This window comes from Furipterus horrens, unplaced genomic scaffold (assembly GCF_987537825.1).
Source record: "Furipterus horrens unplaced genomic scaffold, mFurHor1.1.pri manual_scaffold_3, whole genome shotgun sequence".
NCBI classification, from domain to species: Eukaryota; Metazoa; Chordata; class Mammalia; order Chiroptera; family Furipteridae; genus Furipterus; species Furipterus horrens.
In genome coordinates, this window is record NW_028327173.1 from 125,623,424 (window position 1) to 125,767,602 (window position 144,179).

At 36.8% G+C, this 144,179-nt stretch overlaps 1 protein-coding gene and 1 non-coding gene across 5 annotated transcripts; both read left to right on the forward strand.

Annotated features, from left to right (window-relative positions):
* Positions 1 to 7,308: 7,308 nt before the first annotated feature.
* Positions 7,309 to 111,078, forward strand: LOC150015889 (cofilin-2). 4 transcript variants are annotated; one of them, XM_090270146.1, is made up of 27 exons: positions 7,311 to 7,480; positions 16,473 to 16,751; positions 35,494 to 35,637; positions 39,183 to 39,284; positions 41,178 to 41,265; positions 46,548 to 46,682; positions 49,987 to 50,086; positions 51,112 to 51,278; positions 55,675 to 55,770; positions 56,500 to 56,638; positions 57,915 to 58,061; positions 62,173 to 62,268; positions 62,391 to 62,615; positions 63,542 to 63,707; positions 63,963 to 64,076; positions 70,038 to 70,162; positions 72,548 to 73,144; positions 74,999 to 75,162; positions 75,877 to 76,031; positions 76,655 to 76,803; positions 84,992 to 85,239; positions 85,332 to 85,558; positions 87,456 to 87,922; positions 89,462 to 89,604; positions 109,534 to 109,841; positions 109,960 to 110,036; positions 110,118 to 111,078. In XM_090270146.1, the coding sequence occupies exons 1-27, from the start codon at positions 7,368 to 7,370 to the stop codon at positions 110,228 to 110,230; spliced, it is 4,884 nt and encodes a 1,627-aa protein (XP_090126272.1). In that variant the 5' UTR covers positions 7,311 to 7,367; the 3' UTR covers positions 110,231 to 111,078. The 4 variants fall into 4 exon arrangements, with proteins under 4 accessions (XP_090126273.1, XP_090126271.1, XP_090126272.1 ...); XM_090270147.1 differs by lacking the exons at positions 109,534 to 109,841; positions 109,960 to 110,036; positions 110,118 to 111,078 and adding exons at positions 92,057 to 92,144; positions 92,596 to 93,585 and having other exon boundaries at positions 7,309 to 7,480; XM_090270145.1 differs by lacking the exons at positions 62,173 to 62,268; positions 109,534 to 109,841; positions 109,960 to 110,036; positions 110,118 to 111,078 and adding exons at positions 92,057 to 92,144; positions 92,596 to 93,585 and having other exon boundaries at positions 7,309 to 7,480.
* On the forward strand, positions 65,767 to 65,873 carry LOC150015890 (U6 spliceosomal RNA). Its single transcript, XR_016510115.1, has one exon. It is a non-coding gene; the product is annotated as a U6 spliceosomal RNA (small nuclear RNA).
* Positions 111,079 to 144,179: the final 33,101 nt, after the last annotated feature.

The window sequence follows — 144,179 nt, forward strand, 5'->3', positions numbered from 1 at the left end:
CTTAATCACATCTGCAAGCTTCTTTTGCCATATAAGGCAACATATTCCCAGGTTCTGGGAATTAGACTGTAGACATCTGTGGAGTCTATTATTCTGCCTGTCACACAGGAACTGAGAGTGAGGTCTTTATTTTAAGAGGGAAGTTTGAAATGGGAAAAAGAAAGATGTTTACTATTGGGGAACTAGGTTTTCGCACTCGAAAGAGGCAAGATGCTTGTTCTGGTAGGTAAACTGGTTCCTAGCTGTCAGGTATGTGGTGTCTAGATGCTAATAAGTTATTGAGAAACAGTTTACTGGTAGCTTAGAGAGAAATTATTCTCTTTTTTGATTGACAAAGATAACATTTTTGTTGTGCTAAGAAAATGAGATGGGTGTTTTGACCTAAACATTTACACTGGAGAAGATAGGGTAGTAGGTATGATGATAGCAACAGAAATAAAAGAGCCCTGGCTGGTGTGGCTGAGTGGATTGAGTGCTGGCCTGCAAACCAAAGGGGTGCCAATTTGATTGCCTGGGTTGCAGGCCTCGTCCCCAGTCTCTAAAAATAAGTAAAACATTTTTTTTAAGAAATAAAAGAGAGAAAACCCTACCTGTTTTATTTTATAGGCACCTGTGGCATTCAAATGTGTTATACTAAAAATACTTAGATTAGAATTTAGCAACCAAATGTTCAGAACTGGGTTCTGAATTTCAATTGCATTAATTCTATCTTTTCATCCATAATTGCCTAGCAGTCTATGGATACATGAATTGCAATATTGTGCTAGTTATTAGTGTCAAACTTGGTAATACCATGATTCAACCACAAGAGCTAACTGGTAAAATAAAATTTTAAAAATGGCCTTCAATTGGATATGATAAATATTTATTAGTTAAATATTATAAGAAAAATGAAATTACATAATATTTCCTAATTAATAGGGTTTGAGTGCTTACTATGTTCCAGTCATTGTAGTAAATATTTTTCTAAAGATTTTTAAACTTGTGTAGTAATATTTAAAATTATATCTGATAATAGGTTATAGCCTGAACCATAAAGGGAAAGTAAAAGAAGAACAAAATATATTCCACTTTTCACTCCAGTGTTAATAGAGTTTAGTCAGTAAATGAGATAGTCAATATTAGTGCAACTTTTATCTGATAGCTATTTTATGACACAAAAACTAAAACTTAAAAATTAGTTTTGTGGTTGATAAAAATAAGAAAAAGAACCTTGTAATTCCCAGTTTAAAACCTTCTACTTGTTATTAATATGACTTTTAAAACAGTAACAAATTATTTGGCTGAACATTAGTAGGATTTGTTGTGTAAATTGACATACAGTAGTCCCTCTCTATATCGCGGTTCACTTATCACGGCCTCACTGTTTCGTGGGATTTTTAAAAATATTATATTTAATTATTTGTCGCGGAATTTTCGCTATATCGTGGGATTTTGCGGTACTGTATACACATGTTGTTGAAGTTACGTAGGTTTAAGAGTGTAGAATATGTTTAAGAACATAAGTAGTGTTTAATTAAGTGTAGAAAAGGTTAATAAGGGAGTGGGAAAGGTTAATAAGGGGCTGGGAACAGTTTATAAGTGTGTGGGAAGGGTTTATAAAGCCTTAAAATATATATGAATACTGAAATAAATGTAAGGTTCCTACTTTATGGATTTTCACCTATTGTGGGGGCGTCTAGAATGTAATACCCATGGTAAGTGAGGGAGCATGTATAACTAATCATTAACATAAGTAGTCTAGAGAGTTTTTCAGAAATATGTAATCTAAAATCATACTTCCGTGTTAAAATGACAGTAACCATCCCACTCTATTTATTTCACTGTAATCAAATTAAAATTTTATTTTATATATCTAACCATTCATCTATCCAACAAACATGTATTGAACTCCTGTCATTGGAAAAGCACTATTCTAGGTCCCTTAAAATATTTAACACAGACATATTTTACTTTTTTTTTTTTACAGTTCTAAACTTATTCCCAGTTGTGAAAGACTTTTACATCAGCTATCTGTCCTGACCTGCCTCTTTACTGTCTAATCTCTGTATCTTAAAAATTTTTATTCATCATTCCACAATGAAAAGTCTCCCTTTCATCCCTGTTCCCTAACAACTCTTTTCCCAGAGACAACCAATGTGTTATTTTCCTGTATAGCCTTTCAGGTGCATTTTATGTATCAAGCAAATGCGTATATATTAAACCCCATACATATTTTTCTGCATTTTGCTTCTTTTTAACTTTATTTTTTCTTATGTCTTCATACTATTCCATTGTATAGACACATCATAATTTATTTAATTAGGGACATTTCTATTAATTTTAATATTATGCTATTACAAAGTAAAGAGTCTTATATTCAAATATATTTGTAGAATATTTTCCTAGAGATTGAACTTCTGTGTGCACTTTTGGGATAAATATTGTTAATTGCTCTTTAGAGACCTTGTGCCCATTTCCCCAGACTTAGGCCACATATGATGGTGGTTTTTGCAAATCTGAAGCATGAAAAATGTCATCTCAATGTAGTTTTAATTTTTATTTCTCTTATTATGAGTGACGTTAAGAATCGTCTTTACATATTTTAAAAGCCATTTGTATTTCCTTTTCTTTTTCTCTTGGGTTACTATGACATATGATTACTTATGTAATAGGGAAATAGGAAATTATTTATACATTAGGGAAATTAGCCCTTGGTTAGTGAGTCGCAAATAATTTTTTCCCAGTTTGATATTTGTCTTCCAAGTTTGTGGCTGTTTTTGTCCTTCAGAAATTTCTTTTAATAGAATTATCTTGATGAATTCTGGACTTTGTTATACTTAGGCTTTCCTTACTCTGAGATAATTCTTCATAGTTTCCTGTAGTACTTTTATGATTAACAAACATTCTTAATCATTACAAGTTCTAAATTGTTTAGTGCACAGGATCAAATTCCCTGTTTCAATTTATATCTGACCTATATTAGCAAATCATTCCACAGAAATATAGAATAGCAGCAATAAGGAGCTTGGACTCTGGAGTTGATAATTTGAGCTTTTCTGTTTCTGGGCTGTATGACCTTGGGTATGCTACTTAATTAACCTCTCTGAGCCTCAGTGGCTTCATCTGTAAAGTGGAAACGATACATAGTACTTAGTTTACTGTGAGAATTGCATGAGGTGATTCATCTAAAGCCCTTAGCATAATGTTTGATAAGCTGGAAGCATTCATTAAGTGTAAACTATTACTGTGATAATGATGATGGCCATAGACTATTCTTTCAACCCCTACCACTATCCCATAATTTATTATTTTAGTCACAAGGGGTTGAATTAAAAAATGCATTCCAAATTTGCTAACTTTACCACTTCAGCATTAACAATCCAGTCTCCTCTAAGCATAGTAGTTCTCAACCATGGCAGTACATTAGAATCATCTGAGTAGAATTTTAAACTCCAAATGCTTAGGTCCCTACCCCAAGAGACTTTTTTAATTGGTCTAGTGTGTAGCCCAAACATTAGCATTGTTCAAAACCCCCTTTGGTGATTTCAGTGGACAGCTGAGACATAGAATCACTATCCGAACACTTGGCCAGTGACTTCAGCTATGAAGGGAAACATATTCATTGCTTCTAAAAAACAATATATAGAAATCTTTTATAGTAATATGCCATGAATTATTTTGGAAAACATTAAAAGAGAATATAGAAGAGTTGAAACGGGTATCAGAGGTATTGAGGAAGAGAGTTACAAAGTTGAAGATATTCCTTGTATATATTTATAAGATATCTTTCTCTGGAGAGCTTAGGGTAGCTTTACTCTAAACACTTTTGTAACTGCTACTTAGAGGTAAGGGACATCAGGTGTTTATATTTGTTAGATGTGTTAACTGACTAATTTAAGATTCTTACTACCTCCAATGTTTTCCTGGAAATTCTCAGAAATAAATTATTTCTGAGCATGACTAATATATATTATTCCCTTACACAATTTAGCAGTTTAGGAAGGATTTGGAATGGTATTTTAGTTCATTTATAAAGTGTGAATTGGATATACAAGAAAATTAGATATCACTGAATCCAAAGAAAGAGCAGCATGATCTTAGCAGACTGGACAAGGTAGTCAGGAGGCTAAGACTCAAATTCCTGAGTTTCAGTTTCCTCAGCTGAATAATGAGAGAAATAAGAGTTCCTAAAGGTTTCTTTCAGTTGTCTCACCAAGTAACCTAAGTAAAGTCTTTCTTAGTAGAATACAGGAAAAGATTCTAGTTTGAACTTTTAAAATATATATAGTTCATAGTCTTGTTTGATCTTTAGCTATGTAAAGCAGTGTACCTTCTCAAATATTAAACTGTCTTGATGATACTAGATTAATACATGTCCTGCCTAACTAGCATATTTACATTTTACATTTAACCACAGGTCATTGGTGTCTTCATTCAGAGGGGTGACTAATGGAGGGTGGGAGGTTGCATCTTGAGACTGGATGGGAAATGTTGGGACATAAGCTTTCTGTTGCCCTTCAAATAACTTCACTTCTGTTCCCCTTTGGATGACTTCTTTTAGGATCAATCCCAGGTTTCCCTTCTACATTTTCTTCTAATCCTTTCTAGTTCTCTTTTTGCATTGTATTACTCATGGTTATTAGGACCCATACAGTTCTTGTATTGGGTGTCTTTACATTCTTTCTTCCCTATGAGAACGTACATTTTTTGAGGCCAGGGTATATTTATATTATAGTCCTAATTGAGTTAAGGTGCTAAAAATTATTTCAATTTTATTTTTCCTCTATCTTTTTTCTGTGGTACTGTAACCTTTTGCATTATAATATTTCAAAAAATTTTACATCATCCTATTACACAGTCTTATTTCACAAGTGTCCTTTACTTTATGAAAACAGCAATGAGTTTTTCATTCTCCAAAACTTAGAAGTGGCAATTAATAAATCAAGAAAGTAATCATGATACCAAAATAAAAAATAATGTATTTGGTAAGATTTTAGTAGTAAATGTGTAGGATAACTTAAAGAGAAGTGCTATTTTGAGGTAGCTTAGGTACGCTATCAATTTGGTCAATTATTAAAAACACATCAAAACTAAACTTTGTAATGTGTTAATTATAATTTACTAAACTTACATTATTCTGAGTTAACAATGAACAACTATGTATATAATGTTAAATATTATAACTCATTAATATGAATGTAAGTCAGAATTAAGATATGATAGTATTCAAATTTGAGTATAGTAGAAGGGAAGTTGAGTATGATAGTAGTTCGATGAAGTAGAATAAACTTTCAATTTTTAAGTTAGTATAAAAATCCAATTGTTTAAAAATTTGTATTTAATAAAATAAAATCATCATTTTTGATCATGAATTTAACAAAATTACTTTAACAGTTTAACAAATAATGAGATCTAAGAAATATAAATACTATATATACAGAGAAAATTTCATGTTTTTAGCTTAATAGGTAAGGTGGGATTTTGAATTGTGAGAATGTTTCAATAATAGTTGAAACTTATTCATCCTCCTCATCCCCTTTTTGAGTGTACCTTCCTGGGCTCTTGAAAGAAGTTAAAAAATGGTAAGTTGGATAGATTCCTTACATTTTCAGCTTCAATATTCATGTATACTTAATTAGAAGATGCAAAAATGATCCCATCTTTTCCTATAACTATGATAATTTTACAGTGTTGGTAATTAGTTAACATTCTGTGTTGAATGTTCTTCAAACTTAACATCTTTTAGATTCATTCTTTCATGTTAGTCTCCAAATAAGCAACTGTCAAGGGCAGTAGTGAAAAAACCATTTAAAGCAACACTGGCAAACATTAGGAGTTATTTGTAGTTTCAAATTTTCTTTTTAATTCAAGTTATGTGTTATATGCATTAAAATTCATTTCACAAGTGAAAATTACAGATATGGAAAAGTTGCTTTCAGGGAAATTTCACTAGTAAACCCATAATCTTTAAAATTCTGAGTGAATTAAATATTGATCATTTGCAAAATATTTTCACGGTGTATTCTGGACATTGCTTTTTAAAAGTGTTTTTTTTTTTAGTTTGAAATATTTAGGGGGGGTTCAATAAGCATGATGACAGTTTCTAACGTATACTTTCTTGGTCTTTTCCTCTGCTAAATCTTTGAATTGCGCTATTAAAGAGAACTATTGTCAACAAAGTTATTTTCTTTTCAAGATGGACGTTTACACAAGCAAAATATTGTTTTAGACACGAGAATTCTAATTTTGAAGATAAAAATACTTATTTCTTATTCCTCGTCCCATGTTTAAAATAAGTTAAATCTTAATTGTAATGGCTTTCCCATCATGTAACCAAGCGACGGAGCCAGACTTGAAGATAAAGGCTTTACTTTGTTAGCCTTCTGTTTATGAAACCCCTGCGCTTTCCCTAGATCTTTTGGCTGATAATCTCAAACATGGAGGATGCTTCTGATTCTTCACAAGGGGTTGCTCCATTAATTAATAATGTAAGGCTTTCCGCCGTCTCTTCCTGTATCTGTGACAAGCTGTAAAAGTCATCGAGTAGCCAATAAAAAGGTAGAAGCGAGAAGTGAAAAGCTCCTCCCAACAGCTCTTCCTCCTTCTGAGCCGAAAGTAGATCAGAAACTTCCCAGGAGCTCGGAGAGGCGGGGAAGTGGCGGTGGGACGCGATCCCCCGCGCGGAGCCAGGCCGTGGCAGCTGGGGAAACGGCGGCCGGTGGCGCGGCGGGGCGGGCCAGAGGCGACCCCCTGGGAGGACAGAGCCTCCCCTCGCTGCCTTTGTAGTTGGGAAGGTGGAGAAGTGGCAGTCGGCGTGCTCGCAGGTGAGGGACTCCGTGTGGCCGCTCGGGAGCCGGCCCGCGCCGGCAGGGAAGTGTGGGCGAGCGGGGGAACAAAGCGGAGGGGCGCCGGGGTCCTCCCGCAGCGAGCTACCGCGCGGCGTGGGGCCGGCTGGCTGCGCGCAGAGCACGTTGTGAGCCGGCGGCGGCTGGCTGGGAGCCGGCGCTGGGGGGAGGGGGGGTGCCCGCGGGGGGAGGGGGTGGCCGCTCCCGCACCGCCCGCGGGCCGGCTCCCTGCGGGGCGTCTGGCCCCATTGTGAACTCACAAACCGGCTTGCGGACGTGGGGCGCGCGGGGAGGGCAGCGCCGGCGGCGGTTCAGCGTGCTCAACACCCGGGCAGCGACAGGAGCGACCTCGGCTCCGGTGGCAGCCGTGGCGAGTCAGCCACACAAAAGGCAGTCGGGTGTCCCCGGCGCGTGGACCGGCCCCTGCCGCCGCCGAGTGCTCTCCACCTTACCGGCTTTCCTTTCCCTCCAATTCTGATAGGGAAGCGGGGCTGACTGCGGGCGGCCGAACGTCACGGTGAGCCCGTGGTCGGACAGGAGATGCCGCTGCTACACCGAAAGCCGTTTGTGAGACAGAAGCCGCCCGCGGACCTGCGGCCCGACGAGGAAGTTTTCTACTGTAAAGTCACCAACGAGATCTTCCGCCACTACGAGTGAGGACCGAGCCGGCGCGGGGCGGGGGGCGGCGGGCGGTGCGAGGAAGTGTGGGGAGGACTCCCTCCCCAGCGTCCTTTTGTCTCTCTCCCTTTCCTCGTCCCGGGCTTCTGGCGGGGAGACTTGAAAGTGCCCGGTGGCCGCGGCTCCGCGTTTCTCTGTCCCTGAGCCCGGCCCGGCGACTTCACGGGGCCCCCGGGCGGCCCGACGCGCCGCAGTGCGAGTTGAGTAGAGCGAGCGGGGGCCACAGAGGCCGGGGTCCTCGGGCAGCCTTGCGGACTGCTTCCAGCCGTGGCTGCCAGCCGGCTGCTGGGCGGGGGGAACTCCCCGCCTCGCCCCTCCCCGCCGCGGCCACACGCGTACTCCGGGGCCAGTTCCGGGATCCCCGCCCGGCAGCCGAGGGGATCCCCGCTCGGGTCAGTGGCGGAGGACCGCAGTCCCCCGACCCGGAGAGGGAATCCCCGCCCCCGGGGCAGGAAACGGCCGGGCTGGGCGTCGTTTTCTCGGACTGCTGGGGAGCCTGACACTGGAGCTGCCTAGGGCAGAGGCGGGAGGGATCGGAGTTGAGAGTCGGGGAAGGAGGGGGCTATCCGGGGGCCCTGGCGCCCTGGACTAGACTGTCCCCCGGCGGCCTCTCGCCCGGTGCGGCTAGGCCTCGGAGTGCGCGACGCGAGCAGTGCGCTCTGTCACCGCCTCTTCTGGGTGACTAACTCCCGGCCTCGGGGAACTCAGCGTCTCCGCCCCCGGGAGACAGGGTGAGGAAGAAGTCGGGGCTGGGCGGAGGGAAGAGGAGGAGTAGAGAGCGGGTCCCTGGGGGCCCCAGATTTTCACTTTCGTGCTGCCGGGAGGGGCGAGATGGGAGTTGGGGGGAGGGGGTTAAGACAAGTTCAACTCCAGCCTTAGTCAGTCTTGTCTTTATTCCCCCTGCGCATGTGGGCCGCCTGACGTCTGCCACTCGCTATTGTTTTGATACGAATCCGGAGTTGTTGCGTGTGTAGTTTCCACGCCTAAATTTACAGTCCTTCGCCCGGTTTATCCCAATAGACCCCCTTGTCCTGTTATTTGGAGCACCAAACAACGGGGTGCTTCAGAGATCCTGGGTTTTAAACACAGTATCTCCGAGACAGAACCTGAATTGAGCAATCACTAGAACAGCCTGATTCTTTTTTTAACGCTTTATCCTCTCCACTCAGAAGGAATCCTTTGTGATGGAGAAACCGAGTGTTACAGCAACCAAATAAATTGTGTGTAGGACGCATCTTTTCTGAGTGGGGGGCTTGATCCAGGGAGGGCTTTGAGCCAGACTGCACCTGTGTGAGAAATGAATACATAAGAAAGTTAGAATAAGTTCCTTTGAGCTTTTAAGGAAGCCTTTTTCTTCAGCTCCTCAGAAAGAGTTACACATTAATATGTTAGATCTAGAGAAGTTTTTCAGCAGACAGTACTTTAAAATAGGAGTGCACATCTTACTCTGCTCCTGTGCAGACTTGTTTTGTTATTTGTAACTACTTAAGTGAATTTGGATTAGGTAATTTGACAAGGATGATGCCTTGTTTCTTTTTAAAGTTTAAGTTAAAATCCTTGGTAATAATTCCAAAAAATTTGAAAAGTGTACTTAAGAGTGCCAACAAAATATGAAACAGGCTTAGATTTCAAACTGTTCCATCTTTTGATATAAGCAGTCTTTTAAAGAGTAACTGACATTATCAGGGAGACTGAACATGGAGATTATCTTTTTAAATTAAGTTCTTTTCATATATTTTAGTTCTTGATGACTTACTATAATCGTGGAGAAATCAGAAATGCTGAAATAAAGAAAGAGATTTTTGGTATTCTCAATCTGCTACCTTGCATTAATATTAGGGAACTGTGTGCTTTTTAGCCTTATGGCATAAAGTTTTTTTAAAAAACTAGATTTTTGTTTCATCTGTGCTGATGTGCTTGGGTTTTGGGAAATTACAAGCAGTTCAAGAGATTCAGTTTGCTTGGGAGCAAAGATATTTAATCATTTACCCTGAACAAAGCAGAGCTCCTGGTGTGTTCTTAGGTGTTAATCTTTAGAACTCTGAATTGGCAAAACTGGAAAAATTTGTGTTAAATTTTGGATTATTTTCTCTTAAATGATTACAAAGAGATCTTTACAAAAAAAAATGTATTTATGGTGGATGGTATTATATATGGTGGTCTGCAAGTGTTGTGGTAATCTGACCATTGGCACAAGTCTGGAGATACTATGAAGGAAACCTGTTTTCACTCATTCATTAAATCACCAGTTGGTTTATGTGAATTTGTTTGAAGATTATCCTTCAGTGCATTATCTTGAATTTCTTTTATATTAGTCTGCAGATCACTCTGCTCACTTATTTGCTCAGATTCTTTATTTCCTGACTGAAACTTTCTCTACAGTCAGTCTCAAAGAGATTTTCTACACCACCCAGCTTTATTCACTTCCCAACACAATGCAAAGTATCTTTTACCCCTGACTCTGGTTAGTAGAGGTTGCTAGTGAGCTTTTAATTGCCAACTGCTTTCTGTCTTTATCTTACTTAATATTATAGTCTAACACTTCCTCCTTTGTCCTTCTAGGCAGCAGTGATCACCCCCTCCATTTTATCTATTGTAACATCTGCTGTTTTTGCACTGTCATGCCAATGTATTTGCTGCCTCACATTTTCTTTTCCAAGACACTGAATTCTTCGAGGGGCTATGACCAGAATAGATCCTTAGTGGTTATATAGTACACACTCCTTTATTTTGTTTATTTGAACAACATGCTCTTTAACTAATTGTTAACTCTTGTGCGGCCTGCTTTTCATAAGTAAAGAAAACTTGTTAAGAGTAGCACATTAACTGTAGGCAAATGCATAAGCTGAAGTGCAAAAGAATGGAATTGGTCAACTATTTTAAAATATACAGAAAAATTAATTCAAAATGAATTAAAGACTTGAATGTAAGAACTGAAACCATAAAACTCCTAGAAGAAGACATAGGTGATAATCACCTTGACATCAGTCTTGGTGATGATTTTTTAAATCTGACATCAAAAGCAAAACTATAAACAGTGAGACTGTGTCAAACTAAAAAGCTTCTGCATAGCAAAGGAAACCATCAACAAAAATGAAAAGGCAACCTACTGAATAGGTGGAAGTATTTGGAAATCATGTATCTGATAAGTGGTTAATATCCAAAATATATAAAGAACTCATACAACGCAATAGCAACAAACCATACAAGCAGTTTAAAAAATGGGCAGAAGAAAGATCTGAATAGATATTTTTCTAAAGAAGACATACTGAGGTACAGGAAGAGATGCTTTACATCATTAATCATTACAGAAATGCAAATCAGAACTGTAATGATTATCACCTAATACCTGTTAAATAGCTATTCTCAAAAAGAGAAGAGATAACAAGTATTGGTGAGGATGTAGAGAAAAGGGAACCCTCTTGGCGGGACTGTCAACTGGTGTGACTACAATTAGAAAACACTATGGAGGTTCCTCAGAAAAAAATTAAAAATAGAATTACCATATGATCTACCAGTTCCACTTCTGGGTATCTGTGTGAAGAAAACAAAAACATTAATTTGAAAAAACCTATACAATCCCTTGCCCTGACCAGTGCGGCTCAATTGGCTGGGCGTCATCCCATGAAGCGAAAGGTTACAGGTTCAATTCCTGGTCAGGGCACATGCCTGGGTTGCAGGTTTGTTCCCCAGTCTAGGCACATAGTAGAGACAATCTATCGGTATATCTCTCATTGATGTTTCTTTCCTTCTCTTTCTCCCTCCCTCCCCTTCTAAAAATAAATAAAATCTTAAAAAAAAAAAAAAGATATACTGTTCATTACAGTATCCTTTACAATAACCAAGATACGGAAACAACCTAAATTCTCCATCGATGATGATAATATACTGGGATAGCTTTTCTCACCATGTGGTCTTTCATCCTCAGAAGGCTAGCCAGGGCTTCTTCACCTGCTGGTCTCAGAGTTCCAAGAGGGTGAAAGCAAAAGTCTCTCAATGTCATTTCTGTATTTTGTTGGTCAAAGCCAATATCAAGGCCAGCCCAGATTCAAGGGGTGGTAAAATAAACTCCACCTCTCGTATGAAGAGTATCCAAGTTATATTTCTAGGGAGACTACACATCTTGAACCCTCTTTGCAAACCGTCTACCACTAAGCAATTAATAAGATTTTATACTTAGGTGATCCTGATTGGATTTTTGGACGTTCCCTGATAGTTCTTCAGTTAATCCCTCTTCCTGTCCCGTTCCCAGTGACAAACTTCTGTGATTCTCAAGTCTTTCATGTGTTCCTCTGATGATACTTCTCTACCATACTGGTTATTCTCCTGTGTATTCTCTTATTTGATTTTCATAGTGACTGTTCATGAAAGATACTACCTTTATTTTACAGAAAGGGAACTGGCTTTAATAAGCTTGTGTAACTTAACCCAGATTCACATTTTGTAGGTAGTAAAGCTGAGATTCAGACACTTTCCTCTCTCCTTTCCATTACTATGTGTACTTTTTCTTTCTAAATACAAAAAAATTAATGACTGCCAATGAGAGTACATTTGTTTATTCTTGACACTATACTTTGAAGAGTTTTTGGAGATGCTGAGATAATTTGTCCCAGGAATGAGAAATGAACGTATGTCTACAACACAATGGCATAAATCAAATATATGCTGTAGGAGTCTGTGTAATGGGAGTATAAAAAATTGAGCTGATAACTGCTGGGGAGTTAGGACACCCCCAATTAGGAGAGATGGAGCTGTCATGACATAGAATGAGGAAGGGCATTCTAGGAAGAGAATGCGCTAAAGAATACTTTTTAAGCAGAGAAAACAATATAAAAAGGCACAGAAATGTGCAGTTCTCTTGAAATTCACCTTTTTCACATTATTGTTAAGCTAGAACATTTGTTAATTTAATATCTAATTTCACTTGTTGATTTCTAGTTAAGATTTTATTCTCCAGATTTAGAAAATCTTTATTGCTGTTCTTCACTTTGGTATCATCTGCAGATTTAAGGAGCCTGCCTTGTATGTCATCATTATCTAAGTCTGTCTGATAGCACCAAGTAAAATACAAAAGTAATATTTCATTAGAGTTTTTTAAAAACGAAACTTTATATTTTTACTTAGTCAAAATTTTCCCCTATTTATTGGGTTCGCCAAAAAATCCGTTTAGTCTTTTTTCCATAAAAGACACATTTTTCATTTTCACCAATAACTTTATTGATTTGGATATTTTGAGTATGTCGGCTATCTCCCAATGTGCTATAACATTGATTGTTCCCAATTAATGTCTCAGTGTGATCGTTATCAACTGCAACTGGTCTACAGCACGAAACTTCACAAACCACTTTTGACACATTCGATCAGTCACAGCATCTTCCCTGCACAAATCTTTTTTTGCATTTCTGTTTTGTTTTTACCTTTCTTGAAATAATAAAGCATAATATTTGAAAAGTGTTGCTTATTTTCTTCCATCTTCAGTATTAAAATGGCTACACAGAAATTCACCAATTTTGATAATTTTTAAAAAATATTTTATTTCTCTTTAGAGAGAGGGGGAGGGAAGGAAAAAGAGGGAGAGCAACATCAATGTGTGAGAGATACATCAATCAGTTGCCTCTCACACCCCCAACTGGGGACCTGGCCTGCAACCCAGGCATGTACCCTAACTGGGAATTGAACTGGTGACCTTTCAGTTCACAGGTTGGCACTCAGTCCACTGAGCCACACCAGCCAGGGCTGATAATTTTGTTTTTTTTTTTAATGCGTGCTGAGATGACAACTGTCACAATACAATCTAACAAAATTTTTTCAAATAAAGTTAAAGACAACTAAGTGCTACTAAAGCAATCTTATGGAAAAAAGTCGAACAAACTTTTTGGCCAACTCCATTAATAATCTATACTAGTCTAAACATATATTCATATAAAACAGTACTTTGTATTTTATCAGTTTTTACTTAACAATATTAAAATGTGCTTCTTGTAAAAGTTTCATTTTATAACATAAAAATTGAATAAGTACTGAATTTAGTATTATTAACCAAATCCTACATATTTGAATGTGTATGATGAATGGGTGAAGAGCAGGATTACAAAAGTGGGAGAAAGTGAAGGTATGTAATGTTAGAGATGGGGCCATGCTGGTAGAGGGTGATGAAAAGGAAAAATAGCCCTCTTTCCCCTTGCATTAAAATTGCCATTGTGGTAGTGTGCCCTGCCTCCCAGCTCCTGAGGGTAGATTTTTGTGTATAGCAGGGATATAATGTGACAACAGCTTGGTAGAGTAGGTAGACACTAAGGAATCAAACAGTACAAACACTTTGCAGAAGGTGGTAGAAACCTGGTGTAGAAGGGCAGCTGTAAGTCACTGGTTACTGACTCCAATTTTTCTGCCTGGCAACATAGTTGAGGAGAGCTTTCTGGCACTTGTGCCATTGCTCTCCTTGTTAATTTTGAACAGTGTTAACAAGCATAAATAGTGTTGCAGCTCAGTGTAAAGTCAGTTCCCCTGCATTGGCACCAAATACCTATATACCAAAACGCTCAGGCTGCCCAATACTGACCTGCTGTGGCTTGAGCTCTGCTGTCCAATGCAGGAGCCATTACTTGCCACGCAGATTAGTAAAAACTTGAAATGTGTCAAAATAAAGATGTGCAATAACTCTAAGATACATACTAGACTTTGAAAACCTAGTATCCCAAAAATGTAAAATAATTCACTATTGATTACATATTGAAATGAAATTATTTTGGGATATATTGGATTAAATAAAATATAAAATTATTTTTTTTAATTTGGCCACTAGAAAATTTTAAATTATATGTGTGGCTAGCATTCTATTTCTATTAGCACTGTTTTAGAGACTTTAATGTGTAAGGTATCTAGTTTTGAAGTTTGTTTTTCTTAATTAGTGCTATAGTTTAAATTATTAGACATACACATACTATATTATGTGCTAACTATGTACATATTGGCTTGGGAAACTAAGTCTTAAAGGTATGTTTGTTTCTATAGAAAGAAGTTTAAAACTTATAAAGCTGTCTAAGTGAACTGCGGTTTTAGGCAGTAAAACAATTAAATAAAACCTCTTTCAAGGTCCATTCATTCATTTTATTCTGCACCATTGATAACCACCTCTTGGGTATGTCTGTTGCCTCCCTCTCAGCTAATAAGCTTTTTATCTGACATAGATTTTCTTGCTGATAAAAACCAGATTATATTCCTTTTTTCTCTCTGGCATTTCTTGCTTTGACTCTATGTTTTCTTTAGTGCCACTTCCTTCAAAACATTTTCTAGTATTTCTTGATCTTTTTTGCTCGCTTCTCCTCCTTACCTTCCTCAGAATTTCTGAAGAATATCTGCCTCTGTCTTGTAAAGATAATCACTTTTTACTTTGTATTTTAATAATATCCATTTTCTGCTCTACTAAAGGGTACATACTTCAAAAGCATCTTTGTACCGAATTAAGAGTCATGTAACTTGGCTTATGTATGCTATCTCTTTAGATCTCATTTATGTTAAAGTATGATTAGTTTCTCATACTTTATTTCCATAGATTTCTTTTTCTTTTTTTCTTTTTTTGGTGGTAGTGGTGGTGGTTTTCCAGCAAATACACAAATGAAACTATTGTAATAGAATTACCCTAAACCTTTGGAGATCAGTCTACTACAGGGATAACCTAAACAGATAATATCAACCAGGAAGTAAACATATAGCAGTTTTAATACTTTTTAGAATGATGGGAGAAGGAAAGAGGGATTTCAGGAGGAAGAAACAGTTAGTGAATAGTAAAATATATTGGTTATATATAATTATTGCAAAGTAGACCAGAGTATAGATGGGGGAGTATATCTTACCATTTAGAGGCAAACCATTGTTAATCATTTTACATATGTCTAGCCTTTTGTATTCAAAAAATATGTTTATACAAATAATACAAGTACATGCTCATTATAAAAATTCAAACATAGAAATATTTAGACTAACAATTTTTTGTTTTCCTTCCTTTCTTCATAGGGAACATCTCTTTATATAGTATTTGTATAAATACACACTTTTTTTTATTGTAATTAATTTATATGAAATTGTGTCACTCAGTGATTTGAGTGTTTTCTACTTAGTATATCTGAGAAATGTTTGCAAATTATAGATCTCTTGCATTTTACAAGTGACAGGATAGAATTTTTTTTAAAGAAATGCCATTATTTAAAAATTCCAACAGTGCAGAAAAGGATTGAGTAGAATGGTCACCCAGTCCCATCCCCACTCTGTAGCTGTTACCTTGATTTTTGTATAATATTCCAGAAATCTTTTATGCTTCTTTAGGTTTTCTTTTTCTTCCCTCCTTTCTTTCTCTTTTCTGTTTATTCTAACACAAATAGGACCATATTGTTATATATATATAAACTTGAAAGTTTTTTGCTATTAACGTTATTTAAGAACGCTCCTTATACTGTTTAATGACTATGGTTTTTCATTATATGAAGCATTATACTTTACTTAACCTTTCTCTTATTAGATGTTTAGATTTTCCAGTTTTTCACTATTACGTTAAAGTCTTTTAAAATGCATAGTTAAAAAAATTAATAAATGAAATAAAATTCACAGATAAGTGCTTGAATTAATTCCATTGTTTTGACTACTTTGGAACAAAAAGCTTAAAAATTAGAATGAAAAGAAAAGGTTGAGTTTATTTTCAGTTGCACTTCCAGTTTCAAAACTGATGGAAATTGAAGTTTAATTTTGGCTGAATATGCTTTTAAATTTCAAAATATAAATGTCTAGTTTAAATATACTTTTTCTTAGGTTTGTATTAATGTGTAGGTTGACCAGTTACTACACCCTTGTTTGAGTTCTGTGATTCTATATAAATTTTTGCAATAGAGGCACAGTTATTTATTAGCTTTTAATGTAAAGTTTGTGGAATGATATATCAGTAATAGATTTTTATTTTTGTTTTTTAATCAGTGACTTTTTTGAGCGAACCATTCTGTGCAACAGTCTTGTGTGGAGTTGTGCTGTGACTGGTAGACCTGGACTGACCTATCAGGAAGCACTTGAATCAGAAAAAAAAGCAAGACAGAATCTTCAGAGTTTTCCAGAACCACTAATTCTTCCAGTTTTGTACTTGACCAGCCTTACCCATCGTTCACGCTTACATGAAATTTGTGATGATATTTTTGCATATATCAAGGATCGATATTTTGTCGAAGAAACTGTGGAAGTCATTAGGAATAATGGTGCAAGGTAAAGTACTTTTAATTTTTCTTTTGATAATGCATACATCCACATTGCTTAAAATTCAAAATACACAAAAGACTGAAATGAAGAAAGCTTCCCTTTTACTACCCTCCAGCCTACCCTGTTAACCCTCCCCACAGAGCCCTGATGTTAGCAGTTTTTTAGGTATTTTTCTAAAGCTAATTTTTATATAAACCACCAAAAACAGGTACATGTATACAGTCTACTGTTCCCTTTAAATGCAAAAGGTCACATACTGTATGCTATACCTTTTTTCACTTAAAATATCTTGAAAGTCAGTCCATTGCTTTATAAATAACCTTCCTTCTCTTTTTTATTTACTGTATAATAAGTTCTATTATATGGAAATTTCATCTTTCTTTTAAAGTAAAAAGAACTTAGGTAAAGATACCTACTGTGTCCTCATTACATTACCTGATAGTTTAAATATACCTGTTTTACGTGCTGGTTTTAGTGGTTCCTTTGATGAGGACTGAGTTTTATGTACACCACTAAATTCTCTTTTTCACTCAGGTCTTCAAGAAAAAAAGTAGATTTTTTTTTAATGTATGAAAATTTAAAATGACATTATAGCCCTCTTTACTTTTAGGGCACTGACCGTAAAATGTTTTTGACTTCTTTTTCCATCTTTTTACTGACCTGAATGCAGAGGGGATTTTTCCTAAATTTTAAACTTTAGCACTCAAATTATTTAATTATGTTCTTTATTTTATTTTGGAGAATCATCATGAGTTTGTATGTAATTTCAGAATGATATCTTAAAATATTATGATCCATCTTAGTCATTAAATGCTACTATACATGAATCTTAAAAAGCGAAGAGATGTTGTCCTGGCTGGGTTGCTCAGTTTGTTAGGACATCATCCCAATATGCCAAGGTTGGGGGTTCAATCCCTGGTCAGGGCATATACAAGAAATCAACCAATAAATGCATAAATAAGTGGAACAACAAATCTATGTTTCTCTCTCTAAAAATCAGTAAGTAAACATTTTTTTTAAAAACCAAAAGATGTTTACATTAAGATCTAAATTTGTTTGGATTTGATAAATAGCTGGATAAGTTTTATTAATCGTAGAAGCAACAAATGGTAAAAATTGAAGAGTTTTTCATGCCTGGTGACTTTTGGAAAAAATTATATCTTTATTTTTGGGGGAGAGATTAACATGTCACCAGTAATCCCACCAAGAACATATCCTTTTAAAAAGAGATCAAATTATAAATATTTTTGGAGTATGTTTTATGGTTTTGGGTAATATCTTTAGAAAACAAATTTTTATGTTTCAATCTATATTACTAAAAGGAGTAATAGGCCATGTTAGGGGACCAAGACAGGTTTTTATCCCTATAGTCATTGTTTGTATATGACTTATTCTAAAACTGTTTTCTAATTTACAAATCATTGAGGTGCATTAAACTTTAACATCAGGAATATAGCTTACATCTAGAAATGTAGTGGTTCATTGTGTTTTGCATAGTTTTTGTTGTTGTACTTTAAAAATGGACTTTAGGTAGTTGTAGCTGTTAACGGTAGTAAACTAGGGTACATTGTAGAAATGGGGAATCTGGGCGTCACAAATTTATTGATTATTATCCACCAGGAAACATACTTCTTGCTTAAGGCTTTAAATTATAAAGTAGAAGTTGGTATTTTTCTGCGAACTTTTAGGCTTAATTTTTATAATTCACATTGGCCATTTTAATCTTTGTGCTGGAAAGGAGAAATTGTGAGAGACTCCTGACTTTCTGCCTTTAGCACCTGGGTGAATGGTAAGATACAGAAGCCCCAGGAAGTAATACTATGAGTGCAGCCAGCTCTGCTTTTGTCTCAGGACCAGGTATCTCTGATGGCTCTAATACTGTGTTTCACATGTTGCTTGGTGATGCCTAAGTGTCTAATGATAGACACTGGGCTGGGTACCGGGGATATGAAAGGGATTAAGATGCCCCTCAAGATTCAGTTAAGAAAGAGACAAACATTTTGACTTGCCAAGTAGTAAAACAAATGTATAAATGAAGTAATTCAGCAGCGTCCAAGACCGGAGTGCCACAGAGGCTAGACCTGGGTTCCCTACACTCATGTTAACACTAGATATTTTAGTTTTTTAATCTTTGCCAAATCTGATGACATTTCAGTGTTTATTTGCTTCTTCAGGTTCTTTGCCCATTTTTCTTTCAGCTTGTGTTCAGTAGATTTATAAGAACTATTTATTAAATAATAGGCATATTATACTCTGTCTTAAGGCTGCAAATATTTTTCCATTTCATTTTTTTCCCCTAAATCTGCAGTTAATGTAAAAAGACTTTTTAAAACATGTATAAATAATAATTATATAATTAAGGAATAAAGAATAAAAGTACAATCAATATTCAATGCATTTATCACTTGGTTTTAATAGAATACTTTTATCTTTGATTTTTGTTTATAGTTTGAGAGAAGTTACACGTTTCTAATTTTATGGGGGCCAGAATAGTGTGATAGTGAAGCATCTAGGCTTTGGAGTCAGACTGACCTTTTTGGACAATGACATTCTTTCAGACTATTATGAGCTGAAATGAGAATGTGTGGGAGGTACACATTTTGAATTGCTACATAAATGAAATATAGCAGTTGCATTTTACGGGGGAAATAAGGCTTCTATTAGCCTAAGAGGTTTATATGGAAGTTAATATTTTCTTTCTATTATTGACTAGCTTTTCTAATAAAATTAAATTTTGTAATTAAGCTTCAAGCCTGACGCAGATTTCTGCTACTTTAGATGCTAAGTTCCTTTGACCGTTTTCACTTAAATTTCAGTTAAAATAACTTTTAATACATAAACTTGCCTAATGACTAAATTTCCTTTGGTTGAAATTGTGCTTCCACCACCTATTTACCACTTGCATAACTTTTGGGAAAATATTTAACATCATTAACTCTCCTTTGCATACTTAGTAGAATTATTGCAAAGATTAGCTGAGATGCTGTATGTGAAGTGCTGGGACCACAGCAGGTGTTCAAAAAACAACAAATAAAAAGTCAGTCGTTTTCCATTTTGATTTTTGAGTTCTCTGTCATGCTTACAAATTTGTATTCTAACTGTAGTTTCTAGGGTTTCTATCTGGGTTTTCGTTTTTATAATTTGGATTACAGGGTGGTGGTATACACTGTTTAGGTGGCCAATAGGGCTTTGTTCTTATCAAGTCAATGACCATTCCTGTGTTTCTGGCACCTTCAAATACTGTAAATAGTGCTGTTCTGTCCTGTGAGGACATCTTTTAAGATGTAGTGGTAAGGGTATCTGTCCCCTTTAATAAACCATAGTCAATAGTCTTCATTTCATTACTATAGGAGTAGCTTCCCCTGCTGTTTTCCATAGAGATGTTTTAAGGGATAATATATTAAATACAGGACATCTTAATCTCCAGGCTGCCCCAACCCAGTCAAATAAAGATCTTTTAAAATGAATATTAGAAAGGAAAAAACAAAACAAAACAAAAAACTTAGGCTATTATATTGGTATGGGGAAATGACTTGGCATGATGTTTTTCATTTGGAATGTGCTCTAGACCCCCAAGGATATATGTCACTTCTGACTTCACATCTACTTGTATAACTTTTGGGATTGAGTTCAATATTGAGATGATGGTAGTGGTTAAGACCTTGGCATCCTCAAGGGGTGGGTGGGCTAGGGCAAGCCCAGCGTTGATGATGAGAAAAACTTCAGGTTGAATTTCCTAAATATTCTTGTTGATTTTTATCTGCAGGCTCTTCTTGCCTTTCTGCCTAGCAGTAGCATAAGGTTTATCATCAGGGGGCTTATCTAGAGAAATAAGTGGATTTCTCCCAGTGACTGAGAAATAGCAGGCACTTACATGGGGGTCCACTAGTATGAGATATCTGTGCTTCCACTCCCGCCTTTCATCCTTTCACTCTTCATCCTTTCTCCACAGAGTATGACGTTACAAGGACTTGCTTACACAGTGCATACATTTGCATCTCCCCCCTGCCTGTTGTTGTTGTTAAAGGAGCTTTATTGAGATATAGTTCACACACTGTAAAATTTGTGTATTTAAAAGGTTCAATTCAGTGGGTTTTAGTATATTCACAAGGTTATGGAGCTATCACCACTATCTAATTGCAGAATATTTTCATCACCGCAAGAAATCCTGTACTCATTAGCAGGCACTCCCCCTCAGTCTCTGGCAACCACTAATCTATTATGTCTCTATGGATTTGCCTATTCTGGACATCTCATCTAAATGGAATCATAATATGTATACTGTGTATAGCTTCTTTCACTTACTATAATGTTTTCAAGGTTCATCCACATTGTACAGTAGCAACTATCAGTACTTTATTTCTTTTTATTGACAAATTCTGCTGTATGGATCTATAACATTTTATTTATCTGTTCACCAGTTGATGGATATTTGGGTTGTTTTCACTTTGGGGCTATTATAAGTATGCTGTTAAGAACATTCATGTATAGGTTTTTGTGTGAACACATGTTTTCGGTTGTCTTGGGTATACATCTATTATTCTCATAATTGCTAAGTCATATGGTAACTACGTTTAGCATTTGAGGAACCTCCAAACTATTTTCCAAAGCAGCTGCGTCCCTTTACATTCCCACTTGCAAGGCACGAGAGTTCCAGTTTCTCCTGGCCTCACCACGTCATAGGTATGGACAATTTGGTGTTGTCCATCTTTTTTATTTTGCCATCCTACTGGGTGTGAAGTGGTATCTCACTGTAGTTTTGATTTGCACTTCCCTAATGACTGATTATGTTGAGCATCATTTCATGTGTTTATAGATCATTTGTATATCTTTGAAGAAATGTCTATTTTGGTCATTTGCCCATTTTAAAATGGGGTCACTTTTCTTTATTACATAGTTATAAGCATTCTTGTTTTTAGAATCAAGTCCCTTAGCAGATACATGATTTACAAATATTTGCTCCCATTCTTTGAATTGCCTTTTTACTTTCTTGATAGTACCGTTTGCAGCACCATCTCCCTTTACTCCTAACTTTTGTTTCTACTTGTCAGTAGCACTTATCTTTTGTTTCTGTCTCTGGTGGTAGTACTTATCAGTGCTCCTTTGTCCAGTAGACTTAAATTTGCTGGAAAGAATATGCTAAATTACACAAAAATGGGATAAATAGGGGTTGAATTACTTAATACAGGCACTCGATCTTCTTACCTCAATATTCTTTTCTTATTGTTTCATTACCTTTAGATGTCCCTCCTCACTTTCCTTTTGCATCTTACAAGTATAGATTAGGTGCTTCCCTCCCCACCAAAACTTTCTGTTTTGAAATAAGCAAAAAGGTTCTTCTATAAGATTCTTTGTCATTGCTATGACAGAGGAAGTAAAGAGAACAAATAACTACTTGACTGAGCCAACAGTTTAGTTCTTTACCCTCTCCACCCTGGTTACCACCCAGCATGCCTGCCAGTCATGCCGACATCAGTTCTGTGGTCCTTCCTTAGAGCCTAAAGGAGAAGTGAGAACATGTATGGTCTTGTGAAAAGAACATTAAACTGGGAGTCAGTTCTATTAATTCTTAAATACCTACCAGATGCTTTGTGTACACATTATATCAGCAGATATAAGGCAAAAATGTATCATTTAATTTACAGATGAGGAAACAAGAAATCCGAAGAAATTAAATAAGTTTTTTTTGGTAATTGTTCAGCCTATATGTACTGATCTTCTGCTGTTCACTTGTACTGTTCTAGACACTAGAGATATAGCAGTGAACAAAACAAAGCCATGGAGCTTCTATTCCAGCTTTACAAATAGGCAGTGGTAGGATTTAAATTCAGCTATGGCTGACTTACAAAGCCATTTCTTTCAATGTATTCTGTCACCTTGATTTTGGATTCTGCCCTTTATGATTAGCTGTATAACTCTTAGCAAGTAATTTGAACTCTTTTAAGTTTTAGTCTTTTTCATCTGTTAAATTGCCTCACAGGATGAAATGACATAATGGATGTGAATTTTTAAAGCTATATTATAGTATATTGTCATTTGATGTAAGTATCCTGTGTGGGGGCAGGGAGTGTATGAGAAATCTCAATATCTTCATTTCATTTTTGCTGTGAATCTAAAACTGCTCTATAAAACTAAAGTCTTTAAATTTAAAAAAAGTTATATGCTCTGCTTATTAAGATTAAACTTTATAATTTTTTTAAATCATATATATCAGTACAAAAGGTGAAAGCCTAGAACGCATTTTCCAAATCCTCCCTTTAGAGATAACTCACTGTCAAAAAATTAGTGCATAGTATTCTTTTTTTCCTATACTATAGTAAATTTTTTTTAAATAGCAAGCAGCTTTTTCACTTAGTAATGGTTTGGATGTCTTCCTAGGTCAGAACACGTAGATGTGCACCACTTCTAATGGGTTTTGCATAAACTGGATTAACTATTGGATACTAAAAAGCTTACCAGTGACATTGCCTTTTTCTGAGAATGAAGAAAGTTATTCCTTTTGCTAGTGTGAATTCTCTTTGAAGATAATAAACTGCTTTTCTTCCAAATAATCTTTAACTTTTGATTGACAGACCTTTTCCCAAAGTAGTTCAAATCAGTAAAATAGCAGAATTGGATTTATACAAGAATTTCATTTGTAGCTAGATTTCTCCAAATATTATCCCAATACTATTTAGATTTAAAATTTACAATATAAGATGTTATCTAGTCAAGAACGTTAAAGAAAACACTGTTCAATATTGTTTTTAGAACTGCTTTATGAAATAAAGATTATAGATACTTTTTAACCTTATAAACTGTATCAATTTTGGAATCAGATGGTGACCAGTCAACTAGAGCTCTTAACTATTGAACAATTAAAGTATATTCTCTGTGGCTATATGCATTGGTGGAATGCTTTAAGCACTTTAATGAAGTAGGAGAAAATTAAGCATAAAAACCTATCATACAGAGAGTAGGCACTTAATATATATTAGAATTGGAAATGAGACAATGGACTTTAACTTTGGGTTCTTTTTTTATATGACTAGCCTAAATGGTATTATTAATTCATAATTAATTAAAATGCATTAATATTTAGGACAAAGAAATACTAAACATCTTAAGAACATAGTAGGAACAAAAGATATGTGAAAAAATAGTTATTTTGATTTAAACATACATGCTAGGTGTCAATAACAGGTCCTGGTGGGATTAAGGAGAAATTTTTGGAAAAGTATTACTTAAGTAGAAAGGTGAAGGCAGGATGATAGTAATGGGACTTCTGATCAAGATGGAGGCATAGGTCACCTCCTTGCACAACCACAAGAAGAATTACAACTAACCTCAAAACAAAAAACACCCAGAACTGCCAGAAAATCGAACTGTATGGAAGTCTGACAACCAAGGATTTAAAGAAGCCACATTCATCCAGGAGAGGCAGAGAGGACACAGTGTTGTGCAGCAAGGCAGTGGTGGCAGAACATTCATGTGTGGTAGATAAAAACTGGAAGAGATACCTTGGGAGCGAGCAATCCCAGCGCCAGGCCAGACTGCACAGCCCAGGTTTCCAGTGCCAAGAAGATAAAGCTCCATAACTTCTGGCTGTAAAAATCAGTGGAGTTGGAGTAGTGGAAGAAACTGCTGGTTTCTCAGGAGAGTCCATTTAAAAGGCCTACATGGACTTAGAACATACGCAAACCCACCCACTCTGGGAATCACCACCAGTGCAACGGCTGGAAGGGTCCTAATTGCATTCAGGAAGTGGGTAAAGTGACTAGAAATGGGGAGAGTGCTGTGCAAACCTCCAGAAGCCAGGCAGCAAGCTTGTCCCCTCTCTGACTTATGCTCCACACAGAGCTACAAAGTGGTAAAGCAGCAGGCCCTGCCCTAGTGAATACCTAAGGCTCCTCCCCATACAACTTAACAGGTGCCCTAAGACAGGGAGTCAGGACAGCTCTACCTAATACACAGAAACAAACACACTGAGGCTGCCAAATTGAGGAGACCAGGAAACATGGCCCAAATGAAAGAACAGTACAAAACTCCAGACAAAGAACTAAATGAAACAGAGATAGCCAGCCTATCAGATGCAGAGTTCAAAACACTGGTGATAAGGTTGCTCAGAGAACTTGAGTACGGCAACAACATAAAGGAAGAAATGAAGGTTACACATAAGTGAAATAAAGAAAAATCCAGAGGGAACCAACAGTGAAGGGAAGGAAACTGAGATTCAAACTGATGATTTGGAACATAAGGAAGAAATAAGCTTTCAACTAGAACAGAAGAAGAAACAAGAATTTGAAAAAGTGAGGAGAGTATAAGAAGACTCTGGGACATCTCCAAAAGTGCCAACATCTGAATCATAGGGATGCCAGAAGGAGAAGAGGAAGAGCAAGAAATTGAAAACTTATTTGAAAAAATAATGAAAGAAAAATGCTCTAATTTGGTGGGGAAAAAAAGATGTAGAAGGCCAGGAAGCAAGGAGAGTCCCAAACAAATTGGACCCCAAAGAAGACCATGCCAAGACACATCATAATTAAAATGCCAAAGGTTAAGGATAAAGAGAGAATCTTGAAAGCAGCAAGAGAAAAGCAGAGTGTTACCTACAAAGGAGTTGTCATAAGACTGTCACCTGATATCTCCAAATAAACTTTGCAGGCAAGAAGGGACTGGTAAGAAGTATTGAAAGTGGTAAAAAGCAAGGACCTACAACCAAGATGACTCTATCCAGCAAAGCTATCATTTAGAATGGAAGGCCAGATAATGTGCTTCCCAGATAAGGTAAAGCTAAAGGAGTTCATCACCAGCAAGCCATTATACATGAAATGTTAAAGGGACTTATTTGAGAAAAAGAAGATCAAAACCATGAACATTAAAGTAACAACAAACTTATAACTATCAACAACTGAATATAAAAAACTAAAACTAAGCAAACAACCAAAATAGGAACAGAAACATAGATGTGGAGATTATTTGGAGGGTTATGAGCTGAGAGGGGGAAGGGGGAGTATGGGGGAGAAGGTGCAGGGATTAAAAAGGATAATTGGAAGGTACAAAATAGATTGGGGGATGTTAAGAATAGTATAGGAAATGGAGAAGCTAAAGAACTTACATGCACAACCCATGGACATGAGCTAAAGGGAGTGATAGCTGGAGGGAAGGAGGGTACTGTGTGGATGGGGGTAAAAGAGGAAAATTGGGACAACTGTAATAGTATAATCAATAAAATATACTTAAAGAAATGTGAAGGCAAAGAATAATATAAATTAACAGAAGGGTTTAAAGGCTTCTGGAAGGCTTCTTATTTAGGTGCAAAGATAGTATAGAAGGCTTTCTGCTGGTCAGCTTACACTACTAACTTTTTTTTTGTTTGTTTGTTTTTTACTACTAACCTTTTAAGGCCAAAATTCCTGGTTCTCAGCCAAGGAGAGTACTAACAAACACCCTAAAATTGTTTTTAATCTTGTTTCCCAATGACCCTAATATGTCGATAACATAATTTTTATTAGAAACAAAAAGGAGGTTCTTTGGGACAGCTGGGAGGTTTTGTTTTGTTTTTGGAATTCTAAGTTAAAGTGGAACCGTCTTTAGGTAGATGATTGTGTTTGTTGTACGTATCAGAGACCCATACTTAACCTAATTGACCCCCAGGTTGTCGTTGCAAGTTTAATGGTTACAATTTAGAATGTTTATGTACTTTCATAATAACATAAATTGGGAGGCCAATTTATGGGAAATCATTTTTATACCCTAAACATTTTGATTTGTTCAGTTGTACATGTAATGATTTCATTGCAAATTCTTATTTTTATACACTGTATTTTGATGTGTAGAAATCATCTGACTTTATTTGATTTGACTGACTCTGGTTGTAATAGAGAACACTAGTATATTGAACTTCTTTAATGAAAAATAAAGATTTTAAGGTAAATTTTTATAATGTTTATAGTTGAGATGGAAACAGACTGGAAAATAGAGCTCCCTTTACGACTCTCTGGCTATTCTTTGATAAGTGTAGACTGTAGAGAACCAATCAATACTTCAGTGAGATCCAACAAGTAGACCTACTTCAATTTGCCATTCTCATATGTATTATTTCCAGAAAAGCAGTAAATGTTTTTCTTTTCAGTTAAAGAATAATTTAAATAACTTGCAGTCAGTAGGCTTTTATCCTAAGTGGTCTAAACTATTAAATTTTTATTAAAGAACATTACTGTCTTATGGTAAAATTCACTCTTTTTAGTGGATAGTTCTGAATTTTTATGGCTACAGTCATATATAACCCACCACAATAACATGTAGGAGAACATTTTTATTATCCCCCACAAGTTCCTCTGTGCCCCTTTGTAGTCAACCCTTGCCCCTACCTCCTAGCCTCGAGCAACCACTATTCTGTTTTCTGTCCTTATAATTTTGTCCTTTACAAAATATAAATACAAATGGAATCTTGAGTCTATTTTAGACTCTCTTATCTGTATGGCTATCCTATTGCCAGTACTACAGTGTCATTATTTACTGTCACTTTTTAGTAATACATATAGTATACATTGCTCTTTCATTGATTTTTTTTTCTTGATGTGAAATGAGTGTTAATTGGAGTTAATGCTTTCCTAATATTTATCATTAGCATTTTCAAAATAAAATCCGTATTTTGAGAGAACTGTATATTCACATGCAGTTGTAAAATAATACATAATTTCCCTCAGTAATACTATTATCTTGAAAATTGTAGTACAGAATCACAACCAGGATGTTGACATTGATATGTCATGATACACAACATATCTGTCACTACAAGAATCCTTCATGTGCTCTTTTATAGCCACACCCACAAACCAAAGGTTGTTAAACTTACTTTCCTTCTTTAGATTTTGCATTTCCTGAAACAAATGTGACTTGAAATCTGTATTGCCAATAACAACGTAACTTTCAAGTTTAAAAATCTTATTCAGCTTTTATTAGCTGAATTGAATAATACAGCACTCTGATTCAAAATAAATTTAACATAGACAAAATGTGTATAAACGATCAGTGTTTAATAAAAATAGCCAGTACAACTAATAGATTGCTTGCTTTTTCTTACCAGCCAGAATTTGACTTGGTGCAGATAACAGAAAAAATTTTAGTGGCATAAACGAAATGGTAATTCCTCTTTCATGTAAAATTAAGTACAGAAGTTTTAGTGTAGGGCTGGGTGTGCAGTTCCACAAAGTTGTCAGGAACCCGGGCTTTTTCCTGTTTTCTGCTCCATTATCCCAAGGTTATGACCATTGTTTTCTTTGTTCAGGATAACAGGAAGATAAAGGCAAGAAGCTTGCTTTCTCTTCCTTTACCATCCATCCTTCTCATTGAAGCCTATTTAAGTGTTCTAAAATAATACTGTTATCATGTTGAAAACAAAAGGTCACTTTGCTGCTAAATCTATGGTGGCTTTTCATTTTATTTAATGTTTTGTTGTCTCTGATCTCCATACATTGGTCTTGCCTCCTCACAAGGTTATCACCTCTTCTCACATGTTGCATAGTAATGCCAGGCCAGCATAAAGCTGAGCTCACAACACTTTGCATACATAGTAATCTGATAAACTAGTTGGAATTTTTAAGTATTTTGATAAAACTTTAATTACTTTGGTTGATACTTCAGCCAAACTTAACTCATGTGGCTTTAAGGTAATATTTTTGAATACTAAAGAGTTTAAATAGCGTCTTGATAATATCCAGGTGTTTGAAACTTATTAGAAATATGAAGGATTTAATCCATATATCATATCCAGAATTATCTTTCCCAAGATTTTTTTTTGTACTATATATCTTTTAATAAACATATTTAATCTTTGGTAAGAATCTGGTGATATTTGGTATCTTATGATATTCAGGCTTATAATAGGCCAAATGCCTGTTGTAGAAATTATAAGACCTGATTCTTTGGTCCATAAAGAGTCTTGGAACAGTTCAGAATGAAATATTTTTGAGCTACCCTAATCAGTTTGTCTAAAAAGTGAGGTGTTACGTACAAAGCACCCTTTTCTGACATCCACTTCTCCACTTACTAGTAATCAACATAATTCACAATCTTGCTTAAAGTATCAGACTTGTTGACTAGTTTCCTCCACTTAAAATGAGATATCACATAACCTCCTTTAATTTGAATTTTTTAAACTCTAAGCTTCAAAGTTGAAGTTATTATCCAAGCATAGCATTTTAAATAAATGTTTAAACAAATAAAATGTTAATGAGGCAGCACAGAGAGCACGTGTGAAGTAAACCGTAGATTTTGTATGTTCCTTTTTAGAGACCCAAACAGAGGGGCGGTCCTTTTCTCAGGGAGGTCTCCCAAGGTTTCTCGTCTTCTTCCCTTTTGCTACTAAATGTTTATCTTTTACCCTAAGTGCCTTGTAAAAAATCTGCATATATTTCAATTCTAAAATGTTTTATAATTTGCTGTTGCTTTAATGAACTTGTATTTTGAGATATAAATTGAACTATGACTATTAAAATAAATGACTACTAAAACAAACAACTTTTTAGGAGGAGTGGTATACATGTTTAGGAGGAGTGGTATACATGTATACTATTCCAGAATATTCTCATAAAAGGCTATTTCCTTATTTAGCTTGTCACTGTTACATATTTATGGCTAACTTCTGCTATGTCTTCCTTCTGTTTTTGCTGCTGTTCCACAGACTTGATTTCACTCTGAAAATGTGTTTAAGTAGTTAGCACTTTAGGAGCTTCTTGACTGCCTAGACTTAAACTTCTGAAATACTTTCAGTCAATATAGTGTTGCTGTTCCCCCTCAATCCATAATAGAATGGAAGATTAAAAAGTATATGGGCTTCAAAGTCAAACAATTTGAAAGTTTTGGCTGTACCATCACTGGTTATGTGACCGTGAGCAAATAATTTAACTCTTCTGACCCTGAATTTCAACTTTGAAAACTGTGTAACTTGCAGAGTTGATATGAAGAGAAAAATATGTATAATTTACATACTTATCTGGCACACAGGAACTCCAATAATAGTCAACCTCCCTTCTGTCCTTTAATTTAGAAAGTTTCTGTACTCTCAGAGATCCACTAACTAGGTCTTATTTCATGATTCTTTAACCTTTTTTACACTAATCTTTGGACTCCCTAGAACCAATAAATTGTAGCAAGTGGATTTGAAAAACAGATTAAGACTCTTTGGAAATCTATTAGAAGGTGTTGATTTGACACCTTGTGTAGTTAACTGAAGTTTAAGCACCAACAAGAGCCTTAGCCTTTATTAAATAAACAAGAACTGATTACCTATAGTTTGGGTGTGATGCAAAGTTAATAGTAGCATTGATAATAACTAGTATAACTTATAAATAAAACATTATATTCTAGGCAATGCCCCTGTGCTATACTGGTTTCCTTCTCTGTTATTCCTGTTAGGAAATTACATTTCTAACTGTTAATTTTTTGTTGGTTTTAAATAAGTTAGTTCTTAAGTTATTGTAGCTCTGTGGGCCTTACTGGGGTCATATATTATTCCCTTCAATGGACTATCAAGCCATTTTAGTCACCCCATCAACCATACCTGCACCCGGAGGAGTCCCATTTACTTTGTTTATTCCTCAGACCCCCATCACCACTTAGGGGACTCATCTGCACCCTAAGAGTGAAAACCATTATTTTTCTAACTTGAACAACTTTGTTAAAGGTTCACTGAAAAGCTTTCTTCATCACCTCCTGGAACTCTGAGCAATATGATCCTTGGATGTGATACCCAGACATTTCAACAGTGCGTCCATTTGATTCCTTGCATATTTTTGTGCAGTTCATGTCACTAAATTACAGAACCTTTTTATTATTAGTCTACATAATTACCTAACATGTTTTGATATGATTTCCTGTAGTTGTTCCTCTTTAGAAACACTGGTTTAGTTCTATCAACCAGTAATGAAAGTAAACCTTCAGTTTTTTTTGACACCATTTCCATTTGCTACCAATATAAGCTTGGTAATTGAACCTTCTTAAGCTTCACGTTTAGAACAAAATAAGTCTCTTTTTTAAAAAATTGTGGTAAAATAAACATAACATAAAATTGACCACTGTAACCATTTTTAAGTGTTCAATTCAGTGGCATTAAATACATTCATAGTATTGTGTAACCATCATTACTATTTCCAGAACTTTTTCATCATTCCAAACAGAAACTCTGTACCCATTAAGCAATAACTCTTCATTTGTCCCTTATTCCAGCACCTGGTAACCTTTATTCTGTATAATTTCTGTCCCAATGAATTTGCCTCTTCTAGATACTTCAAATAAGTGGATTCATACAATAATCGTTCTTTTGTGTTTGACTTATTTCACTGAGCATTTTTTTTTTTATTGTTCTGTTACATTTGTCCCATTTTTCTTCCATTGCTCTCCTCTGCCCCACCCACCCTAATCAATCTGCACCCTGGTATCCTTGTCCATGGGTCATTCATACTAGTTCCTTGCCTAAACCCTCCCCCTTCTTTCTCTCCTTCTCCACCTCTCCCCTCCCCTCTGGTCACTGTCAGTCTGTTCCCTGTTTCCATGCCTCTGGTCCTATTTGCTAGTTTGTTTTATTCATTAGGTTCTTATATTAGGTGAGATCATATGATATTTGTCTCACTGAGAATAATTTTTTCAAGGTTCATTCATGTTGTAGCATGGATCAGCCTTTTATGGCTGAATAATAAGTATTAAATGTTATGTGTATACTAGGTCTGTTCAGAAAGTACCCATCGATGAAATATGAAAAAGAGACACTTATTGAGGAAGATACAAGAATCATTGTACATAGGCACCTTGGGACCTCACACAGTTCTCCCAGTAGCTATCAGCTGCCCCATTGTATTTTCTTGAAGCTCATCGATGGTCTGAAATCTCTTCCCTTTCAAAGGTGATTTTAGTTTTGGGAAAAGTCAGAAGTCACAGGGCGCCAAATCTGTGCTGTAGTGGGGGCTGAGTCGCCTGGGTGATTTGATGTTTTGCCAAAACACTCTGCACAATACATGTAGCATAAATGGGTGCATTGTCATGATTAAGATGCCAGTCACTATTTGCCCATAGCTGCAGCCTTCTGAATCATCTGAATAGTTTCCACAGAGGAATACTCAAGCTTAATGCAAAATCTGATGCAGATTCGTTGCTCTGCCCAGTCATTTTGAATGTAACGGCCACACAGTACACATGCTCACTCAATGGCATCTACTGCCCTCACTGACTAGTACGGTGACATCATCATTGTTCACACATGTGCATTCCAGTCCACTCTCCTTGGCTACTAGGTTACATCAGAGTCGCACAAACTGTTCTCATTTTATTAACAATGGTTGAACTTTTTCTGGACAGACCTTGTATACATTTTGTTTATCCATTCATCTGTTGATGGGCACTTGAGTTGTTTCCACTTTTGATTATTGTGAATAATGCCATTAAAAATATTGGTATAAAGTATCTTTTGAGTTCTCTCTTAATTTTTTTTAACATTGTGCACATATATTTAATTTTTGGTGCCTTGACTGAGAATCAAACCGGCAACTGCAGGCCAGCACTCAATCCACTGAGCTACACCAGCAAGGGCTTGAGTTCTCGTTCCCATTTCTTTTGGGTATATACCTTGAAGTGGAATAGCCAGGTCATGTGATAATTCTGTGTTTAATCTTTTTACGAACCGCCATATTGTTTTCCACAGTACCGCACCATTTTACATGCCCCGAGCCATGTACAAGAGTTACAGTGTCTCAACATCCTCACCAACACTTCTCATTTTTCACAATTTTTTGTTTTTTTTTATAATAGTCATGTTAGTGGGTATGAAGTAGTATCTCATTGCAGGTTTGATTTTTCATTCACTTTATGAATAAAGACCCTGAATATCTTTTCATGTATTTATTGTCATTTGTATCTTTTGGGGGGAAATATCTGTTCAGGTTCTTAGACCATTTTGAATTGGATTGTTTGGTTTTTTGTTGAGTTATAAGAGTTTTTTACATGTTCTTTCCTCTTCAGTATTTTAGAAGTTTTCGAGAAGAATTAGTATTGATTCTTTAAATACTTGGTAGACTTCACTTCTTTTTGTTGGGAGGTTTTAGATTACTGATTCAATCTACTTGTTAGTTATAGATATTTTTAGATTACCTATTTCTTCTTGTCAGTTTTGGTAGTTTGTATGTTTCTAAGAATTGGTCCATTTCACCTAGATTATCCAATTTATCAGCATATAATTGTCCATAGTATTTTCTTAAAATCATTTTTATTTCTGTAAAATCACTAGTAATGTCCCCATTTTCATTTTTGTGTTAGTAATTTGAGTCTCCACTCTTTTTTCTAAATCCTTTTGAAAGAGCAAATTGTAAAGGAGGCATATATGATACTTTTAATTTAATCTGAATAGCCCTGGCTGGTGTGGCTCAGTGGATTGACCGCCAGCCTGCAAACCCAAAGGTCACTGTTTCAATTCCTATTTAGGGCACATCCACATGCTCAATGTTTTGTTGTTTCTTAAACTTTGGGGAGCTGTGGAACCAGTTGCTTTCTTCTGTTTGAGTCTAGTGCAGAGTTCCTTGCAGGACATCCATGGTCCTGATTTTCTCTATGCCTGACAGCAATGTTAGATATTTTAGGGGACACTAAAGGTATTCTCCTAAAGGAGAATATAAGCATATTCTAAAATTCACACTAATGAAAATAAGTGCTATTATCTTATTAAAATCCACCAGCTTCCCAAAATGAACCAACTCTAAATATACAGGTGGTCTTTCTGGAATTGTATGCTTCTGTTTATTTTGGCCATGACAAAAACTCATTTTGAAAAAAAAAAATGCAAAAGGTTAAATTATCAGTTTATTGAATCAAAGGATAGATTAACCAGCTAAACCTGAAATGGCAAGGTGCATCTAACTCTGAGGAAGAACAGGAATAAGAGAAGTGATTGCCTGTAGTAGAACCCTTGCCATCTCTCCTCTCTTCTCTCTTGTAGGCTTTTTAAAAATCTTCTCTCACTGCATACTGACCCACTCCATGTGACAGGAAACACGGTGCCAACAGTGCCAGAGTTTTATATTTTATAGATTCCATGATTCTGATTCCAAGAACTGATTTTTACTTTCTATATTCCAGATTTAAAATCTTAGAAAGGGTGTACTGGCTCAACAAAAGGTACCCACCCAGTACTATCAACTAACTATGGCCAGGGTCTTGTGGGAATATGACGGCTCTACTAGTAGTTACATGGAAGAAGGTGAGGTAGGGGAAGAATGGAGTTCTCAGGAGAATTAAGCTGGTGAATGGACAGGCAGACAGTCTTATGAATGCCCACAGTATTTCAAAACTTGTTTATGGCATGGGATGACCAAATGAATGCCCCAGGGAACAAATTTTCTAATTCTGAGCTACTTTTTTCTCTAGAGATTTACACGTTGGTAGTATATATGTGCTTAAGATATTCTTGGTTAATAAAACCTCCCCCTGGATTGCCTAAGGGCTGTAGAAATGCCATAGATAGAATTTCAGCAATGTGTGTGTTTTCCCTCCCTCCCTCCATCCCTCCTATGCCCTGCTTTTAGTTGTGACTGCATTTATTTAACAACTTGAGATGTATTTCACATATCATAAAATTCACCCATTTAAAATGTACAATTCATTGGTTTTTAGTATTTTCATAGAGTTGTACAACCATCACTACAAACTAATTTTAGAACATTTTCTACACCCCGAAAAGAAAGCCCATGCCTGTTAACAGCCACTGCCCTTTGTGCTCATCTATTACCTTACCCTCCCTCCACTCCTGACAACAACTCATCTCTTTCTGTCTCTGTGGATTTGCTTATTCTGGTTTTTTGTACAAATGGAATCATATAATATGTGGCCTTTTATATTTGGCTTCTTTCACTTAATGCTTTCAAGGTTTATCCATACTGTAGCATGTTATCAGTACTTCATTTTTTTTTTACAGATATACCACATATTATTTTACTTATTTTTTCATTCCTAACCCAAGGATACATGTGTTGATTTTAGAGATAGAGGAAAGAAGGAAGAGAAACATCAATAGGAGAGACAAACATCTATTGGTCTCCTCCCCTAGGTTTCCCGACAGGGCATTTAACCCGCAACCCAGGCATGTGCCCTGAGTGGTATACGGGGCGATGCTCCAACTGAGCCACCTGGCCAGGGCTGTCTATTTAATATTTTATTTCAGTTGAAAATTGGCACAATAAAATGGGATTAAAGAATATTTCAGTTGTGGTGAATGAGTCTGAAACTGCAGCACATAAAACCCAGATGGAGTGGGCAGAGGTAAGGGAAGTCAAAAGAGGGGCAATAGAATTAGTGAATAGGAAGCTTTCCAGAGATCAGAAATCACAACAAAAGTTACAGTGAGAATGAAAAAGGTTATGATCAGAAAGGAAAATTTCAGAATTTAAAATATTGGAGGCTTTGAAAAACTATAGGCCTAATCTGTATAATGAGGTATTATGCCAGAATTAGATTTTCTAAATACATAGTAACTTTAGTTAAGAATATAATTGCCAAGAATCTTGATAAGTTGACCTTTAAAATAGTTTTGTATTATTTTAAATTATAGCCAATCTTTGTTTAAATTCAATATTACAGATTTTCTTTTTTATAAAATTGGTTACATCAATCAGCCATAGTTTCTATAAAACAAAACTTTTAAGTTCACAATAATTAGATTGTTTTGAAGTGTTTGATTATAAAATATCAAATGATTTACACTTTTAAATATATCATTTTCTTTCAGGTTACAGTGTAGGATTTTGGAAGTCCTCCCTCCATCACATCAAAATGGTTTTGCTAATGGACATGTCAGCAGTGTAGATGGAGAAACTATTATTATCAGTGATAGTGATGATTCAGAAACACAAAATTGTTCTTTTCAAAATGGGTAAGTGATTTTTATTAATTTTAAAATATGTATCACATTGGCTAATGATATCCCATGAAACAGTTTTTTCTTTAACCCCTTCATTGTTTCTTTCTAGTCATTCTGTAGCATACTATTTAGCTAATCATGTGGATCCACAGCACATGTTACAGTTTGTAAAACTGAACTTACCTAGTTAATTCTAGTTAGCAGCTTAAGAGCAATCAAAGCTCATCTCAGTCCATTACACGTACACATTCCACTTTTGTTTACTTGGAAAAATTAATTCTGTACTTTATCAGACTTCATGGTATATATGGTAAAGAAACTCTACACTTCTGAAATTCAGTCATTTGACAACCTGCACCAGCTAAGTGCTCTTGAAAAATAATCACACAAACACATCTAGATTGGCACTACTTGCAGGTAAATTTAAAATCTCAGCTTAGTCCTCAACATGAATCTGTTTACGTGTTTTAACTTGGCTCCTTCCTTTATTCTCTGCAGCAACCATCTAATTCTTCATTGCTCCATTCTGTTCCCTCTCTGCCTTTTAAGAATCTCAGACTTAAAAATGCTTTCTCCAACCTGTCTTGTCTTTCTTGTCTTTCTTTTTCTTCCCTGTTTTTAATAAATAGAACCATAATCAAATAAGGAACCTGAGACTACTTTTTTTTTTTAACTTTATTGATTTGAGAGAGAGGAAGGAAGAGAGAGAGGAATATCGTTCTGTTGTTCCACTTAATTATGCATTCATTGATTGATTCTTTTATGTACCCAGACCAGGGATCAAACCCACAACCTTGGTGTATCAGGTCAATGCAATTACCAACCGAACTACCCAGCCAGAGCACTGAGGCCACTCTTATTTAAATACTTCCTTTAACTCCTTTGCTCCTGAAATACTAGTAACTATCAAATTCTGTCCCTCAGAATCTTATAATTCAAGATCTTTTTTTCTGGCTTGAACTATTGTATCTATAGCTGGCATCTGAGCATTTACTATGTGCTGGCACTGTGCTAAGTGTTTGCCTTGCATGTTTGTCAGTATGGAACATTGTTATTTTTACTTAACAACAATATGAGGCTTAGAAAGGTTAATTGGCTTTGCATGAGGTCATCTAGCCAGTACATTGCCTGACCAAAAAAAAAAAAAAAAAAAAAAGAAAACTGGAGGGTTAATGAATGAAGCATAATATGGTCCTATATAATAAGTCTTTTGCTATATCTCTTTTTCTTGAGTTACTACTATTAAGCAGAAAAAGAAATTAATAGGTCAGTTGTCAGTATCTCTTACTGAACACATAGTTTGGCATGCAGAATTAGTGGGTATTGTGGTAGTTAATGTATGTCCTTGAGCAGCTCTGAGAGTAGTTCATGTGGTTTTTTTTGTTTTGGTTTTTTTTTTACTATAGCATAGATTGTAACCCTTAGAGTTATATATTAAATGAGTCTTGAACACTTAGATACAGATTTTGTATATAAATATTTTTAAATTGATGTTTAAATATGGTAAGCATTTGTCTAAATTTTTTTATTTTAAAATAACGTCATTTGAGGTTATTTTGTAGTGACTTTTAATATACTCTTCTAATTCTTTTTGGTGCTTTGAGATGAGAAATGTCTAGATTCTTAGGTTCAGCACTCTATTATTCAGTGCCTGAATGTCCTTCTTTTTATATTTTAATATAAGCTACCTGCATATTTTGGGACTAATTTGTTAACTTGAGTACAAAGCAAATTCGTTCAGAATCCCAATTAGTAAGGGAATGTTTTGCCTGTTATATGTAGCATTTAGAAGAATATTTCTATTCATAAACCCCACTTGTACCACTTATAACAAGCTCATTACAAAGTGTAGTTGAATTTGGCCATAGGAGTAATTGGTCATAATTTCCTGCCTGCATAGTCTGTGCCTTCTCCTTTAAATATAGGTACTTGGAATAGACCGTTGATATAGGAAAAGTGAGTAAGCTAGTCTATTACTTTATTCATAGATATTTTTAACCTGTTTGTGATTCTCAGAGAATCTAAGCTTTCACTATACATCAAAATTATAAAATGCGTGGTTGTTTGTATTGCTACTGCTGTATCCTGAGAAACCAGGAAGAGTGAAACATAGTCATCTTTGGACTTTTGCTTTGTTATTTCTATTAACTCCCTAACTTAAGTGATTTACTTCTGGGTTGCTCCCAGCCAACAAACATAGTCTGGATTTTCTTATGTTTTAGTAGGTGGGTTGAAGAGAAGGGAAGGGAACAATTCTTTATTGGTCATTTTCTACAAGTTAAGCTATATAACAGCACCCACGTGTGTTGCTTATTTATTCCTCAGACCCATTTTATAAGGGTAGACGGTCATATTCTTATATCGTTGAGGAGAAACAGAAGTTCAAAGTTAGAAAATTTGCCCAGCATCACGTAGTTGATAATACCTACAAGATATACTAAAGCAGCGTAGTTGGAATTAAGCCTTGGTCCTCAAAATGATCACCAGCATTTTGTGGGAGAAAGGATGAGTCAGAGGCAGAGAGAGAGAGAGAACATGTATAACATAATCATTTGTCATTTTAACCTTTTTAGGTGTACAATGTAGTGGCATTAATTAGATTCACACTGTTGTACAACTATCACCACTGTTTTCAAAACTTTTCATCACCCTATACAGAAACTCTGTGCTCATTAAGTAATAATTACCCATTTCCTTGTCCCCCTACCCACTAGTAACCTCTAATTGGTTCCCATCTCTATGAATTTACCTCTTCTAGATATTTCATATAAATGGAATCATAATATTTGTCCTTTTGTGTCTGGCTTATTCCACTTAGTATAATTTTTTAAGGTACATCCATATTGTAGCATGTTCAAATTTATAACAATGAATGAATGAGTGGATGCACCCTCAAAGAGAAGAAAAGGTAAGAAGTTGGTGGGGGTTTTAAATGTGTAGCTTCTTTGCCAATTCTTTTTTAAAGATTTTATTTATTTATTTTTAGACAGAGGGGAAGGGGGGGAGAAAGAGAGGGAGAGAAACATCTATCAGCTGCCTCTTGCAAGCCCCCAACCAGGAACCTGGCCTGCAACCCAGTCATGTGCCCTGACTGGGAATCAAACTGGCAGCTTTTCAGTTTGCAGGTTGGTGCTCAGTCCACTGAGCAACACCAGCCAGGGCAGCCAATTCTTAAAAAATGGTAAATTATATAATCTCCACTTTTTCTCTTGGATTACAAAGCTATGAAGAAGAAAGTTTAAAAGCAAATATAAGAACTCTTTGTTTACAAATTTTACCTAAACTGGGTACTCTGCTTATTCTTCTCTAGTTATTTTCTTCACCCAAGGAAAATTTATCAAATGAGTAATTAAAGTACCTACCTAACATAAAATAGTGCTTTGTACTCTTTTGGCTAATAGAATGGTGAGGGATATCAGTAACATATAAAATCCTAGTTAAAATAAATATACATTAGATTGTGTTATAGTACTCGTAGTTCTTAGAAACTAGATTTCCATTTAAAATCTCATATTTCCAAAAAAATACTAACTGATTTGTATCTTTGCTCTTTTTAGGAAGAAAAGAGATGCAGTCGATCCCTTATTGTTTAAGTACAAGGTGCAACCAACTGAAAAAGAATTGTATGAGTGTGCCATTGTTAAAGCCACACAAATCAGGTAAAATTTAGTATATTCTCTATGCTGGTTTAAAGTCATATATTTATGTTAGGTTAAGAAGATTTGATGTAGGACAAATGGGTAGTGTTGCAAGTGGTTACTTCCTTTTGTAAAAATAAATGGGCATTTATATGCTCATGGACTGATAAAATGAATCCTAATGGACTCTTTGAGCCTTTTGTTTAGATTAGCAACTAACCCCAAATAGTCTTCACATCTAAGAAGTTATGAAGGATCCTATTTTTGAGGTACTTCTCATGAGAGAGCTCAGTTTTCAAAACTGAGATATCTGATGGTGCTTTGAAATATATCAATCACATTTATAGTGTTTTATTTATTAGACACAAACATCTGATCAGTCTCTTCTCATTCCTTAAGAAAGGTAAATAATAGAAGTTGAATATCTTTTTTTTTTAAGGTTTTATTTTTTATTTATTTTTTAGAGAGAGGAGAGGGAAGGGAGAAAGAGAGGGAGAGAAACATCAATTGGTTGCCTCTGACACACTCCCATCTGGGGACCTGGCCCTCAACCCAGGATTGTGCCCTGACTGGGAATCAAACCAGCAACTCTTCAGTTGGCAGGTTGGTGCTCAGTCCACTGAGCCACACCAGCCAGAGCGAAAGTTGAATATTTTTAAAAATTCCTCTTTGAGACATAATCAAAAGAGATAAGTAGTAAGTGGTTAACATTTTTAAAAATCAGTACTATACATAGATATATTTTGGGAAAATCCCTAGTGTTACCTGTTGAGGTTAGGCTCTTAGTCATCTGAAAATGAGTTGATATCATCAGCCAACTAGCAACTTGCCACATAGAAGTCAGTCTTGCATTTCATTTGATGTAAAATATTTTTACTTATTCTCTCGTCTCTGTTGTTGCATATGTACTCATGTGTTCAAAGAAGTGATAATATTTTGGGGAGGACCTCTGCTTAAAAACTTTATAATTTATTTATTCATAGAAGCTTTTAATGTGGCCTTTTCTTGAAAGAAATACATTGAGTTTAATTAAAACATTTACTTTCCAAAAATACTTGTGTGTGTTGTTTATTGTTTTTGTTTTGTTATGGTGGTGTTAATCACTGTTACAGTTACTCTTTGAATTTGGGAGCAAGAGAGAATCAAAAATAGTATATTCTTGGAATCTTAAGAATCCTCATTCTCTTTAATTTTAATGCCATGAATTTGTTGGCTGCCAGGTGAAATTTAAATGCAAAGTATTTTAGAATTCGATAAAATCCATGTTCAAATCTGTTTAAAATATCAATTTGAATGTTGATTTACTTAGTGTTATGTGATATCTGGTAGCGTACTGATTCTAATTTTTTTGAAGAATTTTAATGGTGATAACTTGTAGGTGTGATCATCTAATTTTATAAGATATGGTTATTTCTTCATAGTATATTTTTCTTGAGGCTTATTTTATTTCTAAGCGGTTCCTAAGCAAAAATGCATATACAATTTTTCTTATCCTCACCGGAGAATGTAGTCATTGATTCCAGACAGACGAAGGGAGAGACAGAGAGAGAAACATAGATGGTTGCCTCCTGAACATGCCCCAACAGGGACAGAACCCACACAGCCTAAGCATGTTCCCTGACTGGAAATTGAATCCATGCCCTTTCAGTTTACTGGACGATGCTCCAACCAACTGAGTCACACTGGCCAGGGCACATATACTATTTTTAATGGACTTTTATAATAGATCCAATCAAGTAGATCTTATTCTATGTAAATACTTCTGTATAAAGTTTCAGGTTACTTCTACATAAATACTATCAGAAAATGAAATGTCGTTTTCCTAGACTTGAAATTGAGATTGTTAACAGATTTACAGAGTTTATAAGATAGAATTCTTTAATACTAACACTTTCCTATCTTTTTCCTCTTTAGCCGGAGAAAACACCTATTTTCTCGTGAGAAACTGAAGCTTTTTCTAAAGCAACACTGTGAACCACAAGATGGAGTCATTAAAGTTAAGGTAATTAGAACAGTGAAATTATTTGCTAGAAAGAAGAAAAAAAGAGAAATGGATAGCGCTATAAAGTTATAACATTGCAAAAATGTTATTCCAAAGTTAGTTGAAAGTAACTCTTTTTATCTAGAGCCAATTTTTAGTAATTTTCTTTCTGTTTATTGGGTTGAGTACTGTTTTTGCAATTTCTAGAATTTCTAGGTGGTACAGGCACTATCCCTTTTTTTATCTTCCTAGTAAAAACAATTAACCAGGTAAGACTAGATGGTAAACTTGAAAAAAGAAAATTTGTTAGGGTGCGGCAACTATAATTTTTTTTTTTTAATTTTATTTTTTGGTTTTTCAATTACAGTTGTCCCATTTTTCCCCCGTTGCTCCCCCCTCCCAGCCCATCTCCTCTCCTGCAATCATATCCCTCCCCATTGTCCATGTCCATGAATCATTTATACACGTTCCTTGACTAGACCCTTCCCTTACTTATACTCCTTCTCTCCCTCTCCCCTCCCCCCTACTGACTACTATTCTAGTCTTTGCCTATTTAGTTCGTTTGTTTGTGTTGCTCTTTAGTTTCCTGTATTAGGTGACATCATATGGTATTTTGCTTTCTTTGCTGCCTTATTTCACTAATCATAATTCTCTCTAGTTCCATCCATGTTGTCGCAAATGGCAGGGGTTCCTTCTTTCTTTCTGCTACATAGTATTCCATTGTGTAAATGTACCACAGTTTTTTGATCCACTCATCTACAGATGGGCACTTAGGCTGTTTCCAGCACTTAGCTATTGTAAACAAGGCTCCTATGAACATAGGGGTGCATAGGTTTTTTTGAATTAGTGTTTTAGGATTTTTCGGGTATAATCCTAGCAGTGGAATCGCTGGTTCAAAAGGCAGTTCCATTTTTAGTTTTTTGAGGTAATTCCATACTGTTCTCCATAGTGGCTGCACCAGTCTGCATTCCCACCAACAGTGCACTAAGGTTCCCATTTCTCCACATCCTCGCCAGCATTTGTTGTTTGTTGATTTGTTGGTAATGGCCATTCTGACAGGTGTAAGGTGGTATCTCATTGTGGTTTTTACTTGCATCTCTCTGATGGCCAATGATGTTGAACATTTTTTCATGTGCCTATGGACCTTCTGTATGTCCTCTTCGGAGAAGTGTTTGTTCAGGTCCTTTGCCCATTTTGTAATAGGGTTGTTTGTTTTCTTGGTATTGAGTTGTATAAGCTCTTTATATATTTTGGAGATCAGTCCCCTGTCTGTGATATCATTGGCAAATATGTTTTCCCATATGGTTGGTTTCCTTTTCATCTTGCTGATGTTTTCTTTTGATGAGCAGAAACTTTTTAGTTTGATGTAGTCCCATTTGTTTATTTTTTCCTTTATTTCTCTTGCCTTAGGAGATGTATCCGTGAAGATATTGTTACATAGGATATCTGAAATTTTCCTGCCTATGTTTTCCTCTAGGACTTTTATGGTGTCACGGCTTACATTTAAGTCTTTAATCCATCTTGAGTTTATTCTCGTGTGTGGTGTAAGTTGGTGGTCTAATTTCATTTTTTTGCATGTCCCTGTCCAGTTCTCCCAGCACCATTTGTTAAAGAGGCTCTTCTCACTCCATTTTATGTTCCTTCCTCCTTTATCAAAGATTAGTTGACCATAGAGGCCTGGGTTTATTTCTGGGCTTTCAGTTCTGTTCCACTGATCTATATGTCTATTCTTATGCCAGTACCAGACTGTTTTGATCACAGTGGCTTTGTAGTATTGTTTGATGTCTGGTATCGTGATTCCTCCTGCTGTGTTCTTCTGTTTCAAGATTGCTTTTGCTATTCGGGGTCTTTTTTGGTTCCATATGAATTTTTGGAGGATTTGTTCTAGTTCAGTGAAATATGTCATTGGTATTTTAATAGGGATTGCATTGAATTTGTAAATTGCTTTGGGTAGTATGGCCATTTTGATGATGTTGATTCTTCCCATCCAAGAACATGGTATTTGCTTCCATTTATTTGTATCTTCCTTAATTTCTTTCTTCAATGTTGCATAATTTTCATTGTACAGGTCTTTTATCTCTTTGGTTAAGTTTATTCCTAGGTACTTTATTTTTCTTGTTGCTATAGTAAATGGTATTTTCTTTTTTGCCTCTGTCTCTGATATTTTATTGTTGGTATACAGAAATGCCTTAGATTTCTATATATTTATTTTGTACCCTATTTTACCAAATTCACTTATTATATCGAGTAGTCTTTTAGTGGAGTTTATAGGGTTTTCTAGGTATACTATCATGTCGTCTGCAAATAGTGATAGTTTTACTTCTTCTTTCCCAATTTGGATGACTTTTATTTCTTTGTCTTGTCTGATTGCTGTGGCTAGGACTTCCAACACTATGTTGAATAGAAGTGGGGAGAGTGGACAGCCTTGTCTAGTTCCTGATTTCAGGGGGAATGCTTTCTCATATATAGCCTTAATTATGTTAAGGTATGCTCCCTCTATTCCCATTTTGCTGAGTGTTTTCATCATAAATGGGTGTTGTACTTTATCAAATGCTTTTTCTGCATCTATAGATATTATCATGTGATTTTTGTCTTTCATTTTGTTTAGGTGATGTATTATATTTATTGATTTGCGAATATTAAACCATCCTTGCATCCCTGGAATGAATCCCACTTGATCATGGTGTATGATCTTTTTGATGTATTGTTGGATCCTGTTTGCCAAAATTTTATTGAGGATTTTAGCATCTATGTTCATTAGCGATATTGGCCTGTAGTTTTCTTTCTTTCCTGTGTCTTGACCTGGTTTTGGGATTACGGTAATACTGGCTTCATAGAAAGAGTTTGGGATTTTTCCCTCTTCTTGGATTTTTTGGAATAGTTTGAGGAAGGTAGGAGTTAGTTCTTCCCTAAATGTTTTGTAAAATTCGCCTGTGAAGCCATCCGGTCCAGGGCTTTTGTGTGCAGGGAGATTTTTGATTACTGTTTCAATTTCCTTCTTTGTTATTAGTCTGTTGAGACTTTCTACCTCTTCTTGATTCAGTTTGGGAAGGTTATATGTTTCTAGAAATCTGTCCATTTCTACTACGTTGTCAAATTTCTTGCCATATAGTTGTTTGTAGTAATTTCTTATAATTGTTTGTATTTCTGAAGTATCAGTCGTGATTTCTCCTCTTTCATTTCTGATTTTGTTTATTTGGGTCTTCTCTCTTTTTTTCTTGATGAGCCTGGCTAGAGGCTTGTCAATTTTGTTTATTTTTTCAAAGAACCAGCTCCTAGTTTTGTTGATTTTTTGGATTGTTCGTTTAGTTTCTATGTCGTTTAATTCTGCTTTGATCTTGATTATTTCCTTTCTTCTTTTTGCCCTAGGCTTTGTTTGTTGTTGTTGTTCTAGTTCTTATAGCTTTAGGGTTAGATTTTTTATTTGAGATTCTTCTAGTCTTTTCAGATATGCCTGTATTGCTATGAACTTCCCTCTTAGGACTGCTTTTGCTGTGTCCCATAGGGTTTGGGCTGTTGTGTGTTCATTGTCATTAGTTTCTAGAAATTTCTTGATTTCCTCTTTGATGTCATTGTTAACCCATTCATTATTTAATAGCGTGTTATTCATTCCCCATGAGTTTGGGTGAGGCAACTATAATTTTCTAATAGTGTGGTTCTGGCTCATAAAAACAGATAAAAAGAACAGTGCTAAAATAGATCCTAGTAGATAGGAGAACAACATGTAAAAAGAACATCAGAGACCAATACCAAGCAGGAAGATTATACTTTATTCATAACCATTAAAAGGAGGGGTTGATAAAGATTAGAAACCTCACTTTGTACACTGAATAAAAAGTCTAAAATGGTAAAATTAAAACTAATTCTTTAAAATGAGAACTATTTAACTCACAGCGGGACAAATGCTAAATCTAAGTAAAACAATAGAATGGGTAAGAGAGATGTATACATTTGTCAGAAATCAGAAAAATTAAATTAAATTTAACTCAAAAAAGAGGAAATGAAATGAAAAAAATCTTATGTTTTATGCGTGCTGAAGTACTTAGGAGGAGCAATAGAAAAGAAATAACAGTAATGAGATTGATTTGACAGTATAAATATATGTAGGTTTAAAATGTCATGAATAAATTTCAAGTGCCAGAGGAAAAATGCTTTCAGTGAATATAATGAGAAGTTCAAATCAATTAGAAAAAACATAAGTACTTCAGTAGAAAAATAGACTAGACGTGATTAAAATTTATGGTGGATGAAATATAAAAATTTGAAAACATAAGATCAGACCACCTGAAAGAAATAATTTTTTAAATGTGAGCATATTTATGTATTTGTCTTGATTAGAGGAGAATGCTTAAATTGTGCTTTATTTATAGCATTGAATATCAGATAGCTATGTAAAAGGATGCTTATAAGATTTAACAATTTTTTTTAATCCTCACCTGAGGACATGCTTATTGATTTTAGAAAGAAGGAAAAGGAGTTCTGTTTTGTTAATAATTTAAAATTGTGTATCATTATTTTCTTACACTTTCCTGAAAGATATTTCTGTAAATGGCACATGTTTTCTTCAAGAGAAAGAATGATGATTTTGACAATTAGACAAAAAATAATCTTCAGAATTGCTACTCAGAACTTAAAAAGCTACAGCTGGACATAAATAAAAGGTGAACAAGTTCTGAATACAAAATAAAAGGGAAGAAACTCTTTTGAATTTAGCAGTTATTCTAGAACCACACCACTTCTGATAAAAATGAGGTTGATTTTACTGAACTTAAATTCTGAGTTGAATCTCTATAGGAATTTGTCAGTATTTCTGCTTTTATCCAGATAAACTTTAAAATTTGATACATAAAAATATTTGTTATCCCCCCAAACTGGTAGTGGGAGGGACCTAAATGTTTAGCAATTAGGAAATGGTTAAGAAAAACTTATTGATTAATATGATGGTTTTAAATGTTAACTATATGGATTATTTATTTACATAGGAGATCTCATACAAACTTAGTCAAAAGCAAATATAAAAGGATTCTTGTATAAGTGTAATTTTGAAATAGTTTAGAAATTCAAGAAACTGTTGAAACATTCTTCAGTATTTTATTTCAATTGTGGATTTCTTTCTGGTAAAGCTGATTATATAGTTTTAAAAAGGATCAAGTAGCCTGAAATATATAATACCACATAATAGCACAAGAAATTCTAATGTTTTAGACCTGGTCTAATATGTCAGTCATATAACATGTTATAGCCAATCTATATATGGTTTACTAATATGTTATTATTGTACCCTATGTCATTTTTTAATGAAGGCATCATCTCTTTCAACATATAAAATAGCAGACCAAGATTTTTCTTATTTTTTTCCTGATGATCCACCCACCTTTATCTTCAGTTCTGCTAATAAGAAAAGAGGGAGACCTCCCAAACGAGTATCTATCAGTCTGGTAAGTAGAGAATTGATCAAAACTACCCTGTAGCTCTTAATAAAACTTCAAAATCAAGAGTAGTGTTTGGCTCCCCCACCTCCATAGCCAGTAGGAAAGAACACATTCCTTCACACACAAAAAAATGTGTGTACTATATGTTGATAACTGTTCAGCAATGAGGCTTGTAGAAACTTCAAGTGTGAATTAGACATCGCTCTCATGCCACAGGGGTTTTATACCACAGTGGAAGCAAGCATATAAGCAATTGCTAAATATAGTAAACCAGAATGAAGTTGAGGGGATAAATGATGGTATTGAAACATAAAGCATATTTAAAATATAAGGGATAATACAGCAGATATTATTTCCACCAGAAATAGTGTAGAAATAAACTTTTTTTAAGTATATTTTATTGATTGTGCTGTTACAGTTGTCCCAATTTTTTTTTCCCCTTTGTTCCCCTCCACCCAGTACCCCCCTTCCCTCCAGCAATCCCAGCCCCCTTAGTTCATGTCCATGAGTCGTGCATGTAAGTTCTTTGGCTTTCCCCTTTCCTATATTATTCTTAACTCCCCCCTGTCTATTTTGTACCAACCAATTATACTTCTTAATTTCTGCACCATTTCTCCATTTCTCCCCCTTCCCCCCTCCCAGCTGATAATCCTCCAAATGATTCCCATACCTATGATTCTGTTCCTATTCTGTTTTGCTTATTTGGATTTTGTTTTTACTTATTAGATTTAGTTGTTGATTGTTCTAAGTTTGTTGTCATTTTAATGTTAATAGTTTTGATCCTCTTTTTCTTAAATAAGTCCCTTTAACATTTCATATACTAATGGCTTGGTGATGATGAACTCCTTTAGCTTTACCATTTCTGGGAAGCACATTATCTTGCCTTCCATTCTAAATGATAGCTTTGCTGGATAGAGTAATCTTGGTTGTAGGTTCTTGCTTTTCATCACTTTGAATATTTCTTGCCAGTCCCCTCTTGCCTGCAAAGTTTCTTTTGAGAAATTAGCTTATAGTCTTATAGGCATCCCTTTGTGTGTAACTCTGCTTTTCTCTTGCTGCTTTTAAGATTCTCTCTTTATCTTGAACCTTTTAATATTAATTACAATGTGTCTTGGTGTGGTCGTCTTTGGCTCTGGCTTGTTTGGGACTCTGTATTTTCTGGACTTGTACATACGTCTATTTCCTTTGCCAAATTTGGGAAGTTTTCTTTCATTATTTTTTTACATAAGCTTTCAATTTCTTGCTCTTCCTTTTCTCCTTCTGGCTCCCCTATGATTTGGATGTTGACATGTTTAAAGTTGTCCCAGAGGTTCCTAAGCCTCTCCTCAATTTTTTCAATTCTTGCTTCCTCATTCTGTACTGGTTGACTGTTTATTTCTTCCTTATGTTACAAATCATTGATTTGAACCCCAATTTCCTTCCTTTCACCATTGGTTTGTGTGGATTTTCCTTCGTTTCATTTAGCATAGCCTTCACTTCTTCCCTTACGCATTTGCCATACTTAAGCATATCTTTCAAGCCTATGAGCATCTTTATCACCAGTGTTTTAAACTCTATGTCTGTTAGGTTGGCTATCTCCTTGTCTCTTAGTTCTCCCACTGGAACCTTGATCCATTCCCTCATTTTGACCATACTTCTCTGTCTCCTCAACTTGACAGGCTTCTGTTTGTTCGCCTCTGTGTCTTAGGTAGAGCTGTCATACCTGTTACATTGTAAGGGGCGGAGCCTTAGGTATTCATCAGTACAGGTGACCCGCTTCACCACATTGTGGTGCTGTGTGTAGGGAAGGGTTCTGAGAGGGAACAATGCCACTTGCCCAGCACTTGTCCCTTTTCCAGCCACTTCTCCTACTTCCGTATGGGACTGGCACCTCTCTAGCTATTGCCCTGGCTGTCCTTCCCAAAGTGGGTGGATCTGCAGACATTCTAGGACTGTTAAGACCCTTTAAACAAACGGACTCTACTTAGAGACCAGCAGTTTCTTGCTCCACCCCAATCCCCACTGGTTTTCACAGTGAGAAGCAATGAGGCTTTAATTTCCCCAGTCCTGGAACCATGAGCTGTGGCCTAATGCAGTAGATGTCCTGTAGGGTCCAAGCTGGGTACTCGAGTTGCACCCTTCACATGGGCTGAGTACACCCTCCTCTTGTAGTTGAGCATTGGTTGCTGTTGGCAGATCAATGGGAGGGATTTACCCAGGCTAGTTAGCAGCAAGGCCTGGCTATGACCACTGACCAGCAACCTCTGCCCTCTGTGGAGGATCAGCTGTGCAGGGGCAGGGTGGTGGTGCTCTGATGTGGTATGTGTAGCTGTCTATTGGGTGCTCAGACCCTGGGGTGTCCTGGGTAGTGCAGGCCAAGATCAGGTCCCATCAGCGTTTTGCCCACTGGAACCCTCGGTTGGGGGGGCCTGGCATGGGGCTGGGACTCCTCGCTCCCGAGATATCTCTGCTGAATTTTTATCCACCACATGTGGGTGAGGGACTAGCCCCTTCCACATATCCGCCTCTCCTGCCATTCTGGATGGATGTGGTTTCTTTAATTTCATAGTTGTCAGACTTCCATTAACGCAATTTCAGATGGTTCTGGGTGATGGTTGTTCAATATTTTAGTTGTAATTTTGATGTGGTTGGGCGAAGAGGCGAGCCACATCTGCCTGTGCCTCCATCTTGACCAGATTCGAGTAGAAATAAACTTTTTACATTGTTTAATTGGCCACAGCATGTTTCTGATATTTCTTTTTTTTACCTCTTATATATTTGATGTCTACACCATCTAGGTTATAAGGACTTTTTTTGTTTTTTCTAAGTCTCTCTTTATAGGTTACCGGTTGTTTTTTCTGGAAGGCTTTTCTACTGATTTGTAGACTACAGAATTAACTCATATTCTGTGTGTTACTATGATTAAAGTTATTAAAAGTTCAGTTATCAGTCAGACAGAAAAGGACAAAAACTGTATGATTTTACTCATGTGGAATATAAAACAAAAATAGTAGATGAACTAATAAAACAAAAAGAAAACATAAGTACAGATAATAGAATGGTGTTACCAGAGGGGGAGGGGTCTTGGGGGGAGGGTAAATTGGGTAAAGGGGGTCAAAGAGTAAAATACATGGTAATGGAAGGAAACTAGACTTTGGGTGGTGAAAGTTCAGTTATGCTTTAGAATAAAACCTCATTTTAGTTTAAAGAAATTACAACTGAGGAGGGCTATTAAAGTTTTTGGGTTTTGTTCTTACTGTAAAAACAAGGCAGACCATCAGCTTGTAAAAGTTGTGGTTCTACAACCTTATTTTCTTGGTTTGTTTTTTAGGAGGACAGCATTACTAATAAACAGACTATTGCTAGTTATAGGAATAAAGCTACTAAAGAAAGAGACAAACTTTTGAAACAAGAAGAAATTAAATCACTGGGTAAGTATAAACATTCTCTCCAAAAACTGTTTAGATACAGGAAAGAATATTTCTCTGGGCTCAGGTGGGAGATGTTTCTAAAATGGCATATTTCTGGATTTTTTTAAAGCATAAATCATTTTTTTTCCTTCAGGTATCTATTGATTTTTATGATAAATGAGACCTCTGCTTATCTCTTAAAACTATTTCAAGGTATAGCATATTGCATGTTAAACTGACCTAATGTTAGATTAAATGCAATGTGGAGTTTCTAGAACTTACATACTATTTGGGGCCATTTTGTTTGATTCAAACAGCCTTATAAAACATGGCTTCCCAATTTTGACTGTGCATATGAATCACTTAGGAACATTATTAAAAATTAAGATTCTGTCTTGGCCATCCTGGTTCAGCTGGTTGGAGCCTCATTCCTGAACTGAAAGGTTGAAGGTTCAATTCCCAGTCAGGGCACATATGTGTTCCCTGGTCAGGACAAGTACGGGATGCAACCAGTCGATGTTTCTATTTCTATCTCACATAAATGTTTCTCTCTCCCTCTCCCTTCCTCTCCCTCTAAAATAAAAATATATCCTTGGATAAGGATTTTAAAATGTGTGTGTGTGTGTGTGTGTGTGTGTGTGTGTGTGTGTGTGTGTGTGTAAAGATTCTAAATTAGTAGGTCTGTGAGAGAAGAGATTCTGCATTTCCAAGAAGGTGATAACCTAGCTGCTGGTCTTAGGACCATATTTTGAGTAGCAGGGCTTTCAAAGGCAGGTAAATGTTTGTCCCACTGTCTTAGTTTGTCTTAAACCCAGCCAACATTGTTTTCCGATTTCGTCCTCAGGCTGGTGCTCAATCCACTGAGCCACACCAGCCAGGGCTTGTTTTCAGATTTTAATCACCGGCTGGCTCCTTTCTGGAATTTACAACCCCTGTGAATATCTGTTCATCTAATTTAACCTTTAAATATTTCAGGATTCTTCTGATACATTACAAAATGTGTTGTTTTTGTCTGTGTGCAGTTCTAAATTTGACCTTCTCCACAGCTTTTGAAAAGGCTAAATTAAAAAGAGAAAAAGCAGATGCCCTAGAAGCAAAGAAAAAAGAAAAGGAAGATAAAGAGAAAAAGAAGGAAGAATTAAAGAAAATTGTTGAAGAAGAAAGACTGAAGAAGAAAGAAGAAAAAGAAAGACTGAAAATAGAAAGAGAAAAGGTATTCATTTAAATATATTGGTTGTGCTCTCTACATGAGTAAATAGTACTTTACACATTTAATTCATAATTAATTTTCAAGAGTTTTTACCATTTTCATTCACATTTATAGTTGTGCATAGAGACTGATAAACAGTATTGATTTATCTACATTTTACTTTGAAAATTTTAATGAATTACTTAAGGTTCAACATATATCCCTTTACATCTCAAAGCTTCTTTGAGTGTAATTCTTTTTTTAAAAGTCTGTTTTATTAAGTATGCTGTTACAGTTGTCCCAATATCTTTTCACTTTGCTCCCCTCCATCCAGTACCCACTTTCTCTCCAGCAATCCCACCCCTCCTTAGTTCATGTCCATAGGTAATGCATATGCGTTCTTTGGCTTTGCCCTTTGCTTTATTATTCTTAACTTCCCCTATTTTGTACCTACCAATTTTGCTTCTTAATGTCTGCACCATTTCTCTCCTGTCCCGCTCCTAGCTGATAACCCTTCAGATGATCCCCATACCTATGATTATGTTCCTGTTTTGGTTGTTTGCTTAGTATGTTTTTGTTTCTATTTTTTTTATTCTGTTGTTGATAATTGGGATTTTGTTGTCATTTTAATGTTCATAGTTTTGATCTTCTTTTTCTTAAGTAAGTCCCTTTGACATTTCATATACTAATGGCTTGGTGATGATGAACTCCTTTAGCTTTACCTTGTCTGAGAAGCACTTCATCTTGCCTTCCATTCTAAATTATAGCTTTGCTGGATAGAGTAATCTAGGTTGTAGGTCCTTGCTTTTCATCACTTTGAAAACTTCTTTCCAGTCTCTTCCTGCCTGCAAAAAAAATTTTTTTTGAGAAATCAGCTGACAGTCTTATAGGAACCCCTTTGTAGGTAATTCTCAGCTTTTCTCTTGCTGCTTTTAAGATTCTCTCTGTATCTTGAATTTTTGGCATTTTAATTATGATTTGTCTTGGTGTGTTCCTCTTAGGGTCTAGCTCGTTTGGGACTCTCTGTGCTTCCTGGACTTAAATGTCCATTTCCTTCGCTACATTTAGGCAGTTTTCCTTCATTATTTTTTCACATAAATTTTCGATTTCTTGCTCTTCCTCTTCTCCTTCTGGCATCCCTATGATTTGAATGTTGACATGTTTAAAGTTGTCCCAGAGGTTCCTAAGCCTCTCCTCATTTTTTTCAATTCTTATTTCATTCTGTACTGGTTATTTATTTCTTCCTTATGTTTCAAATCATTGATTTGAACCCAGGTTTCCTTCCCTTCACCGTTGGTTTTGTTTGGATTTTCCTTTGTTTCACTTAGCTTAGCCTTCCCTTCTTCCATTCTGAGTTTGCCATACTTAAGCATATCTGCCAAGTCTGTGAGAATCTTTATCACCAGTGTTTTGAACTCTATGTCTAGGTTTACTATCTCCTCATCGCTTAGTTCTCCCACCAGAACCTTGATCCATTCCCCCTTTGGGGCCATACTACTTTGTCTCCTCAACTTGACAGGTTCCTGCATTTGCGTCTGTGTCTTAGGTAGAGCTGTCACACCTGTTACATTGTAAGGGGCGGAGCCTTAGGTATTTGTCAGTACAGAGCAACCCGTTTCACCATGTTGTGGTGTGCTGTATGTGAGGGAAGGGTCTGGGAAGGAACAATGCCACTTTCCCCGCACTCGCCCCTTTTCCAGGCACTTCTCCCACTTCCCATATGGGACAGGCGCCTCTCTAGCTCTTGTCCTGGCTCTTGTTCCCAGAGTGGGTGGGTCTGCAGATGTTCTAGGTCCTTTCGGAGCCCTCTAAACAAGCAGACTCTGATGAGACACCAGCAGTTTCTTCCTCTGCCCCAACCCCAACTGTTTTTCACACTCAGAGCTGTGAGTCTTTATTTTTCCCGGCTCTGGAACTGTGAGCTGCGCAGTCGGTCTGGTGCTGAGAGCGCTCCCCTGTTGTCCCTCCCTACTTATTTTAATGTGTTACTGTGTTTTCCACCAGCCTGCCACTGCCACTGCCTCCACCACCCATGGTACTACACCATGTCCCCTCCACCCTGCTCCGCCCCTCCTACCTGTCTGGATGAATATCTCTTCTTTATATCTTTGTTTGTTGGACTTCCATACAGCTTGATTTTCTGGAACTTCTGGTTGTCTCTAGTTTTGAGATACAGTATTCCCTCACTTATTGCGGGTATTACATTCTAGACCCCCCCCCCCCACAATAGGTGAAAATCCACGAAGTAGGAACCTTACATTTATTTTAGTATTTATATATATTTTAAGGCTTTATAAACCCTTCCCACACACTTATAAACCGTTCCCAGTTCCTTATTAACCTTTCCCACTCCCTTATTAACCTTTTCCACACTTTTATAAACACTACTTATGTTCTTAAACATATTCTACACTCTTAAACCTACATATCTTTAACAACATACAGTACTGCAAAATCCTGTGATATAGCAAAAAATCTGCAATAAATAATTAAATATAATATTTTTTTAAATCCCGTGAAACAGGCCTCAATAAGTGAACCGCGATATAGAGAGGGACTACTGTAGTTGTATTCCTTCTTAGTTGTGGAGGGAGATGCAGCATGTCTACCTATGTCTCCATCTTGGCCGGACTAGAGTGTGATTCTAAAGTTAATTTTCTTCATCATTTATACTCCAAATTTAGGGGCAGTGATAGGCATAAAACCTTTAAAAGTACAACAGATAGTTAGAAAAATACAATAAAGTCTATGGCTAACAAGAATTATTACAGAGTTATCATCCTTGAAGAATAAGGTATCTATGATAATAAGAACATTTCAGCAAATCTTTATTATAATCTTTAGTGGTAGATATTCCTTAGAGAATTTTACAGCTTTTTTTTTTCAAAGATAGTCCTTGTCATTGATTTTCTGAGATATTCACAGATAGCCTTAGATGATCATGTTACATACAGTGCTTGTTTACCTTGCCTGAAGTTCTATGAATTATTTCAAATAGACCATTGCAGTGGGCAGTGGAAGTGTCTAATACACATTCATGCCAGGAAAGGCAAAGAACAAAAAACCACTTGTAATCTAAATAGTAACACTTAAAGATAGCATGGTTAACACTTTGATTAATTTATTTCTAATCTTTATTCTGGACCTTAAAAAAAGAGATAAAGCATTTATAATTTCGTATAGTTTTTGTTCAACATTATAAACATTTCTTCATCTTATTAAGTAAACTAAGTAAGGTTGAATTTTTAGTGACTACTTAATAATCAAATAGATACAGCTAAGTGCTTTCCAATTTTTTGCCTGTAAATAATGATATTCTCTTCAAATTTGTGTATAAATTTCCTGTTTTTTGGATTATATCCCTGGATAAACTTGTAGAAGTAAAATAACATGTCAAAGGTAAGAACATTTTTAAAACTTTCTATATATGTACATGGGTATTTGTTTACCAAACATGTTGTGCTCATTTACACTCTTAGCAAAAGATAATGAGAATACCCATCCTATTACACCCTATAAAAATTATGTGGGAGTTAGGGGATGACTTATTTCAGCAGACTACTCACAGCACATTAGTAACCTTCTGTAACCATCTAGTCATTTTATGTTGAAAATGTGATAAGTGCACGTATGTTTTACCTTTGGTGTTTCTAAATTTCAGAGGAAGAATACTAACATAATTAAACATTTACTGGAAAAAATCATAATAAAATATTTATACTGTCTTTTATTAGAGACTCTTGTGGGTTAGTATTTATCTTGCAGTTTCAAATATGAGAACCAAGAAGTAAGGATTTCAAAAGACTTAAGTGAGCAAGAGAAATGGCCTGGGTGAAAGGAAGGAAGTTCACCAATTGTGTTCTACTGTTGCTTTATTTACTGCTCCCTCTGTGTGTCTCTAGGCTGCCGAATTTAAACGAATCTTGAAAACAACACGTGTTGCAAATATAAGGGGGCAGATATTTTAGGTTCTCTAATAATTTGTTACCTATATTGTCAGGATATTCATTTGAAGTGTAGAGAGAGCTGTTATAAGCAGAGTTAGATTGAATTAATATTTATCCGAGAACTACTATGTTGACACTTCCCATCTTTGTAGCAGTTAGGTCAGGTAGGCATTGTCTTGATCAGTGCTACTAACACCTTAGCATGCATCAAAACACTGGAAAGGCTTCTTAAAACAGCAGTTCCCTGGAGTTCCTGATTCAGTAGATCTGGGGTAGGGCCCATTTGTTTGTTTGTTTGTTTGTTTGATTTTTACAAGTTCCCAGGTGATGCTGATGCTGCCTCATAAATTTCTCATAAGGTTGCCTTTTGTGCACCCCCAACTGGGGACTTGGCCTGCAACCCAGGCCGGCATTTAGTCCACTAAGCCACACCAAACCCTCTTATAAGAATTTTTGTTAACCTTTTGTTTTAGGAACGAGAGAAATTACGTGAAGAAAAGCGAAAATATATGGAACGCTTGAAACAGTGGAGTAAACCTAGAGAAGATATGGAATGTGATGATCTTAAGGTATAAGTTTGTTACGTGATGTTTTCACACACACCCATATTGTGTGTGCCTATATGGCTTTGCTGATGAAACCTATCCTTCTAATAGTGGCCTTTTCATATTTAACTGAGAGGAAATAGCCAGTTAAGCAAGTGCTATATTTAGAGTTTCAAGGTAGCATTTCCTAACAAGCTTTGATAATTATTTTTATTCTGCAGAAATTATTGGTCATTTATGTGATCCTTGATAATCCAATAACCACTGGGGCCAGGCATGCATTTAGCTTGGTTGCTAGGTAAAGATTCTTCCCATCTCCAGAAAATCAAAACATTCAAACCAAAATCATACAGCTCTGTTTATAAGGAAGCATTTCTAAGTCAGTAGATGGTAGATTAATTCTGTTCATTGAAGATAGTATTGATACTGGCACAACTGTGTTGACGTCAGAATCTAGGTTGAAAGTCCCCCTTTACCAGGAAATTTATTGAGAAATACACTTCAGCCCAAAGTTATATTCTTAATTTGATAAAGGAAAAAGACCTTAGAGGCTGGTTTAGTAAAGTTGGGATAAGGCCAAGACATCTGTAATTTTAAAAGTTGCGAAGGTGATTGTGGTAAACATTCATGGTTGAGAACCACTATCTGGTCTACATGAAATAATTCTTATTAGGTAAAGAGTATATCCTATCCTATCTTTTACAGTTTCCTATACATGGGTCAAATAGTTACATGAATTGTTTAATCTTACAGGAACTTCCAGAACCAACTCCAGTGAAAACTAGACTACCTCCTGAAATCTTTGGTGATGCTCTGATGGTTTTAGAGTTCCTTAATGCATTTGGAGATCTTTTTGATCTTCAAGATGAATTTCCTGAGGGAGTAACCCTAGGCAAGTACTATTGCTGTGTAATAGTTCACCCTAAAATTTGTGGCTTAAAAGAACAAATGATTCTCTCTCAAAGTTATGTGGAGTCATTGGACCTAGCTCTCTAGTCCTGTCTTGGGTTTCATGTGGTTACTGTCATACAGTGGCTGAAGCTGGAGTCATCTGAAGGCTTACCTGGCTACATGTTCATGTTGGCTTCTTCACACACATGCCTGGTGCCTTGGTGCTCCTCCACACAGTGTCCCACTCCGTCAGAGTAGCTTACACTTCTGATGTGGCAGGACACAGAAACTGCCAGCCTTCTTGAAAGGTAGGCCTGGAACTGACAGGCCTTATTTCTGCCATATTCCATTGGTGGGGCCTGCTGAGATTCAAGGAGGTGAAAGAATAGACTCCACTTCTTGAGGGTAGCCTGGTAAATAAGTGTAGGGAGGGAAGGAATTGACATCAGGCATATTTGGAGACGAGTTGATGCCTACCCTTAATTTGTGATCCTGTTCTGCCTCCATACTTACATACTTTTACTTTGAATAAACATTTTTAAGAACTAAGTATGAGGAGAATGTTGGATCCCATTTTGGATCTTTAGTTGTCAAATAGTAAAATAATTTCTCAAGATCCAAGTAAAAACCCTCAGAGACAGAATTATAATGCCACTCTTTATAAGAATCTATTCTTCAGGAGGGCTTTTACATTTCCTCGATTTCTTTTTATGAGGTAGGTAATCTATAAATCATTGTGCCTTACAGATCAAGAGGGTCTAAACAATGCTGGTTTAGGTAAGATGAATTAGATAAGAGATGTTTATGACTTGGATGCAATATTAGGATTATACCTAATGTTGATGATTACCTCTTCTATGCACTGTTTGGTATAGTGATGTGGGACATAGCTCTTAAGAACAGTGGGGCAACAATAACAAATCTTTACATTATTATTCAAATTAGGATAAAATTGTAATTTTAAAGATACACCTTAATTTGCACCTCAAATTTCAACTTAGGTGAAATATTGCATTGGTCTACTGAGTAATTTGGCTCTCTTGAATGCAGTGATTTTGGCTTATGATTATATTGGAATTTATTTTAATTGCTATAATTGTTTTTTGGTTTTTGCCTTAGATAATACTTGGCTCTACTTTGATAAATGGTCACTTAAGAAAACAGTTACACAGGCTACTGTTGATTGAAATGTTTATTATTCCATTGAAGTTGTTTTTGTTTTGTTTTTTCAGTACATGAACAGAACTTTAAATTCATTTTAAACATTTTATTCACAGAAGTGTTAGAGGAAGCTCTTGTAGGAAATGACAGTGAAGGCCCACTATGTGAATTGCTTTTTTTCTTCCTGACTGCCATCTTCCAGGCGATAGCTGAAGAAGAAGAAGAAGTAGCCAAAGAGCAAATAACTGATGCTGACACCAAAGGTCAGACTTCTTATTATTGGTGATTGATAGCTGCTTTGTAGTGACACTCATTTTTTAAGGCTATTTTAAAATTAACTTGGCTCTTACAGTTATAAAATATAGTTGTTTAAGTTACCGAATTCTTGAGTCATTTACTAGGAACACATTATCATTTGTTTTATAAAAACTCTGTTCTAATGTATCCTGTTTCTGGTGACCTTGAAAATATTTCCTCCCCAATCTGTCTTATTTTTATTTCTTTAGAATTCTCCTGTGATGTAGTGGCATTACAGATTTCATTGACTAGTTATTATTTGTAACATTGGTTTTTTTTGGCTTCACCTAAGGAAATACTTTCATTATTGTTCTTAATACTTTAAATTGAAAATACTACTGCTGGTTTCATTTTAGATCTGACAGTTTTTTAATCAGAATTAAGTAAAATTTAATTTTTTTTATTTCGTTATTTAGTTTGAACTAGAAATTTTGCTTTTAAATTCTACATACTTAAATATCTAGAGTCAGTGTGGTACATATTAATGTAGGAATAATTCTTGGATAAACCCTTTTTATATTTTTAAAAAAGAGTGTGTTCACTATTTTGTTTAGGATTTACCTCAGAGGAATTGCTAAGCCTTTATAGTAAGTGATTGATTGGCCTTCCTAAATAATACTCTCTGTGAACTTGGCCACCTATGAGATTTAGGATCAGAAGCTTTATTCAACAATATTTTAGTGTATTGCATAAAAATTCACAATAAGAAATAACTATTGGGAAACATCTTGTTAGCAGAATTTTGGTACAAAAAGGTAGGATATTCCTCCATTCAAATAGTATTGTTGGCCTTAGATAATTTGAGCTCATTTTCCCTTATGCCTGGTCCGTGGAGCAACAGAATAATGATGAGCATGCATCCAATGCGGGTTGCCTTCTGATTTTACAGCCTGAGTTCAAGCAAAATATATTCTCTTGCTTGAGTGCTAATCACCATAGATCCCTTATCAAGGCCACAGATAACTTAATCAATTAAATGAGATTCAACTAAAGGGAAGACAGAAGGGTAAATCTGTTTTTAAAACATCTAAAGATTATCTAACGACAATTACCAGCACTAAATATGGATTATCTAAGATAGCAATTAACACTATTTATTCTTGTAGCTTATTCTTGGTCTTAATAACCAATACCATCACAGGGTTATTAACAAAGTTCTGACCTTAATACAAGACGTAAAACCATATTTAATTCAGGACTTGAAGCAGATGAATATTATAGTTTTGGAAGTCCCAATGACAAAAAGTGGGTGACAAGAAAATAGTGTTGAAAAATCAGCTAGTGTAAAAGAAAAATATATGTGACTATTGGTATTTCTATTGTCACTATATTTTGTATTCATGACTTGTTTGATGATCTGTAATTTTTATAGCTCTTCTCCTTTACAGAGCTGTCTATAAATATACATGTAAGATCACTGAATAAGTATTGGCCATTAAATAAAGGTTTTAATGCTCCTTTTAAAAATTTAAGTGTTAGGAAGGGAAAAAAACATACTTTGGAATTTTTCACCTTGCTCTCACTTTCTTATTATAATTGACCACATTTTACATAGTTATTTCAGTTTCCATGAGGGCCCTAGGTTGTTCTGCCAGGTATATGTCCTCCCATCTTAGTAACTAAAAATCTTTCCCACAATCTTCTTAAAGCAATTGAATAGTTGATGAGATTGAATATTCTCTTACTTCCTCTTTAGCTAGTCTGAACAGTAAAGTGTTTTCCTGCTATTTCTAGAAAGGGAGAAATTGGGCAGAAGAGAAAAGTGTGAATTTCTTAGTGATGAAAAAACAGGTTTGGTGAGGTTATGAGGTTACTTACTGAAGATCACAGCTAATAAGTGATCTAAGATACTATATGCATTATTTCATTTAATCCTCATATCACCCTTGTGAGGTAGATATGATTATTTTCTGCCTTGTACATATAAAGAAACTTAGCCTTAAGGAGTTTAATTAACTTGCCCAAAGACACATGGCTAGTAAAGTGATGAGATACAAACTCAGGCAATCTGATCTAAAGCCTTATAATGGCAAAGAAATTAATAATTTGAATATTTGTTTACCTAGCATTACCCATAAAATTATATGTCTTCAAGAAGATCTAATTTCTTTGGACTTTGGTCTCCCTGTTGTTACATCAAATCTTGGAAATTTTTAGCAGGTGTTTTTTAAATCTTCCATTAAACATATCTGTTCCTCACTTTAATCTTACATTTAAACTTAAAAGCTCTTCAAAGCATAGAAATAAGAGTATCCTTCTCACGTAGAATAATTTTGTACATTTGCTGAGATATCATTATTTAGTATTGGAATTTTATGTACATAATTCTAAATTACTATGATGATAAAAGTTATCTTTTAGATAGTTATAACACGTACAGTTCAACTATATATTCTCTTGGTATGATGTACCTGAGCAACCATCTCTAAGCAAATCCTAGAGTGATATTTATAGTTTCTGGAGAGTATAGATAAATTGAGTTAAATAATACGTACTTTAACTTGTTAGTTTAATACAATTAAAAGAAAATTCACTTTCTTGGTTGCCCATCTCCTAAAACTTTTATAGCCTTTGTCTCAGGAAATGATAACTTACTATAGGTAAAATAGTTTGAACATGGCGATTGCTGCAAAGGAAGAGAGCCAATGCACTGCAGCTCTGCAGCTAGGACTGTCGTTAATTTTAGAGGGCCTATTAAATGTAAGTTTGGCTGGCTATATATGTGAAGTGAAAATTGAGAAAGTTTTAGGTCTAGTATTTTCCTGGTGAGGAAGAATATAATGTCTGTGTTTGGACTAGATTCTTGGCCTGGTAGGAATAACTTCTGCTTATATGTAAAATTTAGTCAGATAATTTCTTCTGTGTGGTACTGTTTATACCTTAAGTCCCATGAAATTGTCAATGATTGTATCAGACAGGTTACCAGAGCTGTCTTTTTCCTTTAGTAAAGGACAGCAGTTCTGTTCTTTAAGATTCATTTTGTGAGCTTGTGAACTTTGGGAAGGAAATCCTGTAGTAGGAAATTAATGAACCACAGAACCAGTTTAGCCCAGTGATTTTCCAATGTCTAGTCCACAGAGTTCTTCAAGTTGTACGGGATTCTATACCCCACTTTAACAAGGGCATCTTTTATGTCTTTTATATTGGGCTTCCAAGAAATATTTGGAGAATTTGAAAACTGCTGATCTAGACTCATCCTTTCAAGAAAAATGAAGCCGTTTAAGTCACTTGTGTAAAGACTAGATAACAGGGAACTAGGAGCTGGCAGAGCTGATTAGAATCTACATTATCTGACTCTTAGTTTGAAGCTGTGTCCACTGTACTAAACATAACAGAAGGATTTTTTTTGTAAGCTTTAAGTTTTCATAGTTGACACTTTAATTTTTATCATCTGCATTATAGAAGTAATTATATAGACTAATGCTTTAAATACATTAGTGCTTGTAGATTTCTCGTTAGTCCTATTTGTAGGCTAAGCACTGTTTTCAAAGCTAAAGTAATTTACTTAGAAAATACAGGAATATCTTCCTATTTTTTCTTGGAGTGGAGAGTTTACAAAATAAAACAATTTAAATGTATAAGATAGACCAGTGGTTAAGTGACAGCAGTGCTGTCTTTAAGTTCTTTTAGCTCTTCTTTTGTGCTTGTTTATGATTACAACCTAAACTTAAGATTCAATCTTGAAATATTTATAAAAGTTTGGATATCTTTAAGAGGATTCTGATTTTCAAAGTAGACTTTTCTAAAGTTTGTTGAGCAAGGAGACTTGTATTTAATTTTAAATAAAGTGCATTTTACCATTTTTTTGGGAAGGTGTACATGCATCTTGTTGGTAACTTGTAAGTTGTCTTCTCTATGTTAAGTAAGGAAAATATTACTGTGTAGTGCATGTTACAGGATTTAGAGTTTTAGGTGGACACTAGGCAGGATGTAAATGATGCTTGTACCTAGTGTTGGTTCTTTTGAGGTTTGTGAATGTTAAGCTGTTTGCTGTTTCTTCGGTCATTGTAAAAGGGCATTGTTCCCAAATAGTCAAGCTTTAATTTGCACTAGAATAAAGTATTTATTTCCTTAAAGATTTAACAGAGGCTTTGGATGAAGATGCAGACCCCACAAAATCTGCACTGTCTGCAGTTGCATCTTTGGCAGCTGCATGGCCGCAGTTGCACCAGGGTATGTGTGGGCTTTTTTTTTTTTAATTGACTTTTTTATTTTTAAGATTATAAAGGTACATTTTACATTGCTGAGGATTTATGGTTTATATTCTAAATGACTATTTTAATTTTTAACTGTAGGCTGCAGTTTGAAAAGCTTGGATCTTGATAGCTGCACTCTTTCTGAAATCCTCAGACTGCACATCTTAGCTTCAGGTGCTGATGTAACATCAGCAAATGCAAAGTACAGATATCAGAAACGAGGCGGATTTGATGCTACAGATGATGCCTGTATGGAGCTTCGTTTAAGCAACCCCAGTCTAGTAAAGAAACTGTCGAGCACTTCAGTGTATGATTTGACACCAGGTAAACTCGCAAGTTGTGATTTGTATAAGTTTTCCACTTTTTACCCTCTTATGCCTCTTAGTAGCTGATGAGAAATTTTAGATGATAAGCAGTTTTAAAAGACAAAGCGAGAAAACAGTCTTTTATAAAAGAGTGTTGGATTACCAGTAGTGACCTAATTGAAACTACTATTGTTCATATTAGCTTTAATTATTTATGATTTTCTTTTTCATTTGGATTTTTTACTATTTAAAAAGATTATGGTTTGTCTACTACTGAATCTACTAAATGTAAAAGGAGAAGTGAGAATTAGCTTTCATTTTTCTTAATTAGTATAGAAGTAGTTGAAGCTGTAACTGCTAAATTCTAACATTTGCTTGAGGTATGAGAGAGTATAAAAGTTACAATGAAGTTATTGTTCACTTCCTTTTTTAAATAAAAAGTTATATAAATATATAGAGTTTAATTTTATATGATTAAGATAAAAACATATACTAGAAATAGAGGACCTTAATTCCTAACATTCATACAGTTTTTAGAATTTATGTTTGTGTTTTTGAGCAGGCTTTTCAGAGTAACAATTTGCCTATTGCCATCTTTTAAAAACTTCATGTGGTTACAATTTAGTTTTGATTTGAACGTTATATGGGAGCCTAAAAATTTAAACTTGAAAACTAATTATTTGTAGTTAGAAATTTTTTTATGTCTACTTAACTAGTATATGGTAGTCGTTAGTATTTCAAGTGCCTTATATATCACATAACTGTTAAACTGGAGTCAGTTGCTTTTTCCCTGAAGACGTGCCATTGGCGTGTATAATCCTAAGACACTTGCCCTAGTCATTCTTAAGTATTTTGACCTTGAGTCACAACTTAGAATTTTTCAAATGCAATTTAATTTCCTTTTTATCATTGATAATAAAGAAATTATTTACCAATTTTTGACAGGAGAGAAAATGAAGATACTTCATGCTCTCTGCGGGAAACTACTGACCTTAGTTTCTACTAGGGATTTTATTGAAGATTATGTTGATATATTACGACAGGCAAAACAGGAGTTCCGGGAGTTAAAAGCAGAACAACATCGAAAAGAGAGGGAAGAAGCAGCTGCTAGGTAAGAGACAATTATAGTCAGTTGTGCTAATGACAGCCTTTTATTTCTTTGCACCTAGAACCATATTTCGCACTGGGCTGTAATGTGACGCTGGCTCCTACTGATGTTTACTGGCTTTTACTAAGAGATTATGACTGGATTGCTACATTTTGGTTTTGTGATAGTATTTAGAGCACTTTCCATAATTTGATTAAAGGCAAGATGCTAAAAGTTAAAAACATCAGAGGGACAATAATATTTGATTTTAACTTTCAGAATTCGCAAAAAGAAGGCAGAAAAACTTAAGGAGCAAGAACAAAAAATGAAAGAGAAGCAAGAAAAACTGAAGGAAGATGAGCAAAGAAATTCAGCTGCATATACATCTATTGGGTATGGTTTGAATTACATTGTTCATCTGGCTTTCCATAAGGAATAAAAACCAGCACCTTGACCTCTAACCTGCTTTCAAAAATTTTTAAAAACTAGTTTTCTTTAGGTGCAATAATTGTGTAGTAAGCCCATGAAAGTTACATAGTATAGGCGGTCCTCAAGTATACATGTGTTGTGTTTAAAAGTACTTCTAGGGGCCCTGGCTGAGTAGCTCAGTTGGTTGGAGTACTGTACCAATGTGTCAAGGTTGCGGGTTCAATCCCTGGTCAGGGCACATACAGGAATAAACAAGTGAATGCATGAATGGGTGGGACAGCAAATCCACGGTTCTCTCTCTCACTCCCTTGCTCTCCCTCTAAAATCAATATAAATAAATAAAAATACAACTACTTGCAGGGAATCTAGAACTCATATTCTCATAGAATTAATGTTATTAATAATAATTTCCCAGAAAACTTTTAATAGGCTATTTTTAACCAGTAATATATTTTTATCATTAACAGTATATCCCCCCCCCTCCTCCACCACCATCATCACAGTTGTACCCTATGTTTCAGAGCTCCTCTGATCCTGGTGAGAAAGAGAAATGAGATTGGAGGTTTTGGTAGAAAGAAGAGAGAAAAAGTGAAAGCACCTTAAGTAACTTAGTGACTGCCTAAGTATTTTATTGTATTTCAAAATATTTGGGGTGAAGGTTGGCTATGAAGTGAGAATTGTTCCATATTATAGAATGCCAAACCATATTTAAATTTAGTAGAAATAATCATTTTTTAAACAAAATCTGCAAAGGAATGTTAAAAATCTCAGTATTCTAAAATTAATGTACTGATTTTTTATTATACTTACATTTAAAAATACCTATTAAGTTTGAAGATTATAGGTCACAAACTTAAAACACCTGTATTTTATATGGCCATCAACAGTACTTTAAGAAATTGAATTTGGATGCCTTTAGAAAGTTAATAGATATGACACCTTAAGCACAAGCAACCAAAGAAAAAATAGATGCAAGATGGTGGCGTAGGCAGACATAGCTCCCCTCTTCACACAACCACATCAAAATTACACCTAAACTATAGAAGAACCATCACTCAGAACTGTCAGAAATCGAGTTGAATGGAAGTCTGACAACTACGGAATTAAAGAAACACATCCATCCAGACAGGTAGGAGGGCCAGAGATGTAGAACCAAGACCAGTGCACCCAGTGGACAGCTACAGACCACGTCAGAACATCACCATCCTGCACAGCTGATTCCTCCACAGAGGGCAGAGGTGGGTGGTCAGTGGTCACAGACAGTCCTTACTGCTGACTGGCCTGGGTAAATCCCTCCCATTGATCTACCAGCAACAACCAAAACTCTACTACAAGAGGAGGGTGTACTCAGCCCACACAAAGCACCTTGAGTACCCAGCTTAGGTGATAGGGGAGGCTGTGCCACTGGACCCTACAGGACACCTACTACATTAGGCCACACTACCGAGAGAGTCAAAGGAGCACTTACCTAATACATAGAAACAAACAGGGAGTCTGCCCAAATGAGGAGACAAATAAACATGGCCCAAACGAAAGAACAGATGAAATCTCCAGAAAAAGAGCTAAAGGAAATGGAGATGAGCAGTCTATCAGATGCAGTTATAAGGATGCTCAGGGAACTTAGTACCTCGGCAGCATAAAAAAGATCCAGTCAGTGCTCACTTCGGCAGCACATATACTAAAATTGGAACGATACAGAAAAGATTAGCATGGCCCCTGCACAAGGATGACACGCAAATTCGTGAAGCGTTCCATATTTTTGGAACAACACAAACAAATGAACTAAATAGAATAAGGAACAGAATAACAGTTATTATGGGAGAGGGGAGAGGGAGAGAAGAGGGATAAGTAAGGGAAGGGTTTAGTCAAAGAACATATATAAATGACTCATGGACATGGACAACAGGGGGTTATGATTGTGGGAGAAGGTAGGCTGGGTGGGGGGGAGCAATGGGGGGAAAAGTGGTACAACTGTAATTGAAAAACAAAATAAAAATTCTATATAGAAAAAAAAAATCCAGTCAGAAATGAGAGATACATGAATTGAAACAAAGAACAATTTACAGGGAAACAACAGTGAAGTGGATGAAGCCAAGAATCAAATCAATGATACGGAACATAAGGAAGAGAAAAACAATCAGAAGAACAAGAAGAAAAAACAATCTAAAAAAATGAGGACAGTATAAGCAGCCTCTGGGACAACTTCAAGAGGTCCTACATTCTCATCATAGGGGTGCCAGAAGGAAAAGAGAAAGAGCAAGAAATTAGAAATCTACTTGAAAAAATGATGAAAGAAAACTTCCCTAATTTGATGAAGGAAATAGACATGCAAGTCCAGGTAGCACAGAGAGTCCCAAACAAGATGGATGCAAAGGGGCCCACTCCAAGACACATCATAATTAAAATGCCAAAGGTTAAAGATAAAGAGAACCATAAAAGCAGCAAGGGAAAAGAAATTAGTTACCTATAGGGGAGTTCCCATGAGACTGTCAGCTGATTTCTCAAAAGAAACTTTTTGCAGGCTAGAAGGGATTGGCAAGAAATATTCAAAGTCATGAAAAGCAGGGACCTACAGCCAATATTGGCCTACCCAACATAGCTGTCATTTAGAACCAAAGGGCAGGTAAAGAGTTTCCCAGAGAAGGAAAAACTAAAGGAGTTCTTCATCACCAAACATTATTATATGAAATGTTAAAGGGACTTATTTAAGAAAAAGATCAAAACTATGAACAATAAAATGGCAAAAATATATATCAACAATTGTATCTAAAAAACAAACTTAAGCCCACAAGAAAAACAGAGACAATCATGGATACAGAAAGTGTTTTGATGATTGCCAGATGGGAGGAGGGTGTGGGGGAATGGGCGAAGAGGTGAGAGAATTAAGAAGTACAAATAGGTAGTTACAGAATAGCCATAGGGATGTATAGTACAGTGTAACAAATAGAGTAGCCAAAGAACTTATACACATGACCCATGGACATGAACAATGGTGGGGGAATTGTCTGAGGGAGTGAGGGGTGCTGGGTGGAGGGAAGTAAAAGGGGGAAATCAGGAGAACTGTAATAGCATAATCAATAAAATATAATTAAAAATTAAAAATAGATAATTGGACTTCATCAAAATTAAAAACTTTTGTGCTCCAAAGAACACTGTCACAAAAGTAAAATGACAACCCAGTGAATAGGAAAAACATTTTGTAAATTATATATTTGATAATGGTCTAATACCCAAAATATTAAGATAAAGAACTCATACAATTGAACAATAAAAAGGCAACCCAATTAAAAATAGGTAAAGGATTTTAATAGGCATTTGTCCAAGGAAGATATATAAAAAGCGCATGAAAAGATGCTCAACATCATTAGTCATTAGGGAAATGCACATCGAAATCACAGTGAGATACTACCTGACACTCACTAGGATGGTTGTAATGCAGATAACAAGTGTTGGTAAGAAAGTGGTAAAAATTGGATCTCATACATTGATGGTGGGGATGTAAAATGGTACAGCTGCATTTGATAAGTTTGGCAGTTCTTCAAACAATTAAGCTATGTGATACTATATGATCAAGAAATTCCACTCATAGGTATATACCCAAGAGAATTAAGAATACTTGTTCACCCAAATATGTATAGTATTCCCTCACTTATCACGGGTATTACGGTCTAGACAACCCCCACCCCCACTCCCCGTGATAGGTGAAAATCCGCGAAGTAGGAACCTTACTTTATTTTAGTATTTATATATATTTTAAGGCTTTATAAACCTTTCCCACACACTTATAAACCATTCCCAGTCCCTTATTAACCTTTCCCACTCCCTTATTAACCTTTCCACACTTTTATGAACACTACTTATGTTTTTAAACATATTCTACACTCCTAATCCTACGTAACTTTAACAGCATATGTATACAGTACCGCAAAATCCGACGATATAGCAAAAAATCAGCGATAAATAATTAAATATAATATTTTTTTAAATCCCACAATACAGTGAGGCTGCAATAAATGAACCATGATATAGAGACTACTGTATACATGAAAACTTATATAGCAGCATTATTCTTAATAGACAAAAAATGGTAACAACCCAAATCTCTGTTCATTGATGAATGGATAAACAAAAGGATGTATTCTTTCAGTGGTATATCCATATAGCAAAATGTTATTCAGCAATAAAAAGGAATGGAATTCTGTTACATGGTACAATGTGGATGAATTTTGAAAATATTATGCCAAGGGAAAGAAGCTAGTCCTAAAAGGTCATGTATTGTATGATTGCATTTATGCAAAAAGTCCAGAATAGACAAATGATAGCAGAAAGTAGATGATGGTTCCCAGGGGCAGTGGGGAAGAGAAAATGGAAAGTGACTACTGTGGGATTTTTTTTTGAATGATAAAAATGTTCTGCAATTAAATTATGGTAATAATTGCATAACTTCGTGAATATACTAAAAGCCACCAATTCATGACTTAAAAAGGTGATTTTTATAGTATGTGAATTATATCTCAATTTTTTTTACATTTTATAAACTTTTTCCAGTTATGTTGAGATATAATTGACATAAAACATTGTATTAGTTTAAGATGTACAACAAAATTATTTAATATATGCACATATTGTGACATGATTACCAAGATAAGTTTAGTTAATATTCATCACCTCGCATAGTTAGTTTTTTTCTTTGTGATATCTCAGGTTTTTTTTAAAGAAAATAAGCATGTTACAGATCCCACAACTTCATTTTTTTGTATTCATCTAGTCTCACTCATTTACATTCTCTCTCTGACTTGAGAATACATTTGAGTTTGCAAACCTCACTTTGTATGTAGAACGTAAGTAGTAGAATTTATATCAAGATCTATACAATTTTAGTTTTAATGTTTTACAGTATAACCAATTAGTAAAACATTTATATTGTGTTCATTCTGCCTACTTATATCTCAAATTTGTCCACTATTTTCCCTCCATTATTAGTCTATTTCTCTTCTTTCTACTCTGAGCCACCATCACCTCCCAGCCAACTACCTGGACTATTTTAGTGGCCACTTGACTGGTTTCCTTTCATCTACTTTCTCTGCCAGATAATTTTCCACCGAAGTGCTCACTAATCATATCATTTCCCTTTATTAAACTATTTTTACCATTGCTTTTTGAATAATGCCTATAAGGCTCAGTATGATTCCACCCTGCCTCTTTCTCACCCATATCTTGGATTACTTCTTTTTATTTTATGTTGTCAAAATTATATGCTTTTTCTGTTCCCTTCATCTCAGTGCCTTTGTACATATTACCACCTCTACCAGAAATGGAGATTCCTTCTGCCACCTCACTCCTTCTCAGTCTCTCTAGTCTCTCAATTTCAAGCAAGCCTTTCTTTTTTTCTTCTTCTTTTTTTAAATCCTCACCTGAGGATATGTTTATTTATTTGAGAGGGAGAGAGAAACATCAATTGTTTCCCTCCCATACACGTGCCCTAACTAGGGATTGAACCCACAACCTAGGTATGTGCCCTGACTGGAAATTGAACCTGCAACTCTTTGGTGTACAAGCCTACACTCTAACTAACAGCCAACGCAGCCAGGGCCAAGCAAGCCTATCTTGATCCTGAGACTAGATCTTGTTCTCTTTGAAATGCTTTCATAGCACCTTGAACTTCTTCTTTTTTAGTACTTATTATATATATTAATTTCACAATGGTATATGTTTTCTCTGCCAATAAACTCTGTGTCATCTTGTCCACTACTTTCCAAGCATAATGCCTGACACTTTGCAGGTAGGCAATAAGTACTTTATGAATGAATCATATATCCATTGATGAATATAATCTTTGTTTGACACTTTGCAGGTAGGCAATAAGTACTTTATGAATGAATCATATATCCATTGATGAATATAATCTTTGTTTTTATCCTAAAGGGAGGAAGAAAGGGAAGATTTTGATACTAGCACTGAGAGCAAAGAAATAGATCAAAAGGAACTAGATCAAGATACGGTCACCGAAGATGAAGATGACCCAGGATTACATAAAAGAGGCAGAAGGGGTAATATAGAAATTTCTTAAGGACATGCTTACTTGTTTTTAACTGATAAAGCACTTCATTAATTCAGCTATTCTGAAATATGTATTATTTTACTTCTATTTGTGATTCCATTTATTTTTTAAATGCCCAATTCATAGCTGTAACCATTTTGTTATGAAACAGTGTTATAAAGTTACATTAGTATATTTATGATTAGGTCTCTATTTACATGTCATTTATACTTTAGGGAAAAGAGACAGTATTTTTATTTCTTTAATAGTTAAGTTTCTCATAACTTCTGTTTTTGGTTAGTTGTTGAGTTTTATTGAGTTTTTGTATTTACTACATTATATTAAACCTAATAGACAATTTTTCTTTCTATAAGGTGCCCATTCAACATTCATTTAATGCCTCTTAGATACTAGAGATACAAAACTCAGTAATGCTTGTAAGTGGTGTCATATTTCTGAAAATGGAAATCTCTACTGCCTTAAAGTAATTTCACAAATTCCTGGATCAAAGGGTATACATTTTTTGAAAGCTGTTGATACGTTACTTCTGAGAATCTTTAATCATCTTCATTTGATAACTGTTGAAGGAGAGATCATCTCCTTAAGTTTATTCTGTGCCTGTAATTTGGATGCTGTTTTTATCTACATTATTTCCTAAATAGCTATTATAGGCAGAAAATCTCCTGTATCATGGAGGCTGTATTCTCTGATTACAATGCAATTGATTTGGAAATTCAAAACACATAAACTTCATATGATTAGAGTTTTAAAACATACTTCGAAGCAATGGGTCAAGCAAAAAGAGTAACCAAAATTAAAACTAGAAAATATTTTAAACTAATCAACACTGCATGTTAACATTTGTTTAATACATTCCCTTTACTTTGAAGAAATTTAAGAAGTTAGAAGTAGAAAATAGAATAATCCCCCACAAATACAGGGAAACAATGGATAAAAATGAATTAATGAAAAAAATTAAATGTGAATGGTTATAAACCATTAAAGATCTTGAATTAGTATTAAAAATCTTCCTCCAAAGAAAACATTAGCCCTGGAAAGCTTTATATGTGAATTCTGCCAATTTTAAAGAAGCAAATAATTCCAATCTTATACAAATTCTTTCAAGCAAAAAAAGTAGAAAGAAAAAACACTCTAACCATTTAAGCAATTTGACAGTGACTAAAATAAGAAAGAAGTATAATTCTTCAACACATTATAAACACCAGGCAGGTCACCAGGAATCCAGGCTCTTTCTCTGTTGTTTGTGCTTCCATCCTCATGTTCCAAAGGGATTTATCATCATATCTCCATTTTAGCTAATCGAAAGAAGAAAGAGGGCACAACTCCGAAGTTAAATATAATGCTTTTATTCCTATCTCTTTCACCAGAAGTTTCTCATGTAGCCATGCCTACTGGGGAAAGGTCTGGGAAATGTTCTTCTTTTGGATTGCTAGGTACCCAACTAAAAGTTAGAGGTTCTCTTACTTGAAAGCAGCGGTTGGTAAACTAAGCCCCTTGGCCAAATCTTCCCTGCCCCCTTTTTTATATAACCCATAAGCTAAAAATGATTTCTGAAATTTTTAAATAGTTGAAACAACTTTTTTAAGAACATTTTTGACATGTGAAAATGATACAAAATTCAGATTTCAGTGATCATAAATTTTATTGAACACAGCCATGCTCATGTATTTCCACATTGTCTATGGCTGCTTTCACACTATAGCGGCAGAGTTGAGTAGCTATGACAGAGACCACATGACCTATAATGCTTAAAATATTTACTGGCTATCCCCTTTTAAAAGTAGTTTGCTGACTCCTGACTTAGAGGAATGACTGGATATATGCTGTAGAATAACAGACTGCCACTGTCCTGCAGAGAAATCACAGATTTTTGTGTGTCCCTTTATATTTAAGTGTACCAATTTCTTATTAACATAGTGTATTAGTCTGTTAGTGCTGCCATAACAAAATACCACAGATTAGTTGGCCTAAACAACAGAAATATATTTTCTCACAGTTCTGGAGGCTGGAAGTCCAAGATCAAGGTGCCAGCAGGGTTGATTTCTGGTGAGGCTTCTCTCCTCAGCTTACAGTATAGCACTTTCTCACTGTGTCCTCAAACAACCTTTCTTCTATACCCACATTGGGAGGAGAGAGAGAGAGAGAGAATGCTCTGGTCTCTCTTCCTCTACCCTTAGGACCTCATTTAACTTTAATTCCCTCTTTAAAGGACCTGTCTCCAGATACAATTATATTGGAGTTTAGGATTTCAACCTATGAATTTGGGGGCATATATTTCAGTCCATAACACATAGTAACTGGGGGTAGTCTTATGTCATATCTTTCTAACGAAAATTTAAAATATGATGGCAATCAAATGTTGTTTCGTCTATAGGGAAAGGAGGAAGAAATGGATTTAAAGAATTTACAAGACAAGGAGAGATCAACTATTTAACAAGAGTGCCTCCTACTGCTGATGAGGAAGAAGCTTTAAAACAGGAACACCAGCGAAGAGAGAATGAGCTCTTAGAAAAAATCCAAAGTGCCATAGCATGCACCAATATCTTTCCCTTGGGACGTGACCGCATGTATAGACGATACTGGATTTTCCCTTCTATTCCTGGATTGTTTATTGAAGAGGATTATTCTGGTCTCACTGAAGACATGCTGTTGCCTAGACCTTCATCATTTCCGAATAATGTACAGTCTCAAAATGCTCAGGTATCCACTAAAACTGGAGAGTCTTTGATGTCTGAATCTACCTCCAACATTGACCAAGGTCCATATGATGATTCTGTGCAGTTGTCAAAACCCGTGCATAAGCCAAACCGGTGGTGCTTCTACAGTTCTTGTGAACAGCTAGATCAGCTTATCGAAGCTCTTAATTCTAGAGGACATAGAGAAAGTGCCTTAAAAGAAACTTTGTTACAAGAGAAAAGCAGAATATGTGCACAGCTAGCCTGTTTTTCTGAAAAGAAATTTCATTTTTCAGGTAAATTTTCAGTGGAAATTACTGACTTTATTTTTCTCTCCCCATAAACTCTGGTTCGGGCTTAAACATTTTTAAAACTATTACTTATATTAAAACACCATATCTTTCATTTTGATGATGCTCTCAGTTTAAGAGTTAGAGAAAATTTGTCAATTAGGGAAGCAAGTTTCTCTTCGATTCTACTGAGTTCCATTCGTACTATGAGGAATACATCTAACAATGTGAGAAGATACATAGTCTTCCTGATCTCATTCCTTTATCCGCAGGTACTGAATGCCCAAAGCACCAAAGTTACCATCAGTTTTAGAGATCAGTGCTGGGTGAGGTCACTCAGTAAGGGTTTTGGCTGTGGGTCCAGGGGCAGGTTCCATTAATGATCATTTTGGAGACTGGATGCAAGGGCAGATCAGGTAGCAACATTTCCCATTCGATGGCTGGTCCATTGATTACAGATAAGAAAAAGCCGTAAGGTATTTTTAGATATAAGTTTTTATATTGGTAAGTGAGATTCTCTAGGTAGAGAACTCTTAAATTTGAGGGCATATTACCATCACTGCTTTAGTTCTCTTCAGGATTAAAAACTATAGCTCACAATTCTTTTTTTAATGGGTTTTTTAGATTTAATTCACACACCATACAATTCACCCATTAAAAGTATACAATTCAGTAGGGGTTTTTTTTAGTATATATACCAATATGTGCATAAAGAAATACCATATCCTTTAACTACCACCCCGATAGACCTAAGCAACTGCATATCTATTTTCTGTTTCTGTAAGTATCCCTGTCTGAACATTTTATATGAATGGTATATATAACATATGGTCTTTTGTGACTGACTTCTTTCACTTAGTGTAATGTTTTCAAGATTCATCTAATTTGTAGCGTGTATCAGTACTTCTTTCCTTTTTATGGCCAAATAGTATTCCATTGTATACCATATTTTATTTATCCATAGTTAGTTGATGGATATTTCTATTGTTTCTACCTTTTGGCTAATTTGAATAATGCCACTGTAAATACTTGCATACAAGTTTTTATGTCAATATGTTTTCATTTCTCTTGGGTATATACCTATAAGTGAAATTACTGGGCCATATGGTAATTCTGTTTAATCATTTGAGGAACTGCCAGACTGTTTCCCAAAGTGGCTACACCATTTTATACTTCTGCCAACAGTGTCTGAGAGTTACGATTTCTCCACGTCCTTGTGAACACTTGTTATTATCTGACATTTTGATTCTAGCCATCCTAGATGTGTGAAGTGGTATTTCATTTTGTTTTCAATGCTCATTTCCTGAATGAGTAATAATGTAGACCAGCGGTCCCCAACCTCTTTGGCACCAGAGACCAGTTTAGTGGGAGACAGTTTTTCCACGTACCAGGGCAGAGGTGGAGAGCAAGACAAGAGGTAGAGCTCGGGCCGTAGTGTGAGGGAAGCTTTGCTTGCCCACTCGCCGCTCCTGCTCTGCAGCCTAGTTCCTAACAGGCCATGGACCGGTACTGGTCCACAGCCTGGGGGTTGGGGACGCCTGATGTGTAGACCATTTTATCATGGTCTTATTGGTCATTTGTATATCTTCCTTAAAGAAAAGTCTATTCGGATCATTTGCCCATTTTTTATGGGATTATTTGTCTTTTTATTGTCAAGAGTTTTTATATTCTAGACATAAGTCCCTTTTCAAATACATGATGATGTGCAAACATTTTCTCCCCATCCCTTTTTTTTATTTCACTTGAGGATTTACTAAAGGTTTTTATATCAATTACCTTATGATCATAACAGTCACATGGGATAGACTGTATTTTTTTTAATAAGGAAATCATAATAAAGGTACTGGATAACTATTTCAGACAAACCTCAGACTGATAGCAAACCTGTGTATACTCGGGGAAGAGCCTTCAGTGCAAATGATCCATCTCAGATGTCTGCAGAGAGGCAGCTTGAATTGAGGCTGAGAGATTTTCTTTTGGATATTGAAGATAGAATCTACCAAGGAACGTTAGGAGCAATAAAGGTTTGTACCTATTCCCATTTTTAGTTTATCTAATTACTGTACCAGAATTTTGGTCATACTTGTTAATTTCTTTGGTATAGGCAACCCATATGTGTTTTGAATAAATATTAGTGAATGATATATTTTTTATAAAAACAAAGTTTATTATTCCCCTGTATCAAAAGGTATGTATGGATATAAAATCCTTAAATGTGCTGTATGACTAACTGCTTTCTTAAACAGAATTTAGTGAACATAACTGACCTTTTTAATATTAATTTTTAGTATTTTTTTAAATATCTGTTTTATGGTATTTTCATCCAAGATGTTGAAATGTGTAAGTATATTTTCTTCTTCCTTGACCAGCTCCGGCCTGCTCTGCTGAGTCTGGTTTGTTTATTGGTTTCTTTGTTACCTTTTTAAAATCTGTAAGTAATTCATGCTTGATATGTGTGTTCTATTCATTGCTTTACTATCATCTATCACTTTTACTGCTACCAGATAACCAATCTTAGAATTGTTTATAATTTCCCTATATAGAGAGGTGTAAAGCTTCCATCTATGAATGATATGAATTCCATTTTGACCACTTAGTAATCTTATTTTTAGATTCCTTTTTTGATTCACAATCTGTTCTAAAATATTCATGAATTTTTCATATGTACATTGAACCTCATACTCCTTAGGAACAACATGTGTCAGTTTTCAGGGTTAGTAATTTGGGTTTTGTTACAGGTTACAGATCGACATATCTGGAGATCAGCTTTGGAAAATGGAAGGTATGAGCTGTTAAGTGAAGAAAACAAGGAAAACGGGATAATTAAAACTGTGAATGAAAATGAAGAAGAAATGGAAATTGATGAGCAAGCAAAGATCATAGTAAAAGACAGGTACAAAAAGCATTTTTTAAAGTAACCAGCACTGTTCCTTGCCACTCTAAGTTTTTTCTAATGTAAGTTTTTTTTGTTCAAAAAAATTCTTTTAAAACCTTACTGTGATGACTTTAATATTTATAACCACTGAAATGATTATTTTGCTTAAACCTCCACCAAGAGACAATGTAAGATCATGATAATTTCTCAATTTTAAAAACGTCTTTGAGCCCTGGCCAGTGTGGCTTAGTTGGTTGGGTATTGTCCTGCGAAGTGAAGGGTCACTAGTTTAATTCCCGGTCAGGGCATATGCCTGGGTTGTGGGTTGGCTCCCTGGTTGGGGCACATGTGAGAGGCAACTGATCAAACTGATGTTTCTCTCACGTATTGATATTTCTCTCCCTTTCTCTCTTCTTCCCTTCCCCTCTCCTTAAAAATAAATAAATAAAATCTTTTTTAAAATAAATAAAATTTAAAGGTCTTCGAACTTAAGGTTTTATTATGCTATCCATTTTTCCTTTCTGTAGGAAAATTTAGTAAATTGTGATATACTTAAATAGATCTGAAGAACTAATCAGAACCTATATATCTATAGACAGATACTTTTAAGTACCATAAACTCTTCATTGTTTTAATCATAGACTTTTGGGCATAAAAACAGAAACTCCAAGTACTGTCTCAACTAACACAAGTACACCACAATCAGTGAGCAACGTGGTTCATTATCTGGCAATGGCACTTTTTCAAATAGAGCAGGGCATTGAGCGGCGTTTTCTCAAAGCTCCACTTGGTAAGTATCTATTTTTAATTCAAAATATTATATTTTAAATGTTTTTGAAATTTTTCCTTTAATTAATAGAACTTTACTGGCTGGCATAATAAAATTGATAGACTGAACTGAAAATTTTAAGATTATATTTTCGCCTTGGCCAGGTAGCCCAGTTGGTTAGAGTGTCGTCCAAAATAGCCAAGGTTGCAGGTTCGATCCCCAGTCCAGACCCATACAAGAATCAACCAGTGAATGCATCAATAAGGAACAGACCTGACTGGTGTGGCTCAGTGGATTGAACGCCAACCTGTGAACCAAAGGGTCACCAGTCCAATTCCCAGTCAGGGCACATGCCTGTGTTGTAAGCCAGGTCCCCAGTTGGGGGGTTCACAAGCAACCATACATTGATGCTTCTCCCCCTCCCTCACCCCCCTCTAAAAATAAATATATAAAATCTATAGAAAAAAAAAGTGGAACAACAGATCTCCCTTTCTCTCTGTCTCTCTGTCTCTCCCTCTCTGTCTCTCTTAAGTCAATAAACTAAAAAAATAAAATAAAAAAGATTATGCTTTCATTTTTATATGAATTCTTTCAAATGAGATTTATTTTTAAAATAATACTTAAATATTTTTTTAAATTCTAGATAATCATTCATTTTAATAAATGTCTTTTTAACTATATCAATCTCTTCTTTTGTGAAACCTTCATCACAAGAAAGAAACCAAAACCTGTGGCTAGCCAGACCCTGAATAATCAAAGATTGTACATAAATATTTTTGTTATTATTTAAAACAGAGCCTCAAAGAAGCTACTTAAATTTCCACCATTAAGGGCATGGTTTAATAATGGAGGTCACTAATCTGAACACTGTATAAGAAGTGCTACATCAGGAATACCGAGTGTTAAAGGGGACACAGATGAGGAAATGTTCTATAACTTATGGTTAGGATGATAGAAATAATGCTACGTGGGTCATGTTTCAGCAATTTATGAAATCATTATGTCTTTAGAAAAATAGGTGTTTCAAATTCCAAATAATATTTCAAGTAACCCTCTATTTCCCTGTGGTCTCTCTGAAATGTTGAATTGATTTACAACTTATCATCTCAAGATAGTTTATATCTTATATCTCAATAATACGGTACTGGAAGAAACAGTTTTTTAAAACCATATCTTTCTGGTTTCGTATTGAAAGAGCAACTTGAATAGACTAAAATCCTTTGAAATTATTTGAATATTACCTGTTAAGTAGTAAGAACAAAGTTTTATAAATAGGTGGTGCTATCAGAGCAATTTTAGATTGTGAATATCTTTGTAAAGTGTCTTTTAAGTTGAAGAGCTTCTGGCTGATATCTCATTCTTCTAATAACCCTATTCATATATTTTATAAATTGATCATTGCATGATGAGCTTAATAACTCACTTTTCACATGAAAGTAGCATTTGTTAGAAATAAAATACATATGATCACATCTCAAAGATACCACAGTTTGTATTTACTATATCACTCTCACTTCCCAGTCTTCAACATTTCTCAATATTTTCTGTCTAAATCAATCTACATGATAAGGGGTTGCTCTGTTTTATTTCTTATAACACATGTTGAAGCTGCAATTACTTCAATTAAAATTTCAATTAAAAGTTAGTTGTAAATTATGTAGCTCTTATAAATTTAAGATATTGCTACTAATCTTTTTAAAATATATTTTATTGATTATGCTATTATATTACACTTGTCCCAATTTTTCCCCTTTTGCCCCCTTCCACCCAGCATCCCCATTCCCTCTAGCAATCGCTCCCTTAGTTCATGTCCATGGGTCGTGCATATACATTCTTTGGCTACTCCATTTCCTATATCCCTGTCTATTTTGTACCTACCAAGTTGTGCTGCTTGATCCCTGCCTATTTCTCCTCCTTCCTCTTCTTGTCTGATAACCCTCCTTCATGTTCATAGTTTTGATCTTCTTTTTCTTACATAATTCCCTTTAGAGTTTCATACAATAATGGCTTGGTGGTGATGAACTCCTTTAGCTTTACCTTGTCTGGGAAGCACCTTATCTACCCTTGCATTCTAAATGATAGCTTTGCTGGATAGAGTAATCTAGGTTGTAGGTCCTTGCTTTTCATCACTTTGAATACTTCCTGCCAGTCCCTTCTAGCCTGCAAAGTTTCTTTTGAGAAATCAGCTGACAGCCTTATGAAAACTCCTTTGTTAGGTAACTCTGCTTTTCTCTTGCTGCTTTTAACATTCTCTTTATCTTCTAACCTTTGGCATTTTAATTATGATATGTCTTGGTGTGATCCTCCTTGGGTCCATCTTATTTGGGACCTTCTATCCTTCCTGGACTTGCATGTTTATTTCCTTCACCAAATTAGGAAAGTTTTCTTTCATTATTTCTTTTAAAAAGTTTTCAATTTCTTGTTCTTCCTCTTCTCCTTCTGGCACCCCTATGAATTGAATGTTGGTACATTTAAATTTGCCCCAGAGGTTCCTTAGCCTATCCTCATTTTTTTTCATATTTCTTCCTGCTGTTCTAATTGAATGCTTATTTCTTCCTTGTGTTCCAAATCATTGTCTGGATTCTCATCTTCATCCCCTCCACTGTTGGTTCCCTTTAGATTTTTCTTTATTTCATTTAATACAACCTTCATTTCTGTCTAGGTCTTTTATGCTGCTGAAGTACCCAGTGAGTTCCTAGAGCATCCTGATAACCAGTGTTTTGAACTGTGCATCTGATAGGTTGCTTATCTCCATTTCATTTAGTTCTTTTCTGAAGTTCTGTTCTGTTCTTTCACTTGAGCCATATTTCTTTGTCTCCTCATTTCTCCTCATTTTGGCAGCCTCCCTGTGTATGTTTCTGTGCATTAGGTAGAGCTGTTTTGACTCCCTGTCTTAGTAGCAAGGCCTATTGTAAAAAAGTGCACCTATAAGTTGCATGGGGTGGAGTCTTACGTAATCGCTAGGGCGGGGGAACCCATGTCAGTGCTCTGTGCACCTCTTTGAGGAAAGGGCTCAGAGAGGGACAATGCTGCTGCCTGGTCTCTGAAGTTTTGCCTAGGAGGATGTCTCCCAGTACGCCCTGTTGCTAGTCACTTCACTTTCTCCCCGTATGCCACTGGTGCCCTTCCAGCTGTTGCCCTGGTGCTAAATTCCAGAGGGGTAGGTCTGTGTGAGTCCTAAGTCTGTTGCAGGCCCTTTAAGAGGAGCCTCTTGAGAATCGTTCAGTTTCTTCTGCCACCCGCAACCTTACTAGTTTTTACAGCCAGAAGTTATGGGGACTTATCTCTCTGGTGCTGGGATCCTGGTCTGGGTGGTTTGGTCTGGGGCTGGGATCCCTCACTCCTGAGGTATCCTTCCCAATTTTTATCCACCTTATGTGGATGTGAGACCATCCATTCTGCATCTCCACACCTCTCCACTTCTCCGTGCTTCTCCCTGCGTCTCTGCCCCTCCTACCCGTCTGGTTGAACGTGGTTTCTTTGAATCTTTGGTTGGACTTCCACACAGCTCAATTTTCTGACAATTCTGGGTGATACTTGTTTTGTAGTCTAGTTGTATTTTTTTGCTATAGTTGTGCAAGGAGGCCAGGTGTGTTTACCTATGCCTCCATCTTGACCAGAAGTCTACTCATTAATCTTATGATTCCAAAAGGGGTAAGGGATGAAACAATTCTGATTTGTATACTTCTGAAATTGCCTTCAGTTAAAGTGGTTCATAAGTTTAAGAGGAAAAAAACCACATTTGATTAGTGTGTCTGTGTTTTTATCAGTACATCTTAACTATTTAGACAAAGGAAAAAAATTAACATTGGGAGATGTTGCAACTTACATCTAGTAGTTGTATGAGAGCTATAGTGTTCTTATGCTGGTTTGTATACAGCAGTGTTAGAACATTCCTTTCATCCTGAAAGATTTATAAAAACAATTTTAATGTGGAATTTTAGATAAAGTAAGGAAAGGTCAACTTACCTTACTTACTTTGGTGGTGTACGTTGGTCAGAGTTAGATGTTGATCATTTATAATGTGGATGTTACCATTGCTGCCCCATAAAAAGTTAATAGTAAAAATGATGTCTGTAATTCTTTATTTTATGTGTAAGTCTTTGAGGGGTCTTTCTTGAATGGGATAGCAGGAGATAGAGATACCACTGGTGTTTTAAGAGAGTCTGAATATTTGGAACAAGGTAGTCAAGAATACCATAAATCTGGGGTAAAAAAGGGGGAATGCTACTTTATAAATGTTTTGAGTAGAATATTTCTCCATTCTTGATCATTTTTCAACATAGCAAGTTAATTATAGTAGCAATTTTCCCTCTTTAGTTTCAGAGATTATTTCAGTTTCTTGAGGAAGGAAATAAGAAACAAAAATTCTACTTACGTTCTACTTTCCCTAATATGTACTTTTTAATCTAGGGATTAATCACATTGGTAAAACTAGGCACTTTTTTTTTTTTTTAACTTGGGAAGAAAATTATATTCCAATTATTTTAGATACAATTTGTGAAGACTGTTGAGGTTAATAATTTTGTTATTTATAAAATCATGCTTATGGTTAAACCCTTAAGCTATGAAATACCTCAAACTAACTTTATCAACTTGAAAGGTAACACAAATTTATAAAGATCAAAAGAGAGAGAGAATAAATAAGGAAAGAAAAAGAGAAGGGAAGATTAATCTAGTATAAGAGATTTTTAATTTTTAAAGAATTTTGTCTTTTTAAAGAACTTTCCTTTCTACATTTTACACTTCAGCTAATCAAGCTCTTTAAGTCTGTACAGAAAAAGTTAACAATGGTGAATTTTAGTATACTTAGATATTAGTGAAAAGATTGAAGAGCTATGGAATGCATGTTCACTTATTTTGCATGTAGTATTTATTCATGGAATTTTTTTCTTTTACTAGCATAGGGAGATTTGCAGGTTAGGAGTTTTTGTTGTTTGATCTCCTCGAGAAGCCTACGTGGGATAGTCACATGGGTTACTGTGCATTGGCAGTTAACAGTATGAAATCTCCCAGAGTAATATTTGATCATATGACTCTACCAATATTTTGTGTTAGTAAAATCCTTTCATTTAGTAACTTCTTGAGGAATTTATCTGTGTAGCATAATGGAAGATAAAAGAGAAACAGGATATTTCTGCCTGTGAGTATTGTATAACCTGAAAAAGAAGCAAAATTTAAGATTTAAAAAATAAAAAGCAACAGGAAAATCGAATCAATTATATAGTTTTTATCCTTATTTAAATACTATATGAAAACAGAAAAAGATAGACATCCATTTATATTTATTTTATATTTAAAGTATTTTTAAGTGGGTAGGAATAGGTAGAAGAAAAATTAGACCTTCAGCTACCTACCACTGGTTTAATTTTCTTAAAGCACCTCTTTTGATCAAAACCCATAGTGTTTCAGTTAAAAACCATTTAAACTGATTTTCAAAGTTCCAAAAGACCTTCATAATTTGTCTTTTTCCTCCACTCTTTCACATTGGCCTCTGCAACCTTATTTCTTGCCATTACCAGTAAGAATGCCCTCTGACTTATCCAGAAAGATTTCTTCAAGATCTTTGGACTAGAAGTTCTTATTGTCTTCTTCCTTGGAGGTCCCACTCAGGCCAGAACTTTTCCTGAAGCCTTATATCAAAAACCAAGATAACTAGATAGCACAACATGGGACGGTTGAAATAAGTCAAATGGACTGAATTGCATGCATTTCCCACTTTGCTAATATTTCTCTTTAGCTTTTGTCTGAGGAGCCATTTGAACCATACAATTTTTGTCTCTCCCATGGAATGATTAATCTCATCAGAACTTATTAGAAGTTCTGATGCTTTCCAACTGCTTATTTACCCGTATTTTCAAATGTTTATTTCTTTCATCAATTGGTTGCCTCTTGCGCACCCCCAGCGGCAGAGGGTAGAGGGACCTGGCCTGCAGCCCAGGCATGTACCCTGATTGGAATCAAACCAGCCACCTTTCAAATTGCAGGCCAGCACTCAATCCACTGAGCCCTGCTGGCCAGGGCTCAAATGTTCATTTCTTAAAACATATTAAACAGTTATTTTGTAATCTGTGTGTAATTCTAATATCGCCAGTCTTTATGGGTCAGATTCTGCTGGCTGTTGCTTATAGTGCTTTGTTGTTGTTGTTTTAATCAAAACCCAGTTTGAGTTTTTCTTTTCTTTTTTTTAGTTTTGATTTATTTATTGTTTTTCTTTTACAGTTGTCCCACTTTTTCCCCCATTGCTCCCCCTCCACCCAGCCCACCCCTTCTCCCAGTCAGTCCCCACCCATGGATTATTTATACTAGTTTCTATACTAAATCCTTTCCTTATTTACCCCCCTGATAACTGTTAGTCCGCTCCTTGTCTCCTTGCCTCTGGTTCAATTTTGCTCGTTTCTTTGTGTTGTTCATTAGTCTCCTGTATTGGGTGATAGCATACGGTATTTGTCTTTCATTGCCTGGCTTATTTCACTAAGCATAATTCTCTCTAGTTCCATCCATGTTGTTGCAAATGGTAGGAGTTCCTTCTTTCTCTCTGTTGCATAGTATTCCATTGTGTAAATGTACCAGTTTTTTGATCCACTCATCTACAGATGGGCACTTATGGGTTTTGACTATTAACTCTCATTTCTCAGAACTTAATGGATATCTCTTCAGAGAGAATTTGCAAAGATTTGTTCTTGTTCCTACCATTCACCTGAGATTAATAGCATCCCTGGACCACTTGCTGTAAAAATCTTAGCTTGTGGTTTTTCAGGTTTTAAACCTGTTCAAGGTTCTGCTTATAGTTACGTATTCTTAGGGTGTCTTTATTTCCCCTTTCTATCCAACATCAAGATCCAAATGAACAAATTTCTGTGCTGTTTCTTTCTTCGTACTACCCTTTCCACGTTATAAGTATAGCTTTATGGAGTCCTAGCTTTTTAGAGGGCACTCACCACATTGAGCGGGCCTTAGGTTTCAGGTCCTATCTCTTTTACCCCGCTGCATAGTCAAACAGGAGCTCAAGACCCACTAGTGTTGGCAGGTCTGTTGCTTTATAACTTGAACTCATGTGTATATCTTCCACCTTCTCAGCTATATTAAAACATCTTAAAGGTAGGGACCATAGAATCAATTTGTTTCATCTTCTAAAGTGCTGCACATAGGAGGAACAATGTAAAGGAACTTGTCCAAGCTCACATAGAGGAGCTAGTACTCACCTCTAGGCAGACTGACTCTGGAGCCCACATTCTCTTAACCATTATACTACTGCCCAGAAGGTTTTATCTGAGGATAACAATAGGAAACATGGCATAATAGGACCAAACTATGGATGGACTCTTATATACCTTGCAGCATTTTGACATGACATGGTAGGCTCTTTATAATCAAGTATGTCTTAGGAAAACTAAGGTGGTAACAATATTGAAGATTAATTAAAGATGGCAATCACATGCCATTGTAAAAGAATAGACTGGCTAGATTGATGGCATCAGTCAAATGACTATAATTTTTTTTGCCCAGAATACAAATGGATGATTTTGTTAATGACAGAAGGTTTCAAATATTTCTACATAAATATTGGTGCTGAAAGTTTATTTTGGGAGGTATTAACATTTTTTATTTACTTCACTTTAAAAATAATATTTTCTTAAAGATAGAAGACAATATAGTTGGCATTTATACATAATTGATATTTTTCAATAACAGCTATATTGAGATATAATTCTCATAAAGTATGCAATTCAGTGGTTTTCAGTATATTCACAGTTGTAAAGCCATCCACTACTATTTTCAGAACATTTTTATCAGCCTCAAAAAAAAAGAAAACCTCATATATGATTGATATTTAACTGAGAGCAGTTTTTAATCTGAAAATGAGGAAGTAACACCCTTGATTCAAATGAATAGTACCTGATTTGTAACCACATTTAACCAGTTTTCTAAATTAGATCAAGATTTATTACAAAGATTGGATTGAGAACACATTGCCTAAGTTATTTTTTTAAGTATTTGATGTACAGATTTAATATAAACAAGATGTGGCTCAGCAAATATTTTCTTTAACCTAAGGTTTTTGTTTTTAATATAAACATGGTCTTTTTGTTAAGTGTTACAAGAGAAGAATTGTAAAATTTATCCTGTTTAAACTACCAAGAAAAGAGTTCTAGGAGATGTCTGGGGTTTGCTTAGAAACTTTAATCACTTTTCCTTTTCATTTAAGATGCCAGTGACAGTGGGCGTTCTTATAAAACAGTCCTGGACCGTTGGAGAGAGTCTCTTCTTTCTTCTTCTAGTCTATCCCAAGTCTTTCTTCACCTCTCCACCTTGGATCGTAGTGTGATATGGTCTAAATCTATACTGAACGCTCGTTGTAAGATCTGCCGAAAGAAGGGCGATGCTGAAAACATGGTCCTTTGTGATGGCTGTGATCGGGGTCATCATACCTACTGTGTTCGACCTAAGCTAAAGGTATTTTTTTCTTTTTCTAATTCTCAGATTATAATTGAGACACTGAGATTTTGAAAGACAGGTGATTAATGAACATTTATGTGCTTTGTCAGACTGTGCCTGAAGGAGATTGGTTTTGTCCAGAGTGTCGCCCAAAACAACGTTCTAGGAGACTCTCTTCTAGACAGAGGCCATCCTTAGAAAGTGATGAAGAGATGGAAGACAGTATGGAAAGTGAGGATGATGAAGTTGATGGTGATGATGAAGACGGTCAAAGTGAGGAGGAAGAGTATGAGATAGAAGAAGAGGAAGATGACTCTCAAGAAGAGGAAGAAGTCAGGTAAGTCCTAACATGCAATAAAATGAGAGTCGTGAGTCAACTAGGCAATCTCTTGACTACTCAAATACAAATGTGGTGGTTGAAGTTCATCATTTTTTTAAACTAGTATGTAATATAATAGCTTGAAGTTACCCTTGCTCAATACCTTGAAGTTACAAATGTATTATGAACATTTGAACTTTCCCCAAGGGAGTATAGTAGCTGTGTGAGTTTAGCCAGATCATAAAATTAAGTATGAGTTCAAGTTTGGACAGGAATACCAATCAGGCCCACAATAAGGCTGATTTTACTTAATTTTATGCCTAAAGCAGCAAATAAACAATCCAGAGGATATTCATGAGATAAAGATGGAAGCAGCATCCCAATGCCTCCCTACTTTTTCAAGGACATAGCTATGCCCAGATTTTGGTGATCTTGGCTGTCTACAGAGAGTAAGAGACAGAGAGAGATACCAGGAAGCATGTTGTATTTTTATACTCCTACCACATCAGCACCCAGAAATAACTTCTACACTACCACATAACTAATTATTCTGCAACTTAGCAAATTATGTCACTCAGGCCTAATCAGTAGGTTTAGGGCCTGGTTTTTTCTACTGTGCCAGCAATGGGGCAGTCTCCCCTTATTTGTCCCTAAGACCCTCCCCCTTTTTAAATATTTGAACCCCATTTGTGTGAAATCAGGAAAGTGAATGTGAAGCAAGGGCAACCTAGAACTAACAAAGTACAAAAGGCAGATAAGGAAGATAAGTAGAAAGATCCACCCCATTAGTTTTAAACAAATTGCTTATAAGGGCAGTATTGTGTTAAGCATAAAAATGATAAAGAATTTAGAAAATTCTTAGAAATATGTTAGGGAAACTGGAAGTCCAGGTATATGGGGAGATGGATAAACAGGGGGCTTAATAGGGTTATTGCATCCTTGTCTACAACTTAAACACAACAAAAAGACTGAATATACTTGTTGGTTTTTTAATTAATTATTTATTTATTTTATTTTTAGAGAGAGGGGAAAGGAGAAAGAGAGGGAGAGAAACATCACTGTGTGGTTGCCTCTCACTCGCGCCCCTGACTGGGGACCTGACATGCAACCTAGTAATGTGCCCTGACTGGGAATCAAACCAGCGACACTTGGCTCGCAGGCCAACGCTCAATCCACTGAGCCACAGCAGCCAGGGCTTGAATATAGCTTTGTATTATCCAGTAGAATAAGAAGATGGCAAAGAGATTCTTGGCTTGGTATTCAGGAACAACAGATTTAAGGCCTATTTTAGCTTGTTGGGGGTTTTTTTCATCCTCACTCAAGGATATGTTTATTGATTTTAGAAGGGCCAGGGGGAGAGAAACATCTATCAGTTGCCCCCTAAAGGCACCCTGACCAGGGATTGAACCTGCAGCCTTTTGGTGTATGGGATGATACTCCAACCAACCAAGGCTAGGGTTTAAGGCCTATTTTAATGGCAGCTATTGGTGGAAACTCAGTTACCTCAGTATCGGTGGTAATGAAAAGTGCTAATAAGGAGAGAAAAGATTTGCATTTTAAGATTACTTCATCATTTTTTAAGTTTTTCAACATGATTAAGTCTATATATTGGTTCTCCTGTAGATTTTATTATAGATTATCACAATTTAGGATTTGATTTTCATGACGATGTCCTAGAATTACTAAGAAAATAATATTCTCTTTGCATTACAAAAAAGTATATGAAAACACATTTAAGATTTCCATTAAAAATTTGCTACGTCTAAGTTTAAATAATTGAACCTAGGATACATCTCATTAATATATAAAAATAATATGTAGAACTCATTGGCTGAATACTAGAATGAGGGGAATAGAAGTAATTGTATATTCATTATTGTTCTGTACAATAATGATGTTTTCTAACTATTTATAGCCCACCAAAACGAGGAAGACCACAAGTTAGATTGTCAATTAAAACAAGAGGGAGACTTAACTCTTCGTTTTCAAGTCGTGGCCAACAAGATCCTAGAAGATACACTTCAAGGAGTCAGCAGAGTACACCAAAAACAACTGTTTCTTCTAAAACTGCTGGGAGAAGCCTAAGAAAAATAAAATCTGTTCCTTCTACAGAAACGAGATCTTTAAGAATTGCTAGTCGTTCTACTCGCCAGAGTCATGGCCCATTGCAAACAGGTGTATTTGTGGAATTACTTAGTCCTTGTAGAAAACGCAGGGGCAAGAAAAGTGCTAATAATACTCCAGAAAATAGTCCCAACTTCCCTAACTTCAGAGTCATTGCCACAAAGTCAAGTGAGCAGTCAAGATCTCTAAATGTTGCTTCAAAACTTTCTCTCCAAGATAGTGAATCCAAGAGAAGAGGCAGGAAGAGACAATCTACAGGTATGAAGAAGTCTAATTTAAACTGTCCTTTCCTAAGAAAATTGAATAATTTGAAAAGATTAAATGTCATGATACTTTGGATCACTTTTTAAAGGCTATCACTAAGATACAGAGTTTAAAGGCTATCGCTAAGATATACAGAGATTTTAGGGAGCAACCAGACCTGAGTGAAGCATAATCATCATTGAAGGGGTAGCTATTCGGGGAATAAAGGTGCACTATATTACTATTATTTCTACTAGGAGAGCAGGGTAGTTGTGAGAAATCTGCAGTGTTCTGTTTTTAATGGAGAGACTTGGCCAATATTTAACAGTCTCAGTTACCACATTATAACACATTTCATTCTCTTCTACATTTCTGCCTTTGCACACTCATGCTCATTATCATCTACACAAGCTGCACTGGGTTATTTGGTAAGGTTCCCATTTGATATACTGAATTTGGGGCCGCAGTATTGCTAGAGAGTGATCACAACCTATCTAATTCTGATAACTGTTGTTTATAATAATCTTTATCCATACAATAATCTCTTTATTCATTCATCTCTTTAATCATTTTTCCTTTAATGTCATTAGTAGTAAAAACTTTATTTCCAAAAATGAAGTGAAACATAAAAAATGCTTCTGTCCTTTGAAGAATTGTAGATAGGTTATATTACATTATTCAAACAATCACAAGAATAAAGAATTTATTGGTGAAACAATGGGATATAATTAATCTGTTTATTTAGTCACCATGTTGTCAGGTTTTGCACCAAGATCTAATTTAGCTTTTCTTATCTCTTTATATGTTTTGCTTTTCCCTGAATCTGAACTCCAAACTAGTACACATAAAACACTTTATACAAAAATATTCTGCTGAAAAAAAGTTTTGTTGTTATTGATTTGTGAAATCACTAAGTCTAAGGACAAATAAAGGGAATGTGTGGATTTACATTTAAGTAGAAAAGCTGAATTCATATGTGGACTGTCCTACTACCCTCTTCTACTAATTTGTACACCTTAGACTTCATTATACACCTTAGAGCTTATGAGAAAGCATCTGGCTTCAAGAAAATTCTCCATATAAAATTAAGGCTTATAAGAATAATCTTTTACTTCATTATTGAGAATTATTTTTTATTACGCAAAGTAATTTACAAAGAGGCCTAGTTTCTAGATCTGAAGAGATAACTTTCCTATTGATATATTTCAGGAAATAGTGGAGAACTGCTTACTGTGACTTTACTGTAATTGAAAACATATTTTTAATAAAACAGAGTAAAAAATCCACTTTGTGTTCTAGAATTTTCTTTTGTATTATACTCACTTTACAATCTGTTCCCAATGACTGTTTAATGCAATTGGAAATTTTTAAGATAGAAAGGAAATAAAGAATATTTGGTCGAGATTTTCATACCTCATGATGTAAGTTAGTTTAACATCTCAGTGTTTAGAGTGTCAGTTTTGTTTGGATTTAGTTTGTATTCATATGCCCTGTTTAGTTGAAGTGATCAAATATTTTGCTTTGTCATCACCTAAAATTAATTTATTTATTTAGAATCATCTCCTATGACACTGAATCGAAGAAGTTCAGGCCGACAGGGAGGAGTTCATGAATTGTCTGCTTTTGAGCAACTTGTTGTAGAATTGGTACGGCATGATGACAGCTGGCCTTTTTTGAAACTTGTTTCTAAAATCCAGGTAATATTTCTAGACTTTATAAAACGTATTCCGGTATATTATTTGATTTAGTCTGCCTGGCGGTTTTGAGATAGTCAAATCACTATGCACTTTTTTTAAAAACATTTGAAAAGTTGGTCCCACCATGTCCAGCTTGAAGCAGCTAGAGGAGCTTGAGACCTTCGCCCATTGTCCTTTACAAGATTACAAAGGGTCCTAATATTTGAGAGGGGGGGGATAGTTAATTTTTACGAACCAGGGGTATGGACTTGGGGGGGATTGCTGGGGGAGGGGGGTGCTGGGTGGAGGGGAACAAGGGGGAGAAAATTGGAACTGTTGTAACAATATAATCAATAAAAAACATTAAAAAAAAAAAAAAAGAAAAGTTGGTCCCAGTATTGGAAAAAATGGAGTTAGACATCATAGTCTCTCTTCAGTCCCTTCTAATTCTCTGATTCTTAAAATTCACTGATGGCACTGTGTTGAAATAACCTCAATATTTTTATTCAAGATAATGAATATGAATAGAGTTAATTCAACTGAGCACCATTACTGGTATTTCTATTATGTAAAACAGTGGTTCTCAAATTTCAGCATACACCAGAATCACCTGGAGAGCTTAGTAAAACACAGATTACTGGGCCCCACCCAAGAATTGTTGATTCACGAGGTCTGGAATGATACCTAATCATTTGCATTACTGACAAATCCCCAGATGATGCTGATGGTGCTGGTCCAAAGACCACAGTTTGAGAAACATTGATTTAAAAAATAAGTATTCTTAAATACCAGAGACGGCCTAATCTAACCAAGGGATTAGAGATGGTGCTCTAGTTGTTTATACATTTGATCCTTGAATAATACATGTTTGAACTACTGGAGTCCGCTTACAAGTGGATTGTTTTCAATAGATATTGGAAAATTCTTTGGTGATTTTCTGGCTACCATGAAGCAATTATGTACACTAGGATATCATAAAGGAACCAGATTGCTGCTTACTTCGTTATCAATATATGAATCATTTTACCTGTAAATAAATATAAATTTCTTCACATTTTTTTCATATTTGATGTCTAGTGTTAGTGATATGTATAACATCTATAGTGTTTTGTATCATATAAGACAATATTGATATAGGTACTAACAGGCGATTCATCTAGTAAACAAATGATGTAAAATTACGGTATCAATAAATGTACAGTAGAATTATCCTTATGATTTTCTTGATAACATTTTCTTTTCTCTAGCTTACTTTATTGTAAAAATACAGTATATAACCCTGGCCAGGTGGCTCAGTTGGTTGGTGCATTGTTCTGTACACCAAAATGTTGTGGGTTCAATCCCCAGTTGGGGCACGTATAGGAGAAAACCAATCAGTGTTTCTCTCTCACACCAAACTTTTTCTTTCTCTCTCCCTTCTTTCTCTCTCTCAAATCAATAAAAATATCAGATGAGTATTTCAAAAAATACAGTATATAATAAATACATATAACATGTAAAATATGTGTTAATTGACTTAATGTTATTGGTAAGGTTCGCAGTCAACAGTAGGCTATTAGTAGTTAAGTTTTGTGGGAGTCAAAAGTTATACACAGATTTTTGAGTGTGCAGTGGGTTGACGCCCCTTACTCTCACATTATTTAAGGGTCAACCATATATATATGGCAGAATGTGATATGCTATAACAAAGATAGGACAGTGTTATAGTACTATCGTAAAAGTTATGTGATGGTCTTTCAGAAATAGAGAAGAAAATGAGATTAATTTGAGCATTTCAGAGGAAGGAAATAGAACTATTTATTGAAGAACTATTTAGTCTGGTCATTGAAGTAAGATAGAATTTCAGTTGTAAAAAATGGAATAAGGGAATTTCAGAAAGAAGGGGCAATAAGTTGAAGACCCAGAAATGAGGATATGGGGGAATGATGGGTAGTTTGAATAGAGCAGACTAGCTGGACACAACTAGATTATAAAGCGTTTTACTTGTCGGTGTTGGGTGGAGATTTCTGAATAAAAAAGTGACATCATCAGAATTCTACTTGGAGATTTCTAGAGCAAGAATATAAAGGATTAATTAACATTGAATAGCATCTTATAAAAATTAAACCTCAGTTTGACTCGGTTCACTTTTCCCAAGTAGTTCTTGTGCTCAATTAAGGTTTGCTGCATACATTTTTATTTTTTATTACAAATGCAGTAATGCTCATTAAAGAAATGTTTATAGATATATAAAGAGACAGAGACAGCACACAAAACCATAATCTTTTTCTTTTCACAATAAATTAACACGTCTTATAGTATCAAATAGGCTTCCTCAACATTAAGTGACTAAAATGTATTATGTGGTTTTAATGGAATAAAAGTATTCACAGGTTAATATGCTGCTGCTTTTCAGTGCAAAACCCTCATGTAATTGACCACTTGTCTCTGATAAATTTTATATAAGAAAAGTAATATTTTAATGATTTTACAGGTTCCAGACTATTATGACATCATCAAAAAGCCCATTGCTTTAAATATAATTCGTGAAAAGGTGAACAAATGTGAATATAAATTAGCATGTAAGTGATTTATAATTTTCTCTATATTTTTGTTTAAAGAAGTAGATGCTGGTTCGTTTGTTTGTTTTTGGTATATGCTGTATATTAATGTAATTGTGCAGATGGCATCCCAAGAGGTCCTTAAAATGCTTATCCATGTATATGGAGATGAGAGATGGATGGGCATTGAGTGAGTTAAAGAGATTTTATAGAATCTGATCTTAATAGAAGTTAGTTATTGAAACTATGCAATTATACCTAGTTACATAATTGCATAGTTTTATTAAAACAATTGTAAAGTATATGTAGTCAAACAGTTTTAAGCTTAGTTCTGCTACCTTGTTTTCAGTTTTTAATGTCTAAAGAAAAAAAGTGGGTTTCTGTTTCTTAATGCCATTTCTAGCTATAATACAAACAGATTTTATATGTACAGTACTTTCATTTAATCTCATTTATATTTTTTTCTTTCTAGCTGAGTTTATTGATGATATTGAGTTAATGTTTTCGAACTGCTTTGAGTACAACCCTCGTAACACAAGTGAAGCAAAAGCTGGAACAAGGCTTCAAGCATTTTTCCATATTCAGGCTCAAAAACTTGGACTTCACATCACACCTGGGAATGTGGATCAAGTTAGCACACCACCACCTGCAAAAAAATCACGAATCTAATTTTGTCCTTCTAAAGGATATGTTTAAGGAAAAGAAATTGTTCGTGAAATGGAACATTAAATCATGCTCTAAAGCACCCATATATATATAAAGCAATAACAACTGTCTGACCACTTCAAAGTGTGGCCTGCACTATATCTCAATTTTAATATTAACCACTCAGGAGAATGTAGGAAAGATTTCCTTTGCTACAGTTTTGTTCAATATCTAATAAGTTTGATAGATGTATTGGATACAGTACTGGTTTACAGAGTTTTTTGTACATTTTGAGATCATTCATGTGTCCCAATATCTTGGAAAATATTTTTTGTCTATGATTTATTTTGTCATTGATGACTTTTCTTAGGCGTGTGGTATTAAGGAAGGTTTATCTGGGTAAATCTTCTGTTATAGCACAGTTTATAAAAAAGTATATATGTCTAAGAATTTTTTAATGAGCACATTCTTTCAACACTACACATGAATGAAGCCAATTTATATCCTTGAAGTGCTGTACCAGGGCTGGCTGGAAGTGTTAAGTCTGAGTTTATTAACTAGATATTTATTTAGCATTCAGAGTAATTTGTGAATTTGTTTTGTATTTATAAAATTTATACCTTGAAAATGTTCTTTAATTTTTTAAACATTTTATTGTGTTTTTGTTTTATATCTTTTAACTTCCTTAATGATAAATCAATAAAAGGTAACACCCTCCCTTTTCCCTGACAGTTCTTCCAGTTTTACAGAACTGTATTTTAAGTTTCTATGTACAACTTTTTAAGTGTAAAAATAAAGTGATACATTTTTTCAAGTATTCTGAATTTCTGGAATTTTTATAAATCAGAATTGGACTTCTATACATGATACATACAGACCATAGGAACCAATGCTTTATTGTCTTTAGAACAATGGTTTGCATCTTTTTCTGCCCCAGACCTTGAAGAGTAAAATACCTCCTGTCAGTAACAGTAAGGGAGGGATTCTCATTAAAATAAAGAAAGTAAATTTAGAATATACCCACTTAGTTAAGAAACATCCTCTGGAAATTTTTAAAAGTAAAACAAAGTGCTATTTCTTAGATGTGGAAGACATAGAAAGACCTCAGTTTTGTAGCAGTAGCTTTTCCTTATTTCAGAAATTACCCCTCTTTACTTTCATTTCTTTTTCTGATACTTTGAGGTTATCAAATTCTCTGGATTCTTTGCATGAGTGTCTTCATGTCTATAAATTTTAGTAAATTTGTGATTTCATATGCCAATAACCAAACTTCTTAAAAATTTTATTTAGCATTTAAATATTCAGGAGGGAATTCTAAAATAAAATCATATTTTAAATTATCGTATTGCTTAATATTCTTAATTTGTTAATGTTAGTAACAAGTAACTTTTATATTTGTTTTTCTTCTAGACCATAAATACTAAGAAGGAACCATTTCTGACCAACTGCTTATTGAGTTATTCAGTCTGAAAGTCAGTTTTAAAACTTGCAATTTCCCTTCCATGTTACCTGTCTCAGACCCAGTTAAAATAAGACATTGCCCTTTAATCTTTCCAACCAGATTGTCTCATACACAAAAATATCATTTATTCCCATACATGTCTTCAGTAAATGAAATTTAATACAGCAACAAGGTTAACACACACATAAAAGTCCGAGATAGTGAAAGAGACATTTTAGTCAGCTGGGTACCTCTTACTGAGATCAGTCTCTAAGCTCATATAAATTATATTTCTAAAAGCAGTTGGTTTGTAATTGCAAGAGAGTGCCAGAGGGAAAGAAATTAACACATTTTGTTACATGTCAAGCCCATTAATAGAGAAGTTTACATCCTTTGTACCTAGTAACTATGGTAAATGCTTTTTCTGTTAAATAAAGAAATTCTATAAGGGTTTTGTTGTTGTTTAGACTCAGATGGACTTTTTATAGCATTTGTCCAATATCACAAAGTAAATGACATTAGGCTGTCAAAATTTCATCTTTCATTACACTAAGGTAGCGCCAAGAAGATGAGAAATATGCAGATTCATCTTTGTGCACAATGTGAAAGGATGGACAAAAGGGAATATATATCACATTTTTTTGGAATGCTATTCATTGTAAATATGTGGTTCTTCTCCTTTTTTATTTGTAGTTTCTGAAGATCTCTGTCCTGATACTCTTTAGCCACATGCTCAGGATATGTACTCAAGGCTGCATGGAGCACTGGGGAAAGCCACTGTCTTCCAAACTTTGAATTTAGTTCTCATGACTATATGGCTACAGGTCCAATTAATATTGGCTGTAGGGTCCTTATTACTTAAGCATATGCAGAAACATGTTTTATTTTTGTAACTTTTTTATTTTTAAATTATAGTTGGCATACAATATTATATTAGTTTCAGGTGTACAACCCAGTGATTAGATATTTATATAACTTACGAACTGATCGCCCCAATAAATCTAGTACCCACCTGACACTATACATACTTATTACAATATATTGACTATATTCCTTCTGCTGTACTTTACATCCCTATGACTATCTGTAACTACCAATTTGTACTTCTTAATCCCTTCACCTTTTCACCCATGCCTCCAGCCCCAGTCCCACCTGGCACCATCAAAATGTTCTCTGGATCTGTGAATATCCTTCTGTTCTGCTTGTTAGTTTGCTTTATAGATTCCATATAAAAGTGAAATATGGGATTTGCCTTTCTCTGTGATTTATTTCACTCAGCACAATACCCTCTAGATCCATCTATGTTTTTGCAGATGGCAAGATTTCATTCTTTTTTATGGCTAAGTCATATTCCATTGTGTATATAGGAGAGGGCAAAAGTAGATTTATATCATAGTTGTGAGTACACAAAAGAATTGTGTTATTCATTTGTATTACAACTGTTACCCTACTTTTGCCCACCCCTGTGTGCACCACAGCTTCTTTTTCCATTTATCTATTGATAGACACTTAGGTTGCACTATCTTAGCTACTGTAAATAACTCTACAATGAACATATGGATACATATGTCTTTGATTTAGTGTTTTGGATTCCTTTGAATGAAATACCCAGAAGTAGAATTTCAGGGTCCTTCTTTATCTCTTTTTATAGCCTTTGTTTTAAAGTCTATTTTTGTCTGGTATAACCCCACCTTTTTATGTTTGTTTCCATTTTCATGAAATATCTTTTCCCATCCCTTTACTTCCAATCTGTGTGTGTCTTTCAATCTGAGGTGAGTATCTTGTAGACAGAATATGTATGGGTCTTGTTTTGTTATCCACTCAGCATATATCTTTTGATTGGAGTGTTTAATCCATTTACATTTAAGTTGACAGATATGTTGTTATTGACATTTTATTATTCATATTTTTAATCATTTTTTTCTTCTTCCTAAAGAAGACCCTTTAACATTTCTTGTAATACTGGTTTGGTGGTGATAAACTCCTTTAGCTGTTTCTTGTCTGGAGAGCTCTTTATTCTAAATGATAGCTTTACTGGGTAATCTTGGTTGCAGGTCCTTGCTTTTCATCACTTCGAATATTTTGTGCCAATCCCTTCTGGCCTGGAAAGTTTCTGTTGAGAAATCAGGGGGGACCGCTGCAGCCATGATACTCCATCAACCTGGCTGACACTGTTTGACCTGCCTTAGAGGTCCCCAGAGACTCCACCCCACCACAGCTGCTTTTCCGTGTAAATGGCTGATCTTGGCTCATGCTTCACAACTTCCTAAATCCTATCAAACAAGCAACAGCTGGCCTCAGTGAGCCCCAACCCCAGCACTAGCAGCAGCCACCCTAGATTCACTGCTTGGCTTAATCTGGGAATCTCCAAACCCAGCACAAATAGCAGCCATCTCAGATTGCCTTATAGCTCAGGCAGGGTGGCCCCAGGTAAAAACAGGTTGGGGCTGACCTTGGGAAACCCCAGGGCCAGTGCACACAGTGGACAGCTAGAGACCACATCAGAGCACCACCACTCTGCCCTGCACAGCTGATCCTCCACAGAAGGCAGAAGTGGGTAATAAGTGGTCACAGCCAATCCTTGCAGCTGACTGGCCTTGTTGATCCCTCCCATTGATCCGCCAACAGCTACCAAGGCTCAACTACAAGAGGAGGGTGTACTCAGCCCACATGAAGGGCGCACCTCAAGTACCCAGCTTGGGTGATAGGAGAGGCCATTGGACCCTGTAGGACACCTGCTACATTTGGCCACACTACCAAAACATGGAGTCAAAGCAGCTTTACCTAATACTTAGAAACAAACACAGGGAGGCTGCCAAAATGAGGAGACAAAGAAATATGCCCCAATGAAAGAACAGATTAAAACTCCAGAAAAAAGAGCTAAAGGCAATGAAGATAAGCAATCTATCAGATGCAAAATTCAAAGCACTGGTTATAAAGATGCTCAAGGAACTTAGTACCTCATTCACATAAAAAAGATCCATCAGAAATGAGAGATATACTAATTGAAATAAAGAACAATTTACCTCTAAACAACAGTAGAGTGGATGAAGCTGAGTATCAGATCAGTGATGTGGAGCATAAGGAAGCAAAAAACAACCAGAACAAGAAGAAGAAGAAAGAATAAAAAATTTTTAAAAAGGACAGTATAAGCAGCCTCTGAGACAACTTCCAGAGGTCCAACATTTGCATTAGAGGGGTACCAGAATGAGAAGAGAAAGAGTAAGAAATTAGAAATCTATTTGAAAAAATGGTGAAAGAAAACTTCCCTAAATTGGTGAGGAAATAGACATGCAAGTCCAGGAAGCACAGAGGGTCCCAAACAAGATGGATGCAAAGAGGCCCATTCATAATCAAAATGACAAAAGTTAAAGATAAAGAGGGAATCTTAAAAACAACAAGAGAAAAGAACTTAGTTACCTATGGGGGAATTCCCATAAGATTGTCAGCTGATTTCTCAAAAGAAACTTTGCAGGCTAGAAGGAATTGGCAGGAAATATTCAAAGTCATGAAAAGCAGGGACCTATAGCCAAGATTGCTCTACCCAAAAGCTATCATTTAGAATTGAAGAGCAGATAGTTTCCCATACAAGATAAAACTAAATGCGTTCATCATCACCAAGCCCTTATTATATGAAATGTTAAAGGGACTTATTTAAGAAAAAAAAGATCAAAACTATGAACAATAAAATGGCAAAAATACGTATCTATCAAAAATTGAATCAAAAAAAAAAGAATAGTTTTGCTTTTGTTTCTGTTAGGCACAGCAGGTATGACTAATACTTAAGGGCTTCTTCTCCTGGAATCTTGAGGTAGAAGCTTAGATTATTGATTTAAAATTTATCTTTTTTAAAAAAATATATTTTATTTATTTTTAGAGAGGAGAAACGAAGAGAGGAAGAGAGGGAGAGAAACATCAATGTATGGTTGCCTCTCCCATGCCCCAACTGGAGGCTTAGCCCACAATCCAGGCATGTGCCCTGACCTGGAATCAAACCCATGACCCTCTGGTTTGCAGGCCAGCTCTCATTCCACTGAGCCACACCAGCCAGGGCTCTTCTTTTTAAATGGATGCATTTAGTGCAAAAAGTTTCCCTCTCAGTTCTGCTTTAGCTATGTCCTACAAATTTTGATGTGTCATTTTTTTTTCATTCTGTTTGATGTACTTTTAAATTTCTCTTGACACTTTTTTTTAACTGTTCTTCATATTTTATTGATTATGCTACTACAGTTGTCCTGATTTTTCTCTCTTTGCCCCCTCCACCCAGCACCTCCTACTCCTTCAGGCAATTCCCCCACCATTTTTCATGTTTGTGGGTCATGCATATAAGTTCTTTGGCTACTCCATTTCCTATATTGTATTTACATCCCCATGACTATTCTGTAACTACCGATTTGCACTCCTTAATCCCTCACCTCTTAACCCATTCCCCCACACCTCCTTCCCATCTGGCAACCATTGAAACACTTGAGTGTGGGACCAGACCATGCCTTTTCTCCACCCTTCCTACCAATCTCAACATGGCTTTTTCTTTATATCCCTGCTAGTTTTTGCAGCCAGAAGTTGTGAGGACTTATCTTCCTGGCACTGGAACCTTCATCTGGGGGCCTGGTGTTGGGCTGCAACTCCTCGCTCCTGAGGTATCCCTCCTGAATTTTTATCCACCATACATGGGTGAGGGACCAGCCCATTCAGCATCTGTGTCCTTCCTACAGTCTCTTTGGGGAGGGTTTACAAAAGGACAGTGGCCTCTGTTTACCTTGATGCCAGACTCTTCAGTTCCTCCCTGTATGCCACTGGTGCCTTTCAAGCTGCTGCCCCAGTGCTGGAGCCAGAGGGACTGCGACTGAGTAGATGAGTCTGTGTCCACTGAGTGGCAGTGACCAGCATAGTGTAGGCTTTTAATTCAAAGATATCAGTGTTGGCTGTGTACAGTCAACACAACTGCTGTTATCTTCAGTTTCCTCATCTGTAAGATGAAGATGACACAATATGCACCATGGTATTTTTGTAAGTGTTAAATGGGAACAAAGACATGCAAAATTCACTTCAATGAATCTCTCTTGGGACTTAGTTCCAGGAGAAAACTGTTTCTCCTTACAAACTTTATGCTTCTTTTTATTAGCTAATTAAAGTTATTTAACTCAAGGACTTTCCCTTTTGACTTGACCAATAAGAAACTTAAGGCTAAACTTTAATGTTTTATCATCCCTGTGCTCCTTTAAAAATTTCAAATGTGATATATGGATAGTGAAGTGCAATATCTCAACCATGTGTCTTTTAAGCAATTTTAAACTCTTTCTTGGAGGAATTACAGTGTAAATAAATAAATGTATGGAATAATGCCCTGTAGTCATTTTCTCATTGCTTCAAACTCTAATATTAAACTTTATTCAGCTATCTCATTTCTGTTATTCTTCTATGTTATATCAAGCTTTCAAGTTTCTATTTGAAGGGTTCAAAAAGCAATATGACTCAGAATGATTCAGTCTGCTACATTATAGCAGCACTTTCAAAGTTCTTGGATGCTGATGCTAGGTTATGGATCAAATGATGAGAAATATGCCAGTGGGTAGTACAAATTACATAAACTCATCAACGATGTATTTGTTGTCTCCATGCAAAATGGAAGCTACAGAGACAGTTACCGTTAAGTATTTGATGTTCTTTTTCTCAATTTAAAATGATTTTTATTTTTATAGTTACTAACAGTTGAGAATTGGTAGAGATGAGGATATCTCTTCTCTGAGTCCAAAGCACCTATTTGTGTGTGTGTGTGTGTGTGTGTGTGTGTGCGCGCGCGCGCGTGCTAAGTTTATTTATTTTAAAGATTTTATTTACTTTTAGAGAGAGTGGAAGGGAGGGAGAAAGAGATGGAGAGAAACATCAATGTGTGGTTGCCTCTTGCATGTCCCCAACTGGGGACCTGGCCCACAACCCAGGGAATGTGCCCTGACTGGGAATCAAACCAGCAGCCCTTCAGTTCGAAGGCTGGCACTCAATCCACAAAGCCACACCAGCCAGGGCAGAACTACCTAATTCTTAATCACAGAACAGACAAGCAGACAACCAAAATGTACTTCTTTGAAGAACTATTGCTGAATTTCTGCTTAGTTTGCCCTTAGGGTTAATAATAGATTAGTTAAACCTTTCTGTAGAAAGAGTTGAGTGAATAAAGTGCCAGGACCATAGTGGATACTCAATAAAATACTATGGCTGTGAAACTTGCAAGAAAGAAAGCCAAGAGATGCATGCTGGTTGTGTTACAACACGGTATTTAACTTCATCCTGAGAGTACATGGATCTCAATGAGGCCAGACAGTCTCATTTTCATTCTGAGCAAGAAAAGACATATTTTTCAAGCCACATTCTTCTTCCTAATATTCCTCCTTCATTTCAACTCAGATTTTTTTTTCCTCTCTAAAGTCTAAACTAACTATGGCAGAGTCTTCTAAGTACTGTATTTAATTTACTGGGTAGCCTAACAATGCCATCTCTTAGGACACAGATGAAGAGTCCACCAGTCCAGACCATCTCTTTACAATTTCTTGGAGGGGAATGAGCAAACTACAAATCAAAAGACCATCTGGAAATCCATCCAGCATAATAGAAAGCAAGAGATCTGAAACTAACGCAAGTTATAAGTTGATAGATTCACTATGAACAATTTGGCTACATCTGGTAAAATTAGAGAAAGCATAGTGAGAGTTCACATGTGTTAGAAATCCCAGCAGATCAAAGACTCTTAGCTTGAACTCTTCCCTAGCAGATCTAAAAACATCTGCCACTTCCCCAAACTCAAATGTAGAAGAAGCACTTCCTCTCTAAATGTTCATGTTACTTTGAAGGTAGGCATTCCAAGGGCAGAATATAATGATTTAACTTTTTGAGATGAAAGCTTTATTAAAATTATATTACTAGTTAAAAAATACAGTTATCACATTAAAAATTTTTGACCAATGGCCAAAAAAGAATAAACAGTCAAAAAAAGACTAAGAGTTTAAATATATTTTATGAAATATCAACTACTTCCTCTGGTTATTCTTATTTCCTAAACAATAATAGGCTTCATTCTTCAAATTTGGGTCAAAAAGTATGTCCCCACACAACCAAGACAAACTGTCCTCATTGGTTTGGAAAGGGCTTTCCTAGGACAAAGATTGTCATAGGACCCTGTCAACCAACCACACAAGCGTTCCTTCCTGACCATGTTTGAATAGCCCATTGAAAACCTGTTCCATCATTCTTTTTACAGTGTTCTTTCAGAGCCACCCAGGGATTAAAGGCATAAACAAAAAAAAATAAAACTTTATATAGGAAAATATTTTTATATCAAGATTGGAAAGAATTTCCTCTATTTTTATGCTTTTTATTATGGGAAAACTTAACATATAAAGAATAGTATAATGAACCCCTGTATACCTACTGCTCAGCTTTGACAATTACCAACTCATGGTCAATCTTACTTAATCTGCACCAGCAACTCCTGCCCCGTATTATTTTTAAGAAAATTCTACTCATCACACTATTTCAATCTGTAAATATTTCAGACCATATCTCTAAAAGAAAAGGGACTCTAAAAAGTAGAAAGAAAGAAAGGGACTCTAGCATTGACTGGTGTGGTTCAGTTGGTTGAGCATCCCACAAAGCGAAAGGTTGCCAGTTCGATTCCCAGCCAGGGCACATGCCAGGTTTGAGAGCCCAGTCTCCAGTTGGTGCATGTGCGAGAGGCTACCAATTGATGTTTCTCTCACACATTAATGTTTTTCTCCCTGTCTTTCTCCCTCCGTTCCCCTCTCTCTAAAAATAAATTTTAAAAAATATTTTTTTAAATAAAGAAAAGGGACGCTAAACAAAAAGGCCTTAATACCATTATTACACTAAAAAAACTTTAATACTAATTCCTTCACCTCATCAAATATTTGGTCAGGAAGGATTTTTTTTTTTTTTTAATAATTTGTTTGTTTGTTTTTAGAGAGGGGGGAAAGGAGAAAGAGAGGGAGAGAAACATCACTGTGTGGTTAACTCTCACTTGCGCCCCCAACTGGGGACCTGATATGCAACCTAGTCATGTGCCCTGACTGGGAATCGAACCAGCGACACTTGGTTCGCAGGCCGACACTCAATCCACTGCGCCACAGCAGCCAGGAGGAAGGATTTCTTGAAAGGAAGGAAGAAGGGTTTTAGAGACGGAGGAAAAAGAAGCTGAGGAGAAGGAAGAGAAGGAAAGGGAAGGAGGAAGAGAGGGAGAAAGGGAAGAAGATAAACCATAAACATAAAGCAAAAGGCACAAACCTAAAGGAATAACTTGTTGCATTCCATCAGATAATTTTAACTTCTTTACTTAAGAGATACCATAAACAAAATTAACAGATAGTCCAGAGAATGGAAGAAGATATTTGTGATGTATATAACAGGCAAAGCATTGATACACTGAATATATGAGTATAAAGAACCACTACAAATAAGGAAAATTAAAAATGATCCTAAGAAAATTGTAGAAAATATGTGAACTGGCATAGCTAAGGATAGTCAATATCACTAGTAATCAGGGAAGTGCAAATTAAAATCATAGTGAAATACCAGTTCACACAATCAAACTGGCAAAAATTACAGTCAGCCATATACTAGTGTTGGCAAAGATATGGTCAATGGGGATACATCCACCACTGGTGTGAGAATAGATTCCCCTTATGTATACCAGGGATCCCTGTTATTTTCTCACTAGACTGCAAGTTCTATAAATACAGGGACCATATGCTTGAAAATACTGGATTTGATAGGAACAAAGAAAAAAGAAAATAGATAATGGCAGGTGCCACTATCAAAATTTTTTGATAATGTACAAAATAATTAAATGTACAGAAAATTTTAAAATTTTTAATATACAAAAAACTAATCAAAAAATCAAATCTTTGTTGTAACATTTAAAGGGAAAAACTCATTCTACTGAAACTAGTTTGGGCAAATCAGAAAAGAAAATGGAAAAAAAATGATCTATCAGCAATGTATAGAAAAAAATGTTTGAGAAATTGGAATTTCTCCTGTAAATACTTCCTTGATAAAAATTTATTTTATACTCAGTGTCTAGCACCGTTCCTGACACATAATAGAACTAAATAAATAAATAAATAAATAAACTTCCACTGATACATTTACTAAGAAATTAATTTTCAAACACAGAAGTAATCCAGCTATGAAAAACAAGAGAAATCTTTTTTTCTTTTCTTATTCGATGAGATGTTCATGAGAGAGGGGACGGTAGGGAGAGAAAGAAAGAGAAACATCGATGTGAGAGAAAAGCAGCGATTGTTTGCCTCCCGTACACACCCTGACTGGGAATCAAACCAGCAACCTTTCAGGGAATGGGACAACACTCCAGCCAACCAAGCCACACTGGCCAGGGTGAGAAATCCCTTTCTTATCAGTTTAATTCACCAGTAAGCAATTATAAATCTAAAAACTGATAGCATATTAGAATATTATTGCTGGCTTAATTATAATGACATTCAAAAAAATAAATTTGAGGAAAAGAATAATCTTTTCAACAAATGGTGCTGGAACAACAGGATATCTTTATGCAAAAGAATGAAGTTGGACTCCTACCTTATCATACTAATAAAGTAACTCAAAATAGATCATAGACCTAAATATAAAGTTGAAAGCCTTAGACAAAAATATGGGAGCATATAAAGATAAACATAGATTAGGCAATGGTTTCTTAGATACCCCACCAAAAGCACAAGGAGCAAAAGAAAAACTAGATAATGTAGACTTCATGAAAATTTCAAAGACTTTTGCTTCAAAGGACACCATTAAGAAAGCTAGACAACCCACAACCCACAGTATGGAAGAAATTTTTTGCAAATCATATATCTAATAAGGGACTCATATCCAGAATACATAGAGTACTCTTACAACTTAATAGAAAGAAAAATAACCAACGAAAAATTGACTAAGGATATTAATAGGCATTTCTCCAAAGAGGATATATCAATGGTCAATAAGCACAAGAAAAGATATTCATCATCATTAGCCATTAGGAAAATGCAAATCAAAACCACAATGAGATACCATTTAATACTCAGTAGGTGGCAAAATTAAAACCTATGGCTTTTGTAGTAAAGTAAGCTAAACAAAGGATTTCCATCTTAAATAAATTACTAGCAAGTTGCTTTTCTCAGATGCTGTTTTTGTATCATTTGTATAATTTAGGTAACTGATTGTTACTTATTATGATGATTGAATTAATATCACAAGCAACTGACAGTGGATCTGATAAATGTCTTAAAATGTCTAAGTTAATAGACTGAAATTGGCATTTATAAATACAGAATTTGAAACTGTTTTAAACTACATTTCACTATTTACTGCATTTCACTGCTGCTCTCCTCTAGCTCATTACCTCTTCACGTGACATAGACTGCTAAATTCCTTAATTGTGAGGTCATGTTCCTAAATTAGAAAGAACTAGAGATGAGGCATGTAAGACTCAACGTGAGTTTTGTGGCTGAGAGAGTGAGTCACAGAAACTAGACTCCAACACATCTCTCATTACGTTTATTTTCTAATTCTAAGTTCAAATCTGAATTTAGAAAAGTACATGACTTGCCTTACTAGTCTATTAGCTCAGGCGTGGGGTAGGAGGAATGTGTCAGAGTCAAGAAGGCACGTGGGTAGAAAAGTACATTTTGAAGCTGTGAGTGTCTTCGTGCTTACATTTATCTTTGTCGGGAAGAGGCTTTGGGGGCTGAGAGTGATGTGCCTTGACAAGAAGTGGGGATCAAACAGAATTTTTCTGTATAACCTTCCAAATTATTGTTTTAGATAGGACTTTAAAAATGATTTTAAATTCTTACATGCCACAGAATCTTCATCTAGATTGTTTCTCGGGAGAATATGCATTAGGAGGTGTTCACTTTCCTGATTTTCTAAGAAATCTTGAGTAAACAAACTTGAGCTGAGTCTTACAAAACACCAGTAAGGTTCCGGATGCTTCCTGACTGTTGCCTGTGAGGGTAAAATCATGCTCTCACCTTCATTCACTGGGCACTGGTTGGTGGTAACAACGGCCCCAGGGCTCCTATTCCTGTGCTGGTAGAAGCTTTACATACATTATCTCACTTGATCCTCATCATAATCCCAAGAGGGAGGAGGTAACATAATCCCCATTTTACACACAAGGAAACAAGCTTAGAGCAGTTAAATAAATGACACTACCATGTGGGAGCTGAGATTTCATTCAGAGCCATCCATCCTCTTTGAGGTTACTCTCATTTAGTTCCTAATGGTTATTTTTTGCTGCCATTCCTGTGTCCCGCAAAGGGAAAATTATAGTTTAGATGTGTGTTCTAGTACTTGAGCTTGACATTGCTAAAGGGGACAGATGTGGGATGGTAGGCAAAATAATGGCCCCAAGAGATGTCCCTGTCCTAAACTCCAGAACCCAGAATATAGCAAAAGGGACTGCACATGATTAACAGAATGATTTTGAGATGGGAGATTATTCTAAATTATCCAGTGGGTTCCAAGTAATCACAATGGTACTTAGAAGTGAAAGAGGGAGTCAGGTGAGAGAGAATCAGAGATATGGTGACCGAAGCAGCAGTGGGAGTGGTGCAACTGGAGCCACACACCAAGGAAAGTGGCAGCCTCTAGAAGTTGGAAAAAGCAAGAAAACAGATCTTTCCCTACAGCCCCCCAAAGCAATGAAGCGCTGCTGATACCTTGATTTTAGCTCCAGAGGAATCATTTCTGACTTCTAGCCTCCAGAACTGTAAGACAATAAATCTGTGTTGTTTTTAAGCCACTAAATTTGTGGTGATGGAAACTAATACATATGATGCCTGACACTCAGACCTTTCCACTACACAGGGGTCAAAACTCATGCAACAATGCTTGATAATGCTGTCCCTTTACCAAATAAGTGGTGTTAAGTGTTATAAACAACAGGTATGAAGAGGAGTTGCTACTGACCCTGAGGTTCTAAGAGCGAGCCTCACAAGGACATGTAGAAAGTCCTCCCAATCTTCAGGAGCTTCCTTTTTGTTCTCTTTATAGCACTGAAGCATCTTGAATGTATTACTTTATCATCTATGTGCCAGGTTCCAGAAATTCAAAGATGAGTAGGACTCAGGTATTGAAGGAGCCTACAGTCTAGGGACAGCGAGGTTTGGAGAGGCGTTGATGTCACAGCTGGGAGCACCTAACATCTTCGGAATCCCTAGGTTTGGTAGGAAAGGTTCTGACACCTCAACTAGTGTCCATGGATCTGGTCTCTGCCAGGGCTGTGGCCTCTGTAGAATCTCTTTGCTGCCAATTTCAAGCCTGAGAAGGCAAGAAGACCCTGAGAGGAGGGGTATATGAAGGACAAGCATTGCTGATACCTACACAGAGCTTACGTTTGGTGCCCTGGAGATCCATTCTCCATTATTTTCTTGAAATTTCAGAAGACATAAAGAAAGGGAAAGGTTTCATAAACTATTATGTACCAACTAAATGTTAAAGTGTTATCTACTTGCTTGAGATTCATGCTTAGACATTAGGGAATTTCTCAATTTTTTTCTCTAAACTAAGTCAATCTGCCCATTAAGAGAATAAACACAAGCTATGGACATAAAAACTAGATCTGTTTCATGGGCAATACTTAACATGCTTCATTTAAAATATATTAAATTTTGGATACAAGAATTTAGCACACAAACTAGGGCAAAACTTCTTCTCATGATTTTCCATCCCTAAACTTACTTAATCCTGAGAACATATTCACACTATTTCCTGAGAAACACTGATATACTAGGAAACTGAATTTTAAAGCTGAAAAGGACTGTAAAGACAACTTCATCAGAACTTGTTTTACAGATGAAGCACCTGAGACACGCAGGGGCTGGACGCCCTTGGAGGTTACAGAGACAGGGGCAGTGCCAAGATGAATACCCCAGACTCTCTTCTCCCAGCCCAAAGGGCACTGCCCTTCTTTCTGGCTTAGTTTGCTTCAAGGTGTATCTGGACTTACTATTTTGTTCCCAACAATTTGGGACAATAACAAGTCTACCTTTTTAGTGCAAGTCTTTTTCACAAAATAAGTTTCATTGTTGAACAGAGTTTTAAATTCATTTTACCAATTTAACAAATGAAGAAAGTAAGATAGAAATCGTAAATGTTTAGGAGAAAAGGAGGTATAACTCAGGTCAAAGTTATTAAACACTTAAATCTTTTTCATTATAGAAAATACATAAAGTGTTTCACTCATAACATTTTCATTATAAACTCACAGTTTACTTTAATCTTTATGAAAAATGTCCTCAAAGTATAAAGTGACATTTTTTTCTCTGGTAAATGCCATACTTTTTCAGTATTAAAAAGGTTAGAGAAAAGCCTTGGCTCAGTTATACAAGCTTTGCTAGAAGAGGTTGTGATTGCCAAGATGAGAGAGGAATCTCTACCCTCGGGTTCACTTATTTGATGTCAGCTGTCATAGCTGCGGCTTCACGAAGAAAAGACTACTAGCAGAGACTACGACCCATTTCCTACGCGGTCTGATATATAAAAGGATATTACTACCGAGGGATGTTACTCCCAAATTTTCCGCCTATTATTATTTCAACCACAGACTTGGGAAAGTGCTTTTTCCACCTGTTTATCATTTTGTTTTTCCCGGAGTAATTCAATCAACTAGGTAACCCCCTAGAGTGTTTATCTCATTTAATTGGAGGAAGGAGATCTGACAAGTTATGGGGGCTTTCCAAAATGACTCAAAACGCTGGAATCCAGCCCCTGTCGGTGGAAACCACGGGTGAATAAAAGAAAGACACCTTGGTGGGCGGGTCCCCTCACACGCACCGACCGAGGGAGCAGTGCCCTCGTTCAGGCCGCGTGCAGACGCCCCTCCTCGAGCCGAGCGCCTTCCCCAGGCAGCTACGGGCGGCGGAGGCTTCTGAGCTCCAGCCGCTCCGGCCACCGCCGCGCAGTCAACAGGGCCTGCTGGGCGCGCGCGCGGGGTCAGGTCGAGGACGCGGGCGGGGCCGGGAGGCTGTCGGGCCTGCCCGGGGCGTGCCCACGTGACCGCCCGCAGCCGCTTGCAGCCCCCCAACTCGCCGCCGCTGCCGCTGCCGCTCCCGCTGCCGCCGCCGCCTCTCTGGCTGCAGCTCCCGGCGTGCCCCGCACTCGCTGCTGCCCGCCAGCCCCTCCTTCTCATCCCAGTGCCACCTCGCCGGAGCCCCAGCCGCCGCCGCCGCCACCACAGCCAGGGGCACTATGGTAAGGCGGGCGCGCCGGCCGGGGGGTCGAGGGCAGGGGCGCGGCGACCAACCCGCCCTGCGGGGCCTGAGAGTGAGGCCGCCATTTTAACCTGATTTTGGCCTCAAAGGTGGGCGCTCTTGTGCTGCGGCTCCGCTATTCTGTCTCCAGGCGGGCCCTGCCGCTCTTCGGAATCCTGGGCGCGGGGAGGGCACCGGCCGGGCCTGGGCGCGGGTCGGGGGTCGGGGCCTGAGGGGAGCGGGAGACGGCAGGAGGCGTCGCGACACTGGGAGCGGCGACCGGAGCGTGGGAGGCTGCGGAGCTCACCCGCTCACGCCGCGTTTGCCCTTAGCTGCCCAATTTTACCTAACAGGCGCGATCTAAAATTGGTACGTGCTCGGAAGCCCTTGCTGAAGGCTTTGGTGAGGGTCTGGATGGCCTGTAACAAAAATCCTTTGAGGGAGGTTAGGGAGGTGGGAAAAGCCTTCTTAAAATGCTTTCTCGCGCTAAAAAAAAAAAAAAAAGCTTTTAAACTAAATCCGTTAATGTTAGTGTGTGCATTTGCGCTGTGAGGCAGTTACGTTGAAGCTGTGGGCGGTTTGAAGTTTAAGCTTGATTCTCTTTCCTTATGAGGCAACGGCACTGGCTAGAATGACTTTAAAGAAAAAAATAGTAGAAGCATTAACTGAAACCCTAAAGTGTTTTTTTAAGGCCTGCAGAGTTGACACAATACAGAAGGTATTTTCCTTCTGTTCCTGAAGCTCTGACATCACCCAGTGAAAGAGGAAACCTTTCAGGGATGGGACAGCCTGTGTCTGTCCCTTTCCTTCTACCTTCCATTTCCTTCAACCAGCAAACCACTTTCGAAAAGATGAATGGGTCGGGATGAGTTAGAGCCCTTAGGTACATCGTATATTGATCCTTGAACCATGGCAAATCTGTTTGAACTACCTGCTTGCATGGAAAGGCAATTTTTGATGTCCAGACAAGTGAATCCTCTCTAGGCAAATAGTAATTTTGGTTAAAACCAAAATAGTTGTTCTGAATTACTGTTCCTTTTTTGTTTTGTTTTGTTCTTATATTTAGGCTTCTGGAGTTACAGTGAATGATGAAGTCATCAAAGTTTTTAATGATATGAAAGTAAGGAAATCTTCTACGCAAGAGGAGATCAAAAAAAGAAAGAAAGCAGTTCTCTTCTGTTTAAGCGATGACAAAAGACAAATAATTGTAGAGGAAGCAAAGCAGATCTTGGTGGGTGACATTGGTGATACTGTAGAGGACCCCTACACATCTTTTGTGAAGTTGCTACCTCTGAATGATTGCCGATATGCTTTGTACGATGCCACATACGAAACAAAAGAGTCTAAGAAAGAAGACCTAGTATTTATATTCTGGTGTGTAAAAACAAAAGAAAAAAAGTACTTTTAAAATGCAAGGATTGTTCTTAACATAGTCAGTTTTGCCTTTGTTTTTCTTTTCAGTGAATTTCAACAATTGTTTTTTCTTCTTTAGGGCTCCTGAAAGTGCACCTTTAAAAAGCAAGATGATTTATGCGAGCTCTAAAGATGCCATTAAAAAGAAATTTACAGGTACAAGTATTGAATATTTTGTGCGGAGGATTTACTCTTTCTTAATTATAATAAGGTAATGGGATGTTTTGTTCTTTTTAGGTATTAAACATGAGTGGCAAGTAAATGGCTTGGATGACATAAAGGACCGTTCGACACTTGGAGAGAAATTGGGAGGCAACGTAGTAGTTTCACTTGAAGGAAAACCCTTATAAAATGACAGTCAAGTGCCATCTGGATCTTAAGGAGCTTTCATTTCTCCAGCTCAGTCAATTGGAATAGTATTAGGTTTTTGTTTCTCTTTTTTTTTTCTCTTCCACTGGGTCCTTCCAACACAATGAATGAAGGAGATATCATTCATGTAAGCAGCCTATCAATGATTGCCATTAGACTGTTTAATACTGTTACTTTGATGTAGAACCCAAGGAATGCCTTCCCATGATATTTTAGCCAAAACAACTGGTTATATGCCTCCCTTGCAGCAAGCACTACAGTGAATGTGATTGTCAATGTGAATAGCTTAGAATACTGCAAGGGGTAACCTAATTGAATGCCTTGAAAGTATTATCCACTGGTCAGATGGTAAACTTTATTCAGTATTATTTATAGTTGCATTTGATTGCAGTTCTGTGAGGCTCCAGCATTCATACACCTCACCTGCCTTGGCAAGCCTATTTTTGTGACATGGCAGCACAGATATAACACTATGCATTGAAAGCACTTTTTGTATTGAGTTAACTCCCCACCCCCAAAAGGAATGCCAATTAAGTTGTGTTAACTGTCATCAACTTATCCTAGTACCTCAGTGTTCATTCCTGTTACCTGCATATCTTCTTAAGAACTAGCTGTTATTAATGCCTTTTTGTTTTCCATTGAGTGTACACTACTGAATAAGTGTAGGAGTTTTATGTTTACCATGTAAGTCTTGCAACACTAAAGATATTTTATCAGTCATGATGGCAATTTCTGTATAAAAGAGCCTTAAATGGAACGTTTTTGAGATCAAACTCCCCACCCTCACAAAATGGCCACGTTGCAATAAAAATTGTGGCATGTTACAGAACGTTGCCTTGTTTTCCTTGGACATTTTGCAGATGTTATCTGAAGCAACTTCTTAGGTAAATGCTATTATTAATCTCTGCACTGGTCATTTAAGAATTCTTTTGTACAACATTCATGCATGATATTTTCCAGTTTGTTGGGTTTATTTGGTTTAAAAAATACACTATCCTAAAGCCAACTAATATAAAATATTATTTAGAGGGATACTTTTATAAGCATTAGTTTATTTATTTTCTTATATGTTAATATGGAAATCAGAAATTATTTTTTTTTGCACTTTGACATAAATATTCTTCAATACCTGATATGTTTTCTGGATAAATTAGGGTGGTTATTTTTTAATTCACGTTTACATTTCTAAGTAGTTAAGTAGTAGAAGATGGAAGCTCTTATTGTATATTTGATTATAATGAAAATAATTTGTAAAACGTCCTTCACAAGTTTAATAATACTTCTCATAGTTATCATTCAGCTACTATTTAATATATTTTGCAAATTGGAAAAAAATAATTGATACAGCAGTTTTAAACAGTAGGAGTAGGATTTGGCTGTAGTCCAGACTGCTCTCCTTATAGAGAATTTGATCTGCTCAGTGTGAGCAGTTTGCTGTTAGCCAGAGCTATTTATGGCAAACACATGCTTTTGTATCTTGTCATAGTTATCCACAAATGGCAAAACTGGACTGGATTCTACTGGTATGCAAAACAGGCATGCTAGTAAGCAGTCAGCCGTGGCTTTGAACTTAACCCCATAGCTCTGAAGAATGCTCTTATACCAAAAACAGGAAATGAAAAATCCCCTTTTTTAATGTGTGAAAGTAATTTGAATATAATTAAATATTTTTCCACATTTTCAAAAGTTTTTTCAGTTGAAAACAAATAGGAGTTAAATGTCTAGGTTTCCATTTAAAGTTCTATGAATGGCTTGGGATCTTTTGCACTGAACAATTTTATTTCAGGCCTCCAGCTGTCCCTGTGAATTACCCTGAACATTCTGATGGCTTTTTGGTAAGGCCAAACTCCTAAGTAAAGCATGAAGATACTGACATATACAAACCATATGTGTAACTGATACTTGTACCATGAAATTTTCCTCATTCTTCTAAAAAATAAGAAACTCTTAAGTTATGTAGTATCTTTCGTTTTTATAGCTGGTTTCTTAACTTTCTTATGTGCCTCTTTAATTATATAATAATTTCAGAGATTAAATATTGCTTTAAACTGTGGTACTTTGATTTGTTAGATTGACAGAACTGATTTTACTATTAAGTTCATCTTTGAAATACACCTTTGTGCATAAAGCCAAAAATAATGATAAAATTAATTGTTCACATGTTACTTGAGACTAATTTGGCATTTGAAATGATCATTTTATTTTATAATCATTTACAATGAAACTGTTCCAGTTAGCTTTAAAAGGTATACGGTGCTAATTAGTAAAATATTGAGGGCAATATTTTACTGCTAGCTTGCAAAATTCTAAGTGTTAAAAAATAAAATATATGAAAATATATAAAGCTGTTGAAATGTGTTTACTTACACTTCAGAACATTAAAATTTTTAAAACTAATATTGCAAATCAGAGAGGCACCATTATCTTGAGTCTTAGGATTTCAGTTGATTATACTCTCATTTAGAGATAATGATATTCTTTGAAAACTGAGTGTTGTAGCAATTGATTTTTTAACATTGTCAGCAAAATGGGAACAGTTGGCATTTGTCCCAAACTGGCTATCAGCTGTTATTTTCCATCATTATGTAAAATAATGTGGCCGGCATTGGGTGTTTAATGTTCCTTTTAGTAGATTGGAAGAAAAGCGTCTTGTTACTTTGACGTTCTCTGCTACGGATCCTTTGTAGCAGCTGGTTTATGGAATCTGGCAAATGAGCTTTGGGAGAAAATTGTTTTAAAAGTGTTTTCATGTTAAAGAATAATTTCAGCAATGGTAAATCATAGAGGGTTTGAGAACACCTTTCATTATTAACATTTGCCACTCAAAAAATAATCTGGTTCTGCTCTTTATAGATCCTGTTATTGCTTGCAAATTTAAAAAAAGTTTTAGATCCAAAGCAAACATGAGTTTTCATTTTTCTATGAATAGTAAAGCTGTTAGAGAAGTGCAGGCAGGCCCCAGTGAATATTGCTTTTCAGACAGCATGAATTTATAGATACTCTATATTTTGTCTTAGCCAGTAAGGAAGTCTGAGGCTTTCCTTTTGCTCTCAAGCATTTAAGTAGTTGCTTTCCACCTAGAAGTGAGAATCATCACGCCACTTCAATATCCTGTCGTGATTGACCAAATGAGTCTTTCTGAGCCTTGGTTTCTTCATAATAGGGAATGATAATATCTGTCCACTATACCTGGTTGCTAAGGATCAAATACAGAAATGGTTTAAGTCTCTGAAGCTCTTTATTTTTGTAACTAACCTACTTAATTTCACCGTTTAAAACTAGCTGATGGGCCCTGACCAGTGTGGCTCAGTTGATTGGGTGTCGTTCTGCAAAGCAAAGGGTTGCTGGTTCGGCTCCTGGTCAGGGCACATGCCTGGGTTGTGGGCCAGGTTCCTGGTTGGGAGCGTGCGAGAGGCAATGGATCAATGTTTCTCTATTTCTGTTTCCCCTTCCCTTCCCCTCTTTCTAAAAATAAATAAATAAAATATTTAAAAAAAAAAAAAGACTAGCTGATGGTGTAGCATCTTTTATAGAATGAAGTATAAAGTGTAGTCTCTTGAGTTGATGTTTGTGCCTACTCAATCTTTTTAGTGTAGTTTGCTTTTTCCCATGTGACCTATTAGATAGAATTTTTCCCCAAAATAATTTTGAAGTAAAACATAAAAGGAAGTAAAGTTAGAGAAATATTATTGTTCTGGAATTTTTGTTTCCTAAGAAAGCCCATGCTCATAAAAATTTGAACTATTTTCTACCCTTCAAAGATTTTCTTAGCTGTTTCAGTATTATAAGTTTATGAGATTGTGGAAATTGTAAGGACTGTATAGATATTTTTCAGAAAGCTGGTACTTCATTTTTTTGATACATCTTAATCCTTCTAAAAACTTGATATTTCCCTCCCCCAACCCCTTCCCTGTTCCGTGCCCATCTTCCTAGGAGATATAATATTGTGTATTACAATGTTTTAAGTACTAGGACTTATTCACATATAGGCCTTGAACACTTACTAATCAATCTTAGGAAAATCACTTAAGCTCTCAGTCTTAGTTCATCTAAAAAAGGGGGATAATAATTATATCCCATTTCATAGGATTGTGACAATAAATTAAAGCACATGGAATAAATAGTTCCTGGCACATAGTAGACACTCAGTAGGATGTTCCTGACCAGGACTCTTGGAGAGTGAAAAGGAGAGCTAGCAATAATTATTCTAGGACACTAGGCTTAATTAAGCTGGGACAGTCCCAAGCAAACGAGATACAGCACCCTATCAAGAAGAAGGCTAATATCAAAATGTAATAAGTAGCCCTGGCTGGTATGGCTCAGTGGATTGCCTGCCAGCCTGTGAACCAAAGGGTTGCTGGTTTGATTCCCAGTCAGGGCACATGCCTCGGTTGCAGGCCGAGTCTCCAGCAAGGTCCCTAGCTGGGGGCATGCAAGAGGCAACCATACACTGATGTTTCTCTCCCTCTTTCTCCCTCTCTTTCCCTCCCTCTAAAAATAATATTTTTTTTAAGTGTAATAAATGGAAGGAACTGTATTGAAGACTCAAGGTCATCTTTATTTTAATTATATAATGTACTAGCATGCTAACTTGAGAGTCTCCTGAAGTATGTAAATTATTGCTCTTAAGTAAGTAACCTTAGAAGGGTCAACTTTGGCTTTTTTATGCTTTTTTTTTTTTTTTTTGAACTTTCCTTTTGACTTTCAGACTTGTAAACTCTCAGATACTGCATTTTGCTATTATCAGCATGCTTTGCCTAGAGCAGCTTCTCATAATTGTTGCTTTTCAGCATGTGAATTTGGAAAGCCAGGTTTGTTAGAACTGTGAATCAGAGTGTGAATAGACTCAGTGTAAGTCACCTTTGATAGCAAAATACCTGAGCACGTGAACTTTCTAACATTCCTGTTGGCTGTTTAAAGAACTTGGGTGTACTTCTTGGGTTTTGGTTATAACTAAGGTATGTAAGATAGCAGAGCTGTAGATAAAGGAGCCATTACTCCATCTCAGCAAGGTATCTAAAATATCATTAATACTTAATTCATATTTGCCTTTTTACCTGTATCATTAAAGGTACACAAAGGAATATGTTTCCATTATTAAGAGAAGGTTTATTCTTGGTCAGCATTTTTAAATTATTAAAAGATGAGCAAAGTAATCTTTAAAAATGTAAAATAAATGCCAGTTGACTTCTTTTTAGCCTATTAGATTTTTCTCACATATACCCTGACATGTTGTTAACTTGGAAGTAGCTATGATTACTCTTCATCTAGATATATAAATACTTTTCATTTATGCTTGACTTCTGACAACTAATGTGATTATACACAACATTTTAGTAGTTTATTTGGCATAACAAAATTTTGGAACAGATTTTTGTTCAAAAGTATAATTTTCTCACAGAAACGAAAAATCGGTTATGTTAATGAATACTATTTTCTTGTAGCACTTTTTTTCTTGTTTTAGATATTTTTTAATAGTGGAATTTCAAATATTTCCTTTGGGAATCTGATAGTTACTGAATGAATCAGAAGATTCCTGGGCTATGGCCCAGAGACTTCTATGTGTTCCTGTGAGCTCATGGGGCTTTTCTTTTCTTTTCTTCTTCTTTTTAAAAATATTTTATTTGTTTATTTTTAGAGAGAGGGGAAGGGAGGGAGGAAGAGAAGGAGAGAAACATCACTGTGTGGTTGCCTCTCACATGCCTCTGACTGGGGACCTGGCCTGCAACCCAGGCCCAACCCTGACTGGGAATTGAACCCAGTGACCCTTTGGTTTGCAGGTTGGCACTCAATCCACTGAGCCACACCAGCCAGGGCACATTTTTCCCCTTTTTTTAAAGCTGCAAACTAAATCACCAGATAAAAAGAAAGGCAGTTTCCAAATTAGCATAATTAGTTTTATAAAAATGGCAGCAGAGTATTATGTTCTAAATTGTAAAACTTTGGAATACCGCACCAGAAATAAAATATGAAGTTAGATGTCATGAAATAAGTGGAAAAGAATTGTACTTAAGGATTAAATTACAGCTTATACCTTTTTTGTAACATAGCTATCGATTAAAGATTGAAAGAGTGATATTCCCTTTATTCATTACTGCTTATTGATAATTGTGTTATGAAGGAATGTATAGAAATTTTATAGTTTCCATTTCAAAAAGCCTTGTGGGGAAGGGGATGAGTTAACAAAGTTGATATTAGCCATTTTACTAATTTCAAATATATTTAGATTTTAGAATTATCTGGTGTTTTTTTAAGGCCTGATTTTTTAAAGTAAAAATAGTTGATTTACAGTTTTTAATACTATTACATATTGAGTAATGTGTACACTTTGAATAATTGCTGCGTTATAATTGTATTTGTTATGAAGTGGATTTAGCAGTGCTTCCCTCCTTATTTCAGTTTTGTTTTCATGTGCCTGCTAAAGAAAAAATGCTTTATAGTTAGCATAGTATAGTATTTCTTAAGAAATACCATGTGACTGAATTAATATCTTGTATTCTGACTATAAAAAAATGTTTTGAAACTATTTGAAGTGTCACTCAGTGTCATTGCAACAAAAAGTTTCCTTCTGAGCTGGATATTTTATTTTACTCAGATTTTCTCTTGACATGATTAAAATAAATGAATAGAATTCTAGAAATAGAGCCTTAGATGAAACAAAGAAAATCTAATGACATTCTCTTAGAAAAACTCTCTTTAAAAAATAGGCTAAGCTAATAAAGTTGATGTTATTGTTCAAAATAATTATGTTTTTATTTCAAAACAACATGTAGAACTTCTGCAAAATACAGAAAAGAACAAGTAAGAAAGTTAAATCATGAACTAATTTTAAATACTGCAGACAAATAATTTGTGTTAAACTCTAATGACTATTAGGAATATTCCTGTAGTTAAAATTAGTTTTAAGTTATTTGTGTATGCTGGTAAGAGGAGAGACTTTATTCTTAAATACAGGGGTGAACAAGAGTATACAGTTGTTCGTATGGAAAAAGACATGCAGGTTATGATTATTGCAATAGTTTTATTAATTTGAAAGAATGTCACTCACAAATGCAAACCTACTTTTGCCAAACCCTGTATTGTTTATGCAAATTCCCTAGTATTTTTAATCCCAGAAAGAGAACTTTGTTTTGACCCTAGTCACAGAAAAGTAGATTTGGATCTTGAAAATTATACACCTGAATGCTTGTTGCATGACTTGGTGCCATCTACCATAAATATTTGAAGCCACAAAATTTCCCTGTATTTCTCATGCCACATACTTTTGTTCTATTGGGATTTCATAATAGGGAACTCTGGTATAATTTTTACTGTTCCTAAGAGGAGTTATTTCACAAAGTAGTTTCCAGTGTATCAGGATTCTACTTTTCCTGGTATGGGTATGATAAAGTTTAATAGATGCTAGTTCCTAGTGAATAGTGTGAACTAAATAAACCATTCTTTAACATAATTATATATTTTGCAATAAGCCAGAAACAATTTACATTTAAGAGTTTATGTTTTGTGCGCTATTCCAAAAGGGCCTGGTCATCCTATGATTGAAGACACAAAAGATTTATGTTTACTGTGGAGAAACACGATCATCCTAGCCACTATGAATCACTGAAAACTTACCTCTTTTTCCCAATTACTTAGATCAGTAAATCCAATTTCATTCAGTTCAACAAACATGAAGCACCGATGTGGTCTCAGAAATTTATAGTGATATAGGAAAGGCAAGCATATAAACAAATAATTGTCATACAATGTGATGAGATTAATTTTGAAGTTGGATAGGCTTCAAGAAGGCCTTATAGAAGTTATGTTTGAGCTGGACTCTGAAGGATGATCGAATTCACCAGAACTCAGTATGAAAGGATGGTCTGAAGAAAAAAGCTGGGCAGAGGCCTTCAAATAGTTGATGACAGTTGACATCTAGTGCGAAGCACTGTGAAGAGAGAAGTGGGTATGACCAGGTAATTGAGGGCCATGGCTGGGCTAACAAACATGGAAACGGCACTATGAGGAGCCAGAGCAGAGTTTTAAGCAGAGGAGTGACATGATCTTTGTGAACCACAGATATGACCATGTTGGGGATGCATGGGAGGGTGAGGAAATTGAAGGCAGTTAGGAAGAGAGGCCTGAATTAAGGCAGTGGCAAGTACATTCGGTGCGAACACATTAGGAATACAGGAGAATTGACAAGGCTTAATTTTATAATTAAATGAAAGGGTGTAAGGCTTTAATCATTATTTGGAAAAAGTTATGTTTTTAATATTGGCGTTTAAGGTCATTTAAGCATCAAATTGGCTCAGAAAAGGAAAAACCATTTTTAATAAAAACATTTTGAAAGCATGAGATAAATCATTGACTAAAAAGTCACAGGTCTGCTATCTGAATTTAGATTTACAAGCCTGATTGCAATAATTTTCATATAACTGGTTTCAATAGATAAGAAATTTTTAAAACTGCCGTAACTATAGCATCTTTGAAATGAAATATCCTATTATTTTAAAAAATCACGGTTGTGTTTTCTATTCTGCATATGAGCTTTCATTGTAATATTCTTGTCTGTCTACATATAAACCATGGGTAAAATCCTGGATCAAAGATTTTAGAAGGACTTTAGCAATGTTTTTCATCACATAATCTGTTCATCAGAGAAAGCCTGGCCATTCTGCTGGTGATAGAAAATGGAACTTTCAGGTCATCTGAAAGATCATTTCTATTAAAGATTTTTAATTCTTACTAGTAAATAAAAGCCATTTATAAACATCATGTCTTAATTTCTTTCACAAATACTATCCAGAATCAAAGATTCCTCTTTTTTAACCACCTTGTAATAAAATTACTTAACTTTATTATTTTTAATATTGCTTTTATGGTAATAAATTTGCTTTTCTGAAAAGCCTTATACTCATTCAGAAGCATTTATTGAGTGTCTATTTGTAGAACAGTATTCTGATCATCCTGAGAAATAAATTTCTCAAGGGCAATTTTATAATCCACTTGGTGAAACAAAAGAGACCTGTGAACTAATAAATACTCAGTGATAAGCAATTGAATAAGCACTATGGGGATGCAAGGGAAAAAAGGATCAAAAGAAAAGACTTCCTAGAAAAGTTTTAAACAGAACTTAGAGAAAATAAATGTTTTTTGAAAATCAAGGCCTTTTCCTTTCAAATATAGAATTATTATCTGAAGTGAGATTGCAACAGGCTCTTTCTTCACTGAGCATATCTCCTTAACAACAAGAGAAAAGGGGCCTTTTAATCACCACTTTCATTAAATAATTTAGGAGTAAGACTGGGGCCAAAAGAGAGACTATTTTGGAGCTCTTTGTTCCATATGAGTAATTGTCATGGAACTGAGTTTCCACAGGGGTTTTTAACCTTTTATTGTGCCACGGATAGCTTTGGCAGTTTGTTAATGCCTAGGAATCACTTCTCAGAATGTTTTAATATTAACAATGAATATATATCAATCAAAATTGTGATTCCTTAATATGTATCCTTAACACATTACATAACAGTACCTAGTGGCAGTGTAATCACTACCATAATACATAATGAATGTAAATGATACTTTGAGATAGCTGCATGAATGTGGCTGTGATTTCTCCCTGTGACTGCTGATACTACTGTGTGGTTTATGGCCTATATATATACTTAAAGGAACTGGTAGATTTCAAGTAGTGGTTAGTTAGAATAAAGATGCAAGTTTTCATGGTTCCTTGAATTTTTTTTTTTTGAAGTACATTTTATTGATTATGCTATTACAGTTGTCCCAATATCTTCCCCTTTGCCCTCCACTGCCTGGTACCTCCCTTCCCTCCATCAATACCCTTCCCCTTAGTTCACATCCATGGGTCATGCATATAGATAAAAATTTGGGAGGGATATCTCAACAGTGAGTAGTCCCAGCTCCACATGAGGTCTCCAGCCCAGGGTTTCGTGGCTAGGATGATAAGTCTCCACAACTTCTGGCTACAAAAACCAGCAGGGATTGAGTCAGTGGAAGAAACTGCTGAATCCCCAAGCAGTTCCTCTTAAAGACCCCACAAATGGATTCACCTACTCAGACTCTCTCCTCTGAGCTCCAGCACTGGGGTAGCATCATGAACGGCACCAGTGGCATACAGGGAGGAACTGAACTGAAGTGTCTGACATCAAGGCGAGCAGAGGGCACTGGCCCTTTTCTGAACCTGCCCCCCACAGAGCCACAGACCCACAGAGCAGGCAAGCTAGTGCCATATCTGAGACTCCATCAACCTGGCTAACACTGATTGCCCAGCCCTGGAGATCCCCAGAGACTCTGCCCCACCCAACTTACAGGCCCATCCAAGCTGCTTTTCCATATGAATGGCTGGTGTTGGCTCATGCTGCACAACTTCCTAAATCCTAACAAAAAAGAAGCAGCTAACCTCAGTGAGCTTCAGGACTGGCACTACCAGTGGCCAGACTAGATTCATAGCTTGGCTTCACCTGGGAATCTCCAAGCCCAGCACAAGTAGCAGCCATCTCAGATTGCTTTATAGCTCAAGCAGGATGGCACCGGGCAGAACTCAGGTGGGGGCTAACCTTGGCCAGCGACACCTGGGATACCCCAGGGCCTGTGCACCCAGTGGGCAGCTATAGACCACGTCAGAGCTCCTCACCCTGCCTCTGCATAGTTGATCTTGCATGAGGTTGGTGGTCAGTGATCACAGCCAGTCCTTGCAGCTGACTGGCCTGGGTAAATCCCCCTGATTGACCTGCCAACAGCAGTCAAGTCTCAACTGCAAGAGGAGGGTGCACTCAGCCCACGCAGAGGCACACCTCAAGTACCCAGCTTGGGTGATAGGGAAAGCTGTGCCACTTGACCCTACAAGACACTATATTAGGTCACACTACCAAGACGCAGAGTCAAAGCAGCTCTACCTAATACATAGAAACAAACACAGGGAGGTTGCCAAATTAAGGAGACAAAGAAATATAGCCCAAATGAAAGAACAGGTCGAAACTCCAGAAAAAGAGCTAAATGAAATGGAGATAAGCAATCTATCAGGTGCAAAGTTCAAAACACTGGTTAAAAGGATGCTCAGGGAACTTAGCAAGGTCCTCAGCAGCATGAAAAAGATCCAGTCAGAAATGAGAGATAAAATAATTGAATACAGAACAGTTTACAAGGAAACAACAGTAATTTGGAGCCCTGGAAACTCTTATTTGCAAATATTACTGCTATCTTTTTTTTTTAGCAACAAAAACTTGTTTTATGTTTTCCAAATACAGATACAGAAGTTTGCATGTTTTGCAAATATTGCTTCAAAGCAACATTTCTATACACAGCACCTTCTGTTCTAAGAGCACGTAAACATAGATATGTATCCACAGTGCAATGTAGGCTTATCAAGGGTCCACCTTATATATACTCTATCACTTAAACAAAATGATTAGTCACACCAGAACTGTTTTTGTCAAGGCAATTTTTTAAAGGTGGATAGTTTTACTCAAAAGAAAACTTAAGTAGTGTACATATTTCTAAATGGTAACAGTAATATTTGCAAATAACAGTTTCCAGTGCTCCAAATTGGGGTTGGAAGCTGAATATCACATCAATGATTTGGAGCATAAGAAAGAAAAAACAACCAATTAGAACAAGAAGAAAAGAATCCAAAAAAATGAGGATAGTATACTAGTCTCTGTGACAACTTCAAGTGGTCCAACATTTACATCATAGGGATGCCAGAAGGATAAGAGAAAGAGCAAGAAATTGGAAATCTATTTGAAAAAAATAATGAAAGAAAGCTTCCCTAATTTGGTGAAGGAAATAGACATACAAGTCCAGGAAGCAGAGAGCCGCAAACAAGTGGAATCAAAAAGGACCACACCAAGGCACAACATAATTAAAATGCCAAAGGTTAAAGACAAAGAGAGAATCCTAAAAGCAGCGAGAGAAAAGAAGTTAGTTACCTATAGGGGACTGCCTGTAAGACTGTGAGCTGATTTCTCAAAAACAAAAACGGTGCAGGCTAGAAGGGATTGGCAAGAAATATTCAAAGTTGTAAAAAGCAGGGACCTACAGCCAAAATTGCTCTACCACAAAAGTTATCATTTGGATTTGAAGGGCAGATAAAGAGCTTCCCTGACAAGAAAAAAACTGAAGGAGTTTATCATCACCAAACCATTATTATATGAAATGCTAAAGGGACTTATTTTTTAAAAGATCAAAACTATGAACAATAAAATGGCAAAACAAACAAACAAGCAAACATATCTATCAACAACTGAATCTAAAAAAAAAAAAAAACCTAAGCAAACAAGAACAGAGACAGAATTATGGATATGGAAAGTGTTTTGATGGTTGCCAGATGAAATGGGGTTGTGGGGGATGGGTGAAGAGGTGAGGGGATTAAGAAGTACAAATAGGTAGTTACAGAATAGCCATGGGGATGTAAAGTACAATAGAAAACATGGAGTAACCAAAGAAATATATTCATGACCCATGGACATAAACAATAAGAGGGGGATTGCCTGAGGGAGTGGGGGTGCTGGGTGGAGGGGGGCAAAAAGGTAAAAATCAGGACAACTGTAATAGCATAATCAATATACTACAATTTTTTTAGAAGCTTCACAATTTTCGAATAACAGCTTTCCACAAGCATTTAGTCATTTAAGCATATCAATTAAGGCTAAACTCTTTAACTCTTAAATTACAGATTTAATCACTTAAACCTATCAATTAAGGCTTAAATCTTTAACACATGACTTTTCCTATCATTCCCACTGTTAGTTTTTAATTATCTTATTTCTATAGGGTTAGTTTACAAACTAAAACAACATAAGATACAAAAGCTACACAATTTTGGAAGAATGACAGGCTTCTGCCTCACAGCTTGTCCCCTCAAGAAAACCCAAAATGAATTACTCTGCCACCCTCTGCCAAGCCAGCCCAATCCCAGGTTGCACCTGGAGTTCCTTTCCACCCAAAATACCATCCGTTGGGAAATGCAGGCAGCTGCAGCACAATCATCCAGGAATCCTTGAAGAAGAAGACAGAGCCAGAGAGCCAGCCCCCAAGAGCCTGAGAGCCCTTCCTTTATTTCAAATCTTCTGGCCCATAATTCCATGCACCCTGGAGGCATTCAGCTCTCAGCCAATCCCATCCTAGACTGCTTTCCATTGCCTCAGCAAACACCTCCTACGGCCCCTTCTAATCCTCCCCAGTGATCTCATCAGATCTCTCTGTATCATTTTACAGATGATGTGTTCAACCCATGGTTCAACAAAGTCCACATGTTACAGAAACAGAGGAGTCCAAAAATCCCCGGAGTTTGTGGCTGGGGGATGGGGAGAAGGAAGCAGCTTTCAGAATGCCTCCACATGCCTGAGGCTGATGGCTGGTGTCTTTCATTATGTAAAATTGCTTGGATGCTTCCAAGGCCTCAGGTGGATGGGAGGAGTCTTGAACCAGGGGACGGTATGGAAAGCACACAGAGCCTACGTGGGGTTCTGTGAATGGTCAGAACTGTTGGCAACACCCACTGCGTCAGAGGACGAAGTCAGGGATATATAGGCAGCTGCGAAGACTTTAGGGGGGCACGCTCTGGGGCTGTCTCCCTCGCTGGTGGGTGTTCGCAGAAGTGCTCTGGAGAGGGAGAGGAGATCCATGCGGTTTACAGAAAGAAGACAGTTTGCAAGGAGGCTGAGAATCCAGGTGGTCCTGCATTGAGAGTTGGCAGGCACCACAGCACAGAAAGGACCTCCCCAATCAGATTGAGTGATTGGCAGCTGCTGATAAAACTGAACTGTGCCTAGGAAGTAGGGAAATGGTGTTTCTGACCTCCCTAAAACTGGCTAGGTTTGGTAGAGGGGAGGCAAGGATATGTGTAACTGTTAAATAAACAATTTTCTTTTCACTCAACTATAATATTCAGAGTTGTAATTCTGGCGGCGGGCAGTCGGACCCCTAACTAAAGAGCCCGTGGGTTTGTTTTCAAGTGGAACAGCCCAGGGGTTCTGTAACACACAGATCACATTTGGTTTTATTCTCATAAGTCATCTCATAATCTAGAAGAGTCTTCAACATCTTTTTTTTAATGCCATTAAGTTATTAGAGAAACTCAGCATATTGTGTAGAGGGTCCCACTACATGTTTGATGGTTTCCTTGTGATATAATTTCCCTTGATCCCTCTATTCCCTGTAAGCTGGCAGTTAGATCTAAAAGGCTGGTTAGATTTAGGTTAAACATTGGTGATAATACTTCATAGATGTGCCATGTCCTTCCTACTGCATCACATCAGGTGCACACATATTTGGTTGCCCCCAGTGATAATGAGGCCAAGATTGATCCCTACCATTATTAAGTTGTGTTTTCCCCTATGACCAATTAACTAACCTGTGAAATGGTACTTTGGTCCTTCTGTGTACTGTCACCTTGTGCAGTAATCTATCAAGTTCTGGAAGATTAAAGAGGAAACAAATAAAGTGTTGTTTTTGCTCTTCTTAAGTTTTTTTAATAGATTTTATTTATGTATTTTTAGAGAGAGGTGAAGGGAGGGAGAGAAACATTGATGTGTCAGAGAAACATGGGCTGGTTGTCTTTTGCATGCCCCCAACCAGGGACCTGGCCTACAAACCAGGCATGTGCCCTGACTGGGAATAGAACCAGCAACCTTTAGGTTTGCAGGCCAATGCTCAATGCACTGAGTCACAACAGCCAGGCCTGCTCTTCTATTTTGAATCAGTAAATTTAAACAAAGCATATTTTTCTGATCACAATTATGTGAAGTTAGAATTTAATAATGGAAAGAAATTTGGGAAATTCACTAATATGTGGAAATTAAACAAGTCCTAATTTTTTCAATTAAACCAAGACTGTAAATATTGGTTCTTCACAAAAGGAAAAAGAAAAAGATTATTTAACTCAGCTTCATGATTGTAGCCCCTCCTCCAAATTTGCTTCCTTGATGTGGGAACTATGCTTCCAGTTCAGCCAGTTCAGCAAGTCAAAAACTAGGCAGCATCCTGACACTTCCTTCTCCTTCACCCCTCCTTAACCAATTCCTCAGCATTCCTCCAAATCTTGTCTTCTAAAATATCTATCAGGTTTGTTCTCTTCTTTCCATGCCCCCTGGCCCAGGCTGCGATCATCTCTCACCAGAATTACTGTTAAATTTCCTTAGTCTCGCCCCATCTCCAGCCTGTCCTTCACACTGCAGGCGGAAGACTTTTTCCCAAGTTCAGAGCTTATCCTGTTTACAATCCTTCAATCTTATTTCATTTTAGGATAAAAATCAGGATCTACAATGAGGCCTGCAGAGCCCAACTCTCACGCTCTTGCTACCACCCCAAAGTCTCTAGCTCCTTCCTACACCCTCCTGTTCACTGGACTACAGCTAGTCCAGGCTGTTTCCTCTAATGCCCCAGGCTGCTTGCTCTCACAGGGCCTTTGCAGTCACCATTCCCACTACCTAGAATGCTCTTGTCCAGCCTCATTGTTCTTCTGGCTCTAACTTTTCACTCAGATCTCAAGCCCAGTATTACTTCCTTAAGGAGATCTTCCATGATCCCCCAGACTAGGGAGGGTCTCTGGTGGTGTATACTGTCAGCAACATGTGCCTCTCCTTTTTATCATAGTATTTATGTACAATTTTATTTTATGATCAGTGGACTAATGTGGGCTAATCTCCCTCATTAGATTGCTCACTCCCTGGTGGATGGGACCATGTCTCTTTGGCTCACCATTCTCTCTCTTGTGCCTAGCACAGTAGCTGGCGCATAGTAGGAGTTCAATATATATTTCATCATTTATAAGAACTGAACAAAAATGTAAACAGAAGTTCACCACAATTGTATGGTAGAAAAGAAAGAACCAATACAGAGGTTAAATTGTAGGAAATGTACACAATGAAATGTGTTTCTGAGTGGAGGGAATATAAAGAGGGTAAAGGGGGACTTTGGGTGGTGGGCACACAATGCAATATACAGATAATGTATCATAGAATTGTACACTTGAAACTTATATGATGTTATCAACCAATGTCACCCCAATAAATTTAATAAAAAACTAAAATAAATAAATAAAAATCATGTTTCTGAGTAACATTTAATAATATTGAAAAACATTCATTATGTAATGTTAGATTTTAAAAACATGAGGATTGTTGGATAAGAGTCCTATTTATCATTTCACATATTTTTAAAAAGTAGTTATTTAATATAGCTTTGTTTTCTGCTTTTCACTTAACATTATATGCAAATATGTATTGTGTATATACATGCAAAAGATACATTGTAGTTCTTCTTTATCCAAGGTTTTGCTTTCCTCAGTTTCAGTTCCACACAGTCAACCTTGGTCCGAAAATATTAGATGGAAAGTCCCAGAAATAAACAATTCATAAATTTTAAATTGCATACTGTTCTATTATGAGTAGTGATGAAATTTTGCGAGTCCACTACATCCTCCCCCTGACGTGAATCATCCCATTATCCTGCATATCCACACTATATACAATACACTACACACATTACCAGCCTGTCAGTCACTTAGCAGCCACCGAGGTTGTCAGAAGACTGTCCTGGTATCCCAGTGCCTGTGTTCAGGTAACCCTAAGAGTAGCCTACTGCAACGTCCCAATGCCTACGTCATTCACCTTACTTCTTCTCATCAGGTAGGCATTGTATCATCTCACATCCTCACAAGAAGAAAGGTGAGTACAGTACATTCTGATAATTGTGAGAGATATAGACAAAGGCCACTTCACACAACTTCATTACAGTGGTATTTTTTATAATTGTTCTATTTTATTATTATCATTGTTAATCTCTTGCTGTGCCTAACTTATAAATTAAACTTTATCATATGTATGTATATATAGAAAAAAAAGTGGTATATATAGGATTTGGTACTATGCACAGTTTCAAGCATCCACTGGGGGTCTTGGGACATATCCACCATGAAAAAGGGGGGACTACTACATAGTAAAGAAAAAGAAAATTTTTGACAACAATATTACTGGTGATTTATTTTGGTAGACAGGATTTTAGGAGAAGTTTCTTATTCTTCAGACTTTCTGCATTTTCCAAACATTTTTACAATAACCATATATGTTTTTATAGTTAGGAGGCACATACAATTAAGAACATGGACTTTGGTGTTTACTACATCTAAGTTCCAGTTCCAGCTCTACCCAAGTCACCCAGTAGCTGAGTGACTCAGGCACATTACTTAACCTCTGCTAAGGCTCAGAAGAATACCTGCCAACAAGGTTGTTGCGAGAAGCAAATGATGTAATTCACACAAATCACTTAGCACAATTGCTGCCTTATCATAAATAGCAGCTCTTGTTATAAATTTTGATCTGATAAAGATGTTACTTTAAATTTTTAAAAATCCTTTCCTTGGGAAAGAAGGAACAAAGATTAACCCACCTCTAGTTTCAATTATATTTTCAAAAACATTAGTTTAAAGTTACCAGAACTTTGAAAATGTGAAGGACTACAGCACCTGGAAGATCAGTTATAGGAAGCAAGATAACTGAACATCAGGAAATTAATTCCTGAGCCACTTTCTAAAAAGTAAAAACAAAACCCTAATGTTGCCAGCTTAAAGAGAGGTGAGAAAATAAACACTGAATGGAATCATATACTGAAATGCAGCGTCTATAGCAGAACCCCTCAGAACCGTTAATACCATGATTGAGAGCAGGAGATAATTTAACCAAACTGCTTTGACTCGTGTCAACAGCATAGTGGCTAGCTCTGAAATCTGGATAACCTTATACTCAATGGGCACAGACTTACATGATCTCGGCTTCTCCATAACAAATTGGCAAATTGGTTCCACAGTCAGGCTGATAGTTTGGGCTTTGTGTTCCAGTCAGGACAGTGTGGAGTCAGGGAGACCAACTTTGTAACAATTGTTAGGTTTTCTGAGCTCCCGGTTTGAATCTCAGCTCTACCACCCACCCAGTTTTATGATTCGGGGCTAAAACTTAACCACTCGTGAGCTTGGTTTTCTCACTTATAGCTGGGAATGATGATTCTAACCTCACCAGGAGGCTGGGCAAGTGGAAAGAAGTGATGTGTGTGAAAGCCTAGAAGAGAGCCTTGCAACTGGCAGGATCAAGGCACTACTTCCCACCTCCCGTGGCAAGTCAATGGCAGAACAGAACCAAGCACACCATGCCTAGATCTGAGCACAGCTACTGCAGTGAGACATGCAGCCCACTTCCTTTGTGGAACACACATCCAGGGAGCAGGGCTTTCTGCCAAGTGGTGGAGGCCTCAGGGAGGGGATTCACACAAACCCTGCCTTTAGGAAGCAGCATGCCTAAGCAGCCCTTCCACGCATTAGAACAGTTCAAACCATTAGCGGTTTTAAATAGACAATGATCACATTTGCTTTCTTGAATGCTTATACTTCCGAAAATTTCTAAATATAAACTTAAACCACGATGCTCCCTACACACACACACACACACAGTGCTTGAATCAGAAGAGTGATGTCTCTTCCCCAACTTTTTATTTTGAAAAATTACAAATATATAGAAATGTTGCAAGTAATACAATGAATATCATGTGCTGTTCACTTAGATTTATCTATTGAATTTCACTGCATTTGCTTTCTCCCTTTCTGTTCTTTTATTTTTCATTTGTTGTTGAACCATTTAAGATTTAATTATAGACACTGTGACACTTCATCCCAAAATACTTCAGCATGTTTTTCCTAACAACAAGGACATTTCTCCTACATAACCATAGAATAAGTATCTCAGGAAATTTAACATTAGTGTGCTAGTATTATTAATATAATCAAAGATTCTCAATTGTCCCCAAAATATCCTCTGTAGCTTGTTTTTTTAATTCCAAATTTCAAAAAGAAAAAAGGGGAAAAAAATATCGCACATGCCATTTAATTGTCATGTCTCATCCAGTCAGTCACTCTGAAATCCAGCCCTTTTCTTTTCAGCGCTGGAGCTAATTGTTTCCCTCTTAATTTTTCTTTCCATCAGTGAGTCTCAGAACTAAAACCAGCAATTTCTCACCTTCATTTTTGACCCATGTACTTAAAAAAAAGATGGCTTGTACTGAATATAATCTCATTCTTTTTCAGTTCTGAGCTTTAAAGCATATTGAAACCAAATTAAACAAGTGTTAATGGCATCTACACAATAACAGGGCAGGGAAGGAATAGGGCATTCAATGTGAAGCATGTTCAAGTCAAAGTAATGACAGAAAACCCAGGTGACAAGACCAACAAGTCTTGATTGGAGATGAGAACCAAAATCTCCCCCTAGGTAAGGTAAAGAAAGTCACCTACAGAGAGGTGAGAGGGGAAGCCACAGAACGGTTGACTTTTCCAAGGGAGGGACTACTCTGAGAAGAGAGAAGAGCCATTCTGAACCTTAGGAGACTTCCAGGCCAGAGGGGAAGGAGCAGGGCATGCTGGAGGCCGAGAAGAACCAGGGAAGTGGGATGTCCTAGGAGGCAAGGAAGGAGAGGGGTGCACAGGTAATGAGGCAAAAACAATGAATCCCATCCCTGAGCTGCTTATGGTTTTTAGTTTCAGGTGCAAATTAATTCTCAGGACCAGGTCATACCCTGGGACCTGGAGCTCTGACAGCTGGAGTCAGTTCAGGTAACCCTTCTTGAGAAGTGGGATGGAGGTCAGGCTAGAGAGGCAAGCCCCACTCCTCAGATCTCCTGAGGTGAAACTCCAGGTAAAACCAGAGAGGACAGGATCCAAGAATAATCATCAGAAGAGAAGTTGCTGAGGATACCCTGAAGGGAAAAGGTAGGGGACAAAAGCCAATTCAGTTGGGATGGCCAGGGAACAAGTGGAAAGAATCTGTGCCCTTGACAACACTGAGCCACTGAATTAACCACCTCCCAAACTGCCCCACCTTTGGGTTTCTTGCTACTTAAAATAATAAATTTCCATGCTATTAGAAAAACAAGAGGCAACCTAAATTGATAAATTAAGAAAGCCTCTTAAAAAGCATATTTACCATGAAATCTCAAGAACCAAGAGAATGAAGTAAAAATATCAAATAGGTGAACATAATAAAATAGTCACAATGACAGCAGCAAATTCACCAAGCTTGTTAAATAGATCTTATACAGATATTATATTTGGAAGTTTATGGAGCATAATAAGCCTATCAACTAGTAACTTAATGATTATAAAAGATCAGAGAGGAAAACCAGAAAGACAGGCAAAAGGTAAATCTGTTATATAGGCCCTCAGTTTCTTAAGACAAAACATATAAATATATACACACACATGCATATTACATATGTATATGTGTGTTGTGTGTATACATGCATGTATATGGATGTACACAGATATACATGCATGTACATACAATGTATATATACACAAAATTTGTCCCACAAGGAAGCACCAAAGAACACATAAGTATTTCTTATTACCCAGGTGGTGAGAACAAGAGAAAGCAGCGTCCAGACTACTAAAACCTGAAGAGTTTTGAGGTGCTCTTCCCACCTAACAAGGGAATTGTTGCCAGAGGAACTAGAATTAATAAAGCTTTCACAATTCAACACTTTGAACAAGGTTTCAAAGAAGTGTGACTAATAGAGGAGGGGAAGTGTCGTGACACTGTTTCCATTGTCAAGCTTCTCTGCATAAACTCTTCTCAGCAGACACTGAATCATTGGGGGGAAATTATTAAACCCTTTTTGTGTCTAAGAAATTAACCCCATAGCACTTCAATCCACTGCTACAAACCTTACTTGAGAGTTCTTTACAGGACTGTGAATGGATTTAAAAGGCTCTAGTTTTGCAAATTTAACCCTAAAACTTTTAAACTCATTTTCTTTCATTTATTATGAACATAGTCTGTGCTGGGGTTATGAAGAAGAAAGGGGAAAATGTATTTCCCCCCTCAAATTAATGGTATAAATGTAGAAGGGAAACACCCTTAGTTTCATTTATAGACTGTAGTATTGACTGCTTCTTTCCTATTCCTCAGATCCTCTAATCCTCGGGGGTGGTGCTGCAGGAGATTTGAACAGCTGCACATTTCCAACATAGTATTCCCTAAATGGTGTCCAATGACTGGGAATGAAGTTTTGGTGACTGGATGATTTATTCACTTAGTCATCGCTGTTCATTAAGAGAAACAATAAGAGGCTTTTGTTTGTATTCCTGTGTGTAGGGTGTAAGGAAGGAAGAGAAGAAAATAGCTATCTAATGAAACCTTGGTCTTCTTTTTTCCTCTCTCAACAGAGGTCTTTATCTTCAAATTACTACATATAGCATAAAAATAGAATATATACTGCATCGTGGCTCTTTCTACATTTTTTCACATGATTCTGAAAAGGTTCTTTTTTCCTTCTGTATAAAAAAAGTAAGGCATGAATATGTTCTGATCATAAAATAGTCAAACATTACAGAAGTATACAGAGTGCAAAACAAAAGCCTCCCTTCACTGTCCTTGCCCAATCCCCTTCTCCCATTGTTCAGCCCCTACAAAAAGTTCTTTTGTTTTAAACTTCAGTTACCCTGGTTTAGGGCAGTTTCATAACAACAGATGCTATATTTCAAGCAACAGGCCCATAAAGCCAAAAATATATAGGTTTGCTTCTACCCTGCCCCTAGCTAGTCTGCAGGCAACTTTTGTTTCCCCTGCTGTAATGTAGGCATGATAACAGGAGCATGAAATGAGATCACGTGTAAGAAACACCTCACAAGTGCCTGATTTATGCTATGTCTTTGGCAAGTACTAGTTTTCCTCCCACTTCCAGAGGAGATTTGTGGCGTTGAAAACACATTTTGATTCGTATCTAGTGAAGTTCTAGTTACACCTGAGTGTTTATGAAGAAGACATTTATAATTCTATTTTGTACATTGCTTATCAACAGTGAAAAAGAGCATGCTTTGCTCTCCTGCCAAATTCCTCAAAACACATCACTATTTTACAGGTTAATTAAAGGCTGATTAGAAATAGATCTGCATTGCATTTAGGTTCAGGAAAGGTACAGGGGTGGGCAAAGTATATTTACAGTTGTAATAAATATTGTGCAAAAATTAATAAGTAATAATACAAGAATAAACTCTGTGTTTCACATACTCACAACTGTAAACCTTCTTTTACTCACCCTGTATATGGATTCGGGCAAGAGTGTTCAGGATGGAGAAATTTTGATATTGTGGGTTTCTTATTTGCCAGAATTCTGAATCATTAAATAACTGATTCAAAGAACAAGTTAAACAGTTTGGAAATACTGATAAAAGGACAGTGGTTTTTTTTTTTTTTTTTTTTTTTTTTTTTTTTGAAAAGCAGGAGCAGTTATTTTTATGTATTTATTTTAGAGAGGGGGAAGGGAGGGAGAAAGAGGAGAGAAACATGGATGTGTGAGAGAAATGACGTGCAAGAGAAACATGGATCGGCTGCTTCTCACATGCCGCCAACTTGGGACCTGGCTCTTAACCCAGGCATGTATCCTGACTGGGAATCAAAACAGTGACTTTTGAGGTCGCAGGCTGATGCTCGATCCGCTGTGCGACACCAGCCAGGGCATGTTGGATTATTTTAAAATTATTAATGTAAGGTTAACAGGACTATCTGAGAGTCCAAAAAATTTGGTTTTCAACACCAAGAAAACTACTCTGCAATTATCCAATAGGCAAGCTCATAATAAGGTTATAGTACCTTGCAGAAGGTAAAAGATTAAGACTTCTAAAAGCGTCCGAGTGAAGCCTAGAGTGCCCTCTACTGGTCACCGTCCAGAAAGCCAAGCATTTATCTAATGGTTTCACAGAAGAGTAGACATTTTGACACTATAAAAATAACCCTTAATCTCTGCATCTTCCCCACTTACTCTCTTGTGAAAGTTAATTGTTGAGAGAAGAATCAGTGACTTTTCTGATCCCTTAATCAGAGGTGTTTCTGAGATACCATTTTTTAAATTATATTTTATTGTTTACGTTACTACGGTTGTCCCAATCTTCTCCCCATGTTCCCCTGCCCCCAGCCCCTCCTACTCCCTCAGGCAGTCCCCACACTGTTGTCTGGATCCATGGGTCCTGCATACATGCTCTTTAGCTACTTTATTCCCTATGCTGTACTTTATATCCTCATGACTATTCTGAAACTAGCAGTTTCTACTTCTTAATCCCTTCACCTTTCTTTTTTTTTTTTTTTTCAGATTTAATGTGTTTTATTGATTAAAATATTACATTTGTGCCAATTTCCCTTCCCTCTGCTCCCCTCCACCCGGTGGCCCCCCTCCCTCCAGTTGTCCCCCCCTTTTAGATTATGTCCATTAGTTGTGCATACAGTTCCTCCCAACCTCTCTCCGTCTATTCCATTCCCTCCTACCTTGATCCCCAATTCCTATATCATCTCCCTCCCTTTCCCCATTCCCCCTCCCTGTTGACCTCCCCCCAATATGCTTCCCGTACCCACAGTTCCTTTTCCACTCTCGTTGCCTGTTTAGTTTGCCTTTGTTTCATCTCCTTAGCTTCTGTTTTTTAAACCAGTCCCTTTAACATCTCATATAACAGTGGTTTGGATCTAATGAACTCTTTCAGTTTTATTTTGTCCTGGAAACACTTTCTCTGTCCTTCTATTCTGAATGACAATTTTGCTGGATAGAGTATTCGTGGTTGTAGGTTTTGGATTTTCATTACTTTGAATATTTCTTGCCAGTCCCTTCTTGCCTGTAGGGTTTCCCTTGAGAAGTCTGCTGATAGTCTAATTGGGACCCCTTTGTACATAATTCTTTTCTTCTCTCTTGCTGCTTTTAAGATTCTCTCTTTATCTTTAATTTTTGACATTTTGATTATAATGTGTCTTGGAGTGGTTCTCCCTGGGTCCAGTCTCTTGGGAACTCTCCTTGCTTCCTGGACCTGCAAGTCTATTCCCTTCCCCAAGTCTGGGAAGTTCTCCTTTATTATATTTTCACTCAATTTTTCAAGTTCTAGTTCATCTTCCTCATTCTCTGGCAAACCAATGATTCTTATGTTGGGCCTTTTATAGCTGTCCCAGAGGTTTCTGATCCTCTCATTGTTGCTTCCCATTTCCTCTCGCTGCATTGGTTGACTGCTTGTTCCTTCTCCATATTCCAGTTTGTTGAAATGAACTCTGGATTTTTGTTCCTCACCATCTGTCTTGTATGCGGTTTTGTTCCTTTCGTTATGAAAGTTTTTCGCTTCTTTCTTATCTTTTTCCTGCTCTTTTGTGAATTCTGTAAGCCACCTGATAACAATGGCCCAGAACTGAGCCTCTGACAGGTTTCTTATCTGTTCATCTGTCAGGTTCTCTATCTGCTGCCTGGTGAGCTGTGTCACCGGTATTTCTATAGTTGCCTGCCACATTTTGACAGATGCGTTTTGTTTTCTTGGGCCGGCTGTCGGGGGCAGTGCCTGTGTACTCGTAATGACCCAGCGACCGGCACCGTTTGGCGTCACAAGTCAGCGACCGGCGCCTGTCTGCGACCTATTTCGCAGCCCTGTGGTGCTTTCTTTCTTTGGGGGCGGGGGTCCAAAATGGATTCACACAGTTATTCAGCTAGGAGACCGGGATCCGTCCTCCCGCCCCCCTGGGCCTCACTGTTCAAGGCGATGCGGTGGCCGCTCTCCCCAGCGCTGGGGTCGTGCACTGCCAGGGGCTTGACTGCCGCCGGGATTTTTCGCCGCCCCGCCGCTCCGCAAACAGCTTTGCCCTCTTTAACTCTTACCTGCCCGAATGGCACCGCTGGTTTATAACTTCATATGTTGGGCTTCCGTGTAGTTTTATTTTCTGGAATTTCTAGTTATCCTTTGTTTTGAAGTAGTTGTATTCCTCTCTAGTTGTAGAGGGAGACTTAGCGTGTCCGTCTAAGCCTCCATCTTGGCCGGAAGTCGATAATCCCTTCACCTTTCTTACCCATCCCCCTGACCCTCCCTCCTATCTGGCAACTATCAAAACGTTCTCTGTATCTACGATCCTGTTTCTGTTCTGCTTGTATGCTTATTTTCCTTTTTAGATTCAATCATTGATAGATATGTATTTATTGCCATTTTATTGTTCATATTTTTTATCTCCTTCTTAAAGAAGACCCTTTAGTATTTCTTATAATACTGGCTCTGTGCTGACGAACTCCTTTAGCTTTACCTTATCTGGGAAGCTCTTTATCTGTCATTCAATTCTAAATGATAGTTTTACTGGGTAGAGTAATCTTGGTTGCAGGTCCTTGCTTTCATCATTTTGAATATTTCTTCCCAATCCCTTCTAGCCTGAAGAGTTTCTTTTGAAAAATCAGCTGACAGTATTATAGGTAACTAACTGATTTTCTCTTGCTGCTTTAGAGATTCTGTCTTTGTATTTAACCGTTGGCATTTTAATGATGATGTGTCTTGGAGTGGGCCTCCTTGCATCCATCTTGTTTGGGATTCTCTGTGCTTCCTAGACTTGCATGTCTATTTTCATTCACCAAGTTAAGAAAGTTCTATTTTTTCAAATAGATTTCTAATTTCTTGCCCTTTCTCTTCTCCTTCCAGCACCTTAATGATGTGAATATTGGTATGCTTGAAGTTGTCCCAGCGGCTCTTTACACCACCCTCATTCTGGGGGGATTCTTTTTTCTTCTTACTGTTCTGATTGGATGTTTTTTGCTTCCTTATACTCCAAATTGCTGATTTGATTATCGGCTTTATCCACTCTACTGCTGATTCCCTATACATTGTTCTTTTGTTTTTAATATGCTTTATTGATTATGCTGTTACAGTTGACCCGATTTCTTTTCCCTGTGTTCCCCTCCACCCACTGACCCCCTCTTCTTCCAGTTGTTCCCCCCCCTTACTTCATGTCCATTGGTTGTGCTTATAGTTCTTCTCAACATCTTCCTTTCTACTCCACTCCCTCCTACTATGCTTCTTAATTCCTGTACCATCTCCCTCCCTTTCCCCCCTTCTCCTTCCCCACTTACCTCCCCCCCAAAATGTTCCCCATACCTATAATTCTTTTCACACTCTCGTTGCCTACTTAGTTTGCCTTTGTTTCGATTCCCTAGCTTCTGTTGTTGGTTGTTGTGATACAGTTTTCATTTCAATGTTCATAGTTTTGATCCTCTTTCTCCTAAATAAGTTCCTTTAACATTTCATATAACAGTAGTTTGGATCTAATGAATTCCTTCAGTTTTACTTTGTCCTGGAAGCACTTTCTCTGCCCTTCTATTCTGAATGACAACTTCGCTGGATACAGTAACTGTGGTTGTAGGTTTTTGCTTTTCATTACTTTGAATATTTCTTGCCAGTCCCTTCTTGCCTACACAGTTTCTTTTGAGAAATCATCTGACAGTCTTTTTTGTTTTTTAAGTTTTTTAAAAATGATTTATTTGTTATTTATTTATTTATTTATTTATTTTTAGAGAGAGGAGAAAGGAGAAAGAGAGGGAGAGAAACATCACTGTGTGGTTGCCTCTCACTCACACCCCCAACTGGGGACCTGACATGCAACCTAGTTATGTGCCCTGACTGGGAATTGAACCAGCAACACTTGATTTGAAGGCTGACGCTCAATCCAATGAGCCACACCAACCAGGAGCTAATAGTCTTATTGGGACCCCTTTGCAGGTAATTCTCTTCTTCTCTCTTGCTGCTTTTAAGATTCTCTCTTTATCCTTAATTTTTGACATTTTGATAATAATGTGTCTTGGTATGGTTCTCCCTGGGTCCAGTTTTTTTGGAACTCTCTGTGCTTCCTGGACCTATAAATTTATTTTCTTCCCCAAGTTAGGGAAGTTCTGCTTCATTATCTTTTCACATCATTTTTCAATTTTTTAGTTCTTCTTCTTCACCTTTGGGCAACCCTATGATTCAGATATTGGTCCGCTTATAGCTGTCCCATAGGTTTCTGAGCCTTTCCTCATTTTCCTCACTTTTCGTTTCTTTTCTCTGCACTGGTTAACTGTTCCTTCCTTATATTCTGATTTGTTGATTCAATCCCTGGTTTTCTTTCCCTCACCACCAGTTTCATATGTGTTTTTGTTCATTTCAGCAGGACTAGCCTTCATTCCTTCCCCGTCTTGTTTAAGATTTGCTGTTAGGTCTGGAAGCATTCATATGACCAAAGCTCTGAACTGTGCCTCAGAAAGATTTCCTTCCTGCTGAGCCGTTAGATTAGATATTTGCTGTCTGGTCAGCTGTGTCACCGGGATCTCTATCATGATCTGTGCCATCCTGACAGTTTTGTGTTTACCTTTGCTTCCTGTTCGGGGCTGTCACACTTCCTACGCTATAGGGGGCAAAGCCCCATGCGCTCTTCACAACCGGGTGACCCTTCTCACCACACTGTGACATTTTGCGTGGGAGCAGGGGTCCAAGATGGATTCCCACCGTTCACTCTCTGCTGAGAGACTGAGCCTCCTCCTCCATCGCCATGCCCTCTGGCCCTCACAGTCCAAGGCAATGGGGGGTCTGCCTTCACCAGTGTTGGAGTCACAAGCTGACAGGCTTGGTCTGCAGCCCAGGGTGATCCCCAGGCATTTCTCACCTCCCCTTAAATACAGGTATCTGTGCTTACTGCCGTACCACCGCCGTCGCCACAGCTGCCATCGCCTGCACTCCAGCACCTCTCCACCCCAGTTTCACCCCTCCTACCATCCAGACAAGCACCACTTCTTTATAATTTCATACGTTGGACTTCCATGTAGCTTTATTTTCTGGAACTTCTGTTTATTCTGGTTTTGCAGTAGTTACATTCCTTCTTAGTTGTGGAGGGAGACAGAATGTGTCAGTCTAGGCCTCCATCTTGACCTGAAGTTGTCTCCTCATCTTGACAAGCTCCTGTGTTTGTTTGCCTCTGTGTCTTAGGTAGAGCTGTCACTCCTGTTACATTGTGAGGGGCAGAGCCTTAGGGATTTGTCAGTACAAGGTGACCTATTCCACCACCTTGTAGTGCTGTATGTGGGGGAGGGTCTGAGAGGGAACAATGCTGCTTGTCCAGCACTTGCCCCTTTTCCAGGCACTTCTCCCACCTCCGTATGGGACTGGCGCCCCTCTACCTGTTGCCCTGGCCATCGTTCCCAGAGTAGGTGGGTCTGCGGATGTTCTAGGGCTGTGGTGGCCCTTTAAACAAGGAGACTCTGCTGAGAGACCAGCAGTTTCTTTCTCCATCCCAACCTCCACCGGTTTGCACAGTCAGAAGCAATGAGGCCTGATTTTCCCCGGTGCTGGGTCAGTGAGCTGTGCAGTCTGGTGAGGAGCTGGGAATGCAACATCAGGTGTCCCTCTTGACTCTTTAAAACATGTAACTGTGCTTTTTGCCAACCTGCTGCTGCCACTGCCGCTGCTTCTGCCACCACCACACTGCATCGTCTCTGCCCCGGCTCCTCCCCTCCTACCTGTCTGGATGAGTATTTCTTCTTTATATCCTTGTTTGTTGGACTTCCATGCAGCTTGATTTTCTGAAACTTCTGGTTGTCTCTAGTTTTGTGGTAGTTGTATTCCTTCTTAGTTGTGGAGAGAGATGCAGCGTGTCCGTCTACGCCTTCATCTTGGCTGGAAGTCTGTACATTGTTTTTTATTTTAATTAGTGTATCGTTCATTTCTGACTATATCTTTTTTATGCTGTTCAGGTTCTCACTAAGTTCCTTAAGCATCCTTATAACCAGTGTTTTGAACTCTTCATCTGATAGATTGTTTTTCTCTATTTTGTTTAGATCTTTTTCTGGAGTTTTCTTTTGTTTTTTCATTTGGGCCATGTTCTTTTGTCTCCTCATTTTGGCAGCCTCCCTGTGTTTGCTTTTATGTATTAGGTAGAAATACTACATCTCCCAGGCTTGTTAGTGTGGCTTAATATAGTAGGTATCCTGTAAGGTTCAGTGGTACAGCCTCCCCTATTACCCAAGCTGAGTACTTGAGGTGCACCCACTGTGTAAGCTGAGTACACCCTCCTCTTGTAGTTGAGCCTTGATTGCTGTTGGCACATTCAAGGTCAGCCACTGCCTGTGTTCTGTCTGGGGTCACACAGCATTACAAAAAAGCAGTATGCAGGTAACTGCTACTTGTACTGGGCTTGGAGGTGTCCAGTTGAGACCAAGCTGTGAACCAAGGCTGGCTATTGCCAGTACCAGGCCTGAGGCAACTTAGCAAGTGGTATGGGGCTTGCTGAAGCCAAATGCTGCTTGTTTGAGAGAATTTGGGACAATCTGAAGCATGGGCCAAGACAAGCTGTTCATATGGATAAGGCACTGAAAACAGCTTAGGTGGGCCTGAAAGTTGGGTGGGGTATGACCTCAGGGAATCATCAGGGTGGGGCAACAGTGTAAGCCAGATTGATGGAGTCTCAGATATGGGACCCACCTGCTGTCTAGTGTGTGTGTGTGGTGGTGGGGCGGGTCTCAGAAAAGGAACAATGGCCTCTGCCAGTACTTTTGTCTGGTAGAAAACTGCCCCTCAACTGTCACCCAGATGCCAGACAATTCAGTTCCTCTACTTATGTCTCTGATGCCTTTCAATCTGCTGCCCAAGTGCTGGAGCTCTGAGGGAGTGAGTCCAAGTAAGTCTGTGCAGGCCTTTTTAAAGGAACTGCCTGAGACTCCAACAGTTCCTGTCTTCCACAGCCTCAATTCCCACTAGTTTTTGCAGCCTGAAGTTATAGAGACTTATATTCCTGGCATTGGAATCCTGGGCCAGGGGGCCTGATGTGAGGCTGGGACCATTTACTCTTGAGATAACCCTCCTGATTTTTATCCACCACACATGGGTGTGGGACCAGCCCATTCTGCATTGGCCTCTCCTACCAGTCTAGATGTGGTTTCTCCTTTAATTCCATAATTGTAGGAATTCCATTCAGCTCAGTTTCTGATGGTTCTGAATGATGGTTTTTCTCTAGTTTAGTTGTAATTTTGATGTCCTGAGATACCATTTTAAACGTGATCAATTATGTCTGTTGTAGGACCCACATATTTGCTGTCTACAAGAAACACACCTCAAAACAAAAGATTTACATAGACTAAAAGTAAAGGGATATAAAAAAATATTCCAAGCAAATGGACCTGAAAAAAAAGCTGGGGTAGCAGTCCTCACATCAGACAAAATGGATTTCAAAGCAAGGGCAATAAAAAGAGACAAAGAAGGACATTTCATAATACTTAAAGGAATGATTCATCAAGAAGATATAACACTGATAAACATATATGCACCCAACATAGGAGCACCCAAATACATAAAGCAAATACTAGAAGACCACAAGAAGGATATCAACAGCAACACACTCATAGTAGGGGACTTCAACACTCCATTATCAACAATAGACAGATCACCCAAGCAAAGAAACACCAAGGATATACAGGCATTGAACAACACACTAAACCACGTGGACTTAACTGATATATATAGAACTTTTCACCCCAAAGAAGCAAAATATACATTCTTTTCAAAGGCACATGGGACATTTTCAAAGATAGACCACATAATAGGACACAAAACAAGCCTCAACAAATTCAAGAAAACTGAAATCATATCAAGCATCTTTTCAGACCACAATGCCTTGAAACTAAAAGTCAACCTCAGGGGAAAAAATCAAAGACACACAAACTCATGGAGAATGAATAACACGCTCTTAAATAACGAATGGGTTAACAATGACATCAAAGAGGAAATCAAGAAATTTCTAGAAACTAATGACAATGAACACACAACAGCCCAAAACCTATGGGACACAGCAAAAGCAGTCCTAAGAGGGAAGTTCATAGCAATACAGGCATATCTGAAAAGGCTAGACGAATCTCAAATAAAAAACCTAACCATAAAGCTACAAGAACTAGAACAGCAACAACAAACAAAGCCTAGGGCAAAAAGAAGAAAGGAAATCATCAAGATCAAAGCAGAATTAAACGACATAGAAACTAAACGAACAATCAAAAAAATCAACAAAACTAGGAGCTGGTTCTTTGAAAAAATAAACAAAATTGACAAGCCTCTAGCCAGGCTCATCAAGAAAAAAAGAGAGAAGACCCAAATAAACAAAATCAGAAATGAAAGAGGAGAAATCACAACTGATACCACAGAAATACAAACAATTATAAGAAATTACTACAAACAACTATTTGGCAAGAAATTTGACAATCTAGTAGAAATGGACAGATTTCTAGAAACATATAACCTTCCCAAACTAAATCAAGAAGAAGTAGAAAGTCTCAACAGACCAATAACAAAGAAGGAAATTGAAACAATAATCAAAAATCTCCCTGCACACAAAAGCCCTGGACCGGATGGCTTCACAGGCGAATTTTACAAAACATTTAGGGAAGAACTAACTCATACCCTCCTCAAACTATTCCAAAAAATCCAAGAAGAGGGAAAAATCCCAAACTCTTTCTATGAAGCCAGTATTACCGTAATCCCAAAACCAGGTCAAGACACAGCAAAGAAAGAAAACTACAGGCCAATATCACTGATGAACATAGATGCTAAAATCCTCAATAAAATTGTGGCAAACAGGATCCAACAATACATCAAAAAGATCATACACCATGATCAAGTGGGATTCATCCCAGGGATGCAAGGATGGTTTAATATTCGCAAATCAATAAATATAATACATCACCTAAACAAAATGAAAGACAAAAATCACATGATCATATCTATAGATGCAGAAAAAGCATTTGATAAAGTACAACACCCATTTATGTTGAAAACACTCAGCAAAATGGGAATAGAGGGAGCATACCTTAACATCATTAAGGCTATATATGAGAAGCCTGAAGCCAACATCATACTCAGTGGACAAAAACTGAAAGCATTCCCCCTGAAATCAGGAACTAGACAAGGCTGTCCACTCTCCCCACTTCTATTCAACATAGTCTTGGAAGTCCTAGCCACAGCAATCAGACAAGACAAAGAAATAAAAGGCATCCAAATTGGGAAAGAAGTAAAATTAGCACTATTTGCAGACAACATGATAGTATACCTAGAAAACCCTATAAAATCCACTAAAAGACTACTCGATATAATAAGTGAATTTGGCAAACTAGCAGGGTACAAAATAAATATACAGAAATCTAAGGCATTTCTGTACACCAACAATAAAATATCAGAGACAGAAGCAAAAAAGAAAATACCATTTACTATAGCAACAAGAAAAATAAAGTACCTAGGAATAAACTTAACCAAAGAGATAAAAGACCTGTACATTGAAAATTATGCAACGTTGAAGAAAGAAATTAAGGAAGATACAAATAAATGGAGGTAAATACCATGTTCTTGGATGGGAAGAATCAACATCATCAAAATGGCCATACTACCCAAAGCAATTTACAAATTCAATGCAATCCCTATTAAAATACCAATGACATATTTCACTGACCTAGAACAAATCCTCCAAAAATTCATATGGAACCAAAAAAGACCCCGAATAGCAAAATCAATCTTGAAACAGAAGAACACAGCAGGGGGAATCATGATACCAGACATCAAACAATACTACAAAGCCACTGTGATCAAAACAGTCTGGTACTGGCATAAGAACAGACATACAGATCAGTGGAACAGAATTGAAAGCCCAGAAATAAACCCAGGCCTCTATGGTCAACTAATCTTTGATAAAGGAGGAAGGAACATCAAATGGAGTGAGAAGAGCCTCTTTAACAAATGGTGCTGGGAGAACTGGACAGGGACGTGCAAAAAAATGAAACTAGACCACCAACTTACACCACACACGAGAATAAACTCAAGATGGATTAAAGACTTAAATGTAAGCCGTGATACCATAAAAGTCCTAGAGGAAAACATAGGCAAGAAAATTTCAGATATCACACGTAACAATATCTTCACGGATACATCTCCTAAGGCAAGAGAAATAAAGGAAAAAAATAAACAAATGGGACTACATCAAACTAAAAAGTTTCTGCTCATCAAAAGAAAACATCAGCAAGATGAAAAGGAAACCAACCATATGGGAAAACATATTTGCCAATGATATCACAGACAGGGGACTGATCTCCAAAATATATAAAGAGCTTATACGACTCAACATCAAGAAAACAAACAACCCGGGGGGGACCAAGATGGCCGCGGAGTAGGAACAGTGTTCTCAGCTCGCTCCTGTTAAGGAGACAATCCAGGAGGAACAAACTCGGGGAGGAATGACTGAGACATAAGCCAATGATCGCATTACCTGAGTGATTATCTGTACGCATAAGCCTCACTTAATCCTCTCTGCAGCGCTGCCTCCTGAGACTCAACGGTTTGGCTGAACTAAATGGCTGGGTTGGGGAAGAATGGGGTGGTCTGTGGGCTTCACTTTAAAACGGGTTTCTCTTTTCTATCCTAATGGCTTGGACAGAAAAGGCCCAGAGGTCTGAGAGGGGGAAAAACCTAAACTATTTACCTCAGCCCAAACTAAGTATAATGGGCAAAAGGGTTTTCGACAGGCGAGATGTGCCTAGCACACCTTCTTACAAAGGAGCTTTTTTTTTTTTTTTTTTTTTTTCCCTAATATGGAACATTGAAAAATTAATCCCTGCCTTTTGTCATCTAGTAGTTATGGATTGAATGATGTCTTTTAACCCTTTTCGCCAAATCTGTTGCCCCCAGAACACAACAAGGACACCAGCCTGTTAAACCAAGCACGCCGTTGACCGGAGACAGCCAACTGACCTGGAGTCTGCACGATCCTTCCCCATGTGGGAAGGCCACCCTCCCCTCCACACCCCCACTCTTATTAGGGTTTTCTGGACCCAAGGGTAGGTAGGACGACGACCATGTCCAGCTTGAAGCAGCTAGAGGAGCTTGAGACCTTCGCCCATTGTCCTTTACAAGATTACAAAGGGTCCTAATATTTGAGAGGGGGGGGGATAGTTAATTTTTACGAACCAGGGGTATGGACTTGGGGGGGATTGCTGGGGGAGGGGGGTGCTGGGTGGAGGGGAACAAGGGGGAGAAAATTGGAACTGTTGTAACAATATAATCAATAAAAAACATTAAAAAAAAAAAAGAAAACAAACAACCCTATTACA

Bases quoted from the DNA above. Each gene is read 5' to 3' on its own strand.
- LOC150015889 (XM_090270146.1), top strand. From the start codon at position 7,368: ATGCCGCTGCTACACCGAAAGCCGTTTGTGAGACAGAAGCCGCCCGCG. The intron at 41,266-46,547 runs GTAATTAGAACA...TTTTTAATGAAG, and splicing joins ATGGAGTCATTAAAGTTAAG to GCATCATCTCTTTCAACATA. The intron at 46,683-49,986 runs GTAAGTAGAGAA...TTTGTTTTTTAG, and splicing joins AACGAGTATCTATCAGTCTG to GAGGACAGCATTACTAATAA.